Source organism: Brienomyrus brachyistius, chromosome 17 (assembly GCF_023856365.1).
Source record: "Brienomyrus brachyistius isolate T26 chromosome 17, BBRACH_0.4, whole genome shotgun sequence".
Lineage (NCBI taxonomy): Eukaryota > Metazoa > Chordata > Actinopteri > Osteoglossiformes > Mormyridae > Brienomyrus > Brienomyrus brachyistius.
Genome location: NC_064549.1, coordinates 19,028,632 through 19,172,810, shown reverse-complemented (window position 1 = coordinate 19,172,810; position 144,179 = coordinate 19,028,632). Strand labels below are relative to the sequence as shown.

The 144,179-nt window shown below is 42.8% G+C and overlaps 3 protein-coding genes across 4 annotated transcripts; all 3 read right to left on the bottom strand.

The window, feature by feature from the left end:
• Window positions 1–14,162: 14,162 nt before the first annotated feature.
• Window positions 14,163–19,875, bottom strand: gmnc (geminin coiled-coil domain containing). Its single transcript, XM_048980110.1, has 5 exons — window positions 19,751–19,875; window positions 18,770–18,944; window positions 18,503–18,585; window positions 18,098–18,214; window positions 14,163–16,704 (listed from the first exon to the last, which is right to left on the bottom strand). Exons 1-5 carry the CDS (start codon window positions 19,751–19,753, stop codon window positions 15,964–15,966), a joined length of 1,119 nt encoding a protein of 372 aa, XP_048836067.1. The 5' UTR covers window positions 19,754–19,875; the 3' UTR covers window positions 14,163–15,963.
• A 21,010-nt stretch (window positions 19,876–40,885) lies between these two features.
• On the bottom strand, window positions 40,886–44,210 carry ostn (osteocrin). The gene is made up of 4 exons (XM_048980127.1): window positions 44,037–44,210; window positions 43,213–43,460; window positions 42,485–42,586; window positions 40,886–42,115 (listed from the first exon to the last, which is right to left on the bottom strand). Exons 1-3 carry the CDS (start codon window positions 44,208–44,210, stop codon window positions 42,502–42,504), a joined length of 507 nt encoding a protein of 168 aa, XP_048836084.1. The 3' UTR covers window positions 40,886–42,115; window positions 42,485–42,501.
• A 15,878-nt stretch (window positions 44,211–60,088) lies between these two features.
• On the bottom strand, window positions 60,089–116,075 carry masp1 (MBL associated serine protease 1). 2 transcript variants are annotated; one of them, XM_048980096.1, is made up of 12 exons: window positions 115,954–116,075; window positions 115,248–115,470; window positions 112,913–113,090; window positions 112,689–112,820; window positions 110,968–111,164; window positions 98,200–98,347; window positions 98,004–98,122; window positions 97,302–97,380; window positions 74,353–74,490; window positions 74,206–74,280; window positions 61,945–73,626; window positions 60,089–61,372 (listed from the first exon to the last, which is right to left on the bottom strand). In XM_048980096.1, the coding sequence occupies exons 1-11, from the start codon at window positions 115,959–115,961 to the stop codon at window positions 72,758–72,760; spliced, it is 2,166 nt and encodes a 721-aa protein (XP_048836053.1). In that variant the 5' UTR covers window positions 115,962–116,075; the 3' UTR covers window positions 60,089–61,372; window positions 61,945–72,757. The 2 variants fall into 2 exon arrangements, with proteins under 2 accessions (XP_048836053.1, XP_048836055.1); XM_048980098.1 differs by lacking the exons at window positions 60,089–61,372; window positions 61,945–73,626; window positions 74,206–74,280 and adding an exon at window positions 92,736–92,986 and having other exon boundaries at window positions 74,354–74,490.
• Between the last annotated feature and the right edge of the window lie 28,104 nt (window positions 116,076–144,179).

Here is a 144,179-nt window from a genome sequence, read left to right as displayed (position 1 = left end):
TTTTGCTTTATTGACTGTACTAAAGGATATGTAACCAAAATGAATCAGAAATGCAGCAATTTACATCAATATCCTTTCCAGTTTTCACAATCTCTTTGGAGAATTTCGTAAATGACAATTAACATTTGCAAAACAACAAGTGTAATCCCCACACCACAATATCACTTCTGCACAGCAGAGCATCATTGCTCATTGTTTCACGCAAATTTCAAAATATATGGAAATAGTTTTGTACAATGTCATAATTTTGCACAGTTTTCAGTTGCTTTAGTTTTGTTGGTCAAAATATATTATGTAGTTTCCCAGTGTAAGAATTTTACACCCAAAAATATTTACAGACACACAAAAACTTAGCAGGGGACTCTATATTTTTAAACAAATACTGTATTTTCAATCCTGGTTTAATCATGGTTCTGCTGACAAAAGGCTACGCTGAGCAGCAAGATTCTTCCAGGTTCACAATTTCTAAAACAGCCGTACACAAGAATAAGGTAAAGCAGGGGACACTGGGAACAACCAGAAACCAGCCAGGCAAAGGATGGAAGCGATATTCTAATGCCAGAGATGAACTTTAACTTATCTGACAGTTTCCCATGAATTGTACGATGACATCAACTGAGCACCAAAGGAAATGGGAAACATTAAGTGCAGGTGTGAAGTGCACTGCTAGGTCAGTTCATATCAGGCTCCTAGAAGCATGACTGATATCCCATAAGGCATGGAAGAAGCCCTTCATTAAGGAGAAACAAGAAAGAACCAGGCTGCAGTTAGAAAAAAAAATACATTATTGACACACACCCATAAATTGGGAAATGAGTGAAACAAAAAATTGTGCTGCAGGCCATTAATTATTTCCACAGCTGTGTGCGTGTGTGTGTGTGTGTGTGTGTGTGTGTGTGTGTGTGTGTGTGTGTGTGTGTGATTATTGTGTAAACCACCACATGCAAAACAGCTAACCAACTTTCAAAATGATTTAGCTTTTCTCAGATACTTCACTACATTTGTCAGAACAATAACTACATTCTCCAACGAGCCAATACATCATGCATAACACAAAAAAATCTGTCAGAACTCCCTAACTCAATCAAAACAATAAATACATGATACAAAACTCACTCAAAGAGCAACACACATCAGTCAGCACTAAACATATACAAGAAATCAGGGAACATTCTCAGGCAAAACATTCAATAACTGCAGTAAAATCTGTGCACACACAGAGGGACCAATAAAGTGACACAAGAATTAGAAAACACATCTTCACTGTAGATATCCATTCATCCATCCATCCATCCATCCATCCATCCATCATGTCCTGGGTCTTCCCCAGGGCCTCCTCCCAGTGGGACATGCCCAGAACACCTCACCAGGGAGACTTCCAGGAGACATCCTAAATAGATGCCCGAGCCATCTCATCTGACTCCTTTCAATGCGGAGGAGCAGCGGCTTTACTCTGAGTCTCTCCCGAATGACAGAGCTCCTTACTCTATCTCTAAGGGAGAGCCCAGCCACCTTGCAGAGGAAACTCATTTCATTGTACTCGCAATCTCGTTCTTTCGGTCACTACCCATAGCTCGTGACCATAGGTGAGGATAGGAACGTAGATCGACTGGTAAGTTGAGAGCTTTGCCATTTGGCTCAGCTCCTTCTTCACTATGACAGACTGATGCAGCGCCCATATTACTGCTGATGGCGTAACGATCCGCCTGTCGATCTCCCGCTCCATCCTTCCCTCACTCGTGAACAAGACCCCGAGATACTTAAACTCCTCCACTTGGGGAAGAACCTCCTCCCTGCCCAGAGAGAGCACTCCACCATTTTCTGGCTGAGGACCATAATCTCGGATTTGGAGGTGCTGATTTTCATCTCAGCCATTTCACACTCGGGTGCGAACTGCTCAAGTGAGAGCTGAAGGTCACAGTCTGATGAGGCCAACAGAACCACATCATCTGCAAAAAGCAGAGACCTAATCCTGAGGCCACCAAACCGGACACCCTCAACGCCCTGGCTGTGCCTATAAATTCTATCCATAAAAGTTATGAACAGAATCGGTGAGAAAGGCCAGCCCTTGCAGAGTCCAACCCTCACCGGAAATGAGTCCGACTTACTGCCGACAATGTGGACCAAGCTCTGACACCGGTTGTACAGGGACCTAACAGCCCTTATAAGTCCGGCACCCCATACTCCCGGAGCACTCCCGAAAGGACTCCCTGAGGGCTGCAGTCGAATGCCTTCTCCAAGTACACAAAGAACATGTAGACTGGTTGGGCAAACTCCTACGCACCTTCCAGGACCCTGCCGAGAGAATAGAGCTGGTCCACTGTTCCATGACCAGGGCGAAAACCACACTGCTCCTCCTGAATCTGAGGTTCCACTATCCGACGGACCCTCCTCTCCAGCACCCTCAAATAGACGTTACCAGGGAGGCTGAGGAGTGTGATCCCTCTATAGTTGGAACACTGCCAATCCAGAGGCATCGCCCCCGATGTCTATGCAATACTGCAGATGCGTATCAACCAACACAGCCCCGCAACATCCAGAGACTTGAGGAACTCCGGGCGGATCTCAGTGCCCGGCCACCGAGGAGCTTTTTAACCACCTCAGTGACCTCCACCCCAGAGATAGGGGAGTCCACTCCCAAGTCCCCAGACACTACTTCTTCATTGGAAGGCGTGTCGGTGGGATTGAGGAGGTCTTCGAAGTATTCCTTCCACTGATGCCCAACGTCCCAAGCTGCGGTCAGCAGCGCCCCATCCCCACCATGAACAGTGTTTTTGCTGCAGCGCTTTCCTGCCCTGAGCTGCCGGCTGGTGGACCAGAATCTCTTCGATGCTGTCTGGAAGTCATTCTCCATGGTCTCTCCAAATTCCTCCCATACCCGAGTTTTTGCCTCAGCAACCGCTGAAGCCACATTCCGCTTAGCTTCACGGTACTCATCAGCTGCCTCTGGAGTCCCACAGGCAAAAAAGGCCTCATAGGACTCCTTCTTCAGGTTGACAGCATCCCTCACCGCCGGTATCCACCAGCGGGTTGGGGAATGCCGCCGCACAGGCACAGACCACCCTACGGCCACAGCTCTGGTCAGCCGCTTCCACAATGGAGGCATGGAACATGGCCCATTCGGACTCAATGTCCCCCACCTCCCCCGGGACATGGGCGAGGTTCTACTGTAGGTAGGAGTTGAAGCTCCTTGTGACAGGGTATTCCAGCAGGCGTTCCCAGCAGACCCGCACTATACGCTTGGGTCTGCCAGGTCTGACCGGCTTCTTCCCCCACCAGCGGAGCCAACCCACCACCACGTGGTGATCAGTTGACAGCTCCACCCTTCTCCTCACCAATACATGCGGCCACAAGTCCGATAACATGACCACAAAGTCAATCATTGAACTGCGGTCTAGGGTGTCCTGGTGCCAAGTGCACATATGGACACCCTTATGACGGGCACAGAATTCCAATAACAAAACACCACTCGGGTTCACATCGGGGAGGCCGTTCCTCCCAATCATGCCCCTCCAGGTCTCACTGTCATTGCTCACATGAGCATTGACGTCCCCCAGCAGAATAAGAGAGTCCCCAGGAGGAGCGCTCTCCAACACCCCTTCCAAGGACTCCAAAAAGGGTGGGCATTCTGAACTGCCATTTAGCGCATAAGCGTAAACAACAGTCAGGATCTGTCCCCCCACCTGAAGGCGAAGGGAGGCTACCCTGTCAACCACTGTGGTAAACCCTAATGTACAGGCGCCCAGCCAAAGGGCAATAAGTATGCCCACCCCTGCTCGGCGCCTCTCCCCGTGTGCAACTCCAAAGTGGAAGAGGGTGCAGGAGAAGCAAGGAGCCCAAGCCCTGCGTAGAGGTGAGCCCGACTATATCTAGTCGGAACCTCACAGCCTCGCTCACCAGCTCAGGCTACTTCCCCACCAGAGAGGTCACATTCCATGTCCCTAGAGCTAACTCCTGCAGCCAAGGATCAGACTGCCAAGGTCCCACCTTCAGCCACTGACCAACTCGCATTGCACCTTACCCCTTTGGCCCCTCCTACAGGTGGTGAGCCCATTGAAGGGGATTCCTTCTTTGGGCTTTGGCCGACCAGGCCCCATGGGTGCAGGCCTGGCCATCAAGCACTCGCCATGCCCCAGGCCTGGCTCCAGCGGGGAGCCCCAGTGACCCACGTCTGGGCAAGGGAAAACGTGAGTCCATGTTTTTATTCATAATAAGGAGTCTTTTGAGCCGCACTTCATCTGGTTCCTCAACCAGGACCTGTTTGCCTTGGGTGATGTACAGTATGATCTACAAATATTGAAAAACCAAAAATACTGTATTGTAAAAAATAAAAATTTTATCAGGTGCTTAACTATTTTTTTCAAAACAATAACCATATTCTCAAATCAGCCAATACAGCCTGAATAACACTAACAGATCTGGCAAAATTCCCCATCTTCCCTGCAAAACCCTGTATGTCAGTCAAAACAATAAATACATGCTGCAAAATTGTATAACTCACTCAAATAGTAACACGCATCAGTCTAACAGTAAACACATACAAGCAATCAGTGAACACTCTCAGACAAAACACTAACTGCAGCAAAATCATCTGTACACACCTGAGGAAGCAACAAAGTAACTCAAGAATGAGGAAGCATGTCTTCACTGCGGGTACAGTAGTTTTATTGGGTGTGAATGTAAACACAAATATCAAGAAAACAAATTCTGCAACGTGATAAAAAGAATGGCATGTGATTTACTCTGCCTGATCTCTTCGATCTCTGATATCAGGCCACATATTTTCATCAGCGTCACAAACAATGCAATGTGGGAAAAACCTCAGAGCATGTCTGATCCAGCCTTGGCATTCTGCTGCTGTAACTGCTGTACATGCCTGTCATGGCATCTAAAACTGGATTTTCGTCATATGGATGGTGATCATGAACTTTCCATCGCCATGCAGAAAAGAATTCCTCAACTGATTGAGGAATGGAGATAATGGAGGTAGGAATTCCAAGGTCATATGTGGATGAGCCACAAATCAGTCCCTCACTGCAGCTCTGTGATGGAACGGAACATTGTCCCATATGATAGCATAATGCTCAGTTGTGACAGTAGCTCTCTCTCCCTTCAGACTCCAGAAGTGTTCTGTGAAGCCCATCAAGGAATTCAATAAGCTTACCAGAGTTATTTGGTCCAACTGCAGGGAAGTGTGCTAAAGGGCCAGTCTCTGATATAGTTGCTCACATTGTTGTGTTTGCACCTCTTACCCTGGTATCTGCACTACTGCTCTGTGCCCAATGACATTCCTCCCATGCCTCCTGGTCTTGGCTAGATTGAAGCTAACTTCATCCACATAAATGAACGTAGGAGGCTCAGCAATGGACTCCAGCTCCATGATTTTCTGAAATCACAACATCCATTCCAAAGGGAAACACATGAAAGCATGTGAAATGAAAACAGGTCCTGCACAGAGTTACAGTAAACATATAGTGAACAACTCTGACTCATTACTCAATACATCTCAGCTCTTTCACCCAATCACTGTTCCTTTCAAATGGCACTCTGTAGATTTGTTTCATGCTTAAGTTGTGGCGTTTGAAGACCCTATCAATAATTGATAAAGTGACTGAATGAATGTTGTGTGGTCTGCAATTACAGCAGCCTGTATTTCCCGTAATCGAAGTCTATTGGGATTTTGTGGTTTGTTTTCTGTTTTGGTTTCTTGCTTTGTGCTTTGGTTGTGTTTTACCTGTCTTTCTTATTCCCCCATGTTAGTTTCTGTCAGTGTCTTAGTCTTCCCCTCCCAGTCCCTTCATTTAATTATTAGTTTCATCTGTATATTATATTGCTAAGTATATTGTAGTTGTTTTTATACTGTTGTGCTTGAGAGACACCATGGACCGGAATCAAATTCTTTGTATGTGTTCGCTCAAATACTTGGCCAATAAGGGGTTTATTAATGAAAAACACTGGGAACACTACAAAAATGGGAACACTACAAAAATAAAGGGCCACCTGTGGCCTGTACTACGAAGCGGGGTTACTGGCTTATCGGGGTAACTTGTCTCTCAAGCACAACAATATACTGAGCTATATAAAATACAATAATGTATAATCTACAATATGAATATGTAAGATGGATTTATATTTATAAATATAAAGGTAAATGTAAAAAAAATATATATGTGTTATTTGTACATATAATATGTTTATACTATTTATAAATATCAATATATTTATAAACACAGAGGTGTGATAGGGGTTATTGTCTCTGGGGTGGGGTGGGTCATGGGTGTGAATCTGTCCGTCTCAAACCTGCAGTAGAATTTGTTCAGCTCGTCTACTAGGTCTTTGTTTGCTTCAGCGGGGGGTGGGGTTATCTGTAGCTTGTGATGTATCGCAGGCCTCTCCACACTGATGCAGGGTCATTGGCTGAGAACCGTTCTTTCAGCTTCTCAGAGTAGCACCTTTTTGCCACTTTGATCTCTCTGGTCAGCATGTTCCTGGGTTGCTTGTACAGGGCCCTGTCACCACTTCTGTAGGCATCCTCCTTGGCCTGGTGAAGATGTTGCAGTTTGGGAGTGAACCATGGATTATTGTTGTTGTATGTACAGAAGGTCTTGGTTGGCACACATCTTCACAAAAACTGATGTATGATGTCACAATGTCTGTCAGCTCATCCAGATTATCAGATGCAGCTTCAAAGACAGTCCAATCAGTGCAGTCAAAACAGTCCCGCAGTTCCTGCTTTGCTGCATTGGTCCACTTCTTCACAGACTTGGCACGTTTAAGTTGTTGCCTGTAAACTGGAATAAGATGGACCAGACAGTGATCAGAATAAAGAATTAAGAATTAAGGTGTTTTCTGTTGGGCAAGAATGTTTGCTGTTCTGTTCATACGCACTTGGAATTGACAACATGTACTAATGGCTTGGTCAATGTAGTTTAGCGCCTGCGGATACTGTAAAAATACATTCTATAACTTGCAGTGAGGCAGCATTGTGTTTTAGTTCTCACAATACATGACTTTGTCTTTTTCTTGTTCTTCTATTGCCATTTTGCTGTTTTGTTATACAGTGTTGTGTGACTTTTTTGTTTGCTATCATACTGTCTTCCAATCTGAAGAAGTTACATGTGCATGCTAGTGCCTTCTCTTGCCAGTGAATAATAAATACTGTAATGTAGAGCAGGCCTATTCGACTAGTGGCCCGCGGGCTGGATACGGCCCTTTTGAATTTTTTTATGGCCCGCAAGACTGCCAGTGAATCACAGTGTGTAATTCGTGTAATATAATAAAGTTATGGTATACCTTTTCTCTGATCTACTTCAACAACGGTTCCGATTCATCACTTTATACTATGCACCTACATGCTGGACAGGCATGCACTGTGATTGATTGCTACGCTCGCTCTGCACATGCACTCAGCTCGCAGGTGAGAGATGAAGAGGTCAGAGTCAGCTAAGCTAACACTGTTTTACAACATTTCGCTCTCATAACCCAAAAAACGAAAGACTGATTTGGAAAACCACCAGTTCTGGTGCGAATGGATGGACAAATAATTATTTGTTTTGCCCGCCACGACTAGTAATAAACTCGTCTGTTTACTGTGCAATGAATGCATATCTGTCATGAAAGAATACAACGTGAAGAGGCGCTACAAGTCATTTAATTAGCGACTTGGCTGATACCTGGCACATGAAATTTAACATAGATAAATGTAAGGTAATCCATGCAGGGAGCAGAAATATAAAGTACAGATATTTTATGGGTTCCACATAAATAAAGGTAGCTGATTAAGAAAGACCTCGGAGTGTATGTTGATGCTTCCATGTCCCACTCTCACCAGTGTGGGGAAGCAATTAAAAAGGCCAGTAGGATGTTGGGTTACATCTCTAGGTCTGTGGAGTTTAAGTCAAGGGAGGTGATGCTACGATTGTATAATTCCTTGGTAAGACCCCACCTAGAATATTGTGTGCAGGTTTATTGCACATTGCTGCCTTGGAAAGGGTGTAACATAGGGCGATGAGAATGATTCCTGGGGCCTCATGTATAATGACATGCATTGAATTCACACTAAAACATGGCGTATGGACAAAACTAGGAATGCTTGTGTCCACAAGAAAAAATCCCAATGCACAAAACTATACACATTCCCCTTATTAATTCCCAAATTTTACGTACGTGAACGAGCCCACAGCCACGCTCCCCGGCCTGTCCATGATTATGTATATTTGCATATGTAAATCTGCATAAATACCTGCTTTGTTCTATGTTTTTCTTAAACAACCATGGATAAACCATGTGGGGAAAAAAAAGTATTTCAGCGAGTGCGAAGTGGAGGTCAGGTGATCACAATCGGGGCAGCACATGCGGTTAATGAGGGGACGTGACACACACGAGGATCGGACGAACTGGGCGTGACATTTGGTGGTTTAAGTGGTGGCATCAGCAATAAGTTGATGGAGTGACACATCGTACCGGAGTCAGTTGAAAATGTTGGTTTCGAAATTCGCACGGTGGCCGAAATTAAAAATAAGTGGTCGGACTTTAAAGTCGACTGGAAAAAACAAGTGGCAGCTCACTGTAAGAGTCTTAACAGCACAGGCGCAGGTAGCGGAATTCCTGGTCTCACAGCCTTTGAACAATGAGTTACTGTAATGATTGGGGACACACTTTTATCAGGTGAGGCGATGTCAGTGTGGGTGAGTTTTTCTCATAGCATAGTTGTTTGAATTACTTGCATATTTATGAATAACAAGTATGGCACAGATGCGGTGTTACTTTTGTTTATTCTGTTTGTTTATTCTTACAGACAATAGTACAAGAGGTGCCCCCAGTGCCGAGGACAACACAGGCGGTGATGGTGCTGCTGTGCCGAGCACATCTTTGGGCGCTGGCTGCACACATTCCCGTGCCTCAGAAACCGGGGGCCGACCATTCGTGCTGAAGTCACAAAATGCAATAGCACATGCTGTAAGATATGTTGCCAATGAATTAAAACATCTAAATGATACGCTGTGTGATATTGAAGTTGTAACGCTGTTCCATTTGGTGGCTCAGGTTCAGGTTCATCTTGCCTAAGCTCTTCAGATACCGGCAAGCCACGATTTTGTGCCAGATTATGCAACACGCTACATGCATGTACAATGTGTCACACTTTTTGCGGACTGTATAGCGGCACCCTACCGGTCTTGTCCAGGCAGCACCAGCAGCCCTAAGCTGCCTTAAGCGCTCTGCCACCACCTGTGGGTTTGCAAGCGGTGTGAGAAGACACGACTTCAGTGGGTACCCACTGTCCCCTAAGCAATTGTCAAATGGTTAAATCACACAAACTTACAATATTGGGCCAAATTATAAAATGGGGAAAATCTTCTTACCGAGCAGCCTGCCATCACGTACCACCCCATTTTCAAGTTTGTTTCCATCACTACTGTTTCTGATAATAAACGAATCATGGGTTGAACCAGGCCATCTAGCCACAACATTAATGCAGAGGCGTTAGAAGCATTTTGAATGTGGTGGGGACACACTGGCATAAAACTAATATTTTTTACTAAATGTAGGGGGATCCAAACGAATAATTATTATATGTGAGGGGGACACGTCCCCCTCAGATTTAATGGCGGTGATGCCCATGCATTAATGAGACACATAAGAACATAAGAACTATACAAACGAGAGGAGGCCATTTGGCCCATCAAGCTCGCTTGGGGAGTACTAAACTAATAGCTCAGAGTCGTTATAATCTTATCTAGCTCTGATTTAAAGGAACCCAAGGATTCAGCTTGCACTACATTATCAGGAAGGCTATTCCATACTCTGACTACACGCTGTGTAAAGAAGTGCTTCCTTAAATCCAGCTTGAAATGTTCTCCCGCTAATTTCCACCTATGGCCACGAGTTCGTGTATTTAAACTAATGCTGAAGTACCTATTTGGTTGAACAGCATCCAAACTTGTTAGAATCTTATATACCTGGATCATGTCCCCCCTCAGTCTCCTTTGCTTGAGACTGAACAGATTTAGCTGAAGTAACCTTTCATCGTATGACATTCCTCTAAGACAAGGAATCATTTTTGTGGCCCTACGCTGCACCTTTTCTAAGGCCACAATGTCCTTTTTAAGATATGGTGACCAAACCCGCACACAATATTCTAGGTGAGGTCTCACCAAGGAATTGTATAATCTTAGCATTACCTCCCTTGGTTAATTTGGTATCTGCTACACCACCCACCTTGGTGTCATCTGCAAATTTCACCAGTTTACTGTATATATTGGTATCCATATCATTTATGTAAATTAGGAACAATAGTGGTCCTAAAATCGAACCCTGCGGTACCCCACTATGAACGCAGGCCCACTGTGACATTGTGCCTCTTATAACTACTCGCTGTTTCCTATCTGTTAACCAGTTATCAATCCAGGTAGCTACGGTACCTAAAATACCTGTCGCTTTAAGTTTCAGTAGGAGCCTCTTGTGGGGGACAACATCGAAAGCCTTTTGGAAATCTTAGTAGATGACATCATAGGCCTTCTTGTCATCAACTTCCTGAGTAGCTTCCTCAAAAAACTCCAACAGATTTGTTAAACAGGATCTACCTCTCCTAAATCCATGCTGGCTATCCCGCAAAATGTTATTGGAGTCCAGGTAATCTACCATTTTCTCTTTGATTATAGCCTCCATTACTTTACCAGTTATACAAGTTAGACTGATTGGCCTATAGTTAGACAAATTACTTCTATCCCCTTTTTTGAAAATAGGCGTTATGAAGGCGTGCTTCCAATCAGAAGGTACCACACCTTCAGATAAGGATTTTTGAAACAGTAAAGTTAAGGGTCGGCAAATAATATCCCTCATCTCTTTTAACACTATAGGTAAGATGCCATCAGGGCCCTGTGATTTATTTATTTTGAGCTCAGCTAGGCTTTGCAAAACATCTGCTTCAGTTATATATATATTAGCTATAGACAATGCTGGATAGGTAATAACTGGTAAATTACTAAGGTCCTCAACAGTGAATACCCTTGCAAAACTATCATTGAACTCATTTACTATATCAATGTCGTTTACTATTATAAGACCCTTACTATCCTGCAGATTAGTAATTTCAGGTTTTAGAGCTCTTTTAGAGTTAAAATACTGGAAGAAACTTTTAACGTCATCCTTAGCTTCCAATGCAACCATCCTTTCGACATTTCTTTTAGCTCGTCTAATATCATTTTTTAACTCAGCCTGTAGACTTAGATATTCCTGCTTAATTCTGTGATCGTCAGTTATTTTCCATTGCTGGAACAAAGCCCTTTTCCTCCTTACTTTATGCTTTATTTCCCTAGTAAACCACCTAGGTTGCAATTTGCTAGATTTATTCTTGCTGGAAACAGGTATGAAGTCCTCTTGCACTTGCAATAATGTGCTTTTAAAAAATTCCCAGGCCTCTTCAAGAGTTTTGTTATTTAACTCCATCCAGTTCACAGTTTCTAGTTTTAGTCTCATACACTTAAAGTCAGCCTTCCTAACATTATATATTTTTGATTTGGATAAAGTTTTTGGCTTGTAATGTCAGAGTGTGTGCCATTATCCATTTAGTTTGACTTCAGAGTGTGTGCCGTTCAGTGTTTACATTAGACAAGTATGCTTTTGAAAGTGGGTTTTCATGTACATGGAGATTTTTAACAAACAGTGTTTGTTTGGAAGGGATTTATTTAATAATGGGCGAGGAAAAACATATTTTTTTTAAATACCCACATACATGTGGATGAGGCCTTAGTTTGCAATGTATCCAGGGGGTGTTACTAGACATAAACCCCCCCCCCCCATATGAATTGAACCTGTGATTTTTTATAGGGTCACAGAACATGAATATTGGGGCACATGCCCCTGTATAAGGGGTCTAGAGATGCCTATCAATGTAACCAATCAGATGTTATGTTTTGTTTGGAGCCTGCCTAACTAAGTTTGGGTGACTTAGATCATTTTAATGATTGCTGGTATCATTTAAATGGTCATTTAAACTATCATTTAAATAACCTTTTAAACAATTATTTAAATAGTCATTTGAATGTAAATGTAATTATACTTTAAATAATCATTTAAATGTCATATTTATAAATAATCATTTAAATTTGATTTATTTATTAAATATTGTCACCCTCCATAGGTTATACCATTACATTTCATAGTTCTAAAATGGAGATGCTATGAAGAAGCTTCTAATAGGGGTAGGTGGTGACATTAGCCTACTCTCTAAGAACCAGGATTGAATTTCTGCCGTTGCTTAATGAGCCCTTTTCCTGCCAAGTACAGAACAGGAACACAGAGGGACATGTTCTTACTAACCTGTTTCTCTCTCTCACCCTTTTCTGGAGGCGCCCCCTTTCACTTCTCTCACAGAATCAATCTGGTGGACATCTGGGAGGGGTTTAACTGTATCATTAAGGATGGGCCAGTCACTCTCTGCCTGCACTCTCCAAACCTCAATATTCCCTCAAGGGATTTTGAGAATCCTCCCAACCTATCAATAGAGTGGGTTGGCTGGATGTCTCTAGGGAAGTTGAGGGCCTTCTTTGTTCTATAGTGTTGAGAGGAACAAACCCACTTCTTGGTCTTAGACAGGTGGTATATAAGAGATTGACCGATTAAAAATGTTGAGGTTATGTAGGTCCTCTCACAGAATCAGTGAGACATGGTCACCTGTGTTTGGTGTATGGGACTGGCTGGTTGAAAGACTCGAGCCTATGTTGGTTCTCACACAGAGTGAAAGAAACATGGTCACCTGTGTTTAGTACTGTATAAGAGACCTGCAGGTTTAAATGCTGGAGCCTGTGCTGGTTCTCCTGCAGATTCAATGTAACATAGTCAGCTGTGTCACCTGTGTCTAGCTGGTTGAAATGCTTGAATCTGTGCTGGTCCACACACAAAGAAACATGGTTACCTGTGCTTAGTTTGCCACAGTGAAAAAAACATAGATTCAGACTTTCATATCTATATTTTTATATCTTTCAAATGTAATTTTCAGTTCCTCTTATAGCCCTGACCAGCTTCTTCAGGGGAGCTGCAGAGACCATCCACAGAACATGTATCACATCCTGGTATAGCAGCTGCTCAGCACAGAAATGAAAGTTGCAGAGGGTGGTTAAGGCAGCACAGATAATCATGCGCACAAAGCTTCCGGTGGTTCGAGACATCAGACTTCTTTATGGGCTGCCTCAGGAAAGTGAGCAGCATCTTGAGAGACTTTAGCCTCCAAGCATTGCCACTTTTCACCATCTGGAAAGTGCCTCAAGTACAGCCACACACTTCCAAAATTAGAGACAGTGTCTTCCAAGTAAGAGAAAGAAACAGCCAATGATATTAACATTTCCTCACACTGCCACTATTATCTTATGCTATACTGTTGTTGTATGTTTGTAGTATTGCCGTTACTTTTATTTTATTCATATTTTGTTATCACAACATCCCCACTGCTGCTATCCGTTTATATTGTTGAGATTGTTATTTATATCATCCTATTACTGTACCCTATTGCTGCTACAGTACATGTCATACTGTTGTCGTATTTATTTGTCCTTTTATGTTATATTTATGTACATTTTCATTACTACTGCATCGTTTATACTTATATTTGGTCAGACTGCAAGCAGACACGCAAATAAGAATTTCATTGTAATTTAGTACATCCTATTTTTAATACAATAAATCTTGAATCAAATTGCATTTTACCAAACTATAATCTTGGGTTATGTGCCTGAACACAATGGAGCAACAGGAAAATATTGTGTACATAAAAACAAAAATGAATTTTAAATATAATAAGGAATATTGATTGTACCAGGGCAATTTAAATCATACTTAGAAAAATTTATAATTTATTTGATGGCCTTTTTATTTCCCTGCTCCTAATGTGCAACTATATAAAATACTTTGAATTTGGTACATAAATTATGTTCAGATTATGTTTGAAGAATTGAATTATATTGCTAAATTAAAGTAAAAAAGAATAAAACTACATAGATAAACCAAAAAAGAATCAGATCGCTAGTGATAAAGTGTTTAAAAGAAATCAAGTACTGCATATGGAAAATGCATTTCATAAACAAATTTATATGCATTCAAAATATAAAATATTTTTTGCATTAATCAACATTTTAACCTATTTTAAATACTTTAAATATTTAATCATGTTTAAAGCTAATAGCTTTGATTAGAAAACCAATGATTTACAATTATTTGCAATTGCAATATTTTTGTGGTACGCAGTTTGTTACAAACATTCCTGCTAAGTTAATCTCATATCACACAAGTCTAAATTAGACCACTTATAGTTTAACATAATTCAGATAATCAAAGAAGATATTCAGTAATATAATGTGAAGTAAGTTTAGAAATTTCTGTTCCTATGTTGTTGTGAACAAAATCTATCTCGTATCTGTGAGCAAGTTTCTAGAGACATCGTTTAATCACTTCTTACGGTGCGTGGTTTTCTAAGAGTTGAAAGTTAGAGATGTTGTAAAGACTGTACTGATTAAAATGTTTCTGTACAATGACTGTGAAGAACCAAGATAAAATACAGATTGGGTACGTAACAGACATCACAAAAAACTGCACAAAAGAGTACAAAACAGAAGAGCTAGAATGTATATCACATACACAGATAATAGAGTGTATGCTGTTTGAAATAACAGCAAAGTATACACTAAAGATATAGCAGAACATTCTGAGGAGACATGTATAAAACTTGGAACACTATACAGAGCATATTGTGTTCATATCTATATAGTTTGTCATCACTGAAGTGCATGACTTTTGAATTGTGAGGTAATTTAACCAATCATTATATTAGCACACATTTTATCTGTTTTTAAGGTGTTTCAGTGTGTTTTACTTAGGCTGATGTTTTGTTATGTGCTGCAGGCATATAATGAATTTGTTTAATTATAAACTTTAGTTATGGGATTTGATTGTCCATAATCTACATCACATATAAAACAAGCTTTAGTAGCAGTTTAAAATCCAGCCCATAGAAAGTGCTTATTCAGCAGTATACTCCAGTCATAAGAACATAAGAAATTTACAAACGAGAGGAGGCCGTTCGGCCCATCAAGCTTGTTTCAGGAGAACTTAACTAATAGCTCAGAATTGTTAAAATCTTATCTAGCTCGGATTTAAAGGAACCCAGGGTTTTAGCTTGCGTTACACTAACAGGTAGACTATTCTATTCTCTAACTACATGCTGTGTAAAGAAGTGCTTCCTCAAATCCATTTTAAAATGTTCTCCCGCTAATTTCCACATATGGCTATGAGTTCTAATATTTAAATTAATACTGAAACAGCAATTTGGCTGAACAGCATCCAGACTAGTTAGTATAAGCAGTGGCAGTGTTTTGTTTCAACTGATCATTGTTAATTAATTAACTTTAAATTAAGCTAATGAATGAATGAATTACATGGTTCAAGCAAAGTCAAAATGCTTCACTTGAGAATTGTTTTGCATTTTTGTTATTGATCAAATAATTAATAGTCACTGATTGCTCTGATACACTGAATAGTATTATAAATACACTGATACTCACTCAATAATCACGCAATATCAAAAATGGTATGAGGGAAAATTTAAGGAATGCCCTTTAACATAAATTTATTTATGAATGAATTAATAATTAATAGTTCTGATACAATAAAACTGCAAAAGGAATTTTAATTGAGTGAAATATTTTCGTTTATAGTCCAGTAAAGTAAATGTATTTAATTCACAGAAATGCCTTTAAACGTCCTCAGAATTTTAATTAATAATGCTGACATAACATGTTCTATTTGTTCATTTTGATGGACAATTACTTTATACTTTATGAATAATAATTCTTTTCAGATATTCCTCAAACAGAATTTGTAAGACCAGCGTTGAAAAAAATGTTCTTTTTTTATAGTTGTATCCTTTGCTTGTATGTCTTTTGTTGTTTTGTGAGTAGCTAGTGCACACAGCTAGTGCACATATTTGGGTATCCATGTAAAGTTCCAACCCCCATGTGTGTCCCTTCTGACAAAAGCTTGTCCCTGGGGATAACTGTGCGTCCTCACACCGCTGGAAGGGTTCAAGGACATGGTGAAGGCTAAATCTGTCCTGCCTTGGGGAGTGTATGGCGAGAAGCACTGAGCAATGTTGCTCCCTAGGGGACCATGTTGTGTCTGTGGTGTATTATTAGATTTGAGGCAGGATGGAGTGCGGACTTCCAGCATGGCTGTTGATACCAGGTTGTAGTTTTCCAGATCATCAGACTTAAGCAGGAAATCTGGCTGTGTGGCTTGCTGGATTTCAGTATTGATGACATTGCCATGCGGCAATGAATTTATGTCGACACTGTAGGCAGAATATTGGTTAGCTGGGGAGTTGAAGTAGCTGCAAGGGTCACTGTTAACCCTGGAATCGCAATGAGGTGAAGGACTGACTGTGGGGCTCCTGTAGATGCAAGGGTCACTACTGGTGTTGAATTTGGATGAGTCAATTGAGTCCTGATTCCTCAAAGGTAGAGTCTGCAGAAGGCAGGGGCTGGTAGCTGGGGCAGCAGCCCTCTCCTCTGTGCGGCAGAAATCCAAAGAGAAGTTTTGAAGCGTTCGTTTACCCTGAGTAGCAGAAAAAAATTGGCTGGGATATAATCTTCCTTCATCCTCGCGTGTCCTTTTTTTGCTCTTTTTGGCATATCCTGTCTGAGCAGATAGTACTATCTGTGAGGGAAGAATAGTATCATAAGAACTTCAGTGTGTGTATGACAGAATATTTCCAATGCCAGAGTTTATGCTCTGCAAGAAAGAAAATGTCCAACATAATAGAAATCATTGTAGAACCTTTGTTCTGAACATCCTGGGGTGCATATCCCGATAATGATAACTCTTAGTGTCCAAAGATATATCTTACGAAAGGAATTTCTTTTCCTACATCAGTTTTACAAACAATCTCTTAAGACATTGCTTAAGGGAGAGCTTATTAAGTGTGACATTAATAGGCACTGGATGATCTTATTGGTTGATATCAATGGCTGGAGAATTGATTATTGCAGCAACTGCTTTATTGCCACATGAAAGAAATTAGTGTTCTTTATAAATAAAAAATACTGCAATAATCAGAACTGGGGAGAACGTAAAAAAATACAAAATTCACAAATTGAATCATCTAATCATGAACATGATTTTTGTCGATTGGGTGTACAAACCCACCTCCCCAGACTGTAGATTCAGCATTTTATTTATATTTGTTTTATAAAACACCTGCGTGCACCAATATGTGTGCATGTCTTTGATACTGATACGTGCAATGGCACAATAGCCGAAAGAAAAGTTTCATTACTGACTTAACATAATACAATGTCCTATGTGTTTCAGTGTAGACTTCTCTATTCCAGGGTGATATTTTTGGGGAAATTATATTAGACTTGCATGTAAATGAACATGCAGTGTTGAATCTTATCAACCTCATGAACCAAAGTTTTGACATACTGTGACTTTGGCACATTTAGAGAGGTGTTTGCATTCCAGAGGCATTGGAAATAGGTGGAATACGTCCACCACAGTATCAGCAGACCACCCCCCCCTTCTTAATTAATAAATCAACACCACGTTCTTCATCTTTCATTATAAATCTGTGCATTACTGAGGCCAGTTCGTTGCACAGAGTGCAAGAATGAAACCTATCAAATATTGTAATCATGTATCACACAAAATCATTTTGTCATATGGATCAGTTATTTTTTAGGTAAGTGATGTTTGGTTATGGTTAACAAAATGCTAGCGGACAACAGTGAAAATAAACAGCTAAGGGGCTCAGACCGACGTTATGAAAGATTCTAAAAGATTTATTTTAAGAACGTTTTGGGAAACACGGAGCAATAAGAGACAACTAATGACTAATTGCTACGAATTATGTAGCCTTAAATAAGTTTCAGGAACAGCACCTCAGTTCTGTTAGAGAGTTAACAAATTACAGCGGTCTGAGTCTGTCAAAGAAAAACGATTGTGAAAAAGAAACTGTACAAAAAAAAGAAAACACAAAACAATCATCACCATTCACCATGTATTAAACATTCATTAGATTTGCTTTGATTAAAAATGTAGTTCTTCCCACCTTTGTTTTCTCTTCCAAGCATTTCACAAATGAAGAATTCAGAAATTCTTTAAGCTTGTTATTTTCTTCATGCAACCGTGCCAGCTCTTCTTCTCTTTGCAAAAGTATATCCTGAAGCTAATAAAATAAATAAAAATTAGTCAAAGAATAAAAAAAATACTTATAACTGGAAAACTTTCACCATCCATAATCCCTAAATTATTAAGTACTATGAAATAACATTCTTCTTCTTCATGTTATTATTATTATTATTATTATTATTATTATTATTATTAATAGCAGTAGTAGTAGCAGTACTAATAGTAGCAGTAGAAGCAGTAGCCTAACATCAGCATCATCATAATCATGAATAAGAAACTTAGGATGACAACATCAACAACAACAACAATAGGAAAATCTTAATACCTGCTTGTTTCTCAAAAGTTGTGGTGAAAGATCAGTCCAGTGGGGGCCCGATTCTGTCACATAATTCAATATATTGATGGTATCTATGGACAAATACATGTTTAATAGAAAATAATATTGAACAACACTGCAATAAATGTGGCATCACAACATCAACAACATTACCATTTTAGAAAACTGATAACTTATAGTTGCTAGCTGCACTGCCATAGACAACGGAAAATCGTGTATATTACGGCAAAGAAAATTTAATATCAACAGATTTACCCTGCTGGGGAGGCTCGTGCTGGCAAGCTGTGTTGTCCAGGGGACCAGCGGACCAATAAGAGTCCAGTGTTTCCCTGGAAACGTCAACACTATCCAGTGACGTCATGATGGAACAGGGGCCGTCGTAACGCTGGCCCCCTACAAAGCTCACATCTTGGCAAGATAAAGCGGTGCTCTGTAAAGGGAAATAGTATGCACATCATCTAGAAAATGCAAGACTTTAACCTACTAATAAATTGCTTGATCAGATTTTATTTTGACTGATTAAATATATTTTGAATCCCTTATAGGATAGTGATGACTGAAAGCAGATAATTTCGCTTTCCTCAATGTTTTTAAGATGATATAATATTAAGACTCATAAAAAGACTATTGTACCTTAATAATAAATTTCATAATTCAAGTAATGAAATTATTGCTGTCACGAAATATAAAATTTCTTGTATTAAATATATTTATAAATTTAAAAACTTGAAAAAAATATGGAGTTTTTAATCATATAAACTAAAACCCAACTCATTTTCGCCGAAGTATGGAGAGTTTTATGCATGTTTTGGACACTTTAGTTTAGATATTTCATTATTCGTACATACTAAGATTTAAGAAAAATACAACTATTATGTATTAAACAATACAGTTACTTAGGAAATTTTACTGTAACATGATAATCGTTAGCGATATTACAGTCCTATTCTACCTGATGACTAGAAATCTGACTTCGAATTTAGTTTACGCGCATCATTACACATGCCTTGCTTTATAATACTATTCAAATAAAAGAGCTACAAAATTTCATAATACGACAGTAGATTCTTCGTTCATAAAACCGACATTATAGAGCTGTATATTTGCCAGCAATAGTAGCAATGCGTCAGGAACAGGTGCACATAAAGTCGCAATGTATAAGATATTTATAACATCAAATTGTACGTACAAGTACACTGAAGCAGTGAGTAGTACAGGCTAAAGTGATACACTTACCATGTTGCAGAGAGTACTCGCTGCATGAGCAAACGCCAAGAGATCGAAGACCTTACTTACTCTCGAAACCTTTATGGAGAACTGAACAGATCGGGGGAGGTGAGCCCTAATTTTGATCCAGAAGCAATGACGCTCTAAGTACTTTCGCCCAGCAATCTGATTTGGCGTAAAGATGTCGACCTTGTGACGTGATAATTTAACACTCTAAATCTGAAACTGAGATTTACCAACATGATTATTCTACAATTTAATGCAAAATTCATTTATGAATTTCTACTCATGGGACACCTGTACATTACTGCGCTAATGAAAGGAAATCCCAAGTACGTCGAATATCAAATGTCAGGTGTATATATGATTTTTGTATAGATATATAAAAGTCATACAAATTTTCCTTACTAAAACTGTGGTATACATCGTCGAGTGGTACATTAACATTTGAAATGAATCAAGGCATAGAGAAGATTAGAACAAGTGGATTCAATGGTTTCTTTAACTCTCGTAAATTTATTTGATAACTTACGGCGTAATATGTGACAAATTTCATCAAGATGAAGTCGATTTCATGAGCAAAAAGACCAAAGTAAACAAATACAGTAAATATAATGAATATAATTTAGCCTTCAAAAAGTCTTTATAAATTTTAACGTATAGTTTTACGGGCTGTAATGCGAATTTGCGACAAGCGCGTAGAGATGCTACTTTATTAGGTTTAACCTTATGCCTTTACGACATAAGGGAGGGCACATATTCTCGGAAACAATAATAATAATAATAATAATAATTATTATTATTATTATTATTATTGTTGTTGTTATCGTTTCGTTATCAATTTCTATAATGTAGCCTACGAAACAGTTCAATTCATAAAGTAATACAACAAAACTAATGCTGTTATCTATACATTTTCAATTAAATAAATGTAAAGTAACTGAAAATATTTTACGCATGATATATTTTGAATGCCATGATATATTGCATTTACATTAACTTGACTGGCGTGCCTGTACGTTGTGCCATATCTCCTGGGATAGCGTATTAAATAACCAGTTGAATGATTAGTAAATGTCTGCTCCCAGACTTCCTTTTCAAGAAAGAAAGTTTAGCCTTCGAAGTTTAGTCTTAAATCTGGTTTAGTTAGACAACACCAGATCACCTAAAAATAGCTAAAAACTGTTTATGACTATTACTATCGTATGCCTTCCACTAGTTCAGCAATTGCAAAAAAGAATTTAAATGGAAATACAAGTGCAAACCATTTCATCTTACATTCTTGACTCATACACAGATGAATCAAAACATTAAGACTATCCTCATGCAAAGTGAATAATGTTGGCTATCTTTTAAAAACAAACAGTCTTGGTCTTGGATATATTATGTCAGGGTTTCTCAAAGCAGTCCTCAAGAAGCCCAGATGGTCCATGTGAGTTGCTTTGATAAACACTGTATTAGGGGGAAGTGATTAGTTATTATTGTTAACACACCATCGCACATGGTGCACAACAACGAAATGTGTCCTTTGCATTTAACACATATGTCACATCATGACATAGCAAGGGGCAGCTTATTCAGTGCCCAAGGAGCAGTACCTTGCTCAGGGTACTTCAAGGGTGCTTTGCTGGTCTAAGATTTGAATCAGCAACCTTTTGATTACACGTGCACCTCTGCAACCATTAGACTAACATTCAATACTCACGGTTAACCTGTTGAATGCAGAAGATAAGGGGTAAAGATCTGAGTGATTTTGACAAGGGCCAAATCATTATGTTCAGTCGACTGGGTGTTTCATTGTGGTTAAAGACTATTCTTGGTGAAATTCAGTATGTTCCAATTGTGGCTCATATTTTCTAACTATTGTTTTTATCTTGTTTGTGCTCACTGTGGTTAACAACCCTTCTTGGTTTGGTGTTTCAAGGTATTAACATTGTGGTTTGAAGACAGTCCTTGGCACAATTTGATTAGTCCTCAGTGGCTCTGTAACTCATTGCTTTTGTATTTATAAGGGGTTGAAGCAGTGTTAGCTGCAGGATCCCTATTGTTTCATTCTTATTGTTATTTAGTTAAGTCTCATTGTGCTTTCAAACTGATTTTGCTGCAGTTCAATGTGAACTGGCCTCTTGCCAGTGGTTGGACAGGTTTCTGTGGACAAAAAAAACATATTCCTTTTCCTATGAAGCTTTTTGTTGGCAGAAAAATAGGACACTTTCACAATTTCACAATGGCATTGTGAGCTGTTCTGAGCAAGCAGAAATTTAGGCGGGGGCGTTGATGTCAGGGTTTACACCCTACTTCACTAACTGACAATAAACTGTTAAGTCTTTTCTTTCCTGTTCCACCAAGTATTATAAACTTTGCATATGTGAGTGTCTTTTGCGTTAATATATGTATGTATTGTACAGGGCTTTTCCATTGTAGGCTTTGTTGTAATTTTGTAAATTTTGTTTGCTAGACCATGAGAGATTATTATGAATGTTGTACAGTATATGATTGTGTGTGGTTATATGAAATGAAGCAGTGTGTGCATACCTTTTTAATATATGAAATACGATTTACAATTTAGACTACCTGAATACTTGAAAAGATACAGAAAAAATGCATTTGCTTAAGTTGTACTCTAAATTATTAGTATGTTATTTTTATAATTGTACCATCACAGTATTTTAAAGTGCCTTGAGGTGACTCTGTTGTGAAAAGTGCTACGTATAAAAATAAATCAAAATTGAATTATAGGAACCATACTCATTTTGAATAAACTACAAGAAAATGAACAAGTAGATATGTGTATGGGACCAGATTAACTGGGTCCATTCCCAATGCAGTCTATAATATTGGGGAGGATAACCATACTGACAGGCAATAGTGAATGCAAGGGGGAAGATCAAGAGGCAGCAGCAATAGCTATTCTTAATACTAATTTTACAGTTTGGGCATGTGCTGTTCTCTAAACAACCTGGTAGTCTTGCAGCTTTACTGGCAGAGACGGCCTGTCATTCCATCCTGCCTAGGCAGCCTTTCCCCTTCTAGCCTTACCAGGCAGTTGGAGTGCTAATTGCCCCCACCAAGGGCAGTAATGAGGTTGCCATACAGGTGGAGTACCTGGGAGTGTAACCCCGTGGCCCCAGCACAGATGTCCACGTGCTAGGCCTTTTCTATGCTAGCTGCCTGCTGAGAGAACTAATGACAGGGGCTGTCGGTACAGGGATTGTTGGGCAACAATCATGGCATGCTGACAGCCCACAGCATGTTGTTAAGTGGAAACCCATTTACAGTGACTCCTTGTGGGAGGATCATTTCACACACCGGACACCAAACAAACAATCAGGCATTTTATAGCTTTTATAAAGTTTTGTAAAGATTGTAAAGCTCTTCCTTCTACTTTCCTTGATCTTGTTAGTACATAACTAATTGCCTTAGTTAAGTTCTGGTATTCTGATAAATTGCTACATATTGTATCATCCATCAATATTCCACCTATTTTATAGCATTTTATTTCTAGTGAATGAGCCAGGCACCTGCAGTAATCAGTGACCTACACTCACAGATGAATTGCTGTCACCAATCCCTTTTCTTAGTCAGTGACTGCTTCCAGTCCTCTCTCACAGATTCTTGGATAAATTATTGCCGCCTGTTGTTCCATGTAACTGATTGAGTCACAACCTCTCTCCCTGTCATATAGAGAAGACCAGGGGAGAAGTCACTCACTTTGCTGCTTCCTGTTGGCCTTCAAGCTGCCACACACAGCTTTCCCTCTCTAACCCTCTCGGTGGTTATTAATGACTTGTGCTCTGGACCAGGCTTCTAAGCCTCTTTCGGCAGAACAATGAGCCCCTACCAGGAGCTGGCTGCCAATTAAGCTTTCAATTTCAGTCTAGGTCGACCTACGACTCAGGGACTGTTTATATATATGAGCAGACCCAGATGCAGAGACCCCCCCCACCACCACCCCCTTGACTGTAGCTCCCTGCTGGGAGGCAAGAGGCTGCTCTAAACAGGCCCTTTGTCTAGAGCAGGAGGACCATATTGGCTCCTGCAGGACACGTGTTGCCTCGTGTTCCCTTGGCTTTGAAGGCACAAACCTGCACTGCAAGATCAAAGCAGAAACAGATCTCTGTCAAGGAGCACGTGTGCATGGACTTAACGTAGGGAATTAGACCTGTTAGGGGACTACTACCTGGCATACGTTCCAAAATGACTGACTCATAGTACAATACATCTTAAAGACAAATTCAATCAAATGATATCCAAATATTAACCAAATATTTACACTCCGCTAAGTAATAAAAGTTTGAGGTGTGAGGAAGAGAAAATTTTAAAAATGCATTTATTGCAAAATGAGTGCAGACTGCATACACAATAAGTTTTGGTGATAAACAAAATGAGATTTTAGAATCATTTATTTAAATCCCTTCTCCTAAAATCAAAATGGTTCTGTAACCTACCGTCCACTTCATTCTTCACTAGTGAGATCATCCGTCTGAGGATCCAGATTGCCATGTTTCTCCTACTTTGCAAATTACAGAAATGTGAGACTGGGACCTGTACTGATGATTATATGTTCAGCATAAGGAAGTGATAAACTCCTTTGTGCAAGGGAACATTTTTGGCTTGTGCCTCTAGAGTTGCAGCCTAGTCTCACTTTCACACTACTTAGATAAACTATGTGGGCAGAGACAATACAGTAAATTAGGTTGGAGGCCGGTCTGTTGTTTGTGCACAATGGTTAGGCATATGGGTGCTTCAATATTTATGATGACCTTCTGGTCACACAATGCTCAGAAGAATGCAGTTTAGGAACCTGTTGATGCTAAGAAATTTACAATTGGACAGATTGTTCCCCTTAATTGACTAAGCCTAACGGATGTACAAGATATCCTAGTGGTGTCAATTTGTGCAAGGGTGTCTTGTTACTTTTACTTTTTTGTGCTAGGATGTCTTTTTACAGCAGTATTTGGGGTGGTGAAGGAAGTCATGTAGCCCAATCTTACAGCATACCTGGAAGGTAGAGGTTTCTCCCAATTCCTGTGTTATTGATGTCAACAGGTACAGAGTCATTAAAAACACCAAAAATCTTGCAAAACATACAGAAATGCAGCCGGAAGATAGCGAAGACAAAACTTTGATTTTGAATTTATTTATAAAAGAGTAAGTTTTGGAGAAGTAAAAAGTTAATGTAGGGTTTGACTGAATCTCTGCAATCACTCATGGGTGTCCAGCATTTATACTTTCTAATATATTTCTTGTCTATAAGGTCTCTTCCCTGAAGTTTGTCAGTGTTCCGGGTGTCAGGTCACAATGCCATGAGAGAAGCCTAGTAGATATAATCTCTTCTAATCCTGCCTGGAATCCATTTAACGACCTAAAATCTCTACCAGGCATTTCATTGCCTTTATTTTAACTCACTTGTTTTATCCTGTAATATTTACAAAACAGAACTGCATTCTGGATAAGGCAAGATACTCAACTTCCAAACTGCAGATCATCTAATCAATGCAGGTTAGTTTTTGCTTATATATGTGTTTAGCGTAAGTAAAACTTGGAGGTATGCTTGATATAAGCTGAGTAGGCTCACAGTTGTCTGATCTGGCAAAGTGATCAAGTTGTCTGACCCAGAGAGTACAAGAATAGTCTGCTCCACTATTTTTTCAGTAAAACAACAACCTACCCATGGAGTGAACATTTCAGTGAAAATACTGGAAACTTCATGCAGAATGAGAAACTGGTTACTATATTAGTAATCCAATTGAACACAATTGTAATGAATCCAATTGTAACCAGTATCTGCACCATATTTCAGTTCAGTGGTGACAGGTTAGTCAGGTCATGATACAGACTGTAATACCTTTACAGTAGTGAGCAGTGGTGCCATAATGGTTAGGGAAGCGCATTTGTAATTGAAAGATTGCTGGTTCGAATCCCTGACCAGCAAGGCACCACTGAGGTACCCTGAGCAACCTCTCCCGCTGCTGAATTAGCTGCCCCTTGCTATATCACATATGGGTTAAATGCAGAAGATACGTGATGAAGTGTGTCAACAATGACCACTGATCTCTAAATTTCATTTATTTATCAAATGCTTTATTCCAAAGAGACACACACTGAGAGAAAAGGCAGGGTAATAATCCCTGGAACTGTTGGGAGCCCTTGCTCACGGGCCCAAGAGTCTAGTCAGTGTGCCAAACCTGGGATTTGAACTTGCAACCTTCAAAATCACGGGCGCAGCTCGCCCCCAAAACAGAAAGTAAGGAAGATCCAAAGGTTTTTTGTGTATGCATGAAAGGTAATTCACCTCAGGTGTCAGTGCATGGAATATGAAATATGTGTATAAATTGTGGGTTATGATGCATGGCAGTTTTTAAATCTGTGGGCAGTTTTTTTATTATTATTAAAATGACTAAGTACTTAATGTTCAGTTCTACTTAGTTGCCACAGCACTTGTCACTTACATTCTGTAGGCTAAGCAGGTTTCTACCCTTTGCTTGGCTGGTGTACCTAATGCAGTGGTCTCTCAGTGTATACACACTAAATGCAAAGTCTTTTTTAAAAGTATTTTGAATCAAAATATTGCAAGTTGTGTGTGTGTGTGTAATAACAACCTGTTATTTTGATGTTGTGGGTACCATTTTTTTAGGTCCTCACAAATATGTGAATGCAATCAAAAAACTAAAAATGCATTTTGTTTGGTTACTTTTGCTTAAGGTTTGGGCTGGGGGTAAGGTTGTCATGTTTGGATTAGAGTTTTCTCCATAGAAATAAATGGAGATTCTCCACAAAGATACAATTACAAACCTGTGTGTGTGGTCATGTAAATACTATGCTGATGGTACCAAATGTCTCCACAATGTGATAAAAGCCTGTTATTTTTTCGGGACAATTTTTTAGTTCCCACAAGGAGAAAGTCAATTTTAAAAATCTCTGTATGCAATCGAGAAATTAATAATGCCAAAAGCCTTGTATTTTGTTTGGTTACTTATGGTTATAAGTTTGCGTGGGGGTTTAGGTTGTCCTTGCTGGGATTAGCGTTTTGCCCATAGAAATAAATGGATGGTCCCCACAAAGTAAAATTGAATACAAATATGTTTGTGTGCGTGTGCACAGTATGATGGCTTGGGTGTTCCTATGCCCCGTGCCTTGTACTGCCTGAGATAATCACCAGGCTCCACTACAACCCGGAGCAGGATAAGTCAATTAGCATTTTAAATATGTCAAAAAAGGTCAAAGTGTTTTATTATGCAGCTCTGTGAGTGCGGTGGATATATGGTTTGCATTCCGATACATAAATATCTTTAAGATTTTTGGTGAAATCAAAACATTGACAATCTAAGACGAAATTTTATTTAAACCTCACGAACATCATAATCCAGTCATATAGTATTTTCTGATCTATTCAATTAAGACAGCATCATGATGAGAATGTACTCTGCCAGCAGTCTTAGTCATCTTGAACTGCTGATCACAGCATATCTGAGAGTGACCCTAAACCTTACAAACTAAAAGGGAGCTATGGCTCAGTTAATTCTATATGAATTGTTGGTCACAAACAGAATTTTATTTTAGAATGGATAACAGATTTCTTTCTTGTTTGGAAAATGAATGTGTTTTGGTTTGTTTTCTGAAGAACCACTTGTTAATAGCTTGAGTTAAAACAGTATCCGCGGCATGTATGAAAGTTCCTTTCTCATTTTGCAAACTAACCTTAAATAGGCCTCTGCTGGGGAGGGATTGTAGGGCTAGAGGTTTAAGGGGGTACCTTGCTCATATGCAGACTGAGGGTAGACCACTGTTTATGGATGGATTAAATACATTATAAATTACAGAATACATTTTATATTAGACAAATATCACAAATGAACACAATAAATGAGGTATTAAGAGTATTTATGTTTTTGTTGGGCCATATTATCTAGAAGGGTATGTGAATAAAAGCCCTGCCGGCTCATGTCCATTGGTGACAGCCAGAGGATGGAGTTGTGCCAGCCGTTGGACTCGGATGAGGAGCTGTTCTACCAATAAGAGGGCGTAATCCCTGCTCAAAAGTGGCCTGCAGGGGGCCCTGGCGTTGAACCCAATATTCCTCAAACCAGTCTCAACTCACACTATCCAACATAAAGGCAACTCAAGCCCAGCCAATAAAACACAAGAAACTCAAACTCAACCAGCCGAAATCCAAGCATGAGGATGAAAAAAGCTGGACCATATAAAGCGGGGTGATGTGGACATTAACACAATTAAAGGGGGGAGCTCTGGAGAAATGCCAAGCCTGGAGGGGTGATATTGTAGAGACATAGAAAGGAGATAGAGAGAGAAACAGCCAGAGCAGCACGCATAAAATCTACATTGCCCTTTTGTTAGAATTCAAAATAAGTTACTGGAATTACAAACATTTATGATTTAATGATCTTACTGACTGAAAATCAAATAAATATACATAAATACATCTCCATTCCTGTAAATATGCAGGTGTCTCTGTGTGGGTCCATACAACCATCTGCTTATGTGTGTGTAAAGTGTATAGAGTTTACTATCTCTGAGGTATAATTTGCAAAGTGGATCCTTTAAAACAGAAATATTTAGGTGGATCTTTGCCCTAAAATACTTTTTCTGAGCTTTGCTTATTAGGGACAACTACAGTACATGGCAATGACATTTAAAAAAAAATCTTTGTGTTTTATTTTTCATATGATTCATCACTGATAAGTTTGGACAAATGTCATGACAAGTGAATTTGTGCTTTGACAGGGCCAGTCAATCCTGTAGGGTGACAGTTTCTGAAGGACGATGACTTACCACTCAGTTTCACACAGCTATGACTGGTACCATGCTCTCTTGAAAAAGTTAATTATAGAATGTGTTAATTATAATATTACTTTGTGTCAATGTTTATCTTTACCACATCACTCATAATTTATTGTTGTGATAATTATGATTAATATAAACTGTTAGCACCAAGAATAAAAGACTATTTCAAATATAACATCTAAAATAACTTAAATACAACTTTGTATGTTGGCAAATTTTGAGCTTGAAAAGTTACAAAAAACATATATCTAAATTATTTGAAGCATCTTAAAATGTAATTTAAGATTTATTGAAATGATTTAGAGTAAAAGCAAATAAGAATTGAGCCCATTATGTAGTTTTAAGTACTGTTTCACAGAAGCATAAAAAATATTTTCTTCTGCTTCCATCATGTGGAGAAAGGATGTATTGCGGCTAATTCTCTTGAGCTCTTGGGTCACATTCCTGAAACACAAATCCATTCATCAATCATCCAACTATTTATATAGTAGCGGGTTATGTTAATATCACAGTAAATCATTTATTTTTTACATGTGCGAAGAATGTGAATGCGTACTGTCAAACCTATTAAGGTTTGGTTGTGTTTAATACTGTACAGATCCTAAACCTTCTGGTGAGGTCATTAAGGTTATGATGTGCTAAATACTGTAATAATCCTTACCCTCTTCAATTCAGTACAATTAAAATGTATTTATATAGCACATTTTCATAATATTACATTGTCTCAAAGGGCTTTACATAATCCCTGCCCAGAGCCTACAGAGAGCAAGCCAGAGATGACAGCGGCAAGAAAGTAGGCAGAAACATTGTGAGGAACCAGATTCAAAGGGGAAGCCCAATCTCCTAGAGCTGGCAAAGGAAGCCCAAATTAGCAAAGTCCTGGTTTATAAAGTTAAATTTTGTATAGTGCAGGTATTAATGCAAATGGTCTGGCTGATGTCTGGATAGGCATATGATGAAGCTACTTCCTTCAACAGGATGGAGTGGTGTTATCATCGAGCAGCAAGTTGGTGAGGACAGCAGATTTGCAGTCAGGCTGGGAGGGCGGGCAGGCAGGCAAGGAACTGCTCCAAGACAGAGAATTGAGCAGTGTGGTAATATAACTGTATGATCAATTACTTGAAATTATATAGAGTATTTTGCATTGTGATAAGGAGTCTCTGGCAGACCTAATAAACTATGGCAGCTTAATTAGGCAGGAGATGTGACAGGGAACACGGGCATGAGGAATCCCTGAGCACCAGCACTCCAACAACACATGAGACATGTGAAGCCAGAGTCACAGCACTGGACACTCAGTTAGTTCAAAATCAATAATATTGATCCCCAACCAACTTTGTGCCTCAGACTATAATCCTAACTGGGGGTGTGAACTAGCTATTAGCTTTCTCACCATATGCTAGAATAAACAAGTGAACTTTTAGACTTGACTTAAATATTGGGAGTGAGTTCGAATTGGACGTTTGCTGATTGACTGTTCCATAACTTTGGAGCCCTGTAACAGAATGCTATGTATCCAAACAGCTATTGTTCCATTCTAGGCACTGTCAGGTAGCATGCCCATTGAAAGAGAAGCAAAGGAGGGGGGGTTATACGGAACCAGTAAACTGTCTGGTGCTAGACGATTCAGTGCCTCACAGGGCAATAGCATTTTGTTGTTGATATGAGACTTAACCGGAAGCCAGTGGAGTGAGGCCAGTACATGCGGGAATGTGCTGGACTGTGTTTGCACAAACATCACTGCATATTGTGTTGAACCCCTCCCCATCTCGACTACTCACATCTCTTTTATGCTGATCCCAGCATACAGACATGGTAAAACATGCCAAGTCCATTCTGAAGCAGACAAAAACCTACCCCCCAGGAGTAAACCTCTGCACTTCAGCACTGTTTTGAGCACACAGACTGGGACATGTTTAGGTATGTTGCCCCTACGGCGGCTCTGAACATGGCGTCAGTGACTGTCTACATCAGCAAGCACATCGATGACATGACTGTCTCCAAGACCAGCATCACACCCCCCAACTGGAAACCACAGATGCATGCAGAGGTGCATTTGCTACTGAGAACCCAAGACACTCCCTTCAGGTCAAGCCTCCATGTCCAACTGATAAGCCTACCCTGAAAACAGCAAGGACTAACCTGTCTCAGGCCATCAGCATGGCAAAGCATGCACATGCTCAGAAAATCCATGGCCACTGCCAAGACGCTGGGGATGTATGTCGCATGTTGTAGGGCATCCGAGCCATCACCAACTGCACCTGCCTATGATGGTGAGGCCTCCCTTCCAGATGTGCTGAACCACTTCTACACATGGTTTGAAGCACAGAATGTCATGGCAAAGAGGAAGACCACCCCACCCCCTAATGACCAGGTGCTCCCCCAGGTGAGGTCAACCCATGGACGTGGGCTGGACCAGATGTTATGGATTGAGAACATTCATTGTGAACTCACCAAAATGATTAGTTTTGTTTTCTTTGTAATTATTTTATTTTGCTGTAAATAGGACTAAATTTATAAGAAGCACCTGCACTTATACCGATGTAACTGCCACTTAGTTCCCGGAGTTGTCCTCCTCTTAAGTGTTGGTGCGGTTTGCCCTCCAGCAGAAGTGAAGATCACTTGCTGGAGGTAAGTCACATACAGCTGCATTAATGGGAAAAAGGAAAAATGGATTAAGTTATGAATTCCGACATGCCCCAATTATAAGTAAATTTATTCATTGTATAGGGAGTTTAATTGGATGATTTGTAGAAGTGGTATTTTAATGGGGGGCGGCATGGTGGTGCAGTGCTTAGCACTGTTGCCTCACACCTCTGGGACCCGAGTTCGAGTCTCCGCCTGGGTCACATGTGTGTGGAGTTTGCATGTTCTCCCCATGTCGTTGTAGGGTTTCCTCCGGGTACTCCGGTTTCCCCCCACAGTCCAAAGACATGCTGAGGCTAATTGTACTTGCTAAATTGCCCGTACCTGTAAGAGTGCATGTGTGCATGAATGGTGTGTGAGTGTGCCCTGCGATGGGCTGCCCCCCCATCCTGGGTTGTTCCCTGCCTCGTGCCCATTGCTTCCGGGATAGGCTCCAGACCCCCATGACCAAGTAGGATGAGCAGGTTGGAAAATGGATGGATGGATGGATGGATGGATGTAAAAGACCTACCCTTTGCGGTCTGTATTTAAATGCTAGGAGTATTAGAAACAAAATTCATGAGTTAGAAGCTTTAATTTCAGCAGACATTATAGGAATAACTGAAACATGGGTGAGTGACAATGATGGAGAGGAATATAATATGGATGGTTATACATTGTTCTGTGGAAACCGGATAGGCAAGAAGGGAAGGTGGTGTTGCAGTATATGTAAAAGAAAACTTGCAGGCAAAGAAGTAGTACTTTCTACAATGATATTTATCTTCAGATAATCATAGCTAAAGCGGAAGATCACTCAGTAGCTTAGCATCAGCATACTAGCTTTTCTGGGTTTGTCTCTTCTACGAGTAAGTATATAGTCAAAAACACTCATTACTATTGGTAGTTGAGTAAAAGATAATTCTGTTGGTGGTATGGATGTCGATTATATCATTTAATTGCTGCTGTAATCTGTTGCATAATAGGGTTATAAAAGTGCCTCGTCTGACTAGCAATAGTGTTCAGTTGTCTCCCATTATTAGTGATTTCACTTTTTAACAAGAAGTCCTCTCTAATGCAAACCCCCAAAAATTTGGTGCTGTTAACCCTCTCCACAGGAGTACAACTGATGGTCAGTGGGGGGTGTTGGGTATGTGATCTCTTGAAATCGATGTGTCTAGTTTGCTTTGTCCACATTTATTAGGAAATTATTGTTGCAGCACCACATGGTTCACCAGTTGGTTCACCTCATTCCTCTAGTTAGTCTCGTCATTGTTATTGACGAGACCCACCACAGCTGTGTTGTCTGCAGCACAGTGAGAGGTATTCAGACCCAGCTGGTCCAGTTTCTGTATCAGCTGTTGAGGAATGATGGTGCTGAATGCTGAAATTCCATCTATCCATCCATTTTCCAAACCGCTTATCCTACTGGGTTGCGGGGGATCCGGAGCCTATCCCGGAAGCAATGGGCACGAGACAGGGAACAACCCAGGATGGGGGGCCAGCCCATCGCAGGTGACCTAAAGTCTATGAACAGAATTCTCACATCGGAGTGTTTAGTGTCCAGGTGGGTGAGGGTAGAATGGAGAGAAAAGGAAATTGCATAATCTGTTGATCTGTTGGCCCGATATGCAAATTGAAAGGGATCCAGGGTGGGAAGAAGAATGGATTTAATGTGCTGCATGACTAGCCTTTCCAAGTACTTCATGATAACTGGGGGTCAGTGTGACAGGACAGTAGACTTTGAAGCAGGATGGAGATTCAACCTTCAGTATGGGTATGATGGTGGTTGTTTTAAAGCATGTGGGGATGATAGCCTAACTCAGGGAGGTGTTAAAAATGTCTGTGAGGACATCTTTGAGCTCCTCTGTGCAGTCTTTCAGCACACAACCAGGTATGTTGTCTGGACCAGCAGCCTTACCGGTGTTAATCCTGAAGAGGGCACTCTTCACACTGGCTGAAGACAGGCACATAACCTGGTCATTAAGTGGCGGTGGGCGGGGGCGAGGTATTTGGAGGTGTGGTGTTTTATGCTTCAAAGCATGCAAAGAAGTTGTTACGATTGTTCAACAATTAGATGTTAGTCAGTACATTTACAAGCACATTTACTGTAAGTTGAGCTAGGGTTATAATTCGACTATGCCATTTAATCGGACTACTGTCTTTGTCCAGTATATATGCACAGGAAGGGAATCGATTTATTGACTGAAGTATGTTTTGACTCCAGTGCCAATGGGGTGGCAATATAGTTAAGTGACACAAGCTACATACATTTGGACATAAGTGGACAAATGAAGTGACACAAGCTTTAATTCTGATCTGGTCCAAAGAACAGATACAACAATATTAGGATAGCATAATAAAGAATAAAGTATTTTGTATTATATACTATCACAGCATGAAACTGGAAATTGTTCAGATATTGCAGGAAGATTTTGTTGTAATAAATATTGGGGTATTTGTGAAACAAAAAATAAAATTTCTCACAAACTTATCCAGGAGTGATTTAAATAGCAAGGATGAAAATTATTATGATTTTTTCGAAAAATGCATGCAGTACTCATGCAAAAGCTTTAAAATTTAAACAGATTTTTAAACGTGTCCTAGATAATCATGAAAAGGAATAATCATTAAAATTGTAAAACTTGCTAAGTTTTTTGTTCCTATGACAGAGTAAAAATGTGTTAGCAAGACTTAAACTCCCTGCAGTATGATATCCATATCAAATTCATCCATCCATACATTTTCCAAACTGCTCATCCTGCTGGGTCACAGGGGTCCGGAGTCTATCCCGGAAGCAATGGGCACGAGGCAGGGAATAACCCCGGATGGGAGGCCAGCCCATCGCAGGGCACACTCACACACCAGTCACTCACACATGCACACCTACGGGCAATTTAGCAACTCCAATCAGCCTCAGCATGTTTTTGGATTGTGGGGGGAAACCGGAGTACCCGGAGGAAACATGCACCCACATTTGACCCAGGCGGAGACTCGAACCCAGGGCCCAGAGGTGTGAGGCAACAGTGCTAACCACTGCACCATATCAAATTGAAGGCAATAAAAAGTCTGATCTTAATTTAACTGACTATTGATGTAACAATTGGATTTGTATAATATTAATATTAGTATTATTGTCAGACATCGTCCAGTCATACTATAACCATTTTTAAAATTCAGTACAAAATACCCTGCCTCACATTGTAATGTCATTCAGTGCCGGTACCAGTATTTTATGCCAGTGGAAAAGCAACACCTTGAAGTACCATACTTTTGGTATCTTATTGAAGTACCAAAAGTATGGTACCTGGTGTAGTGGGAAAACACCCTTTAATTGAGCAGTGAATTGGACAGCTTTACACTGCTGTACATTTCAATTGCAATTGAAATTTTGTAAGATTTCAGTCAGATTAATATGTTTACATGTACTTTAAAAGTCAGGTGTGAGTCGGACTAATACAATAATTTGATTTTCTTAACGTGCATGTAAATATTCTGACTGTCACAGGTCTGTGGTTGGGATTTGTTACTTGTAACGGCTTCAATCCCCTGTCGTAGGCTCCTTGAGTCTTTGCTGTCTCTGATATGGTGTATTATCTTTTTCGCATACTGGTTTTTGGCTTTTTTGATGCCGTAGGAGAACAGGTTGGCCCTGACTGTACTCAGGCCAGTACCGTCACCGGTTCTGAAAGCAGTTCCCAGCCCTCAGCAGACTGTGAACCTTCCCTGTCAGCCGTGGCTTCTGATTAGGCCATGTGGTGATGGTCCTGCTGTAGATCACAATATCAATGCATTTGATGATGTAGGCTGCAGCAGTCTCTGTATATTCCAGGAGGTTGGTGTGATGGTTGTGAATGGCTACCTGTTTGAATATGTTCCAGCCTGTAGTGTCAAAGCAGTCCTGAAGTGTTGAATAGGTGCCTTCTGGCCACATCTGTACCTGCTTCTGAACTGCTTTGATTGCTTACACCCTTGAACAGAACACCTAATATAGCTGCTGAGGAAAGCAGATTGTTATACAGTGATATTAGGACTATGAGCAATAAAAATGATGTGGTAGTTATGGGTGATTTTAATCTACCAGGAATGCAGTGGGACATTGTCACTGGCTCTTCAGAAAATGAACTGGAGATGGTGGAATTAGTACAGGATTGTTTTTTTACTCAGTTTGTTAACACCCCTACCAGGGGAGATGCCATTCTTGATCTTGTTCTCTCTAATAACCAGGACAGGATTGGTAAATTAGACGTTTTAGAACCACTTGACAGTAGCGATCATAACATGGTCAAATTTGAGGTTAAGTTTAGTGTTCGAAGAGCTAAGTCCAAATCAAAAATATATAATGTTAGGAAGGCTGACTTTAAGTGTATGAGACTAAAACTAGAAACTGTGAACTGGATGGAGTTAAATAACAAAACTGTTGAAGAGGCCTGGGAATTTTTTAAAAGCACATTATTGCAAGTGCAAGAGGACTTCATACCTGTTTCCAGCAAGAATAAATCTAGGAAATTGCAACCTAGGTGGTTTACTAGGGAAATAAAGCATAAAGTAAGGAGGAAAAGGGCTTTGTTCCAGCAATGGAAAATAACTGACGATGACAGAATTAAGCAGGAATATCTAAGTCTACAGACTGAGTTAAAAAATGATATTAGACGAGCTAAAAGAAATGTCGAAAGGATGGTTGCATTGGAAGCTAAGGATGACGTTAAAAGTTTCTTCCAGTATTTTAACTCTAAAAGAGCTCTAAAACCTGAAATTACTAATCTGCAGGATAGTAAGGGTCTTATAATAGTAAACGACATTGATATAGTAAATGAGTTCAATGATAGTTTTGCACGGGTATTCACTGTTGAGGACCTTAGTAATTTACCAGTTATTACCTATCCAGCATTGTCTATAGCTAATATATATATAACTGAAGCAGATGTTTTGCAAAGCCTAGCTGAGCTCAAAATAAATAAATCACAGGGCCCTGATGGCATCTTACCTATAGTGTTAAAAGAGATGAGGGATATTATTTGCCGACCCTTAACTTTACTGTTTCAAAAATCCTTATCTGAAGGTGTGGTACCTTCTGATTGGAAGCACGCCTTCATAACGCCTATTTTTAAAAAAGGGGATAGAAGTAATTTGTCTAACTATAGGCCAATCAGTCTAATTTGTATAACTGGTAAAGTTATGGAGGCTATAATCAAAGAGAAAATGGTAGATTACCTGGACTCTAATAACATTTTGCGGGATAGCCAGCATGGATTTAGGAGAGGTAGATCCTGTTTAACAAATCTGTTGGAGTTTTTTGAGGAAGCTACTCAGGAAGTTGATGATAAGAAGGCCTATGATGTCATCTACTTAGATTTCCAAAAGGCTTTTGATGTTGTCCCCCACAAGAGGCTCCTACTTAAACTCAAAGCGACTGGTATTTTAGGTACCGTAGCGACCTGGATTGATAACTGGTTAACAGATAGGAAACAGCGAGTAGTTATAAGAGGCACAATGTCAAAGTGGGCTTGCGTTCATAGTGGGGTACCGCAGGGTTAGATTTTAGGACCACTATTGTTCCTAATTTACATAAATGATATGGATACCAATATATACAGTAAACTGGTGAAATTTGCAGATGACACCAAGGTGGGTGGTGTAGCAGATACTGAATTAGTGGCTCAGCAGCTACAGCGGGATCTTGATTTAATTAGTGACTGGGCCGATACCTGGCAGATGAAATTTAACATCGATAAATGTAAGGTACTCCATCTAGGGAGCAGAAATATAAAGTACAGGTATTTCATGGGTGTCACTGAAATAAAGGTAGCTGATCATGAGAAAGACCTTGGTGTGTATGTTGATGCTTCCATGTCCCATTCTCGCCAGTGTGGGGAAGCAATAAAAAAGGCCAATAGGATGTTGGGGTATATCTCCAGGTGTGTGGAGTTTAAGTCAAGGGAGGTAATGCTAAGATTATACAATTCCTTGGTGAGACCTCACCTAGAATATTGTGTGCAGGTTTGGTCACCATATCTTAAAAAGGACATTGTGGCCTTAGAAAAGGTGCAGCGTAGGGCCACAGAAATGATTCCTGGTCTTAGAGGAATGTCATACGAGGAACGGTTACTTGAGCTAAATCTGTTCAGTCTCAAGCAAAGGAGACTGAGGGGAGACATGATCCAGGTATATAAGATTCTAACAGGTTTGGATGCTGTTCAACCAAATAGTTACTTCAGCATTAGTTTAAATACACGAACTCGTGGCCATAGGTGGAAATTAGCGGGAGAACACTTCAAGCTGGATTTAAGGAAGCACTTCTTTACACAGCGTGTAGTCAGAGTATGGAATACCCTTCCTGATAATGTAGTGCAAGCTGAATCCTTGGGTTCCTTTAAATCAGAGCTAGATTTAAGAAGATTTTAACGACTCTGAGCTATTAGTTTAGTTCTCCCCAAGCGAGCTTGATGGGCCGAATGGCCTCCTCTCGTTTGTATAGTTCTTATGTTCTTATGTTCTTGGTCTGTATGCAGGTATTAGCATAACAGTGGTGTAGACAGAAAAGCAGATGTGGGGGAGGGGTAAAGCTCTGTATCCTCCTTTGTGTGTTGTGTAAAACTGGTCATGAGTGGTATTCCCTCTTGTTGGAAAATAAACATGCTGGTGTGTTTTCAGAAGCGCTGACTTCAAATCTGCACAACTGAAGTCCCTGGCTATAATGAGAAATCCATCAGGATGGGTTGTCTGTTGCTCACAGATGGTATGATACAGTTCACTGAGTGCCTTATTTTTGTCACTGGAGCTGGGGGGAATGCAAACCACAACCAACAAAATGGTTGTAAAATCCCTCGGTAGAGAGAACAGTCAGCACTTAATGTTCATAAACTCCGCCAGAGGTAAACAATGTTTTCAGACCACCGCAGCATCACGACACCAAGCATTGCTGATGTAAATACAGACACTGCCACCTCGCGGCGAGTCTTACCTCCCACACCTAGGACTCTGTCTGCCCGGTTGGACAATAGCCGATATAGCTCAATGGTGGCATCCTGGAAGTTGTTATTATGTCAGCATTCTCTCACTTTACAACAGGCAGAACTTATAAGATATATATGGTCCATTTTATTGTCCAGGGAAAGGGAAAGCACATTGGCAAGTAGGACGGATGGGATGGCCTGCCTCTTCAGGCTAGTCGCTAACCTAGTCTGTATATCTCCATGTTTTCCCCTCTTCTGCTAATTCTTGCACTGTTTGCCATGCCCCCTCTCTGGATGGGGAGCAGCAGTTGAGGTCAGTGGTCTGGTAGGCATGTGAAGTAACCCTAAGCCCCAAAGCTCTCTGGCTTGAATGGGTTCTAAGTTGAAATTTGCCATACTGCTAATGTCAAAGTGCAACTGATGACTGTATTTGCACCTCACCGTAAACACACGCAACAAACTTTTACATAAACACCACAATTTACACAAAGACAAACGTGTAAACACAGTACTGTCAGGACACAGAGGAGCTGCTGTGTCTGTGTGTGCCACCATCTTGAAAGCAACAAAAAAAGTATTATTATATATTTATTTGGTTTACTGTTTTATGTTTACTCTGGTATATTTGTCCTAAGTAGAAACTGCTTCAAGAAGTGGCACAGTCAACAAAAGAACTAAAAAAGACATTGGAAAAAGCTCATAGCTATATAAATATTTTGTAAATAGTTTTAAAGAGTGTTATTTGACAACAGTATTCCTTTTTTATTTGTTCTGTTTGTTTTGTGAATGTTTTGGTGCATTATAAATTTTTTGTGCAAATCTGGCATAAAAGTGCCGAAAAAGGGATGCCAATGTGGGGTCTTGCTCCCCTCAAAGGTAGGATATATTAATGTAAAAGAAGAGTGCCACTAATAAGTGATAAAAATGGTTCATAAAGGGCACAGAGACCAGCTGCAACCATCATACAAGGAGCCGGAGCCCCCTGACACACAAATTAGAGGCACTATTAGTTCAATTTATTACTTCAACATGTAACAGTGCAATTCTTTCTATCAACACCTGTAAAACCGTAAGAAACACTTACCCGACTGGATGAATTTAATGGTCCAGAAGTTACAGTTTTAATGTTATAATACTTGTTTTATTCCTGCTAATAGTGTATATACACATATACATATTTATTTATCAATCAACATAACCTACATTGCATTTATACTTTATTTTCAGTATATTGTACAGTTCTTGATTGTATTGTATATATTGTATTTTATTTTACTTTTTATTTCTTATTTTCTGTTGTTTGATACTACTGTTATTGCTTAAGGACTTTCTGCATTCTGCTTATTTCTGTTGTACTGTCCACTTTGCGGGGCGGCATGGTGGTGCAGTGTTTGCACTGTTGCCTCACACCTCTGGGACCCAGGTTTGAGTCTCCGCCTGGATTACGTGTGTGGAGTTTGCATGTTCTCCCCATGTCGTCGTGGGGTTTCCTCTGGGTTCTCCAGTCCCCCCCCCCCCCCCCCCCCACAGTCCAAAAATATGCTCAGGCTAATTGAAGTTCCTAAATTGCCCGTACGTGTGCATGTGTGAGTGGATGGTGTGTGACTGTGCCCTGCGATGGGCTGGCCCCCCATCCTGGGTTGTCCCCTGCCTCGTGCTCATTGCTTCTGGGATAGGCTCCGGAACCCCCGCGACCCAATAGGATAAGTGGTTTGGAAAATGGATGGATGGATGTCCACTTTGCTGCTGTAAACTGCAAATTTCCCACCTGTGGGACTAATAAAGGCTATCTTATCTTATCTTAACCCCATATATCTTAGTGGCCAAAAAGTGGATTTTTCTGTGCTTGCATGGTGCGTTCCTTTGCCTTTCAAATCAAAGTAAAACATGCTACTTTAAGCAAAACTTATTGATTTAGATGGCTGTATGTCAAGAAATCATTCACAACCAATGTTATAAATATGTATTTCTAGTACAATTTGTATTCATTCCAAAGTTTAAATCAAATTAACCTTAAATTTAATTATATTGGGTGTAATGTTTGAAGTGCCAGAGCACAGATTGCTCTGAGCCAAAGGTCCCACAGCTGAGCAAGCTCTGTCACAAATTTAGCACTGGTTACAAACATTTTTAATGCAGTTATGGTCAATGATCTTGTGAAAATAAGTGATCTAAAGAGAGTAAACACAGTGTCATTTTTCTTTAAGAAAGTTTGCTTAATACATTTTAAGGAATCAATTTTTCATTGATCCAGTCTATGAGAGAATAACTTTCACAGGGTCCATTTTCTCCTGTAAGATGTGCACATAAAAATTTATGTTAAGCAGGCTGTTTACCATATACATATTCTGGTCCTTATGATTGGCAAGCAAAGAGACAGGGTTGTTCCCCCCTTAATTCTGCTTGTGCCCCAGTATGACGCTCATTCTATAAATCCCCCTGAATTTTATGTAGCATAAATGTTTTATTAATTAACGGCGCTATAGCCATGTCCTCAGACCTTTGTCTTGTATAAAGCATACATTGTGGTATCCTAAACCCATTGTTTATTTCCACAAAAGTGTAATGTCAAGAACAGTAAAATATCGTCATAATATAATTTACGGTTAGCTATGTTGTAGAATTTTGTAGTAGAGAACTAAACATTCTCTGTGCTGATCTCAATATTTTAGTGCATATTGTTTGAATAATGTCATGTTATTGTTTTTGCGATAATTAATTCAGAAATACAGACTTGTACTTACCAGTCAGAAGCACAATGTATGACATATGTTTTCTTTTTATTATGTTTAATTTTTTAATACATAAGTAGACTCTCACGTAATATAGTTTGGAACATTAGATATTTTTAATCATATTTCCAAATTTGACATTCATTATATTATTGTCTGCTAACCCATGTGCAATGAGTGTGTTTTTGATCTTTTATTGAATATCTTTATTAGCTTGACTAACTTGGTACTTTTTATCAAACTTGTACAACATATATTCTTGGGAAGTTGAATGGAATGGGACAAAGTTTTTATTAATCTTATCCTGCTGTATAATTTTAGCTTGGTATGTCAGTTCAGTTATTGCTCGCACAGTTGGTGTGAACGGTGTGTGAGTGTGCCCTGCGATGGACTGGACCCCCGTCCTGGGTTGTTCCCTGCCTTGTGCCTGTAACTTCCGGGATAGGCTCCAGACTCCCCGCGACCCAGAAGGATCAACGGTTTGGAAAATGGATGGATGGATATATTTAAAGTAAATGAATTTAAGCCCATTTAAAACTAAATGAGGGGGCGGCATGGTGGTGCAGTGGTTAGCATTGTTGCCTTACACCTCTGGGACCTGGGTTCAAGTCTCCGCCTGGGTCACATGTGTGTGGAGTTTGCATGTTCTCCCCATGTCGCCATGGGGTTTTCTCTGGGTACTCCGGTTTCCCCCCACAGTCCAAAAACATGCTGAGGCTAATTGGAGTTGCTAAATTGCCCGTAGGTGTGAATGGTGTGTGAGTGTGCTCTGTGATGGACTGGCCCCCCATCCTGGGTTGTTCCCCGCCTCGTGCCCATTGCTTCTGGGATAGGCTCTGGACCCCCCACAACCCAGTAGGATAAGCGGTTTGGAAAATGGATGGAAAACCAAATGAATGCATATTTTGTGTACATATTTGTAAACTAAGTATTCTAATGACATTATGAACAATTAACACTACAAATATTTCCTTATGATCAGTTTTAATGTCAAGGTTGACCCTAAGTCAGTGTGAAGACATTGTGTATATAAAGGGATGCTAAGCGGACTGAACACACAGCATTGGGGCAGAGTCCTGGGTGTTCAGTCTGCCGTTTGGGCTTTTCTCCCACCCTGCCCTACAATTCTTTGGATACTATAAAGTCTCCAGTAGACCAGGGTGAGTAGGGTCTATATGTTTTTTGAGCTACATTTAAAAGTAAACTGGTATCATGGAGCATGCTGACACTTTCCCAGTCTTCTACTTGTGAGGGACCACCTGTGGAACAGAACAGTAACATGGCTACTTATAATCCATGTCAGGACACCTTGAGCTACTTCAGGTTTTACAAACAACTGACAGGCTCCTGTGCTTGATCGAATAGTTCAGTTATTTTTGTGCTTTATGCTTTTACTGGTTTGTTTCCTTCATTGAAAAACAGTTATTTCACATTAACATTAGTGACACATGCATGATTATAGGACACCAAACGGCACACAGCACAAACTGAGTGCTTAAGTGTAATCCAGGTCCTTTCCATTGAAATGGTAGTTTTCAAATGCTGTCCTAGCTGATATGGATTACCTGGTCACCCTACTAATTAGATTATGGAAACCATGATGGTCACAGATGAGAAGCAAGGCCTACCAGAGCATGAACAGAGTTTAGCCTCGTTTGCTGGGTAGTCGGCCAATTCCAATCCGGTCAATAGGAACACTAATTTGCCTTCTAGGAATGCCAACTGCCTTCCTGTAAAAAGAGATAAAAGATTATATAATTGCTAGTAATACAATATTCTACAACTGTGTTTAAAATTACACTACACATGTACCCTGTATATTTTTTTCAAGACAACATTTCCTTTGAATCTTCTGAATGATCTGTGAAATAATCTTTCACATGATGTACTCAAATGTCTACAAAATAATTTCATCACTTGGTATATAAATTTGAAAATCTCATGGGTAAGTCTGTCAACACCTCTGTCTTAAAAAAGCAATCAATAAAAGAACTCAAACATTTGTATGACTTAAAAAACAGACAGCCTAGTTAGCACAATGCCACGGAAAGGTAGAAATCATAACGAAAATTCATTGGTTGTTGACAGACTGGAAAGTATTAGCCATGCCTAATCACTGATGTAATTTACAATTTGAAAATGCCTTGTGTGACTGAGACATATTAATACATTGACTACTAAATTAAATGGAGAGAAAAGAATATTGACCATCTTTGACTAAAATGTGTTGCATGAATTGTGAAACATTGTTTGATAGTATGGATATAATTCTATTAGAAGAATCAAGTGCCCAGTTTCAAAGCCTACTTCATGCTTTTCATTATTAAGTATATTAAATGTTTCTCTTGCTCTTTACCCCTTCCCTCCCTCTCCAGTGTGGTATTTCCGTTTGCTTTTTGTATCCATTGTGCTGATAGACAGGCGATCCAGTGGCATTTTCTCTCCAGGGAAGCTTCTCTTCCTCTTGATTTCAATGGCATTTTTTTCTACATGCACCAGTTGATCGAGGAGCAGCAGTTTGTCTTTCTGTGTGCTGGAAGATTTCTCGTCATTGGACCAGACCAAGGATCCAGACTTCTTCAAAGCCACAGGGCCCAGATACTTCTGGATGAGAGACTGTGTTTCAGCATGAATCCACTCATTCAGTCCCTAATCTCATACATAATGTAATAAATCATGACTAAAATCCACCAAGTTTACAAAGGTCAATTCTCTTATTGCAGTGACTTTTTGAAATATAAATATACCAGGGAAATATAAACATACAACGGCACTGTACAGGCTGTGGAAACCAAAAAACCACCTCAAGCATGATCTGATTGTCTGGGGATCTGCCGAATAAGATGATGATAAAGTATTCAAATGAAGAAACTTCCCAACTATGAACCTTTATTTTTATTTAGACAGCACAAAAGAGGATGATTTATATTCTATTTCAGTGATTGGCCCTCATTTAACATGTGTTGTATGAGATGAGGAAAGGAAATTTCTTTATTTTGCACCTCTGTCACTGCTGACAGTTTTGAAAGGAATGGCTTCTGCTTGACTACTTGGCATAGGAAAGCCCTGCTCCTCAACCTTCATCTGTTTTATCATAACTTGGTCCTTACATATACATATTTTTTAGAGATGCATTTTTTAAATTAAAAACTGCCTGCCATTTCCTTTGGCAGGTCTTACCTCTGCTTTTTTCCTTTTGAATGAGGTCCCAATTCCCCCCAAGTGCGGATTTCTCTCCACATTTCTTGGTCTTACCTCTGATTTTTCTGGTAACACTTGGAAGCCAGTGGCACTGCAACTGAACAGAGTGACAGTGAAGAGGCAGGGGACCAGTATATATCCACAGTGCCACATCTGAAACAAAAATACCAGGGAAATACACTTATACATACACAGATGGACATAACGCATGTATACAATGATAATACATACTCACCATAATATATATGCTTATCACTAGATGTGAATATATAAGGATGTGTGCACAGGTATGCAAGCGAGTGCTAGCTGTTAAGCTGTACTTGTCACTGATTTCCACTTTTTGAATTTACTTTTTTTGTTTCACTATGTATAAGCATCAGAGTCTTCCTATTTGTTGAACCAAAGCCACAGCAGAGGAGGTTAATTGTGCAGTGATTATTTTTCCAAATTTGAAAATTTAAGTTATGTTTGGTTCGTAATACATTATCAATTCACAAAAAGGGGAAATGCCACTCATTTGTTTGTCAGAAAATCTCTGTCGCATGGTTATGTTCAGCACTAAGGCAGTCGCTTACTCTGTGTGCATGTGTGTTTTTTTAGAAAAATGAAAAAGTGGGTTTTCACATTGTGTCCTCCCCCCAGAGCTATTAGACACAGGCTGTGGTTTTGAGTTTCTGTGATACAAAGCTCTGTTTACATTTACCCCACCTCCATCTGTGAAAATATCATCAATGTTGCACCCACCCATTGCTGAGAACCAGAGTAGACCTACAACCTCCAACCACAAACCTCACCCCCTCCCTTTAAAAAAACACATGACATAAGAGTAAACATTCAGTTGATACCTACTCTTACCAAAACTGCAACACCAACCTTTACATTTCATCTCATCCTTACCTGAAAATGAATTCAAACCCTATCCTAAATCTGACCTATCTTTAAGTTTTCAAAGTAAAAATGTGTGGTCTTTTAATGCTGTTCATATTATATACATGTTTCATTTCCGCCCATAGACAAATATATTCTTAGGATGTTACTTAATATTATTAATCTACTTTGTGAAATATCACAGGCCATTTGTTCAGTGTCAATGAACACCATAAACAAAGGGCTAGGACAGAGATACCTTAATTTGTCTGTGAATATTCCACAGAAAACAGTAACATGCAGTTTTATATATATATATATATATATATATATATATATATATATATATATATATATATATATATATATATATACACCTTTAAATAAAGTTTATTATGGACAATTTGTTAATTCTGCAATAATCTGCTCTATGACCTCTGTGACCCCGTTCAAGTAATTGCATGATGGACAAGCTGATTGACACGTTCATGTAATACTTTCACAGGAATAACTGACCACACCTAAACAGATCAAATTCATAAGCTTTTGCAAATATCTGCATTTATAGACAGGAAAATTATTAGTACATGAATGCATATGATACCATCATTAAAATAAGCATCCAATATATGGAAAGCAAACAAAACTTTGATAACTGGTATGTTACTGATTTAAACTCAAAACGAACTGCTGATACTGGTCCATACAATACGCTGCAGAACTTTACTAAATAAATATTGTCAATATTGTTTATGTACTGAATAAAATCTTTGTATGTGTGCAAGTACAGAAACATTTTAATCATATATGAAAAAGCAAATGTAGAACTTATGAGATTTGTATTACTTATTATTATAAGCATCTTCTATTCTTCTAACACATTTTAATAAAAAGATTAATACTGCATTAAACATCCATCCATCCATCATCCATCTATCCATACATCTATCCATCCTTCCATCCACCAATTCCAACTATCCATCTAACTGCTTATCAGTATTGTAGGATGTTTGCTGTTATATTTCTTTAAATATATTGCTAAATATTTTTATGTCAGACTGGTTAATTAATATTTATCAGCAAATTGAATAAAAAAAAAGATAACTGTTTGGTCGATATTTCTGATGAATACATAGTGTTATTTTCAGTAGTTATGTGGCAAAATGTATTGTCTAGCAACCAGATCCTATTTTAGATTGCACTGTTAAAAATAAACACTCTCACTGCCCAACTCTTGCACACACGCTAATACCTATGCTCTCTAACACACATTCTCCCCAAGACACACGCTATCCACAAAACATTCCGGTATTTATATAGTCCAGAAGTATTATACATCTAAGGTACCTATGGACCAGCAGAACCATCTCAAATTAACGCACACTTACACAGACTCACCCACTAGCACATACACAGTCTTAAAATCATAAACAAATGCATACACAAGCACAAGTGTCTCGAAATGCTCTCTCATACTTGGATATGGAAAACGCCAGAAATTTGTGAGCAGTACCTTCACTTAGGAGTCTGTATCACACCAAACACTGAAGATCCCAGAATTTCTCACACTCCAGATTTCCCTCCCTTTGCTTTTTCCTGGTGTGGACTTTGCTACTTTTATAGGCTTGCCAGGGGAACCTCAACTCCAATCAGTGGTGGAGTTTTCTATGACGTCATTCCTCTATGCTTTCAATCACTCTATGCCCCAAGTCTATTCCCCTTGACATTGTCCTCATCTGCCTGCCTGAAACTGTTACCTACTAGTGGGCATCCCGAGATTGTAAGAACAACTGGTTTAGGCCAACAGGGGCAAAGTGCTGACCCTCTGAAACCCCTCCATGAAATAGTGAAGATAAGTGTTTGAAGAACATTTAAATGTCAGCTCCTGTATATAGAAACACAATTGTAGATAGTTTTAAAGCTGCATAGTCCTGGAAAGGACAACCAAGGTTATCTAGGTGATGCAGTCAGCTTATGTTCTCTTCCTCGGTGTAATATGTTAAAGCCTCACTAAATTCTGATCCTTAGCAGTCCAAACTGCAATGTCTGACAGTTCAAATAAATTTTGATCCCTCTCTATGTAGGCAAATTCTGTTTGGAGAGTTGAAACTGTTAAAAAATGTGTACTAATCCATACAATCAATAGTAAGATAAGATCTCTTTTAATGTAACCTTAAAAATAAAGCCTGGGCATAAAGCAAAAAAATGTTATGGAGAATTTTAAAGTTCTGAGTAGTAGCAGCTAATTGCCCTTTCAAAGCCTTTAGATGTGCAGTTGATTTTTCACACACTATATTTAAATGCAAGCAGACCACCCACTCCTTCTTTATTGGTGCAGAGTTGGATTAAGATCCCAGCAACTCTATGGAAAATAACATTATGTCCCTATATTTAGACCCTCGATCCAACAGGATCATCGCATGTCAGACTAGAAGGAAAGTGGTTATATTTCTTGTGACTGTTCTGATTAATAAGACCAGAGGAAACCTTGGTCTTTACTCAGACAGATGTGTATCTGCTTTGTTCAGCTGTGTTTGTAAGTAGGCTTGGACTCTTCAGCAAGATTTATCAAGCTTTTGCAATTGTTTTTTCTTAAAGGAATAAGAAGCAAAAGTCTAACACACTTTCTAGATAATTACATTAATAAATTTAAATTAACAAAAAACTGATGAAGGATTTACTCCTTTGAGGGGAAATGTTTAAGTTTTGAGTATTACTCAAAATATTACTGAATTGGTATTGGCAGTTGAGAATGTGTTTATATGTACAATATGTGGCATATATGTAACCGGATACAGCATATAACTATGTGTTCATGCGTGCACACATGTTGAGAGATGTTTGAATTTTCTGTATGTGCAGTGCATCTGTTTGTGTCTGTGTATGATTGTTACCCAATAGGAGAAGATGACATCAGACTGGGGCCGGGAGGGGCTGGGGACTTTGGTCAGCAAGACGCATGAACAGATCTGTCTATAATGGTCCTTCATTAGGTACATGGCGTCATTAAGTACGAGTCATGATCAAAGTTTTGACTTGCATCTCCTTGACAATGGCCTTTTAAGTAGAAAACATTTGTTTTCTCTATACTGAAACACCTATGACAGCAAACAGCTATGCTGCGCCTTTGGTTAGGTGTGATGGCTTTCCTAGCGAGTTGCTCTCAGTGCATTACTCTGTTCTTCTGCTTATCGTTTCAAAAACTATGAACTAACGACACTTACACTCATAACTCCTGTGGATTGACATGTAGCCGATTAATAAGTAACAAGTTTATGTATCTATATTTTCATATATTTCCATCAAGTGTCTATTTCAATTCAGTTTGACCACATGGCAATTTGTAAAATTATATGCCATATTCTTGTGTGTCAGCCAAATAAAATATGGTACTTCAGATTCTGTACCACAGTATGGCTATCTTGGCTCAGGAATAAATACTAAAAAAACGTAGGTAACATTATTTTTCATATATCACTTTGGTTGGATGGGGGCTGCTCTCATTACGTCTGATGAGTGAATAAAATATTTGATTTCCTTATTCTCAATTTCTCTTTTTTTTAACAAAAATATAGTATAAGTGAGATGAAAAGGGATGGGATATGAACAGTGTTTCATGCTCAGTAAAAATAATCTAGTCATTATGAAAACACACCTGCATTAACAATGACACCATTAATATTTCAAATTCTCTCTTTACTCTTTATCACAGCTTGTTCCTCTTATTAAATGATACCTTCCTTAGTCAATGATGTCATCAGTCCCATCTGTTGCGATGACCTTTGTTATTACATTTGTTAAATTCATGACCCTGCTACTGAAGAAACACCAACCATTAAAGTATACATTATATTTTCAAAGCAGGAGAAGCTGACAACTAATAACAGAATGATTGACATTACTTAATTTTTTACTGGTTATGACTGTTTTTTTTAATGTTTTCACATTATTAAAACATTCTCTGTATTTTGTTTACTGGTTGCAGTCAATTACGTTTGGGAAATGGTTTGGGAGTGTTGCCAGCAACAGTGTAAACGATCATATTTGCTTGGAGCTTTTAAAGCTTGGAGTAAAGTCAGTTTGATAGCCCACAGCTGCATGAATTAGCCATCCAACTGGAAACAGAAATTTGATAGGTAAAGAATGATTTTGTTTAAATCTTCCCTGCAGTAGATCCAATTAAATTAGTTTTTTTAAGTTTCATTTTAAAGTTAGTTTTAATAATCATTTGTGTTTTTTCACATTTCTGCAGAAACTCTGGTTGTTAATGTTTGTATTTGATCCATGTCTGATTCTGCATTGGTGCAGGTAAACGTGATACTATACTCACCTGTTCAGTGACAAAATGGAGCTGTTAAAATATCTAAGCTACACTAAAAGTAATATTGGTTCGCTGATTGGACAGGATTCTAGGCTGTGTTTCTGTATTGTAACATACCTGGTTGAACATACCTGAAGCATTTCCTAGGGAAGCATCCAGGAGACATCCTAGATAAATGTCCAAACCACATCAGTGCTCTCTACTTTGAGCTCCTCCCGAATGTCTTTCACCATATCTTTAAGGCTGAGCCCAGACAACCTGTGAAGGAAGCTCATCTTTAATGCTTTTATCGGCGATCTCATTCTTTCGGTCACTACCAAGAGCATAGTGACCATAGAGCTAGTGACCATAGGCGATTGTTGGAATTTACATGGACCAAAAAATTTTAAACTTTTCCTTTCGGCTCAGGTCTCTCTTCACCATGACAGACCAGTGCAATATCTGCATCACTTATGATGCTGCACCAATCCAACTGTCAGTTTCTCATTATATTCTTCCTTCACTCTTGAACAAAATACTGAGATACTTGGACTCCTTCACTTGAGCAGTAACTCTTCCCCTACCTGTAGAGGGCAATCCACTCTGTTCCAGTTGAGAACCTTGGCCTCAGACCTAGAGATGTTGATCCTCATCCCAGCCGCTTTACACACTTTACACGCTTTACTGCACACTGGAGGGTACAGCCTGAGGAAGTCAACAGGATCACAGACACGATCCTGAATTTGTATTTTAGCAAAAATGTATTTTGTGATTTGTATTTGCTTCATAAAAATTAATTTGCAGTTTGTATCAAAATATTTTGATGTTTAATATTTTTGCATATTGAAAACACAAGAAATACATTCCCCATAATGTACATGTCATGACATGTACAAAAAGGACGTTTAGTTCATGGCATTGTATGGCTAACAGCTGTTCCAGTGTGTTGAACCAAAACACTTTCAAGCTCCATTCAGGCTTATTAGTGTTTAAAGTTTTTTAAGATGTTGCTGAGTGAAGCACTTAAATTGCTCGTCATTTTTATTTTAAATGTTGTTGTTGTTTTGAGCTATTTGCATCTCTGTCAATTAAATTACAAAAAATGTATTACTTTTTAATTTGATTCACTTACCATTATCTGATCATTGAGCAGTTGGGACATATTTAAGACCCTTTTGAATATTTGATGTTTGGTTTCATATTTGTATTGTGTTTTCTTAAGCAGTGAAAAAAATATTGTTCTTATGCTTGGCCATTGAGTCAGTGTGCTTGTGAAGGAACAGGCTGATAGGGAATGGAAGTATGTGAAATGCATTTCTGTATTTTTTTAAATACAAAAAAAAAAATCAAAATACGAATAAAACTATTTTGATACTTTGCTTGGTGGCTATTTTCTAGTTTATTGTGATACACTTAAAAATAGGGTATTTTGTATCAAAATAAATTTAGATGTATTATTGCCCATCTCTGACTGCCAGCAGTGTGAAATTGCTCTTGCTCTGGTTCTACAGGGACCTAATGGTCTGTAACAGCAGGCCCTATACTCCTGAAACACTACTTGTAGGGCCCCCGGCAGGACATATCGCATCGTATGCCTATTCAAATCCCATAAAACACATTGACTGGTTGGGCAAACTCCCATGAACCCTCCAGTATCCTTGAGAGGGTGTAGAGCTGGTCCAGTGTTCCGCAGTATTCCTTCTGTATCCAAGGTTCGACCAATGGGCCCTGGCATACATCTTTACAGGGAGCCTGACGAGTGTGATCCCCCTGAAGTTGGAACATATCTTCCACAATCCCAGTTGGCAAATCCATATGCACTGTTCCTGACCTGCACACAAGACAGCCCAACAACATCAAGAACAGCAACAACATTCAAGAACTAAGGGAATCTCTCATCCACCCCCAGGGCATTATTACTGAAGAGTTCTTTAGCTACTTCAGTGACCTCAGCCCTAGTGATGGGCAAATCATACTCTCCAACCTTCCTCAGAATGCAAAAGAGGCAAAACCTCCCTCAGTTCTCTCAGAGGTGTACATTAGAGCCCTGAGCTGTTTTTTTAATCCCGCTCCCGCTGAATTTCTGACCATTACCGCCCGCTCCCACTTTCTGTCTCTGTCACTCCCGTCCGCTCCAGCAATATTTCTGTCCAATCTCGCTCACACCCACAGACCCATTAACAGATATATTGTATGATGAAATAAGTTTATATGCATTAAATGTTTTATTCCAGTAGAACAAGAACTGAATAATAAAACAAATTCACCAAAAATTTCTCAACTTTGAATCGCAAATAAATGTAAACTGAGCCCAAAACTAATCAGATGTGCAAATATCTGCACAGTTATTAAAAAAAACAATAACCAAACCTATACAACAAACGTTTAAATATCATATTATTATAAGCAAACAAGAGAATCTTAAAAACAGAAGAGAATCCTGAACCCTATTTGGAAGAAATACATTCAAACTAGCTGAACATCACAACTTAATACAATGGCACAGAACAAACACAAATATATAACACAAAATAAATTACATCAGTTACATTCTCCATCCTGCCAAAAATCTTTAGACCCGCTGTCTATTTTTAGCCGCCCGCTCCTGCCCAGGGCAATCTTAAAACCACCCGCTCCCGCAAGATTTCCGTTGGGTCCCGCGGGACCTGTGGGATCCCAATGCAGGGCTCTAGTGTGCATTTATCAGATGCTCCCAGGACATCCTCACATTTGGACCTACCAGGTCTGAGTGGCATTTTCCCCGCCATATGATCCAACTCACCACCAAGTGGTCAGCAGTTGACAGCTCAGTTCCTCCCTTCCCCTGCATCTCTAAGACATACGGTTGCTGTCAGGATCATTTTCAGCCTTGTCTATCATTTCCTTGTTTGAACACTGTGGAAGTTATACATTTCAAATTCACATAAATGAAATGCAGACACCTTACGGTAGGATAAGTTTCCCATTTATTAGGTCTGTTTGAATAGGGGTTCCCCATATGCAAAGGAGAAGAGTGCCCCTTTACAAATCAACATCCATTTTTAATACTTTTTCTGTGGGTGACATCTCTGCATGAAGTCGCAAGATGTTTCTCATTAGCTCATCTCTTTGTTCCTTGTAGCTTGGCTCTTATCTTGCTACCTGTTCAGGATAGCTGGTACAGGGTCCTTCAGTTCCACCTTAAAACCTCCTGCAAAGGCCTCACCCACTAACATTTCTTTGTTCATATTGTATTCCATGTTCAATTAATGTGAAAAAGGGACTAAGTATTTCAAAGGGATAAATTGTTCAGTATGGTTAATTGGAAAAATCATTTTACATGAGGTATTATACCATAATTGCTGTTGCTATTGCTATACCTACAGTACACATGCACATTGCTTTATATAAAGGTATAGTGAAATAAGATATTTGACTATGGTACATACATAAAGATAGTGACACAAAAATCTAAATGAATACTGAAGTGCCAGGTGGAGCAGAGAAGGAGAAGCGAGACTTGCTTGCCCGGGGAAAATGCACTCTTTAATAGCAGTCCTTAAGATGACTGCAACAGGCACCCAACGAGCATTGAACACCAAATACACAGAGCAGAAACACAAGGTTGTCAGACTCCAAACACACAATGGGAGATTTACACAAGCTAAGAACACACAAAGATCGTACAGGGTACACACAAGACATGTGCAAACGCGTGCGACAATAGGGAAATGCAACCATTAACTGTCAGGGTCAGCACCTGTTTATCCCTGTCATGGAATGAGTCAGCGCATAGGCAGCCCTTTGCCAGCGAACTTAAATATCTTAGTTGGCCTATCGCTTGTGAGCCGCTATTCCCATTATCTTCGCCGTTAATGCCGTTTTATATAATCGGTTTCATAAGTCATGCTTGTCATTTACCACTGTTTGTCATAACTTAACCATTGTACAAATTTGTTAGTTGAGATGCAGGGAAAGACCTACCAGCATTTTAAATGAGCAATGTGTGTGCATTCGGCTTCGGCTAAAATACTCATGTCATATTCATTGTCATTTTTCTTCTTATCTGTGTTATCTTTATCTTTTATCAATAATTGCAAACAAACACACTAGCTGCCAAATCATTCTCATTTATTGATAAAACTTTGTAATACAGTTTACTTACCACCATTCAAACTTCCTACTTTACGTGGGGAAACCGATGGGCTGTACCACTTGGATAAAATAAAGGGATTTCGTGGGAGGTTGGTGGATGAAGCCATTTGGACAGGGGTGTTTTAATTGGTATGAGTGTACCTAAAATGTATTTTTAGGTGTAATAGGACAGCTGGGTGTTCAAGTTAATTAGTTAATTGATTTCTGATGGTTAATTGTTTTGGGCAATGGTTCCTCTGGTGGGTGGGGTTCTTAGGCCAGTGGTTTTCAAACTTGGTACTCGGGACCCACTGCCCTGCCTGTTTTACAGCTATCCCTGCCCTACACACTGCTGATTACCTGGATGAGGTGTGTTCAGTCAATCAGAAGCTGAAAGACAGCTGGGACTTGTGTGTGGGGCAGGGATATCAGGAAAACAAGCAGGGCAGTGGGTCCCGAGGACCGAGTTTGAGAACCACTGCCTTAGGCTGTATTAGGCTCCAAGGCCTAAGTTTGAGAGGGGTCATGGGGGAGGTAACGTGTTGTGGCTGGTATCTAATAGATTTTCTGTACAGGGTCTAGTAAGATAGCTTGGCAAACTAATGCTTGTTTATTTCCATTTGGGATTTTCTTGATATTATTACACTAACGTTGCCTGCATGGATGTTAAGGAAAAGGGGGAAAAAATAGAAAAATAAAACCCTTCACTTTTATGGGAAACCTTTTGGCACTCTTTTGCCTACTCTGCCATGGACCATCCTGCCATAGTCCCAGTCCTTCATCTTTGTTTTTTCTGTCCAGTTCCTTGGTTTTCATTAGTGCTTTCCCTGTCCGGTTCTGTTTTAATCCTGTCCACCCATTCTCTGTAGGCCTTGCGCATGCCTGGTGGGTGGTAATGTCAGGGTCAGCACCTGTTTCTTCCAATCTTTTGTCTTCTCCCCGTTTGGCCAGCAGGTGATGCTGGTCATCCTGTCCTCCCCATTGTTAGTCTTTAGTATTTCCCCTGCTTCCTTGATGGCTGCATAGCTCAATGAGCTGAGCATGTGGCTACTTATCAACCCCTTGGTCTTACGTTCTAATCCCAGCACCTGTTTTTGTATTTTTGTAGATTTTGTTCCCTTGTGTTTCATTTGTATCAGTTTTCTCGTTCCTGCGTCTTCTGATTTGTATTCAGTTTTGGTTTCATGCTTTTGTGCCTGTGGGTGTGTTTTACCTGTCTTATTCCCCAGTGTTAGATTTGGTTTCTGTGGTTCTGTCAGATTCTTAGATTCCCCATTTGATCCCTCAGTTCATTGATTTAATTATTAGTTTCACCTGTTGCTTGTTGTCTTGTGCCAGTCCTTGTGTCCTGCTCCCTTCCTGATTGATTGGTTAATTGTTTCATGTCTCACTCCTCCTGTGTCATTATCTGGTTCAGTTGTGTATTTAGGTTCCTTCCTTAGTTCAGTTCCTCGGTGTGTTACTGTTTATTGGGAATGTATTTCATGTGCATCTAATAATGTTAGGAATTACTCTGTGATTAATTTTTGTCCTGCCTGCCTGCCCATTCCTTGATGCCATGACCCTTTGTAGTTGGTCTAGCCCCTGTGCTAGAACCTCCCGAGTTCAAGACATTAACAACAATATAACAAGGGAAATTTACAATTGCAGGCTGGAACATGCACCCCACTGGAGCTACAATGTGATGTATATGAGCATAATGAAACAAGAGTTAAATCCATGTTCAGTCTCCCTCTCTCAAAAGAACTAGATAACCATTCAAGATCTGGTCATCTGCCAAAACACCAGGTACAGTTTCTCTTCCACACCAGCTGGTGTTGCTGGTCATCCCATTCTGTGTTCTGCTAGTGCTCCATGATTTTGCACTTGTGTGTCTCTGCTCTCTAGGCTGACACATGGCTGAATGAGCTCAGTGTGTGGCTATGAAGTCTTCAAATGATTACTTTTGTGTTCCCCATGTTTTCTTGCATTTTATTATTGGTTCTTGTTAGCTTCAGCATGTTTCCCGATTGTATGACGTGTGTCCTGCCTGCATTTCCTGTATTTCTTCAGTGTTAGTTTTTCCTCGTGTTTAGTTTCTTCTTGTTTTAGCCTCCTGCCTATGTGTGACCCCTCATGATGTGTTTTTATCGTCTTTTGAGTAATATACTTCAGCTGCAAGAATTTTATCATCCGCAAGCACTATCATAATAGAATTATCAACTCATGCTGATGATCCAGTACACACCTGATTAACCCTCTGGGGTGTAGGGGTAGGAACACACTTTCACTGACTGAGGCATGATCACACATTTCTTCAAATATCAAAAACTTAATTCACGGCAAATTATTTCTTGTATATTTGTTTTGCTATTTCACTCACCTTTTTTAATGTATATTTCAAATATGTCAGTTTAATGTGAAGTTTGTAATTTGACATTACAAAATGCAGTTTGGAACACTTGCAGAAACTTTATAAAAGTACATAGTAAGCAATGGTGGCAGTTTGGGATCGAAACAGATATCTGATCACAAAAGTTTTGGCTACATGAAGATGACTAAATGCTGTAGTTGCAACATTTCGTTTGGATAAATAAGAAAAAGCTAAATCGTGTCACTATTTCTGGTCTCCTTTCATTGAATATTTAGGAGCCCTTGTGTGTATGCATGAGCCATTCACACCTGGGCACATTCCTTCCCCCCCCCCCCCCCCCTTATGGCGTTGATGGGGATTTTTCTGGATCACTTTTCACTGCTGTGTTGTTCATAAAATGACCATGCGAATGCAGTTTGAATACGTGGAAATGCGGCTATTTAGAATGCAAATAGCGATCTTCAGGTGAGGGCGGCACTACACACCCCCGATGCAAGTAAAACAAAGAAAGGTGACATGGGTTATGTTGCGTCACCGATTACACACTCGACCCCAGAGCGTTAAAGAAGTAGATACCATAGAGACTCCCAGCCAGCAAATACCCCTCACCCGCTGAGAATGCCACATCCAGTGCCCAAGCCAGCACGCTTATCCAAAGAGGTTAAGCCAGGGGTGTCAAACTCTAGTACTGGAGGGACAGAGCCTTGACAGTTTTTGGTTTGTCCTCATTTAACACACCTGATTCAACTCCTTGTGCTAATTACAACACAGCTTGTGAGCTGAATCATTTGTGGTAGAATAGGAAAGAACTAAGCTACACAGGCCTCCGGCCCCCCAGGACTGGATTTTGACACCCCTGGGTTAAGCTGTCTCATCGTCCTTAGAGATGAAGTCCAGCAACACTGTGTCATCAGCAAATTTCAGTTGGAGGTGTGTGTGGCCACACAAAAATGTGCGTAGGGAGCATAGAGCAGAGGGCTAAGTACACAGTTTTAACCCTCTGGACACAAGGGTATCGTCGGCGATGCTGCGTATCTTTGTTGTGTATTTCAGTTTATATCTCGCTAAAATCTGTATTTGGAATCATGAAGAAAATTCTGACTGAATCCGTAATCTGTCTTCTTTTCAAAACGTTCATTTTCAGAAGTCTCATGCATGCACATGAGAACTCCTACATATTCAGTGGAAGGTGACCAAAAGTAGTGACATGAGGTAGGTTTTTCTTATTTATTTATTCAACTGAATGTTGTAGCTACACCATTTAGCCATCTTCATGTAGCCAAGACTTTGGTGATCAGATAGCTGGGATAAAAACAAACTGCAAGCATTGCTTACTATGTACTTTTATAATGTTTCCCCAAGTGTTCCAAGCTGCATTTTGCAATATCTATATTTTGTCAAATTACAAACTTCACATAAATCTGACATATTTACAATGTACATTAAAATTGAGTGTAATGCCAAAAGAAATAAATTATTTCTTATATATTTGCAATGAATTAAGTTTATGATATTGAAAGAAATGTGTGATCATGTGAAAGTGTGTTCCCCACCCCTAGTCCCCACAGGGTTAAGGTGCTTCTGTATTTAATGTAAAGGTGTTGTAGACACAACCACCAACTCTCACCACCTGTGGTCTGCCTGTGAGGAAGCTGAAAATCCAGGCACACAATTGGCTATTCAGTCCCAGGTCCCTCCACTTGGTGAGCCTTCCATGGAGGCTATTGTATGGAAAGCTGAACTATAGTGAATGAACAGCAATCTCACATAGTTCCCATGTTTCTTGCATAGCTAGCGTTACCACAATTAGCCTCAAATATTTACCTTTAAAGTCCGTGATTGTGCACAGCCCATTGCACATGCTGTGTGTATCGCCCCAGTAGAAGAGCGACTCCACATGCTCTTAGTACCGGTGTTTTGCTTCCTTAACAGCATGCTGAACTCTATAAGAAGCAGATTTGTAATCGCTCATATCGCTGGTGATGACCCCTGCGTTGTGTGTGGCAGTACGGAGCACTGCCCCTGGTAAAAGGTGGTACTGCAGTTGTGCAGGAAGTGGTGTCATGTATTAGTTGCAGGGAGGCCCAATACAGCACTTTTCAATCTGTTGCAATCATTGATTTGGCCCATCATGAGCATTGCCTGTAAGTTCCTTTTTATTGTTTACAACTTTCAGTACTGATGGGCATTTACTGTTAATGGGATGTTTGTGTTTGCATTTAGTTAATCTTAATTGCTAAGTGATATTTACTGGCCGAAATATTCTGTACCTTAACCTTTAGTGACAAATTTTTGCTTTCTGTATATTTTGAGTGTAATTGTGTCTTAAACCTTACCTGAGAGATATTAACTGGTACATTGGGCGAAGCTTAATTTTACTCCGCTTCTGATGTCATAAGCGCGAGGAGGCGTATCCTTTATTCTGATTGGTCGGGGGCTTATCTCTATATACCATACATGCTTATGCCACGTGTTGCCGATAGGGGGACATATGGTTTGGGAGATTGCCGTTAAACTTTAATAGTTCTATGTATTTTTATTCTATCTCCTCTATATATAGTTCTATGTTGATGTCCTGCTCAATGGCTTTGAATATGTCTGTCCAGAACTCAGATAATCGAGGGGGCAGAACCAAAACATAGTTCTGCCTCCTAACCCTCTAACAAACCTGTTCGACATTCCACCATCCGATACCATGCACCCCTTACTGGCTAGGCACTTCATTCTTCTGAAATATACATCCTGAAATGCATCAGTCTCCTATAGTATAAGAACCTGGTCTTTGATAAACTTCAGGACAGGGCCTCCAAGTCTTATGAAAGGTCTTTAAGGACCATCCAATTCTGGTGGCCATTTGGGAAATGAGGAAACAACTTTTGCACAAAATGTCTGCTTTGAAATAAATGAAAGAGATGTTTCTTTGGCATGTTATGCTTGCCTGCTAGGATTGTGACTGTTGCAAACACCCCATCCTCATATAAACTAATAGTGTTGAGCCAATTTTCTGGCCATTTAAGAAAAGAAGCAAAAGTTTTTTTTTTTTTTACATTTAAACATTAACAAAAGCTGTTAATGTCTTTTCTTTAAAATTTACGACCCTGGCTATTGTCTGTTTTTTCACAATAAGACTCATGAACAACTAAGTGTGTTTTGGGGTCTGAATACACATCACGGTCCTATACTTTCACAGACCTAAAGCTAAATCTGTTCAGTCTCAAGCAAAGGAGACTGAGGGGGACATGATCCAGGTATATAAGATTCTAACAGGTTTGGATGCTGTTCAACCAAATAGTTACTTCAGCATTAGTTTAAATAGACGAACTCGTGGCCATAGGTGGAAATTAGCGGGAGAACATTTCAAGCTGGATTTAAGGAAGCACTTCTTTACGCAGCGTGTAGTCAGAGTATGGAATAGCCTTCCTGATAATGTAGTGCAAGCTGAATCCTTGGGTTCCTTTAAATCAGAGCTAGATAAGATTTTAACGACTCTGAGCTATTAGTTTAGTTCTCCCCAAGCGAGCTTGATGGGCCGAATGGCCTCCTCTCGTTTGTATAGTTCTTATGTTCTTTATACGGATGATGTGTTACTTTTTCTCCAGCATTCACAAACCACTCTTTCTGAGGTAATTGCATTAATAAACTCTTTCTCAAGAGTCTCAGATTATTCGATAAATTGGTTAAAATCTACAGTTCTCCCAATTAACTGCTCCTTCCAGAATAATTCTCCCACTCCACTGCAGTCTGGAGATATTAAATATTTAGGTATTAACGTTTCACCTAGGCTGGCAGATTTAACTAAACTAAACCATACCCCACTTTTAAAAAAAGTAGAGGATGATCTGGTTAGGTGGAAATCCCTACCCATATCACTTATGGGAAGGGTCGCCTCAATAAAAATGATGGCTTTGCCAAGAATTAATTACTTATTTGCAATGATCCCGAGCAAACCACCACCTGACTGGTTTAGATCTCTGGACTCCGCCATCTCTAAATTCCTCTGGAAAGATAAACCCCCACGTATTAGCTTAAAAACACTGCAAAGGACTAAGGACAAAGGAGGACTAGATCTGCCTAACTTTCACCACTATTTCTTAGCCAACAGGCTCCAAAACATCTCAGGGTGGTTAAAACATACCCTCTTAGATGAGCCTTGGCTAGACGTAGAACAAGCACTATGCAATAATATAAAGGTGCATAAATATTAAACGACACGAATGCTTCAAAATCATCAGTATCAGCTCTTCTCTGACAGCGTGGTGGGAGTTTCTAAAAGCGACTGAGTCTTCATTAATCCCATGCAAACGTACTCCCATCTGGAACAACCCTGATGTACTACTAAATAATATGATAAACTTCCCAGATTGGAGTTGTAAAGGTATTAAATACTTGGAACATATATTCGAAGGAATAGACTTTATTCCCTTTGACATATTAGTTAAACGATATGGGATTAACAAGAACAAATTTTTAGAATATCAACAAGTTAAATCTATAGTAAAAAAGAAATTAGGGTTTAATCAAATCAAATTACAAATACCAAGTGTGGCAGAATTCCTTAATCTTAAAACCCCCAAATTACTGTCTAAAATATATAGGACACTTTCTAAAATGGATGAATCAATATCCCTTCCCATTGCAAAATGGGAGGCAGATCTATCAGTCAGCTGGGACCACAATTTCTGGTCTAAGATATGTTTAAAAACCTTTCAACTGATTAGAAATCCCAGTTTACAGTTAATACAATACAAAATCCTGCATAGAGTGCACTTTACAGGGCATCAGATGTTCAGGATGGGTTTTATGTCTTCTAACAACTGCTCACACTGTCAAGGCGACACACCTGACAGTTACATCCACGCTTTTTGGTTCTGTCCACCTACTCGGATGTTTTGGCTCAGGATCTGTGAAGACTTATCAAAGTGTCTGAAATATACCATTCCAGCCTCTCCTTCAGTCTGCTTGTTGGGCGACCTAGATGGTGTCACTACAGATTTTGACACAACCCACATGGCTTTCACCGCCTTATGCATTGCTAAGAAGACTGTCCTTATGAACTGGAAGAATAAAAATAACCTTAATATCAACCAATATAGAGACAGTTTGTTGAACCATATTAGTCTTGATACAGCTTCTGCCGCCACACTAGATCAATCTCTCTGGGCTCCTTTGATCAGCTCCATCACCTAGTGGGGGTGGGGGGGTCAGGGTTTTGTCCTGCTTTGGTCGGTGTCGTTGGCATGGGGGGGCATATTGGCTTGGGGCGTCTGGGGGTTCCCTGGGGGTGGGTTGCTGGGGGGGTTCGGCGCTGGGACTGCGGTCCTGGCCTGGATGGGGCTTTGGTGGCTCTTGGGTGGGGTCCTTCTGGCGGCTGCAGGCGGCGCTGCTGGGGGAGCCTGTGCCGGCGGACGTAGGTTCCCGGCCTGGTGGCCGTGCTGTTCCTGGGTAGATCCGGGGCGGGCTTGGGGTTCTGGGGGCGCTCTGCCTCCAGGCCGGGATTCCGGCTGGGCTGGGGGGGCTTGGGTCCTGGTGGGTATGCCGCCGGGGTGTGGGTTGGTGCATGCACGGGGGCTCGGCCCCGGTGCGGGGGCCTTCGGCGCGTCGGTGGAGCCGGGGGCCTCTTCGGCTGGCGGGGAGGTTCTTACCATCTGTCCGCAGGGGATCCCTGCTTTTGGGGTATCCATTCTGCGGGGGTGGGGGGGGGGGAATCCAATAGAGGAGGAGGAGGGACTCAACCTGGATGTCTTTTGTCTTATGCAGTATGGGAGTTGACTGAATTCTGGGGTGGGGGTAGTTTTTCCTCTGGGGTGGGGGCCAGTGAGGCGCCTTGGGCTCTATGGGGCCGGGTGGCGCCGCTGCCTTGGGCCCCGGTCTGGATGGGCCTGGGCCCCCTGCCCTGGGTGGATTTCGGGGAGCGGGGGGTGCCTATGGGGCTCAGCGGGGGAGCTGGCTCCAGAGGGGGGGGGGGGACTTGCCCCCCCCCCATTCCTGTCCTCCCCATCCCAAAGTGCCTCCCTCCTCCCGCTCCATCACGCCACCACACACGTAGGGCTTTGAGGTGCAGGTGCGTTGCTGGGATACAGGGGAGGTATCCCTCCTCTGTCCCCTCGCGACCACCTGCATCTCAATCATACATCTCAATCATACATCACAACTTAGACACTCATCACTGACTCTCTCATGACACACACATTTAGGGCCTTGGGGGTGGGCACACAGTATGGCATCCAGAGGGCGGTCTGTTCATTCAGACTTACCTCTGGTGCCAGGGCCCACATCTCAATTTTAATTGCACATAGACATTGAGGGTTCTGGTGAGGGGCCGAGCTAACACCAACTGTTGGTCTGCAGGGGGTCTTTTCACACCCCCGTTCTCCGTTCGCCATTTGGGGCTGGGGGGCTGAGAGAGGAAGAGCTGGCCGTCTGGTCGGGGTCTGGACTGGTGGGCTTCTCGGCTGCTGCGGGGTCCGGGGTGGTCTTCTGGTCTCCTCGCCAGAGGAAAAAAATGGGGTATATATGGGGATTGAGAGTATGTGTACAGCGTTCATTTCTGTGTGTCTCCATGTTGGATGAATGTGTAAATATTTGTTTATGTGTGCATGAGGGTGGGAACGTATGCTTGTATATGTGTATGCCTGTTTGTCTATACGCATGTGTCAGGTTGGGTCCTAGACTCCACCCGAAATAACATCTCGGGCTCTATTCCCCCCCGCCACACTCCCTGCCGGTGGATGGGGCCCCCGGCCGCTGGTGCGTTAGTGGTTCTCGTTGTCCGGGGCTGGGTGCTGGGGTGGGTGCTGGCTCACCCTCGGCGGTTGCCTGGCGGGATCTGGCCCTCCTGGCTCTGTCGGGCCCTTGCTGGGGGGTGGGGGGGCCCTTGGATCTCTGGGCCCAGGGCCTGGTCTGCCCTGGTGGGGCCAGCCACTGGCGGAGCCTGCGGGCTCGCCGCCACGGCCCCCTGGGGCTCCTGCACTGTAGCTGCTGGATGGCCTCCCTCCGGAGCTCTCTTCTGCCCTTTTCTGGGTGAGGGGCTGCTATTCTTCTTGCGGCGGTCCTCCAGGGGCTCCCATGCCCTGGGGGGCCTCTGGATATCTGGGGTCCGGGCCTCCTCCGTGTCGGCTTCATGTCCTTGGGGATGGGGCTGTGGCTCTCCACACACACTACTAGACATTTACATGGAGTAACCTTTTGAACACCAGCGCGCTCACATACACAGGTGTGCACACAGGGGTACAAACAGGTACTCACAGACACATACAGGTGTACACACAGGTTCTCACAGACACATACAGGTGTACACACAGGTTCTCAGACACACACTGTCTTGATCGGCTGTTGCTCCTTAACATTCTCATTGTGATTCGTACAGATGTTGGTTGTTGTTTTCTCTCATCAGCAGGTATTGTAGCAGATTATCTGTGGTTTTCTTTCTTCTTTTCCTTTTTTTTTTTCTCTTTTCCCTCACTCCCTCTCTATTTCCCTTCTTCTCTGTTTTCGTCCTTCTGTCCCCCTCTCTCTCCCTCTCTTGAGGAAATAAATAAAAAAAGAATAAATAAACAGAAATAAAGTAGTCCTCCGCAGAGGGGGGGTGGTGGAGGGAATATAAAAAAAAAAAAAAATGTACAAGTCTATTTCTGTCTGTTTTTTCGCGATAAGTTGGTAAACGACTAAGTTAGGGTGCTTTGATCACACATTGCTATCAGCAACCTAAAGTTAAACTCTAAAGCCCCCCGACCTCCGGGGTGTGTGTGTTTGTGTGCATGCGCGTGAATAAACATTTACTGAAAAAACGTATTTATTAAAATAACTAAGACTTTACTCTGTCAAAGTTTTTTAAAAATGTGTTTTGATGCGTGTCACTAAATGCTGCCTAAATGCACTAAACTGTCTGGCAACGCTCATTCATGATACCTGGGTTGATACAGAACAAGTTCCAACTAGTTTCATTTGGTTCGGATATCAGCTGACCTAGCTCAATAATTTTGAATTCATTTCCACACCCCTCACAGCCACACCCACCACCACGGACCCGGCAGACATCCATTCTGATGAACTGTCATATGCCCCCAGTAAGATTACACTAAGGGAAATTGGTTCGTTTTCAGCTAGGCTGACCCCTCTGGGCTCTCGGTCTAAATACATCATGGTTAGATTTTTTTTCCGACTTCAGACGGCACTGCAAAACGTCACCATGTCACATGGTACAAAAACCTCACGAGAGCAAGACGACTTAAGACTTACAGGGTGCGTTTGACTTGGGCTTTATCACCGCCCCTTCCCCTCCTGCTCACAGCAGACACGCATCGTGTGGTTGAGAAATCCGTGCGGCTTGGAAAAAAAATAGAGAAAATAAAAAAGCGGCTCTGACTCCGGCTCACAGGCAGGAGCCGGCTCCGATCGTTCACTTCAAAGAGCCGTTTCGTTCGCGACCGACACATGACTAGTGGTGTGTGGGTATCGTGGCTGCACGCACAAGCGCGACATGGAGAGAGAGAGCGAGAGTTATTTTAACAAGGATCGCCCGCGTTATTCCTTGATTCTTGTTGTCGAAATGCTTAAGATGTTTTATTTTAAATAGTTTTTGCTTTTGAAAAAGAGTTTCATTGCTTAAACGATGTGGTTAAAGGGGCTTATTTGAAATAAAAGAGCAGCATGTGTCCCCGTTGTTGTCATACGTACCAGAACTGCGCTGTTTGTCGAGCCATTACTGAGCCTGATACACTGTTGTTTAGGTTCTTCCTCAATTCTCATTGTCTAAATGATTTATATCCCACTCATACTAATTAAAAATAGCGCAAAAAGAGCAAAATGTGTCCTAAATTCTTGGCCGTTCCTACACCACCCACCCTGTCGCTAAATGTATCCGGGGGTGTTGTGTTAGAGATTGACTTTTATTTTAATTACAAATAGATTATCCATCCATCCATCCATCATCTCCCGCTTAATCCGGGGTCGGGTCGCGGGGGCAGCAGCCTCAGCAGGGAGACCCAGACTTCCCTCTCCCCGGCCACTTTGTCCAGCTCCTCTGGGGGGATCCCGAGGCGTTCCCAGGCCAGCCGAGAGACATAGTCTCTCCAGCGTGTCCTAGGTCTTCCCCAGGGTCTCCTCCCAGTGGGACATGCCCGGAATACCTCCCCAGGGAGGCGTCCCGGAGGCATCCTGATCAGATGCCCGAGCCACCTCATCTGGCTCCTCTCGATGCGGAGGAGCAGCGGCTCTACTCTGAGTCCCTCCCGAATGACTGAACTCCTCACCCTATCTCTAAGGGAGAGCCCAGCCACCTTGCGGAGGAAACTTATTTCGGCCACTTGTACCCGCGATCTCGTTCTTTCGGTCACTACCCATAGCTCATGACCATAGGTGAGGGTAGGAACGTAGATCGACTGGTAAATCGAGAGCTTCGCCTTTTGGCTCAGCTCTCTCTTCACCATGACAGAACGATGCGGCGCCTGCATGACTGCTGACGCCGCACCGATCCGCCTGTCAATCTCCCGCTCCATCGTTCCCCCACTCGTGAACAAGATCCCGAGATACTTAAACTCCTCCAATTAGGGGAGGACCCCATCCCCAACCCGGAGAGAGCATTCTACCCTTTTCCGAATGAGAACAATGGTCTCGGATTTGGAGGTGCTGATTCTCATCCCAGCCGCTTCGCACTCGGCTGCGAACTGCTCCAGTGAGAGCTGAAGGTCACGGTTCGATGAGGCTAACAGAACCACATCATCCGCAAAAAGCAGAGACATTAATCCTGAGGTCACCGAACCGGACGCCCTCAACGCCCCAGCTGCGCCTAGAAATTCTGTCCATAAAAACTATGAACAGAATCGGTGACAAAGGGCAGCCCTGATGGAGTCCAACCCTCACCGGAAACGAGTCCGACTTATTGCCGCCCATGCGGACCAAACTCTGGCACCGGTCATACAGGGACCGAACCGCCCTGAAAAGGGAGCCCGGTACCCCATACTCCCGGGGCACTCCCCACAGGACCCCCCGAGGGACACGGTCGAATGCCTTCTCCAAGTCCAAAAAACACATGTAGACTGGTCGGGCAAACTCCCATGAACCCTCCAGAACCCTGCTGAGAGTATAGAGCTGGTCCACTGTTCCACGGCCAGGGCGAAAACCACACTGCTCCTCCTGAATCCGAGGTTCGACAATCCGGCGGACCCTCCTTTCCGGGACCCCCGAATAGACCTTGCCAGGGAGGCTGAGGAGTGTGATCCCCCTGTAGTTGGAGCACACCCTCTGGTCCCCCTTCTTTAAGAGGGGGACCACCACCCCGGTCTGCCAATCCAGAGGCACTGCCCCCGATGTCCACACGATGCTGTAGATGCGTGTCAACCAGGACAGCCCCGCAGCATCCAGAGCCTTGAGGAACTCTGGGCGAATCTCATCCACCCCTGGGGCCCGGCCACCGAGGAGCTTTTTGACCACCTCAGTGACCTCCACCCCCGAGATAGGCGAGTCCACCCCCAAGTCCCCACACTCTGCTTCCATATCGGAAGGCGTGTCGGTGGGATTGAGGAGGTCTTCGAAGTACTCCCCCCACTGACCCAAAACGTCCCGAGCTGAGGTCAGCAGCGCATCATCCCCACGATAAATAGTGTTGATGCTGCACCGCTTTCCCGCCCGGAGCCGCCGGATGGTGGACCAGAATCTCCTCGAAGCTGTCCGGAAGTCGTTCTCCATGGCCTCACCGAACTCCTCCCACACCCGAGTTTTTGCCTCAGCGACCGCCAAAGCCGCATCCCGCTTGGCCTGCCGGTAGCCGTCAGCTGCGTCTGGAGTCCCACAGGCCAGAAAGGCCTGATAAGACTCCTTCAGCTTGACGGCATCCCTTACCACCGCTGTCCACCGCCGCCGCGACAGGCACCGACCACCGGCCGCAGCTCCGGTCAGCCGCCTCCACAATGGAGGCACGGAACATGGCCCATTCGGACTCAATGTCCCCCGCCTCCCCCAGGATATGGGAGAAGTTCTGCTGGAGGTAGGAGTTGAAACTCTCCCTGACAGGGGATTCCGCCAGACGTTCCCAGCAGACCCTCACTATACGCTTGGGCCTGCCAGGCCTGGCCGGCTTCCTCCCCCACCAGCGGAGCCAACCCACCACCAGGTAGTGATCGGTTGACAGCTCCGCCCCTCTCTTCACCCGAGTGTCCAAAACATGCGGCCGCAAGTCCGACGACACGACTACAAAGTCGATCATCGAACTGCGGCCTAGGGTGTCCTGGTGCTACGTGCACATATGGACACCCTTATGCTTGAACATGGTGTTCATTATGGACAGTCCGTGACGAGCACATAAGTCCAATAACAAAACACCGCTCGGGTTCAGATCGGGGGGGCCGTTCCTCCCAGTCACGCCCGTCCAGGTCTCACTGTCGCTGCCCACGTGATCATTGAAGTCCCCCAGCAGAACAAGGGAGTCCCCAGGAGGAGCGCTCTCCAACACCCCTTCCAAGGACTCCAAAAAGGGTGGGTATTCTGAACTGCTGTTTGGCGCATAAGCGCAAACAACAGTCAGGACCCATCCCCCCACCCGAAGGCGGAGGGAGGCTACCCTCTCGTCCACTGCGGTAAACCCCAATGTACAGGCACCCAGCCTGGGGGCAATAAGTATGCCCACGCCCGCTTGGCGCCTCTCCCCGCGGGCAACTCCAGAGTGGAAAAGGGTCCAACCCCCCTCAAGGAGACTGGTTCCAGAGCCCAAGCCGTGCGTCGAGGTGAGTCCGACTATATCTAGCCGGAACTTCACAACTTCGCGCACCAGCTCAGGCTCTTTCCCTATCAGAGAGGTGACATTCCATGTCCCTAGAGCTAGCTCCCCGCCTTTGGCCGCCGCCCAGATCACCTCGCACCCGACTCCTATGGCCCCTCCCATGGGTGGTGAGCCCATTGGAGGGGGGACCCACGTGCCTTGTTCGGGCAGCGCCCGACCAGGCCCCATGGGTGTAGGCCTGTCCACCAGGCGCTCGCCATCGAGCCCCACCCCCAGAAAATGCTCAGAGCGCTTTACTTTATTATTCACATTGGCAGGAAAATGCTTCATTACTTAAAAAACGTTATGGTTATAGGGGTTTATTTGAAATAACTGGCACTCCGCATTCATCCTGCTATGTTTTATTATTCCTAAACGTAATAAAAAAAACATTAATAAAATACATGTAATGTATTTTTATTCTATTAAAGTTTAACGGCAATCTCCCAAACCATATGTCCCCCTATCGGCAACACGTGGCATAAGCATTTAGCCCCCAACCAATCAGAATAAAGGATACGCCTCCTCGCGCTTATGACGTCAGAAGCGGAGCAAAATTAAGCTCCGCCCAATGTACCATTTAATATCTCTTACCTGTGATGCCTTACAGAATATATGTTTATGTATGTTTTATGTTCCATGTATGACCCGCTGCCTTACCTCTGGTTGCCTGGCAATTGGAAGAAGACTCGGCTTCGGCATTGGCTTATCTTCCTTGCTCTCCTCTCTCTATTTGACTATCCCTGCCGGCCCCTGGAGGATGGGCTTCCCCTTTGAGTCTGGTCCCTCTCAAGGTTTCTTCCTTCCAGGGAGTTTTTCCTTGCCACTGTCGCCTATGGCTTACTCACTGGGGGCTTTGGGTGAGGATACTGTAAAGCGCTTTGAGACAATGCAATGTTGTGATAATGCGCTATATAAAAATAAATTTGTTGTTGTTGTTATGTTCTAATATAATTATTTCTGTTATTTCAGTTTTACTCATTTACCATACCAACATGCTCTATAAGAGTCAATATTAAACAGCAAGAAAGCTATGTGCTGACTCTTGTGTTGTTTACTGAGGGAGTTTGGCTGGCTGTCTACTTATGGTTATTTAACACCATTAGGAGAGCAGCACAGTGGGGATCATATCATCTGCCAACATAGTAACAAAGTGAACCGCTACATTCACAGTCATTGATGCCATCTACTCATGTCCCAGTCTATGGCATCGAGTGAATCCTGTAGTGTGGCTTCTGATCGGGCAGAAATTCACCTCTCATGACTCGAGCTTCCTATGGAATCATTTGTTTATGTTTCGGCATGAGTAAAATAGTTTTGTGATCCAATCTTTGTTGGACATTTGACGTGTTGGTGAAAGTTCGGCATAACTTCACTGAAGTCCCCCACCATGCTGAGCACTGCACCCTGGTGTTTGTTTTCGGTTGCACTAAGCACATTGTCTAATTCAGACAAAGCCATGTCTGTGTCTGCATGGGGTGGGATGTAAACCACCCGGGGGATAATTGAACTGAACTCATGAGACAGGTTGAATAAACAGCACTTAATTGTCATGTTCCAGATGAAGTGAGCAGGAGCGAGAGGGAACAGAAACACTGTTTGCCTCGCACCACTTAGTGTTCCCCACGAAACAGATTCCCCCATCTTCAGATTTCTTAGCCTCTCGCATTCTGTCCATGTGGAAAATGGAGAATCAAACTGTGTCTGACAGAGACACTGCTTGATCCGGCACTAGACGAGACAGCTATGTCTCAGTAAAACACAGAATGTTAGTCTCTCACATCCTGTTAGAAAGTCAGTCTTGCTTTGAGATTCTTCAGCTTGTTCTCCATTGACTGTATGTTTGCAAGCCGAATGCTAGGCTGTGGAGGGTGATGGGCATGTTTGTTCCAGACTCCCGCATGGGTTCCACAGCCTTTCTTTGTCTTCACAGGGTTTCTTGATCGTATCCTTTGTCCTCATTTGCATTTTAGAGCATCTTGACCGGCCATGACGGATTGGGTTCTGCAGTCCCCTCCTCGCCATCCAGCTCCAGGCCCTCATTGCCCTCTAGTATCCATCCATCAGTCTTCTTGTCTTCCTCCAGCACCCATTCTTCACTCCTCAGTTGCCCACTGGGTCTACCTCCATCTCCAGTTGTGCCACTGCTCAGCCAAGCTATCCAACTCTTTAGCCCCTCATTAGTCCATGCACTCTTCCCCTACTCTGCGTGGGTCTCTACTTCCTGCCCTTGGTTTTGTCCCTCAGATTCAGTGTCCTGTCTCTAACATGTTCATCCCTGGGTCTGTCCCTCAGTTCCCGTGTCCTGGCCCCAATTTGTCCATCCCTAGCCCTGTCCTTCATCTGTCAGCCTTTAGTTCTCAAGTTCTGTCCCCTGCAGTATTTCCTTTTCTGGCAGTCCTGCCCCAGCTCACCATGTTTATCTGCCATTGTTCCCCTCTTGTTCCACCTCCTGGCTCTGCCTGTCCTATTCCTTGTTTTCTGACTGTGTGTTTTCCCCCTTGTTCTGTGTCTTGGTTTGGTTTTTGTTTCCCTGTGCTTGCAGGCCTTGGTGGTGCCCTCAGCAGCAGCAACTATCTTCTCCAGGACTTTTTACAAAAATGGTACGTTCGAGATATATCTGTAATTGCTGAGCTCATGTGTATCCAAACTTGGCTTCTTCACTAGAGGCCTGATTACTGCCACTATACTGTATATGTGTTCTTTGTAAATATAACATGCATGCACCAATAACTGAATGTCATACCATGACCTAGCGTGCTGCAGGGTTGCAGTGAAACCCCTCTCGGGAATTTATTAGGCAGGCAAGACGAGTACAGGAGCACGAACAAGCAACAATGACAGAACTAGACAGTACAATACTGAGAGGCACTTAAATACAGAGGAAATGAGATTAACAAGAGATGGCTCGAGGGAGAAGGGTCTGGCTGCATGATATTCTGTGAGGCACATCCACTGACAGACAGGAAGTCCACATTGGGCCAGGTAATGATGTCAATCTAGTTCCACCGAGAAGCACACCGAAAGTCGACCGGTGAACCCCACAATAAAATACTCACAAATGTTAGTGGCACATGTCCATTGTTTAATCACGATTTCTGTGCTATCAGGCAAAATATTGGAAAAAGACAGTAAAATGGTAAGTACATGTTGGTGTTATTTGTTTAAATGTATTTAATAGTCTTAAGGATGTGAACTAGGTATGGATCGGTACCGACACTGACCCAAATATCGAATTGGTGCGCCTCTATTTATACTGTTGTATTTGAAGTTGTATTGCATTATTTAAATACTGCCTTCGGTTTTTTGAGGAGGAATATTATTTGGTGTATGCTGCATTTACTCATTCAATTCACCTGTGCAGCTATGGAATGAAACTTTAACAGTAAGACGCAACTTTTTTGTTTTTTTTATGTGGTGCAAGGTTTTAAAATCCTTAAAAATGGTACTGTGGCTTGAGAGAATGGTACAGGTTGACTACACCACTCCAGGGGCACCCACCCTGGGAATACCCACAGTTACAGTTACCCACAGTTAACCTAAGCTGTCATACCCCCTTTGGAAGCAGTTGACCTTTCATGCCCCCTATTGTGTAATGTCTGTGTTTTGCTTCATGTTTCTTTCGGTGTCTGAAGAAAAAAAACCCAAAAAAGGCTAAAATAGGTTTCCTATTGCTCTCATTTGAAAAACATAAATTGAAGGTGAAAAAGCAGGGTGAAAATTTACCGGAGTGGGGAGCAATCTGGAGGCTCTGGGGAGTTTTACTTACACGAAAATGTTCTGAGGGCAAAAGGAAAAATGATTGGTTCACAGACATAACCAATCAGATTGTTGAGGAAGTGGGTCCAGACAGCTAGAAGAGGCGAGACCAAGACATCTGATTGGTTGGTCCTGCCTCTTATTTGCTTAGACCCACCACCTCAACAATCCGATTTGTTATGTCTATGAACCAAACATTTCTCCTAATTTTTCCTGCCCTCTGAACATTTTTGTGTAAGAAACTCCCATGAGTAATCTTTAGTGGCTGGCAGTGGGGGGATCATACAACTGCATGTGCGATTAGTGGAAATTCTCATCACTCTGCTCCACTCACATGCTCTGGTTCCACAACACATTTATGCACACCCTCAACCTGGGAGTTGTTTCGCTTTGCGCCCCCCTCCCATCCACAGTTCTATGGCATAGGGTATTAGTTAACATACTACTGGCTACAGAGATACAATTTGATATGTTATGTATATATGTCACATGTGGATGAATAAAAAATTATTTTAAAAAAACATTGGGTAACGCTAATTAGGGGCAGGTTGATTGTTCGGGGACAAGATGTTTAAAAGGTTGTAAGGAATCCACCCTGTTACACTACCAAATATCGACAAAATGTATGCAAATTTTTGACCCACTCAAACTGTAATCAAATTAACAAAATCTGAGGAGTGGATGAAAGAGTTTTAATGACTTCAACCTAAGTGTACGTAAACTTCCAACTGCAACAGTACAGCATGCTTTTAATGAAATATGTTCAATATTTTTACTTCTCTACAACCCAGAGCAGCATAAGCAGTTAGATGGTAGATGGACTGACAGATGTTTTTACTTATGAAATTGTCTTGTTTGAACCTTATAAACAAACTACCCTATTTTCAATCATTTTCAACTCATTCATGTACACAGCTGATGTCTGGGTATGGTAATCACCATAAGCTCCAAAAAACAAAAGCATTGCTTTAAAACACATTTATTTATGTCAATAAGTATTGTCAGAAAAATGACAAATAAAGATAATTTCACTTAAGATGCAATTATGCTATACACAATTCAGTCTGGATTAAATAGAGAAAATATAGGGCTAACTTTGATAGCTTGGAATATTATGCAAAACTGCTCAGAATTCATGTTTAGGTGCAATTTCCTGTGAAATATTAGGAGTATGGTGCTAAAGGTACTGTGGCTGTACGCATACCTATAAATTAGTGTCTGTGTAGAGTTTGCATGGTTTCCCCATGCTTGTATGACTTTTCTGTAGGTTTCTTTTGCAAAACATACGTATGCCTCTAAATGGCTCTGTGTCTGAATGTGTGTACGTGAAGTATGTGTCAGCTGGTTCCAGGATTCCTGTGGCCCTCTACTGGTTGATTAGTTATGGAAGACGGATGGATGCTACTAAAACATTACAAATATGTACTCTAAAGTAAAAATTACTTAAGTAACATATAGAATATACTGTATATGGAAAGAATTGGAGTGTAATTTTCAAAGTGAGTATACTGTTGTTTTGTTCCCCACAGAAATATGTTTTTCCTATGAATACTTTACCACCAACTTCCCAGATTCAGGTGACTCTGCAGCCATTCGACATAGTTGGACAGTTTGGTGTAAACTCCATAGACACGCTGGCTTCCACAATCTTCTGGGCCCCCCCAAGACACCAGTCCCTGAGCAACCCACCTCCCAGTATCAGGATCCACCATTACAAATGCTCCTCCGCTGTCACCTAAGCATGTGTCACGCCCACCCTCAAAAAATCCCGCACAGAACATATTGTCTGTAATGTTGTACTTTCCAGACCTAGAAGCATAGCTAGATTGGCATTCCTCCTTTGCCACCACTGGCAGTTTCACATATTGCAACATATCAGTTACGACACCTGTATCAGAGGTCACCATACTGTCAATGGATGTGTTAAGGTTTGATATTCCCCATCCAGCAACCAAACCAAGCATGTTGGGCAGCAGCTCACTACGACTCTGGCCATGGGGAGGCAGGCATACTGGCAGGACGAGTGCATTCATCAGCACTCTCTGGCTCATCTTGACCAAGGCGATGTCATTGTTGTAGTTGCGGGGGTCAAAGTGTGGGTGCAATACTAGTTTCTCAATGGAACGGTTGAGGGCCAGGTGTTTGCTGTGGATACGGTGAAGGCCCATGTAGACCTGCACATACTCTGGTGCCACGGGGACCACAGAGGCATCGCGGCGCTGTGAGCGCAGAACGTGGGCAGCTGTCAGTACCCACAAGTCAGAGATCAGCGCCCCACTTCCAAACCAGCGGTCTTCAGGAACACGGGTGGCATCCTCCACCAGGAGTAGCACCTGCCAGGGGAACTGACCTGGGGATGCTATGTGCCCTCCCACAATCCTCTTCAACAAGGATGGCAAAGCTTGCTCCGGCTTCCCGCATGCTGGAGACACATACATTTGGCATCCACGCAAAAAAGTTTGGGATTAATATGTGTGTGTGGACTTTTCATCTACACTAAAAAAATTTACATACAGTAAACGTTAACATTAGACTGACCACTGTGATCCTGGTGAAATATATAATCCCATAAGTTTTACCTACTAAATTGATTTTGCAAGTATAAATAAAAAGGAGACAGGACTGAATTTTGTATGTTTAAGGAGAATAAGCAAGAATAACTTACACAGGTGAATCCCTGTGAGTAAATTATGGAATCTGAAAGCGAACTGAGTTGAATTTAAGTCCCCGAATGATCCTGAACTTTGAATTATTGATCTTCAATGACCAATTCAATGACCAATAAATCTCACAGTGATCACTACTGCATCTCGCTCAGGTTACTTGGAATGGATACACAAATTTTTACAAAACACTAGTACATGTATCATGAGAAAAGCACATAGACTTCAAACGCACTGTCCTGGACGTTTGTCACAATAACCTAACTCACTGACAACTACAGCATGCATTTCTGCCATAAAAGCATTGGCCATTATACAATGAAATGGAGGAAGTTTACCTGGCAGACATGATGGAAGTTTGCTTCCAATTTCTTTGTTGGTCCACTCTCCTGTCTCTCCACAGACATAGGTACCTGTATTTCAAATAAACTCTAAGAAAAATGTCAGGATAAATGGGAAGAAAACATTATCAAGGATAATCTTACTGTTAATCCTAGGATGAATCTGGTACAGAGGGTCTTTGCAGGTGTAGTAGATCCTAGAGCCAAACAAAGTGCTGTTTCTGGATGTCTCGAAGATCACAACACCCATGGGAATCTCCCTTGGTGATTCACAGTCCACCACTGTTAAGATATGAGTAAAATATCAAGTGAGCAAGCGGGGGTACAGTTCAACTTATTGGAATTAATTGCTTGTCTAATTTGATTTTCTGTCTAATTGTCTAATTTGATTGCACCCTTTTGCTCAGAACAACTTGGGAAGTACAGTTGTGCTCCGTCTCCATCTAACCTGTTTTGTCCCTGTCTAGCCAGCAGAGGTCTCAGCTAGCAAGCCTGTTTCCTCTTCCATATGTCCTCTAATTAGTCACACCAGCTCCGTGCTCTCATTACCTGTCTATTTAGTATCTATTTGTTTTATGTTCCCCTGACCGGTCATTGTTAACATCTAAATGTATCCTATGGTGATCTGTGTTTTACAGAGCTTTGTTCTCCTAGTGTTCTACTGTGGTCCACTGCATTCCCTTTTGTTTCTATTACTCTGTTTTCTAATTTATAAACCAGTTTAACCCAGGTTCGAGTCTCCGCCTGGGTCACTTGTGTGTGGAGTTTGCATGTTCTCCCCATGTCGTCGTGGGGTTTCCTCCGGGTACTCCGGTTTCCCCCCACAGTCCAAAAAAATGCTGAGGCTAATTGGAATTGCTAAATTGCCCGTAGGTGTGCGTGTGAGAGTGAATGGTCTGTGAGTGTGCCCTGCGATGGGCTGGTCCCCCATTCTGGGTTGTTCCCTGCCTCATGCCCATTGCTTCCGGGATAGGCTTCGCACCCCCCGCGACCCAGTAGGATAAGCGATTAGGAAAATGGATGGATAGATAAACCAGTTTAATTTCCCCCAAAGCTGCATCTGGGTTGTCACATCTACATTTGACAGGTACCTGAACTCTGTGATTAGTAAGCCACAATAGTGAATAGAATGTTGTTGCTGTAATCATTAATGATGTGTGAGAAAAAAAATCACCTAGCCTTGCTGACTTTAAAAAGCTTAAGTTTCTCATAATAGATGTATTTTCTCCACTTACGTTCTGATTTCAAGCATTTGCTCTTTTTTTTATAAAGCTGCTGCGTTATTTCTGTTACTTTTTGCTTAATGAACACTGGTGTAACCTTTAAATTAGCTAATGTGTAGATTGCATGTATTACTTCAGCATTAAGTTGCTCCAGAAACCATCTACAGAACCAGCAGTTATGTGAAGTGACTTCATTAATGCATCCACAAATAGTTAACTATTATTCTCCCTTTTGAAAGTGGTCTGACACAGCCAATTCCATGACATCAGTGGAATTGACCTTTCATGATGATTGTGATGACATGTCCAGTGTATGCCAGTAAGAATGATTCGACTCATTTACATGCTACAGTATAGCACATAAAATGAGTCAAATGGCACAAATTGAGGGAAATCATTTGGGGGAACTGATTTGATGGTGCTTCAGTTCTGATCTAACCATGTTTCAGTTAAAAATATAAAATCAAGCTGAAAAGGGCTGAAATGCTTTATTGCAAAGAGACTGCATATTAAGTAGTGTTAGATTTATTGGTCCCACTTTACAATAAGGTTCCCTTTTGCCACTTATACATGGTAGTAACCAGTGGCCACTGCTCTAATACTTCAAGAGAAGCTCTGCCTCCTCTAAAATGTTATGAAAAATTTTGCCAAATATGTACTGTTGTATTTACATTGCTATTAAAAGGAGCGTACCAGAATGTGTTCAGAATCAGCAGAGGTCGTCATGACATGTTTTTTTTTTCTTATACATTACATTCCCATGGCTGCACGATCCAATAAAACCCACTGAAGTGGTGACTTCAATGGTATTTAGTTTTCAGTGCAGCAAAGCTAGATGGTTATTGGACAAATGCTTCAAGACAATGTTTCCAGGAAAGTTCAGCATCTCTGGGAGTAAATGGGCTGTCACTACCTAATCTGTGCCGGAAACCTGATTTTGACCATGCACAGAAATCTTCAGTCCAGATCAGGTCAGAATATGCTTTGATTTCAGTGCAGCAAAGCCAGATGTTTATTGGGCAAATGCTACAATGTGTCATTTCCAGGAAAGCTCAGCATCTCTGGGAGTAAAAAGGTTTTAAAATTATATTTCGGTATCAGTGCCTTTCAAATTCAGTCCCATGAGGATTTTTGACAAATAAAGTCTTTTCATTTTGTTCGATTTTCATTTATACATATCCTGCTGTAAATAAAAACACAAATATAGCATTCTTGAGTATGTTTCTTTTTTTTCTTAGTAAGGTTCGTTGATGAGTAGATTAGTAAAGTTGGATAATTTATTTAAAACTAGGTCGTAGGGTGGGGGACTAGCCAGCTTCTCCTGTTTGAAAGATCACCAGCCACCACTGGTAGTAACTCAACAATAAAAAACACCTTTGTTTATTAATGTCTATTAATTATTTACAAAGTATTACAACTTTATTAGTAGCCTGATTATAAACCATTCATAAACCTTTTATAACGGTAGTCTTATTGTAAAGCAGTACTGAAATGGTTCAGATGAGATGTCTCTGGATCTGTTATGTGTGGGCTGAGCATGCGCTGTTCTTTCTGTTACGCAATAGGACAGGAATGGCAGAGCTATGAATTCCAGCCTGATCTGAGAGGAGTCCTGAGTAGCACAAAGGGAGGTAGAACCCACATCATATCAGTAGCTGTCTGTAATGATTTGTCCATCACGCATACCAGCACTGGTAACTGAACCTGTCCCGTGTGGGAGAGGACACAGGATTCTGGCACATGCTGGGAGAGAAGGATAATTGGGTTTTAGAGGGGCCACTCTTGGAGCCGACACCTTATCGTGGTGGAGGGGTTTGCGTGTTACAATGATCCCAGGAGCTATGTTGTCTGGGGCTTTATGCCCCTGGTAGGGTCACCCAAGGCAAACAGGTCCTGGGTGAGGAACCAGACGAAGTGCGGCTCAAAAGACCCCTTATGATGAAGAAAATTTTGGAACCACGTTTTCCCTTGCCCGGACGCGGGTCACCGGGGCCCCCCCCTGGAGCCAGGCCTGGGGGTGGGGCTCGATGGCGAGCGCCTGGTGGCCAGGCCGACACCCATGAGGCCTGGTCGGGCGTAGCCCGAACAAAGCACGTGGATCCCCCCTCCAATGGGCTCACCACCCATGGGAGGGGCCATAGGGGTCGGGTGCGAGGTGATCTGGGCGGCGGCCAAAGGCGGGGACCTTGGCGGTCCGATCCTCGGCTGCAGAAGCTAGCTCTAGGGACATGGAATGTCACCTCTCTGATGGGGAAAGAGTCTGAGCTGGTGCGCGAAGTTGTGAAGTTCCGGCTAGATATAGTCGGACTCACCTCGACGCACGGTTTGGGCTCTGGAACCAGTCTCCTTGAGGCGGGTTGGACCCTTTTCCACTCTGGAGTTGCCCGCGGGGAGAGGCGCCGAGCGGGCGTGGGCATACTTATTGCCCCCAGGCTGGGTGCCTGTACATTGGGGTTTACCGCAGTGGACGAGAGGGTAGCTTCCCTCCACCTTCGGGTGGGGGGACGGGTCCTGACTGTTGTTTGCGCTTATGCGCCAAACAGCAGTTCAGAATACCCACCCTTTTTGGAGTCCTTGGAAGGGGTGTTGGAGAGCGCTCCTCCTGGGGACTCCCTTGTTCTGCTGGGGGACTTCAATGCTCACGTGGGCAGCGACAGTGAGACCTGGAGGGGCGTGATTGGGAGGAACGGCCCCCCCGATCTGAACCCGAGCGGTGTTTTGTTATTGGACTTATGTGCTCGTCACGGACTGTCCATAATGAACACCATGTTCAGGCATAAGGGTGTCCATATGTGCACTTGGCACCAGGACACCCTAGGCCGCAGTTCGATGATCGACTTTGTAGTCGTGTCATCGGACTTGCGGCCGCATGTTTTGGACACTCGGGTGAAGAGAGGGGCAGAGCTGTCAACCGATCACTACCTGGTGGTGGGTTGGCTCCGCTGGTGGGGGAGGAAGCCGGCCAGGCCTGGCAGGCCCAAGCGTTTAGTGAGGGTCTGCTGGGAACGTCTGGCGGAATCCCCTGTCAGGGAGAGTTTCAACTCCTACCTCCAGCAGAACTTCTCCCATATCCCGGGGGAGGCGGGGGACATTGAGTGCGAATGGGCCATGTTCCGTGCCTCCATTGTGGAGGCGGCTGACCGGAGCTGCGGCCGTAAGGTGGTCGGTGCCTGTCGCGGCGGCAATCCCCGAACCCGCTGGTGGACACCGGTGATAAGGGATGCCGTCAAGCTGAAGAAGGAGACTTATCGGGCCTTTCTGGCCTGTGGGACTCCAGACGCAGCTGACGGCTACCGGCAGGCCAAGCGGGATGCGGCTTTGGCGGTCACTGAGGCAAAAACTCGGGTGTGGGAGGAGTTTGGTGAGGCCATGGAGAACGACTTCCGGACGGCTTCGAGGAGATTCTGGTCCACCATCCGGCGGCTCCGGGCGGGAAAGCGGTGCAGCATCAACACTATTTATGGTGGGGATGGTGCGCTGCTGACCTCAGCTCGGGACGTTTTGGGTCGGTGGAGGGAGTACTTCGAAGACCTCCTCAATCCCACCGACACGCCTTCCGATATGGAAGCAGAGTGTGGGGACTTGGGGGTGGACTCGCCTATCTTGGGGGTGGAGGTTGCTGAGGTGGTCAAAAAGCTCCTCGGTGGCCGGGCCCCAGGGGTGGACGAGATTCGCCCAGAGTTCCTCAAGGCTCTGGATGCTGCGGGGCTGTCCTGGTTGCCACGCATCTGCAGCATCGCGTGGACATCGGGGGCAATGCCTCTGGATTGGCAGACCGGGCTGGTGGTCCCCCTCTTTAAGAAGGGGGACTGGAGGGTGTGCTCCAACTACAGGGGGATCACACTCCTCAGCCTCCCTGGCAAGGTCTATTCGGGGGTCCTGGAAAGGAGGGTCCGCCGGATTGTCGAACCTCGGATTCAGGAGGAACAGTGTGGTTTTCGCCCTGGCCGTGGAACAGTGGACCAGCTCTATACTCTCAGCAGGGTTCTGGAGGGTTCATGGGAGTTTGCCCGACCAGTCTACATGTGTTTTGTGGACTTGGAGAAGGCATTCGACTGTGTCCCTCGGGGGGTCCTGTGGGGAGTGCTCCGCGAGTATGGGGTACCGGGCTCCCTTTTAAGGGCGGTTCGGTCCCTGTATGACCGGTGCCAGAGTTTGGTCCGCATGGGCGGCAATAAGTCGGACTCGTTTCCGGTGAGGGTTGGACTCCGTCAGGGCTGCCCTTTGTCACCGATTCTGTTCATAGTTTTTATGGACAGAATTTCTAGGCGCAGCCAGGGCGTTGAGGGCGTCCGGTTCGGTGACCTCAGGATTAATGTCTCTGCTTTTCGCGGATGATGTGGTTCTGTTGGCCTCATCGAGCCGTGACCTTCAGCTCTCACTGGAGCAGTTCGCAGCCGAGTGCGAAGCGGCTGGGATGAGAATCAGCACCTCCAAATCCGAGACCATGGTTCTCAGCCGGAAAAGGGTAGAATGCTCTCTCCGGGTTGGGGATGGGGTCCTCCCCCAATTGGAGGAGTTTAAGTATCTCGGGATCTTGTTCACGAGTGGGGGAACGATGGAGCGGGAGATCGACAGGCGGATCGGTGGGGCGTCAGCAGTCATGCGGGCGCTGCATCGGTCTGTCACGGTGAAGAGAGAGCTGAGCCAAAAGGCGAAGCTCTCGATTTACCAGTCAATCTACGTTCCTACCCTCACCTATGGTCATGAGCTTTGGGTAGTGACCAAAAGAACGAGATCGCGGGTACAAACGGCCGAAATGAGTTTCCTCCGCAGGGTGGCTGGGCTCTCCCTTAGAGCTCAGTCATTCGGGAGGGACTCAGAGTAGAGCCGCTGCTCCTCCGCATCGAGAGGAGCCAGATGAGGTGGCTCGGGCATCTGATCAGGATGCCTCCGGGACGCCTCCCTGGGGAGGTATTTCTGGCATGTCCCACTGGGAGGAGACCCCGGGGAAGACCCAGGACACGCTGGAGAGACTATGTTTCTCAGCTGGCCTGGGAACGCCTCGGGATCCCCCCAGAGGAGCTGGACGAAGTGGCCGGGGAGAGGGAAGTCTGGGTCTCCCTGCTGAGGCTGCTGCCCCCGCGACCCGACCCCGGATTAAGCGGGAGATGATGGATGGATGGATGGTTTTAGAGGGGATGGGGCATGGCACTTTTTGGGGGAAATCTGAGGTAGAAAATATTGAGGCAGAAAAAGAAAGTGTGGTTCCAGCAGACACCAGTTTCCTCATCTTCTCTGGGAAACCCAGGTGTGGGGATGTGTGGGAGGACAGGACTGAATCATGGAGAACCTCATTGCACAAGTACTGTACATCCACATTGCTGTCAACACAGGCTTGGAGCTGAAGTGAGTCCTCCTGTACTTCATGTGGTTTGGGCTGCAGCATGGCCTTGATTTTTTCATTCTAGGCCTTTGTGTTCAAACTCTCCTCACAAGGCTGATACTGGGTTGTGGTTTCCATGCAGTCATTCTCTGTGACTTACAGTGCGGTCTTGTGGCTCAGCTCTCAGGACAGAATTGTGCATACAAAACTGGAAGTTTCTGACAAGCATTCTCCCACCAGTTATGTTTGGGTTCTGTCCATTTAAGCTGAAAAATTCCCAGGTTTCCCAAATCAGATTGTTAATAATATTCAGTCCCTTCATGGTACATGTTTTTCTGAGCCATGTGTTCAGAGTGAGCACCAAAAGAATTGAACATTCAACTTACTCAGCATGACGAACAGTTTAGTTCAATTAGAATTTATGATTCTTCTTTCTGCCAAGTTGAACAATAATCCAACTGTCTGTTGATCTGATACTATTTTTGGGATTCTGTAATCACATCCAGCACTGTCACTTTCGGGAATTATCATGTCAGTCCATTGCAGCTGTGTGAGTGTCTGATGGAGTCTCTGATGACCAGCGTGTGTGCACTAGCTGCTCTCCATCCTGCACCCACAGTTCACTTCTGCCACCGTATATGCTGTTTGACGGTCTGCATGCTGTCGCCACTTGCCCATCAGCCATGCTTCACTTCTGCCACCATATGTGCTGTTTCACAGTCTGCATGCTGTCACTACTCGCCCATCAGCCGCAGTTTCTTTGCCATGCAGCATTTGCTCCCGCAGCAGCATTAGTGCTTCAAATCTGTCCTCCAGACAGTATAGAAACCACTTTTTCACATTAACACTAGTATTAGCTTGTCTGGTTGTTGTGGCACAATTCAGTGTAGAAGCCCCCTGATAATACCCAATGAGTGGTTATTGTTATGCTCTGCATCAGCCTTGATCAATTGGTCCATGTTTTGTTTACCTCAGTTTTAAGAGTTTGAGTTGGCCAGTGGGGGTTCTGAAAGTTCTCCAGGTGTTGGTCAGTCCTTTCGGCTCAGTTGCTCTCTGCTGGATGAGGGTGCATGTGTAAGCAAGTCTCTCCTGATAGCACTGTCCATATCCTGGTTTCGAGCAGAGCAATCCTCTGCAGTAATCTGTAACAGTTCTGGCATCATGAGGAATGCGAGGAGTAGGGAGCCATTCTCCCTTCCAATGTGATTACTAAAACTAATAAAACCTCTATTTTGAAAAAAAAAATGCAATTCTACCCTTCAAGAATTTTTAGTCCATGACTGAGGGTTTTACATTTTAAACAGAAGCAGGTAAAAGTGTGGAATAAACTGAAACTAGAAAGAAAAGTGTGAGACACATTAAATGTGATTAATCAGAAGCACAGATAAAGACAAATAAGCCAAAAGAGCTACTGAAATTATTGCTGTCCCAATGACAATCCCTTCCTTGATGGGGCATCCTATGATAGCCAGGAGGATCTTGAAGAGCCATAGGAATTGTTTGTTTGGCGAGGAGTTCAGGTTGTTTCTGAAGAGGACTGACTCTGGTATCAGATGACAGGCTCTGAGGATGACGTGCCCAACCCTTTGTTTGCCGACTATGGGCTCTGGAGGATGCCTCTGCCTGCAACTTTAGCACCCAGCAAAATCGCTTTGCTTGCCGCATTCTCGCCATGTCAGGTCACTCCTGCCCCATGTGTCTGGGCATGAGAGAACTTTACCCTCCAGGGATTGTACTGAAGGATGTGTGATGATCCGCTGGTGCAGGCTTCTCCCATAGCAGTCAATGTGTTGGATCAGATTGCCTGAGGGCTGGTGGCCATTTCTCCAATCTCATCTCCACAGGAGTTGCAGCGGATTGCCGATGGCCTAAGATGCTTCTATTGAAGAAAGATGTAAGGCTGCAACCCTGTCCTTCACCCGCTGTCCTCCTGCCACTTTCCACCCCAGCTCCCTCTGGAAAGTCACCACAGGAGGACGTGCAAGTCAGTGCCATTCCTTCCTCAACTTTGAAGTGTGGAAGAAAGCAACAAAACCATTCAGCATGGAGCTGACATTGCATGGTCCAGCCCAAGGGAGGCCACTGCCTCACCCGCTCCAGGGGTGGCCACTGCTGCACCCAGCCTAGACGAGCTCCTGGTTGTCCCATTAGTGCCAGACCCAGGAGAGACTGCTTCACCAGCGCTCCAGGCTTCCACTCCCAGACAGCTCGTCTGACCTTTGTATCCTGAAGTCCCTCCGGCTTCTGCAGCACCTCCAGCCAGCATTCAATGCCCCAGTCTTCCTCAGGTTGACCAGGCCAGACTCACTGGACCTTTTTCTGAACCTCACCCAGCATGTTCCCATGTCCTCCCCACAGTCTGTCCCAATTGTAATAATTATAATTGATACTTTATTGATCCCCTGTAGGGAAATTATCTTTACGCCTCCCTCAACTTGCTCTTTGTGTAGTAAGTTGACCGCGAAGGGCTGCCATCCGTAGCGGCGCCCAGGGAGCTGGGGGTTAAGGGTCTTGCTCAAGGACCCGCAGACGTGTTGAGGCTGGGTTCGAACCTGCGACCTTCTGATTACAAGGACACAGGCTTAGCACACACTGAGCCACACGCTGCCCCATCCATGCTCCAGTGTTCTGACCTCTCTAGCAATGACGAAACAGGCCCAGGCAACAAAAAGGGAGAGTCAGATGAAGGCAAGCTCATCCAGCCCGCTGCGTAGACCTCGAGCGGTCGAAGGGTGTGCATCCAAACCCTGCTTTGCTTACAGTCCGGAAGTGGTCATATATATTATGACATCTTTTACTATGTCCGCACCTGTCTTTGTCCTTATGATGATACGTGTTCTGGTGTACATCCTTGCCACCAAGCAGCACCCTCTGGCCCTGCCTGCCTCTCAGTATGCGCCAACGCTGCCCCTCCATCGGTTCCTGTAAGCCTGTCAAGGGCCTCACATCCCGCAAGCAGGGGGAATTAGTCCCCTCAACAGCTGGGACCCAAGAGCCCCCAACCACTACAACCCTTTAGTGGCACTATAGAGCCTGTCAGATTCCCTGGACTGTCATCCTTGCCTTTCATGATGTCTAGCTGTTTGTCCCCATATACCACACCGTCTTTGTTCCCTGCCCAGTTCTCCCCTTTCTGTTTCCTTTTTTACTGCTGTGGTTCTTGTTCCTGTTTTTCTGGTTGTGTCAGGCCCTGTGTTTTTTTTTGTTTCCTCTGTTTTCCTGGGTCCCATCTTGGGTCCTTGCTCATGCCCCTGTTGTGCTGTCTGTGCTATCCTGCAGTATTTCTTCTTCATCATCCCTGCTATCCTTAGTCTTGTCTGTTTGTGGCCCTGGTTCTCAGCTTTGTCTTGTGTCCATTCAATTGTTCTTGCTTTCAGCCAGTGTTTGCTTATGGTCCTAGTTTGTACTGCTTGTCCTGTCTCTTTCCTTGGCTTTGTATTGCTCCCCCTGGCTTCTGTCTTCTGTGGTACATTATGGGTGGTTCTATCCTTATGTTTGCTCTGCCTATCTGTCCTGTTCTAGGGCTATGTCTGATTCATGGTTCCCCTGGTGTTTCTAGCCTGATCCTGGTGGGGTTCTGTGTTCTTTTGTTTTGTCCTGTCTTTACCTGAATGATAGTGTTGTATCCCTGTCTCTGGGTCCCCTCCCCAGTGCATCTTAAGTATCCAGAGGACAAGCGTTTGGGGCGGGGGGGGGGGGTACCATCACGCCCTGCCCTACTACTTGTCATCTATCCCATGCCCCTCCTGTATTTTCCTCCCTGACGTGGCTGCAACAGTCACACCCATTTCTTCGGCTTCTTACTTCTTGTTCTCGCCATTTTGTTAATCACACCCAGCTGCCTCCTGTAGGCTCCTCATTAGTCATGTATTTAATAGCTGCCCAGTCTCACATTCTCCAGATCTGTCATTGTTGGCGGTTCAACACTCCTGTCCCTGTGATTTCCTTTAGAAATGTCCCCTGTGACGGGGTTCGAACTGCAGCCTGCATTTTGGGTCATGCTTTCCTCCCATTTGTTGTGACACACACCTTTATTTAAGGCAGCATTTCTAAGGCGATTGCTCCAATTTATTGTCCATATTTTCTTCTACATGTTGTCTTTAACCAGGATTCAGTCTATTATGGGAAACGTAGCTATTGGACTTGTAATTCTGAATAAAGTTTGGGTTAAATTTTCTGTGGTATTTATGATTATCAGTTTTTATAAGTTAGGATGTTGTATCTGAAAGGTCACTATTCCAAATCCCGTGGTCAGCAGAGTAATTTGACCATTGGGCCCCACTCACCCACAACAGCTCCTGGGATTGACTGCACTGTGCATTGTGCTTTGGATGCAAGCATCCGCAAAATACCTTAACATGCAAATACACTATATTGCCAAAAGTATTTGGCAATATAGACAACTTGGACAACTGACTTAAATACACATGAACTGTAATGACGTCCCATTCTTAATACATAGGTTTTAATATGGAGCTGGCCCACCCTTTGCAGCTATAACAACTTCAGCTCTTCTGGGAAGGCTGTCCACAAGGTTTAGAAGTGTGTTTAAGGGAATTTTTAACCATTCTTCCAGGAGAGCATTTGTGAGGTCAGGCACTGATGTTGGACAAGAAAGCTTGGCTTACAGTCTCTGCTCTAATTTATCCCAATGGTGTTCGGTTGGGCTGAGTTCAGGGCTCTGTCCAGACCATTCAAGTTCCTCCACACCAGACTTGCTCATCCATGTCCTTATAGGCTTTGCTTTGTGCACTGGTGCGCTGTCAAGTTGGATCAGGAAGAGTCCATCCCCAATCTGTTCCCACAATGTTGTGTGGAAGTAAAATTAGACATTGGTAGGCCCAGGAGGGAGGCATATTGGGTCTGTTATGTCTTAGGCATTAGGCAAGAAGAGATTGTTTTGAATACTGTATGACCTCGCTTCGCGATAGCTGCCTGCAGTTAGATCCGCAGACCCTGAAGAAAGCTCGGACCTTGGAGAGGTAGACAGTGGAGCAAAAGGGGGGAAGAAACCACCTGCAGGGAGAGATTTGAAGCTGCCCCAAATGGTGCACAACGAGCTTAATAAAATATTTGCAGCAGACAATATATAATATGTTATATAATATATATATATATATATATATATATAATATGTGTCACGATCGGGCGCGGAGGTAAGCGGCGATCGTGCGGGAAAACGGGTAAGCAGGATGCAGGCAGGCGGAATACGGGGATTAACGAGGGTTTAATCAATAAACAAGGAGCTGGAGACATGAAACGCCGACTTACATCAATGACAGACAATGCTAACAGGTAAGACCAGGACTTAAAACCAGACAAGACTAATCAAAGTAATCAGATACAGCGGGGTACAATCAGGGAAATACACGTGGGAAGGCAGGGGGCGTGGCACACACGAGGAGTGGACGAGCCGGGCATGACAATATGTGAGCTAATCTGAAGGCCACATGAAGTTTGGAGGTCTGTAGCTATTGACTCTGCAGACAGTTGCCGACTTCTGCACACTGTGCACCTTAGCATGCGTTGTCCCTGCTCTGTGATTTTACGTGGCCTACCACTTCATGGCTGAGTTGTTGTTGTTCCCAATTGCTTCTATTTTGTTATAATATCACTAACAGTTGACCGTGGAATATTTATTAGCGAGGCAATTTCATAAATGGATTTATTGTACAGGTGGCATCCTATCATGGTACCACGCTTGAATTCACTGAGCTTCTGAGAGCGACCCATTCTTTCATAAATATTTGTAGAAGCAGCATGCATGCCTAGGTACTTGATTTTATACACCTGTGGCTATGGAATTGATTGGAATACCTGAATTCACTGAATTCACCTGACTTGGATTCTGCAAAATACTCGTTCATTTTGCAATCCAAAGCAATGCAGTTATATGAAGTTATGTTTTTATATGGAGTGATGTCTTAAAATTGCCCATAGTATTTAATGCTGCATGATTGAGAATGTGTGTGTCCTGTAATGGGCGATCATCTTATCCAAGGTGTAACCCTGCCCTGTGCTGCCTGGGACAGGCTCTAGCTGCCCCCTCCCCTGTGAACCCGGATTAGCAGCTGGATTCAGGAATGACTTCAGTTCATTGATGTAGGGTGGGACACAGGATTCTCTGGAATGCCCACTTGGGTGATGGATGTTTGTGTGTGTGCTTACTTCCTATTTACAACAATCAAAACAAATTTTGTCATTGGTTGGTATTTTCCCAATCATGGGGGTGGGTGAAGCTTTTGTTTGGGTCTAGCTGAAAGATAAATAGACAATGTAATTTTATCAAGCTTTGAAAATATTCTAGATTTTCCATTCAAAGTCTTTTCTCTGCAAAGAGTAAAAAGAAAGTTCTCTGAATGATTTAGAAAAGAAACATATTTGAGAACACTCATGTTCCATATGAGTCATTTTCTGAAGTGTAGAATGTGACTGCAAGACATCTAAAGAATTGTTCAGAAGCTAATATTTAAAAACTACAAACACATAACGAGTCCATGCTTCCTACAGGGTATCAAGCGAAGACCACGTTTAGCAGGACACAGAATCATATAGGAACATAAAGAGATAACTATGGGTGCTTTTCCACTGCACCAAGTGCCATATTTTTGGTATGGTATTTTTGGTACTTTCCCATTTACATTGATTTCTGGTTGAGTACCAGTATCAAAAGTGCCAAACCAGACTCAGAAAACAACGTAAGTAATGATAAAGTATAAAAAACAATGCATCTGGTCGGAAGAACAGATATAACAAAAAGGATGGCATGATAACTTAAAAAATTATTTGTGTAATATACTAGGACAGCAAGCATAAAGCATGCTGTCCTAGCAATGTGATTTTGTTGTAAATATAACAATATAATTTTGTTGTAATAAATATTGCGGCATTTATAAAGCAAAAATGAGTTCATACATTTTTCACAAACCTGTCCAGGAGTGATTTAAACAGAAAGGATGAAAATGATTACGACTGTCTTGCAACACTGCAACACATGCAAAAACAGAAGGTAAACTTTAAACTGATTTTTATGATATATTAGATAATCTATAAAAGTAATAATAATTAAAATTGAAATTCTAGCAATTTTTTTTTTTCCTTTGACAAAGAAAAATGATTTAGTGAAAATTTTACCCCCCGCGCTATAATGTCCATACAATATGAAGGTATGAAAAAGCCTGATCTTAATCTAGCTGATTAGCGATGTAAGAATAGCAAGTACATATATTAATGGTATTACTATCCGGGGGGCGGCATGGTGCTGCAGTGGTTAGCACTGTTGCCTCACACCTCTAGTACTCCGGTTTCCCCACACAGTCCAAAACATGCTGAGGCTAATTGGAGTTGCTAAATTGCCCATAGGTGTGCATGTGTGAGTGAATGGTGTGTGTGTGCACCCTGCAATGGGCTGGCCCCCCATCCTGGGTTATTCCCTGCCTCGTGCCCATTGCTTCCGGGATAGGCTCCGGACCCCCCGCAACCCAGTAGGATAAGCGGTTAGGAAAATGGATGGGTAGGTATTAATATCCCACATCATCCAGTCCTATAATATACTACAGCCATTTTTCAAAATCAGTACTAAATACGTTTTGGTTATCTCCCACGGGACCGAGAGAGCTCCAGAAGGAGGTGGACGCGGCCGGAGTGTAGCGGCATTGCTGAAAAGGGATAGAGTTAAGTTTTTTTTTTTGTTTTGTTTCTTTTTTTGTTATTTTTGTGTTTAATCAGTGTGTGAAGGGCACTGAGGTAAAGGGGGCTGCTGAAGTCCCGTGGCTAGCTCTTAAGGCAGTGAATGGGTTGTCCCTCCCGTATGTGGGCTACGAGGTGTTGGACTTCACGGTGGCTGGGGTGGAGATTCCTCAGCGAGGGGTGGTGATCGTGGAGGACCAGCACCTCCCGGCCCCATATGGGATTTTGGGGATGAATGTAATCAGGTATTGTTGGGAGATATTGCAGACACAGGGGGGAGCCCAGGTGTCTTTGTTTCGTTCTGCCCTCCCGCAGAGTGACCGGCGAGCCTGGGATCAGGCTTTCACCATATGTCGGCGAATGGAAGCAGCAGTGAGGGGACCGGTGGTGGAACAGGTTGCCAGACTGCGGACAGAGAAGCCATGGGTGTTGAGCCCCACCACGGAGAAGTTGATCTGGGCAGATGTGCCCCGGGGGCATTTGCGAGATGGGGACCAGGTTCTGGTGGAAGAATATCGAGGGGGCCAGCAGGAGTGGTGTGTGGCTCGAGCTGTGGCATGAGTATGTGAGGGGAGAGTGCCACTTCGTGTTTGTAATCTCCATCAGTATCCTGTGGAACTCCCTCCTCGACGTCCACTGGCCCGAGTGGAAAAGATCACGGCCGGGTGTATGCAGCCTCAGAAGGAGTTGGTGTTGCACCAGCCACGGGGGGGGTGGTTGATGTGGAGGTGCGGCCGGTGGCTGGGGCCTTGCCTGAGCAACTGCACGCCCTGGTGGCTGACAGCACGGGGTTGACCCGTGAGGAGGGTCGGCAGCTGCAGGAACTGTTGGAGCGGTGGCAGAGGGTGTTTGCCCGGGACAAAGAGGACCATGGTTGTACAGATGTGGTATACCATTGCATCCCCTCTGGGGCGGCGGTTCCCTCGAGGGAATGTTATCGGCCTGTTCCCTCTAGTTTATATCCAGAGTTGCAGGAGTTGTTGAAATCCATGCTCGAACGGGGAGTTATTACAGAGAGTGCTAGTCCCTGGGCTGCCCCAATAGTGTTGGTCCGTAAGAAGGACGGCTCCTGGAGGTTTTGTGTAGATTACCGAAAACTGAATGCTGTGACCCATAAGGACGCTTACCCACTCCCGCGGATCGAGGAGTCATTGTCAGGGTTGAAAGGGGCAGCCTGGTACTCCACCCTGGACCTGGCAAGTGGATACCGCCTTTACCACACCTATGGGCCTTTACCAGTTCGAACAGATGCCCTTTGGTCTGTGCAACGCACCAGCAACCTTCCAGCGATTGATGCAGTGGTGTCTGGGTGAGCAGGTTTATGACTACATGCTGATTTATCTGGACAATGTGATTGTTTATTCTCCCGATTTTAGGGGGCACTTGGAACATTTGGAGAAGGTGTTTGCACGGCTAGAGGCTCACGGTCTTAAGCTTCAGCCAGAGAAGTGTCGGCTGTTCCAACAGGCCGTCCGCTACCTGGGTCATATAGTCAGCTGTGAGGGGGTGACCACGGACCCCGAGAAGACGGAGGCAGGGCTGAAGAGGTAGTAGAAAGGCGGCTACCGGCGGAGGATGGGGAGCCGGTTGTGGAGGTTGAGCCAGCTCCGGAGGTTGTGGAGCCCTTGCGTCGATCCCAGCGAGTCAACTTTGGGATAAGGCCAGCCCAGTATAGGGAGTAGGTGCTCGGGGCGAGCCCCCATTTGGTGGGGGGGAGTGTGGTGTCCCCTGTGAGGGGAAGGGGGAATTATGATTTATGGGTTTATGGGTTGATTATGGTTTGGCTTTCTTTTTTTTTCCTTCTCCTTTCAGCAGTGCCACAAAAGCTTTGGGGAGTTTTTGCCGTCCCCCATTGGTAATTGAGGGGCGGGATTTGCTAGATTGGTGGGTGGAGGCAGAGACTTGATCGGGTTTTAAATATGGCCACGTCAGTGGTGGGGAGCGCGGTCCAGGGACGGAAGGTAATCACAGCGGTAGTTTTAAAGACGCGTCAGTGGGGCGATGCGCGCTTTCCCAAGCGGAGCGCGGACGTGAGTGAGCTGAGGTACCAGGCTACAAGTCACGGGTCCGCGGTATCGGTGGAGGGACAGCGAGCGCGCAGCCATAGCGTCTGGGGAGGCAAGAGCAGTGGGAAGGCGACGCAGACGACGGCTGGGGCGGGCGAGGGAGTGGCCCGGGATATTGTGCTTAGAACCCGGAAGTAAGGGGAGGTTCCTAACTGGTGGGGCGTAGGACGTAGCCATTCGGGTTATGGCCAGGACGGTGTGGTTCCGGGGTTGTTTGGCTTTGTTTCCCGCACAGGTCTAAGCTCGCCGCCGTGGGTCGGCTGGCTTGGGAGGCACCGGGCTGGTGCATACTGCAGCAAATGGATTGAGGCGGTGAGCGGCGTGCAAGCTACCAGGCTAAGAGGAGGACAGCGGGAAGAGTTTTTGGTTATCTCCCACGGGACCGAGAGAGCTCCGGAAGGAGGTGGACGTGGCTGGAGTGTAGCGGCATTGCTGAAAAGGGATAGAGTTAAGTTTTTTTTTTTGTTTTGTTTCTTTTTTTGTTTTTTTTGTGGGCCGGACAAGGGGAGCGCGCCGGCCCAGGACTGAGTCTTTAGTTTCTTTTTCATTTTGTTTCTTTCTTCTTCTTCTTATTATTATTATTATTATTAATATTATCATTATTACATTTTTGTTTGGGGGTTAGGTTTATATAGGGGGGACCTTTGCAGGTCACCCTTTCGGTTTTGTCCTCTCCTATGTTAACTGACTTCCTCTCCCCGCTGCATAAGTGTGCTGTACATAAGGGTGCTGTGTGCTGTGCCACTGTGTGACTAGTTGTAGTGGATATTGGGGGGGTGTGAGTGCTGTGGGGTTTTTTTTTTGAGTAGTGTTGGGGAATGAGAAATAACACTTGTAGTGGTGGTGTGATTTACCTGTTGGCGGGAGGGAGGTGGTTGTTGCCTGGGAGTTTGGAGTATCTGTAACCGAGCCCCAAACAAATCTGTGCCAAGCTCACCCAGTCTGTGTTTGCCCCATTGTGTCGTTGCCCCAGGAGATCCTAAAGGGTGTGTGGGTAGCATTGTGCTGTGCGAAAGGGTTAAGGGGAAGACTCAGTACAAAAATAGTCATTAGGCGGTGGGGGTCCTAAACCCTGGGCCACCACATATATATATATATAATTTGCAAACTCCTGCCTGGTTCTTCCCTGTTTCTCATTGATGAAGGGTTCTTCCTTGGTTCTTCAGTCCTACTTGTAGGAGTCTGATATGAACTGTCCTAGCAGTGCACTCCACACCTGCACTTAATGATTGCCATTCCTCTTGAAGGTCACTTGATATCATCCTACGGTTCATCAGAAACTGTAAAATAATTTAATCTCTGGCATTAGAAAATCGCTTCTGCCCTCTACCTGGCTGGTTTATGGTTGTTTCCAGTGTCTCCTGCTTTGCCTTATTCTTTTAAACTGTTGTTTTAGAAAAGTTGTTGTGCTGTTTTGAACCTGGAAATAGCCTGTTGCGCAGTGTAGCCTTCTGCTAGCAGAACGAGGATTAAACCAGGATTTAAAATGCAGATTTCTTTAAAAATACAGAATAGTCTCTTAATTTTTTCCATGGCTCTATATGAATCAAGATATATTGCATGAATCAATATATGTCAAATAATACAGAAGCACAGAAAAACAGAAAGGTAGATAATAATCTGTATACGGAACAGAGTACAACCCCTGGCAAAAATTATGGAATCACTGCACTAGAGGATGCTTATCTAGCTTTTTTACTTTGTAGCAAATGAACAAATCACAGATAGGAACCGGAAACTATTTTTGTTTGATAATTGAACATTCTGGCCATATGAAATATAGCTCAAAGAAATTAAATAGAATAATTTTAAATAATGCCATAGTTTTATACGGATCAAATAGAGGAAAAATGCTGTTGAAAAAAAGAAATACCTGCAGAAGTCTAAAATGCTAATTAATCTGCAGTTAAAGGAGAGTGCTTAAAGATCGTGTGTAAGCTGTTGTACTTGGCTAACTGATAGGAAACATCGGCCCAAAAAGAGAGTTGTCATGGCAAGGATTATAAAACTCCTTCAAGAGGGTAATTCAACACAGGGTGTGGCAAACGAGGTTGGCAAGACTGTTCCCATTAAGCTTGGTCCAGCAGTACTAAGACGGTTCTCTTCACTGAGCTAACCATTCTGTGGGAAGCAGGCGTGGAGGCCGCATGGGAGCGGAAGAGACTGACATTTTCAGACCTTGCAGAAGAGTGCAGGGAGACGGGATGGAGAACTACTATTTACCCGGTAGAGGTGGGCTGCCGTGGTTTTGTGGGGACATCAGCTGTCCACCTCCTGAGAAATTTTGGCGTGTTTGGGGCAAGCCTTTAGGAAGCAACCAAAGGTCTGGCAGAGGAGGCAGAGAAGAGTAGCTTCTGGCTGTGGCTGAAGAGGAGGGATACATGCTGGGGCACCCCCTAGCTCAAGGGCAGGCTGCAGGGGGCGACTGGGAGACGTCCCTGTCGCTGCCCCTAGATCAGGAGACGTTCCGGGTTCTAAGGGGTGAAACATCAAGGAATGGTGGTACCCGGCTGATGACCTTGCAGTAAGCCAACCTGTAGGCACTGGAGGAGGTGCGTCAGGCAGCAATGCCTTAGCAGGCGAAGATCTACCTGTGTTTATATACTGTCTAAAATTTAGTGCAGGAATAAGCAAAAAGGAAAAGTTGCAAAAGGAAATCATACAGGCAGACCAAGGAATACGTAAAGGTGTCAGAAAATATGTGTTGAAAATAGAAAATACACAATAAAAGAAATGAAAAACAAATAACCAGAAACAGGAGTCAAAGTTTGCGACAAAACTGTAAGAAATTGGCTGAATGAAATGAGATTTACATACAGAATAGCCAATAATTAGTCCATGACAAGACTCCATCCTGCAAAGCTGATCTGTCAACTGCTATTCAAGAAAGCTGGAACCAACTTGATGCAGAATATTGATATTCATTAGTGAAGTCCATAGCTCCTGAGAACGAGCAACAAAGTACTGATTGTGAATTTTTTAGTTGATGATTCCATAATTTTTCCCTCGACTTGTTCTGGACAAAACTGCCATTAATTAAAACATTTAAATTGAATTTGTATAAATTATCTTTCATAAAGCTGGAAAGTTCAACTATTAAACAAAAATGTTTTGTGTCAAATCTGTGATTTGTTTATTTGCCGCAAAGTCAGAAATCTGGGTCAGCATCCTGTAAGTGTGGTGATTCCAAAATTTTTGGCAGGGGTATACTGTAGTGCAAGGGCACTGGAAATAGTGGAGCAGGGGAAAACTGTGACGCCCGCTCCGTCCGCTCCTCGTGTGTGCCACGCCCCCTAATTACCCACGTAATTCCCTGAGTGTGCCCAGTCGTGTCTCGTTCTTTTCTGATTAGTTCCCTGTATTTAGGTCTCTGTTGTGCACTAACCGGTTGTCTGTCATTGATGTTACCCGGTGTTCGTCGACCTGCCCTGAATAAACCCCAGTCTGCCCCGATTTCTGCCTGCCTGCCTGTTTGTGGATCGCTCGCACTTCCTGAGCGATCTTCCGTCCTACTCGCCCGTGACAGAATGACAGACCAAAACAAAGCGGCTTACATCTCCGAGGAGGAGTACTTCCGCCTCGGAGAGCGAGTGGTTTCTTGGAGATCCCAACCCGGGATCAAGGAGGATCTTCCCGCGTGGAACCTCGTCCGCCGGTGTATGGAGACCCTCGAAGAGCTAGCCCTCGACCTGGACGCCCGCTTGGCCGAGGAGCTGCGCGAGGGTCTCCATCAAATTGCTCAGCTCCGGACCGAGCGCTCTGTCGCTCCCAGCAAGCGGGGGCCCGTCCTTCCGACGTCCGCGTTTGCGGACGTAGCTCCACGTAGCTCCACGTCCACGCTGCCAAGAGCCGGAGGAGGAGAAGGAGGGGACCAACGATCGCCCCGACGATCGCCTTGAGGGCATGTGCCCTCATCCCATCGGCCCTCCCGGAGGAGGATCGGGAGGGCTCCCCGATCACCTGGATGGCCCCCAGCTCTGCTAAGCTGCCTCCCCAGGCAGCCTCTCCTGTCCGGAGAGCACCGGTCCCGACTATGCCGTCGGAGCCTCCGTTACTGCTGGCGGACCCCGCTCCCGTGCGGCCGCCGCCACCTGCGGATCCCTCTCCCGTGCGGCGGCCGCTGCCTGCGCAGCCACCTGCGCAGCCGTCGCAGCCACCTTTGCCTGCGCAGCCACCGCCTGCGCAGCTCCCCCTGCCTGCAGCTCCCCCTGCCTGCAGCTCCAGGGCAGGCGCCCCCACTGCAGCAGCCTGCAGCTCCAGGGCAGGCGCCTCCACTGCAGCAGCCTGCAGCTCCAGGGCAGGCGCCCCCACTGCAGCAGCCGCGGTCGCTGCCATCGCTGCCTGCGCAGCTACTTCTGCCGGCTGCAGCAGCTCCCAGGCCGGCGCCCCCACAGCCTGCAGCTCCCGGGCCGGCGCCCCCACAGCCTGCAGCTCCCGGGCCGGCGCCCCCACAGCCTGCAGCTCCTGTCCCTGACCGCGCTCCTGTCCCTGACCGCGCTCCTGTCCCTGACCGCGCTCCTGTCCCTGACCGCGCTCCTGTCCCTGACCGCGCTGCAGCAGCCCCAGAGGCGCCCCCTCCGCCTGCAGCAGCCCCAGAGGCGCCCCCTCCGCCTGCTGCCCTAGTTCCGTTCACCTTAGTCCCCGAGGTGGTCCCGACAGACTCCGTCTTGGCTCCTCCCTCTTCGGAGGTGGAGGAGCTTGAATGGGACCCCTCGGGGACCGTGCTTGTGACTTTTTCGCCCTCGCCCCGGCGAACTCGACCCCGACCTGGGGTCAGACTGTCTGTGTCCCGTAAGGGGAGGGGACACAGACGTAGGACCATGGTCCCTCCCGCCCGGCCCCCTGGCTCGTCCTCGCTCACCGGCGCTACGGCTGGGTCGGCGCCTGCGGGTCCTGGTCCGCCTGGTCCCCCTCCGACGCCTCGTCCCCCTGCCTCTGTCCCTCGTCCGGCGTCTCGTCGGGTCCCTGCGGGCCCCCCGACGGCGGCTCCTCAGTTGCCTGCGGGGCCTCTACCTCCGGCCCGTCCCTGGACTTCGCCGAGGGCCCCTCCTGCTTCCTCGTCCCCTTCCCTGGTGGCCCCTCCTGCTCCCTCCTCGGCCCCTGCCTCGGTCCCTCGCCCAGTCTCCTCTGCCCCTCCGAGGTCCCCTCCGGCTCCGACCTCCCGGCTGCCTGCGGCCCCTCCGGCTGCTTCCTGTCGTCCGCACGGGCTCCCTTGCCCGACCCTTCGTTCCCCCGCCTTTTTTCCCTTCGCTCCTGCCTCCTTCTCTTCTGTCCCTGCTTCCCCTTTCTTTGTCCCTAGTCCTGTCGCTCCTCGTGTTCCTCCTTCTCTCCCTGAGTTCCCTCTGTTCACTCCCGCTCCTTTTGTCCCGCCTATTCCCTCCATATCCCCATTTCTGGTCTGTCTGTCGGCCTTTCCTGTCCTCTGTGGTGTCCTGTCGTGGCTCCTGCCCCTTTGTCGGTTTTGCCTGTCTGTCTTGTTCCCTGTTCCGTGTTGATTTTTTTTTTGCTCTTGTCTTTCTGGTCTTGCTTCCCCGGTCTCGTCCCATCCGTCGCCGCCTTTGGGGGGGGGGTTCTGTGACGCCCGCTCCGTCCACTCCTCGTTTGTGCCACGCCCCCTAATTACCCACGTGTGATTCCCTGAGTGTGCCCAGTCGTGTCTTATTCTTTTCTGATTAGTTCCCTGTATTTAGGTCTCTGTTGTGCACTAACCGGTTGTCTGTCATTGATGTTACACGGTGTTCGTCGACCTGCCCTGAATAAACTCCAGTCTGCCCCGATTTCTGCCTGCCTGCCTGTTTGTGGATCGCTCGCACTTCCTGAGCGATCTTCCGTCCTGCTCGCCCGTGACAGAAACGTCCCCCCCCCACCCATTCTGTCACTCTTATTCCTTAATTCAAATCACATTTTGTTCTCAGTGAAGCTTCAGTCTGACCCACGCCCTGTACAACTTACACCACATCCTTAGTAACATTACTTGAACAGGTATCTATTTAGGGCTGAACAATATTGGGAAAAAATCATATTGCAATAATTTTGGGTTTTGTAGTTGCCATTCATTTTAAATGACAAAAATCTTATTTACTTTTAAATCTGTCTTACATTGCATCCTTTCACAATGTGACTGTTGCATGTGTGCCCAAGCTCTTTATATTCTGTCATTTATGCATCAATCAGAATCAGCTTTATTCACCAAGTGTGCTGCGGCACACAAGGGATTTGGTTCCGGCTGCAAGAGACTCCCTAGTACACAGACAATAAATGACACTGTACAAACAATAAATTACACTATAATGTAACCATTTATGCTCTTGTAACACTCATAATTTAACATGAACTTCTGGATCAAGAATCCTTTATCATTTTTTCAAATGCAAGTGCAGTACTGAATGTGCTTTGCGAGAATTCATAGCAGTGTTTGTAGATTGTGTTTAGAAGGCAGGAATATAAGCAACATATCTAAAGTTAAAAGAAGTGACATTTATATAAAGCCCTTTCTAATTAAGGTAGAGATTACCACAATGTCCAAACTTTCATAACAGGGACTTAACACTCTCAACCTAGTGTCAAGTTGTGGACTCTGTTTCTCATATCGAATATTCACCACACTCATCATTTACTTACAGCAGACTCATTACACTGACCCCTTTTTTATACCAAAGACTCACTGGACAGTCACGATGCTAAAAGGAAACAATCACCGCACAGCCCCCACTAAACATAAAAATGCTAACAACTAAAACAACATGTGCTGGACTTTCATTAAGTACTGAAAATAAGAATAGGTCTTACTTTTGCAAGTGGGCACACTGCTGCTCCAGGTACCATCTTTTTGGCATTCAATTTGATAATGATCAATCTGTTTACCATCCTGTATAAGAGACATTGTTAAAGTTAAATACATGTTGTGTATCTAGACAAACTTCTGCAGGGAATTTTCAAAAAGATGAGTAGATGCGGGTACATATATGACCACTTGCTGCAGAGTTCTCTATCAAAGCAGACCACTAAAAGCTATTAGAACTTCTTACTGGTCACACAATGAGGAAATAATGCATAACAACTGGAAAATGTTTAAAACGTGCCTGTTTAAAAGCTTTTTGTCACATGGAAGTTTTGCCACAAGGAAACCGAAAGAAGGCTTCTGTTTCCTAGAGATTCAGCTTTCAATTTCATCTTGAACTAAAAGTGAGGGACTAGAATTGATGCCCACAATTGTCTGTTCTGAGACATTTGAGGTCAAAGCCTGAAAGATTAAATATCTAGAGTGATATTTCAGTACATCAGTAGCTAACAGACAGGCTACTGAACAGTACCTTAAACTTATATAAAACTTTACTATTTTATTATCTTGAATAAATCATTGAGTAATATCTGCTTTGTGTTGTGACATTCCTGTTTTCTGGACAGTTCTTTCTTTTAATTTGTGGTCATGTTTACTTTCAGGCAGGCCACAGTTTTTGTTATAACACGTAAAAATGAGCAGAGTCTTACCTTTAACACTCTGTAGCCAGGATCACATGTAATTAGGACATGATTTTTAAATGAATAATGGGGAAGAAAAGGCTCCAAATGACCATGGACTGGGGGGTTTAGAACTGGACAGTTACTTCCTGTCAAAGAGAGCTGGGTCAAACATGAAATAAACTTGGATCATACTTTTTTGTAAAGCATATTCTGGGAAACTCACCATCAGCAGTATAGGACAGTCTCCAGCCAGTGTTCTCGCCTGAACTGTCACTGTGGAAGAAAACCTGAACATGGTTGCTTCCTGTCTGGATACGGTCTGGAGGCTTGTCACCACAGAATGGACCGAGCTCTTTCTGCCCAGTCTGAATCTGTAAATTAGATGATTTTTATCACCTTGAGCACAAGTACACATTGTTATTTGAATTATTCACATTTATGCTTCCTTTAATTCCCAGTAGTTTACTATTCTTTAGTTTAATTTTCATGCCATTTCATAGACATGTACTCTGTAAGCAGGTATAATGAGAGGCCAAAAAGACTTTATGATTTAATAAGTGGGAGGAATCTTATCTATTACTGCTATGTTTTAAAAGCTATTTATTCAATACACTGTAAGGACGCTGATATGTTGCCTTTCCAGATGTACAATCCACCACTAATGCATTCACACTAATCCATTAAAAGGTGTTAGAACTGAACAACTGTGTTACACATACATACTTCAGTTAAAAAAGTAAGACATTCTCCTGTCCTCTTAGTATTTCTGGTAAAGAGTGATCTACATTAAATGAAGGCTTTAAAAATATATATTACAATTTAATTTATATTTGTAGTTTTTTTTCTCCTTTATTTAATGCCAGATAAAATGTGAATGTAGTACCTTATGTAAAATATTAACATTGTACAGCTCTATTTGTGTAAATAGGTTAAGCTCAGTAAGAAGCACTAGATCAGGTTATCTACTAAACAAATAAAATATAGCTGCAAGCAGCAATAATGGGGCCAAGTACAGTACCATGGTATAAATACCAGGGAAAGAAATTCAGAAAGAGGGAATACAAGAGCATTGGATTATATGAACATAGATCATTTGTGATAAGCTAACACACTGAATGAAACAAGAAAAACTGCAACAGCAACAGATCAAGAACCAGTATGGAAATTGAATCACTGAGTAAAAAGATATGTTTTTAAATTCTTCCTAAAAAGGGAGATGGAAGATAGATCTCTGAGGTTTTGTGATAGCAAGCTCTAAAGTTTTGGAGCTAAAAAAATTGAAGGCCCAGCCACCCACAGAAGACAAAAAGGCAAGGCATCACTAGAATACTAGTATCTGCAGACCTGATTGAATGGGCAGTTATATAAGGAAATAAGAGCTCTGAAATATACTGGGGAGCAAGACCATGTATGGCCTTAATAGTCATTAAAAAGACTGGATAATACTGGATAAGGAAAGCTACAAGTTGCAAGTGTAGTTTATAGAGGGGGTGAATGTCAAGATATTTTATTGTTAGTGAGAACTCTAGCAGTTACCTTTAAGGCTGTAATGTAAAGAGTAATCCAATAAGAGGAATGGAAGAAGGGGACAGACCTGTGCTTAATGGGAATGTAGACATCAAGAACATTAGACATAGCCTGGTTATAGGCAGAGAGAATCTCAGAAGGACAGGATTGATTAGTAACATCTGACAGAGAAGCTAGAAGAGAACAAAAAATGGTATGAGTGTCAACAGAATTTAGATGATAGGATATGGTTTGGCCCCTCCTGGAGCCAACACCTTATCGTGGTGGAGGGGTTTGCGTGTTACAATGATCCCAGGAGCTATGTTGTCTGGGGCTTTATGCCCCTGGTAGGGTCACCCAAGGCAAACAGGTCCTGGGTGAGGAACCAGACGAAGTACGGCTCAAAAACCCCTTATGAAGAGAAAAATCTTGGATTCACGGTTTCCCTTGCCCGGACGCGGGTCACCGGGGCCCCCCCCTGGAGCCAGGCCTGGGGGTGGGGCTCGATGGCGAGTGCCTGGTGGCCAGGCCTACACCCATGGGGCCTGGTCGGGCGCAGCCCAAACAAGGCACGTGGGTCCCCCCTCCAATGGGCTCACCACCCATGGGAGGGGCCATAGGGGTCGGGTACGAAGTGATCTGGGCGGCGGCCAAAGGCGGGGACCTTGGCGGTCCGATCCTCGGCTGCAGAAGCTAGCTCTAGGGACATGGAATGTCACCTCTCTGATGGGGAAAGAGCCTGAGCTGGTGCGCGAGGTTGTGAAGTTCCGGCTAGATATAGTCGGACTCACCTCGACGCACGGCTTGGGCTCTGGAACCAGTCTCCTTGAGGGGGGTTGGACCCTTTTCCACTCTGGAGTTGCCCGCGGGGAGAGGCGCCGAGCGGGCGTGGGCATACTTATTGCCCCCAGGCTGGGCGCCTGTACATTGGGGTTTACCGCAGTGGACGAGAGGGTAGCCTCCCTCCGCCTTCGGGTGGGGGGACGGGTCCTGACTGTTGTTTGCGCTTATGCGCCAAACAGCAGTTCGGAATACCCACCCTTTTTGGAGTCCTTGGAAGGGGTGTTGGAGAGCGCTCCTCCTGGGGACTCCCTTGTTCTGCTGGGGGATTTCAATGATCACGTGGGCAGCGACAGTGAGACCTGGAGGGGCGTGATTGGGAGGAACGGCCCCCCCGATCTGAGCGGTGTTTTGTTATTGGACTTCTGTGCTCGTCACGGATTGTCCATAATGAACACCATGTTCAAGCATAAGCATAAGCACCAGGACACCCTAGGCCGCAGTTCGATGATCGACTTTGTAGTCGTGTCGTCGGACTTGCGGCCGCATGTTTTGGACACTCGGGTGAAGAGAGGGGCGGAGCTGTCAACCGATCACTACCTGGTGGTGGGTTGGCTCCGCTGGTGGGGGAGGAAGCCGGCCAGGCCTGGCAGGCCCAAGCGTTTAGTGAGGGTCTGCTGGGAACGTCTGGCAGAATCCCCTGTCAGGGAGAGTTTCAACTCCTACCTCCAGCAGAACTTCTCCCATATCCCGGGGGAGGCGGGGGACATTGAGTCCGAATGGGCCATGTTCCGTGCCTCCATTGTGGAGGCGGCTGACCGGAGCTGCGGCCGCAAGGTGGTCGGTGCCTGTCGCGGCGGTAATCCCCGAACCCACTGGTGGACACCGGTGGTAAGGGATGCCGTCAAGCTGAAGAAGGAGTCTTATCGGGCCTTTCTGGCCTGTGGGACTCCAGACGCAGCTGACGGCTACCGGCAGGCCAAGCGGAATGCGGCTTTGGCGGTCGCTGAGGCAAAAACTCGGGTGTGGGAGGAGTTTGGTGAGGCCATGGAGAACGACTTCCGGACGGCTTCGAGGAGATTCTGGTCCACCATCCGGCGGCTCCGGGCGGGAAAGCGGTGCAGCATCAACACTATTTATGGTGGGGATGGTGCACTGCTGACCTCAGCTCGGGACGTTTTGGGTCGGTGGAGGGAGTACTTCGAAGACCTCCTCAATCCCACCGACACGCCTTCCAATATGGAAGCAGAGTGTGGGGACTTGGGGGTGGACTCGCCTATCTCGGGGGTGGAGGTCGCTGAGGTGGTCAAAAAGCTCTTCGGTGGCCGGGCCCCGGGGGTGGACGAGATTCGCCCAGAGTTCCTCAAGGCTCTGGATGCTGCGGGGCTGTCCTGGTTGACACGCATCTGCAGCATCGCGTGGACATCGGGGGCAGTACCTCTGGACTGGCAGACCGGGGTGGTGGTCCCCCTCCTTAAGAAGGGGGACCGGAGGGTGTGCTCCAACTACAGGGGGATCACACTCCTCAGCCTCCCTGGTAAGGTCTATTCGGGGGTCCTGGAAAGGAGGGTCCGCCGGATTGTCGAACCTCGGATTCAGGAGGAGCAGTGTGGTTTTCGCCCTGGCCGTGGAACAGTGGACCAGCTCTATACTCTCAGCAGGGTTCTGGAGGGTTCATGGGAGTTTGCCCGACCAGTCTACATGTGTTTTGTGGACTTGGAAAAGGCATTCGACCGTGTCCCTCATGGGGTCCTGTGGGGAGTGCTCCGGGAGTATGGGGTACCGGGCTCCCTTTTAAGGGCGGTTCGGTCCCTGTATGACCGGTGCCAGAGTTTGGTCCGCATGGGCGGCAATAAGTCGGACTCGTTTCCGGTGAGGGTTGGACTCCGTCAGGGCTGCCCTTTGTCACCGATTCTGTTCATAGTTTTTATGGACAGAATTTCTAGGCGCAGCCAGGGCGTTGAGGGCGTCCGGTTCGGTGACCTCAGGATTAGGTCTCTGCTTTTTGCGGATGATGTGGTTCTGTTGGCCTCATCGAGCCGTGACCTTCAGCTCTCACTGGAGCAGTTCGCAGCCGAGTGCGAAGCGGCTGGGATGAGAATCAGCACCTCCAAATCCGAGACCATGGTTCTCAGCCGGAAAAGGGTAGAGTGCTCTCTCCGGGTTGGGGATGGGGTCCTCCCCCAAGTGGAGGAGTTTAAGTATCTCGGGATCTTGTTCACGAGTGGGGGAACGATGGAGCGGGAGATCGACAGGCGGATCGGTGCGGCGTCAGCAGTCATGCGGGCGCTGCATCGGTCTGTCATGGTGAAGAGAGAGCTGAGCCAAAAGGCGAAGCTCTCGATTTACCAGTCGATCTACGTTCCTACCCTCACCTATGGTCATGAGCTTTGGGTAGTGACCGAAAGAACGAGATCGCGGGTACAAGCGGCCGAAATGAGTTTCCTCCGCAGGGTGGCTGGGCTCTCCCTTAGGGTGAGGAGCTCAGTCATTCGGGAGGGACTCAGAGTAGAGCCGCTGCTCCTCCGCATCGAGAGGAGCCAGATGAGGTGGCTCGGGCATCTGATCAGGATGCCTCCGGGACGCCTCCCTGGGGAGGTATTCCGGGCATGTCCCACTGGGAGGAGGCCCCGGGGAAGACCCAGGACACGCTGGAGAGACTATGTCTCTCGGCTGGCCTGGGAACGCTTCGGGGTCCCCCCAGAGGAGCTAGACGAAGTGGCCGGGGAGAGGGAAGTCTGGGTCTCCCTGCTGAGGCTGCTGCCCCCGCGACCCGACTCCGGATTAAGCGGGAGATGATGGATGGATGGATGGATGGATATGGTTTGGATAGGATATCCTGTTTGATGGCTCTGAGATTAAATTCATTGGATGACAGTGGCCATATAATTTGACGTAGCACAATCATTTGAACAAATTTTGGTCCAAGGCCTCTGTAGATGATATATACTGAATTTGGTGTTGATACAATCAATGCCCTAGGACAAGTTTGCAAAACTTCAAAATAGTGGTAAATGCAATTTTGCACACATTAACATCAAAAGATGAATTTGTATTGGAACGAATTCACGAGAAAAAACAATTTGAAACCTACGACAAATAGTTCAAAAGTTAGAAACAAAAATATACCTTGAAATTTGGCCTGATGTTGGTGATATAGGTATGGATGGATTGACCCCAAATCTGGTGACTGAGTACATTGGACTGCCCTACTAATGTACCAAGTTCTAAAAAAAATCTACCAAGCGGTTCTTTGAGCTGCCATAGACTAGAGTAAAATAGAGCCAGCGGGGTGCATGTCCCAGCATGCCATGCTTGCCATTGTAAATAGCCCCTGTCTGTAATTGTAAATAGCTCTTGTTGTATGGTTGTTCTTAATGATCGTATTTCCCTATTGTCGCTCATGTGTTTGCCTGTATCTTGTGTGTATTCTGTCCAACCGTCATGTGTACTTAGCTTGTGTGGATCTCCCACAGTGTGTGCACCTTGTAGTTCGCCTTCTGACCACCTTGTATTTCAACTGCGTGTATTTGGTTCGGTGCTCGTTGGGTGCCTATGATAGCCCTGTTCAGGACTCTAATAAAGAGCATGTTTTGTTCCAGCAAGCAAGTCTCGCAATACCTTGGTCCTCCCAGTGTGACAATAATAATACTGAAAAAATTCTAACAATTACAATAGGTGCCTGGCAACACTAGCATGGCATTATGCCATGGAAAGAACTTCAGAAAGGGGACATACAAAATCATAGGAACATTTGAACATAGATTATATACTGTAAGCATATTGAATGACATTTATAGTATGCAGTAATTTATAGTATCTTTCTTGCACATTCCCTTGCTCTTACACTATCACTGCATCCACTGGCAAGTAATGAACCACAAAATAGTTACTCTGTAGTGATTAGTATTCTTAGTACCTTACCTTCATCATTATCATCATCATCATCATCATAATCCTTAAATATTGTAATGTTTTCCAGGTTTGTCAGTCTTATTATTGTGAACTCTTTTTCCTATAATTGTTTTGCATTGTGGTGTTTTATATATGTAAGGCACTGGGGATTGGTTAATTTATATATATATATATATATATATATATATATATATATATATATATATATATATATATATATATATATATATATATATATATATATATATATATATATATATATTCTTTTTTGAACTATTTGCCTGCCTTCCTGTCTGTCAGTCTGTCTATATATCTATCTATCTAAAGCTGGTGTCCTAAGAGCAGAAACATAGACTGACCAGTACATCGAAAGCTTCACCTCTTTCAGACTAACGCAATGTATGCATAACTGCTGGTTTTGTACTGATCTGCTTGCTGATGTTCCGCTCCATTCCTCCCACAATTGTAAACAAGATCCTGACATACTTAAATTCTTCCACGTGAGGCAGTTACTCATCCCCACCCTGGAGGGGGTGGTCCATCCTTTTTGTGATAACCAAGACCTTTAAATTAGTGGTATTAATCTTCATCCCAGCTGCTTCACACTCAGCTGAAACCACTTCAGTGCACACTGGAAATGACTGCTCAATGACACCAACAGGACCACATCATCTGCAAAAAAGAAAGATGCGATCCTGTGGTCACAAAACCAGATACCCTCCACCCGTTGACTGCACATGTAAATTCTGGAAACTGGGGCAGTGAAAAATTGCAGCTCTGACAGAGTCCAACACTTACTGGGGACAATTCTGACTTTTGATAGCAATGTAAACCAAACTTTCACTGATATACAGGGATGTAACCACCCAAGGGATACGTGCCTTTTCCAACTCCATAAAACACACCTAGACTGGTTAGGCAAACTCTCCAGAATTCTTGTGAAGGTAAAGAGGATCTGTGGTTCAACCAACGAATGGATCTTCCTCTCCAGTACCCTAGCATGGATCTTCAAATTGAGCCTGATAAGTGTGAACCCTCTGAAGTTGGAACACACCCTCCATTCCCCTTTCCTAAAAACGGGGAACAGCTTGCCCATTTGCTACTTCATTAGATACTGCCCCTGTTCTGCACACAATGTTGAAGAGGTGTGTCAGCTTTGACAGCCCATCAACATTTACAGCCTTTAGGAACTCAGGGCAAATCTCTTCCACCCCTGGAATCTGACCACCAAGGACATTTTTAACTACCTCAAGGACCTTGAGGTCAACAGCACTCTATCCCTGCTATAAACTGTATGGGCAAAGCCATGTTTCCCCTTCATGAGTCCCCTGACAGTTTGCCAGAATTTCAGTGAAGCCAAATCAAAGTAATTTTCCATGGTCTCACATGAACTACTCCCAAAGTCGAGTGTTTTGCTTTCAAAACTGCCAATGCTGCTAGGCCTGCACATACCTGTCAGCTGCTTCTGGAGTCTCACAATCTAAGCTTAGAAGGCCTCCTTCTTCAGGCAGATGGCTTCCTTCACTGCTGCTATCCACCACCCAGGTTTGGGGATTGCCTACAGCGAGAGGTCTGCACAGAAGCCTCAGCAATGGACACATGGAACATGCTGTACTTGGGCTAAATTTCGCCCAAGAGAAATTATTAAGGTGTCACTTAAAGGTTTTCCAGATAGGGACCTCTGCCAGATGTTACCTGCACACCTTCACTGTACTGTACATTTCAGTCTACCGGGTCTGTCCGGTATTTTCCCCCGTCTAATCTACAGTGTTGGGTGAACTGGTGCCACTTGCACTTATGAACACCCATTTGCTTGCATGTGGTGTTTGTTATGGACAAACTGTAGAAATAATAATAAATTACAAACTTCAAAATTTTCTGTGTTGGGGAAAGTGTCATCTAATGATGCTTAGCTTGCATCCATCCATTCACCTTCTATCTGTGCATCCCATTGAAGGCTGTGAGGCCAGGAGCATTCTAGTTCTAGTTGAAATTGGTTTATGCGTTTATTACTTCCAGGCTCGATTACTATAATGTCTTATTCTCCAGCTGTCCAAATAGGTCATTAAATAAACTCCAGCTAATCCAGAATGCAGCAGCCAGAGTCCTCACCAAAACTAAAAAATATGATGATATTACCCCAATTTTATCCTCACTCCACTGGCTGCCAGTTAGATTTCGTATTGACTACAAAATACTACTCTTAACCTATAAAGCTGTAAATGGTCTTGCTTACTGTAACTGAGTCACTTCATTTGCAAGTACATTCCGAATCGTATGCTTAGATCACAAGATGCAGGTCTTCTATTCATACCCAGAATGAAGAACGTTACTTTTGGGGGAAAAGTACTTGCTCATAAAGCAGCACAGTTATGGAATAAACTTCCTATTAATCTTCAGAACTCAGACACAATCTCTGCTTTTAATTCAAGGCTTAAGATGTACCTCTTTAGACCATCTTTTGGATAGTTAAATCCCCTTTTCTAAGGTGAATGGGAAATCAGGAGGTTCATGGTCATTTGAGATTAAAGGTGAAAGGGGGGATTGGTGCTGTCATCCTGCCACTCTCACCGATAACTTAAGCTGTGGATGGTAGGTTGGCTTGATGCCAAAATGCCTGGAAACCCACATGTCTGTGCTTCCTTCCAGGTATCTCTTTAAGCCATTCTGCCATAGTTACTTTAGTACTGCCGGAGGTTAGGTTAGGTGTAGGGCAATAACTCTTCTCCATCTTTTTTCTGAGCTGATACCAAGCTGACTCTACACCGTGTGAACCCTCACCTGGACTCCTGGAGATAACTACATTTGATTTGATTTTGATTTGATTCAAACCCTTTATTGCTGTTGCAATAAACATGAAACCAACTGGGACTTTAAAACTATATGAACTCAAATTAATGTCAATATAAATGCAATTTCATGCTCCCTGGTTGCCCAGAGGAGGATGGGGTCCCCTTCCGAGCCTAGATTCCTCTCAAGGTTTCTTCCTGCTAGAGGGAGTTTTTCCTTGTCACTGTTGCCTCAGGCTTCTTTGGTGGGGTTCTGGCCAGTTAAATTAAAAGTGCTATATAAATAAAATTGAACTGAATTGAATTGAGGAGCATTCTAGTCTAGGCAGTAAAGGGATCAAGGCTGGGGCACATATACTATGGCTAATTTACAGACTCAAATTAACGCAATTATATGTCTCTTTGGACTGCAGGAAGATACTGGATCACCCAGAGACACAGTGTGACACAGAGAGAACCTACAAATTGCTCGCACACAGAGCAGATTTGGGATTCAACCCTCAACTCTGAAGATGAGAGGTGAAGGTGCCTCCTACTTTATTGATCCACGTTTCTATGAAAAAAAAACCAATATTTTCACACAACAAGAAAACTGATGAAAGATCTGATTTATGTTTTGTATTTTTAATTTTACCTTTACAAGTTCTGTTATCAGAGAGCTGCTAGTAGGCATAGAGACAAGAGCAATAGTAGCCTCCAGTGTAATTGTGGTTTGCTTAAAAGTTCAATAGCAGAGCTCCATTCAAGTGCAGATCAGGCAGGCCATTTTTCTCAATCACACCCTTCCAGGTTTAACTGTTATTACTGACATGAGCATTAAAGTCCCCCAGCAGAACTATGGGTACCCCAGAGGAGTTGCACTCCAGCACCTCATCCAAGGTTTCCAAGAAGACCTGACACTCTGAACTAATGTCCGGTGCATTGGCACAGATTAATGTCAGAGCCCGTTCCTTGACGGGGTGACCTTCTTCACCGTGGTCAACTTCAGCCATACCAGGGAGCTATAAGTAGACAATTGCCCAGTGCCTCTTACTCAGGGCATCTGCAGAGTGGAATAGAGTCCTGCCCCTCTCCATCAATTTGGTTCCAGAGCCCATGCTGTACATTGAGATGAACCTGACTATGTCTAGACTGTATCTCTCTACCTCCCGCACTAGCCCCAGCTCCTTTCCCACCTAAGAGATTATGCTTTATGATCCTAAAGCCAGTTTTGATAACCGAGTCTGCCAAGTCCCATTCCTTTGACTGCCAACCGAACCATATAGCACCTGATCCCCATGGCCATCCTTCCAGGTGGTGGGCCCAATGAAAGGTGGACCCACAAACTGTTTTAGGCTATACCTTGCTGGTCCCCATGGGTAGAGGCTTGATCACCAAGCACTTGCCAGCAAACTACCCCCCCACCCCAGGCTTGGCTTCAAGACAAGGCACCGTTCTAGTTTTTGAGATCTGGTCTTGGTCTCGAGACTGGTCAACCTGATATCAGCCTCGTTTGATCTGCAGCCCATTTCTGGTCTTTAACTTGGCCAAAAGTCATGAAATATTATAAACCATATTATTTGAATCAATATGCATATATACTTCTTTCCCCTCACTAAGCAGTAATTTATTTTCCTGCGCAGCCCTCTTATAGCAGTACTACTTAAAAGTGTACTACATCTCCCAGATGCCCCAGCGGTATAATGCTATTGGAGAGCTTCAGAGTATGCAAGTGCTGCTGGGAAGAGCAAGCAGGGCCTTTAAAAATGAATGCAAATGAAACCAGGAAGATCGTGATTGTCCATCTGTTTGTTCTTACGCCTCTCACACTTAGTTGAATTACAACTCAACCCCTTTGGATTACAGTTCCCTTCTGGATGAATGTGCTGTCCTGTGCCTGCTTGTCCGTGTGAGTTCATCTTGAGTGTATATGTCTTTGAATGGGGAGCATTCCCACTCAGAGCCATAGCCAGATATGAGGTTACTGAGGTCCGAATGTTTGAAATTTCTTTAAGAGTAACAAATAAAATCCATTCATCCATTTTCCAAACCGCTTATCCTACCAGGTCGCGGGGGGTCCAGAGCCTATCCTGGAAGCAATGGGCACGAGGCAGGGAATAACCCTAGGATGGGGGGCCAGCCCATCGCAGGGCACACTCACACACCATTCACTCACACATGCACACCTACGGGCAATTTAGCAAGTCCAATTAGTCTAAGCATGTCTTTGGACTGCAGGGGGAAACCAGAATACCCGGAGGAAACTCCACAACAACATGGGGAGAACATGCAAACTCCACACACATGTGACCCAGGCAGAGACTTGAACCTGGGTCCCAGAGGTGTGAGGCAAAAGTGCTAACCACTAAATATTCATCCATCCATCCATTTTCCAAACCACTTATCCTATCGGGTCGCGGGGGGTCCGGAGCCTATCCCGGAAGCAATGGGCACGAGGCAGGGAACAACCCAGGATGGGGGGCCAGCCCATCGCAGGGCACACTCACACACCATTCACTCACACATGCACACCTATGGGCAATTTAGCGACTCCAATTAGCCTCAGCATGTTTTTGGACTGTGGGGGGAAACCGGAGTACCCGGAGGAAACCCCACGACGACATGGGGAGAACATGCAAACTCCACACACATGTGACCCAGGCGGAGACTCGAACCCGGGTCCCAGAGGTGTGAGGCAACAGTGCTAACCACTGCACCACCATGCCGCCCCACTAAATATTCAACTGAATTTTAAAAAATCAGCAGTTGAAAATGTCTCCGGGCAAGAGTGCATTCTGAATTCAGTTTGAATGTGTCATTAACAGTGTCTGCTGTGTGTGTCAGAGAGAGAACTACAGCATTCAGTATTAGCATGATAGAGAATGTGCGACTCAGGAATCGCACAAGCGCACCTCACTGAAAGCAATTCACATTGTATGCATGTGATTATGCAGCATTATGAAAGAGGCAGGCAGCATATCATTCGGTAACACAAAACAATGATCATTATCAGAAAAAAATGTTCCAAAACAGCAACCTAGTATAGCATCTGGAATAAAGAGAATTGTATGAAACATGTTAAATATAAGCATAGGATAGGCTACTCTGGCCATGTTAAAGGTTGGGTTTCTTTCATATTCCGCCTAATGGGCTAGATTATTCTAACGTTTCACATAATGTCATTAATAAAAAAATAAATTACCAGCTTATGAAGGGGACAGTATCAGTAATAGTGTCCATGGAAACATTTCAAGCCAAATTTGGATCAAAACAAGTGTATTTGATGTTGGGTTGTAATAGTGTGTTAATATCAAGCAATTCTCTTTCATTCTTATGTTTATATAAGGTTAAAAATCATCTTAAATTACATGCTTCATAACCAGAATATTTGATGTTCTAATGACATAGATCTAAATTCATTCAGAAAGGAATTCATGTTAATAGCTTGTTTAACCTAAACATATCAATTAACTGATATGAACTCTCATTTAACACTGCCTACCCCCCAGAAAACTTCTGTGTGATTGACGAGACACCCCCCAACCCCCTCACCCCTGGGTCCTGGACCTCAGTGTTTTTCAAACCTTGTCTACGGCCCTGCTCCTAATCATCTCACACCACATTAAGAACTGGTATGTTCCTTTCTGAGAGCTGTTCACAAGGTGTTTCTTTCACTCATCCATCATCAGTTTCCCCTTTATATGCTAACTGGATATATTTATTTTACCTGTGATATCTGGGGTTATGTACAATGTCACAACCGAAGTGCTTATGCTGTTTATAGCCAGGAAGCAATACCATAGGTCTCAAAATTCTCCCATTTGAGTTTCAAAGTACCATATATATTAACACAATCTAAGAAATAATAATGCATTATGACTTTAAAATTTACATAATATGTTGACACATTAACTTACTAAATATACTTCTAATATTTTACCAGTTCATATGTTTAGGCTTGTGGTTACTTTAGAAATTTGTAAATGGATATGATTATTGTTTTCTGTACCTGTCTAACTCACCTTTATATAGTCATAGGGACAGGTGATTTCTGGATGGTCCTCGATGTCAAAAGTGTCATCAAATTCCAAACTGATCAGAAATCCATCCTCAAGCTGAATGTGGTATGTGCAGTCAGTGCTCTTGGGGTAGGGGTTTGGGAAATTTACACTAGCGAGTACTCCTGTCCGCTCATTGAACAAGCTGTTAGTGCACTCAACTGTAATGACAGAAGGATTTTAAACACATTACAGAACACATTGCTGAAGAAATATAAATATACAACAAACAGAAGCAGACAAATAAAGATGCACAACATTTGAGACTCAGCTTTGTCTCGTGCAGGAACATAGCTAGCAACTCTCCGGTTTCTGCCCCCCTGAACTATCTACACACATTTTTATCATTTCAGACTTTAACTTCAGTTTACACAAATATTTACATTTGCATCTGAACGTTATCACTTAAACTAAAGAGAGCTCTACAAAGACAAAAAACAGACCTTTCAAAAATTTCCAATCTACATATAAAAAAACATAATATACAAATACAAGTGAAATGTAAGACACACACTTACGCTGCTACATTTTTTTAAGTTTTATAATTTCTATATAACAAATTTAAAAGTAGAATATAAACATGGATAAAAAAACGGATTGTCAGTATCTTCAAATGATTTGAAGCAGAAGCTACTAAATAAGTGATAGTGAAGCAGTTGTTTGCAAAAGCATGAAAGACTTCATGAATTTAAAGAATAGCCATTAATGTGAACAAACCAATAATGTAATTCCTTAAATAACCAAGAGAAAAGGCTGAGACAGATATGTAGCATGAGGAGGCTAGTAAGATGGGCACTATTCTGAAGAAGTTTATCTGTTGGACTGTTCACTGGAGTTTACATGAAGTTCACCAAAATACTTAAGTAAACCTTACAGGATATGCATGAATGCAACAGCATAAGTCAAGGTTTGCATGTGTCAGTGCATTAATCAAAGTAGTGACACCATATACAAATAGAAATTTCTGAATCCTCCATTATAAGAGCACATTCTCATATTTATTGACTCATCTGATACCAGGTAGTGAGTTTTAAATTGTAATTTGGAAATAGCTCAGTGTCAAAACCTAGAAAATCCTAATTTATTTTAAAAATTATACGTTTTATAATAAATGTAGAAAAACGTTTGCAAAATAATTAATATTTTTCATTACACACCAGGAGTTAACATGATTTTATGTTGACACACATGGTATTTCAGATAAAATGATAATAAATTACAAACTATATATTTTTGTTAGGGGAAGGTATTATCTTGTATTTAGACTTGCATCCATCCATTCAACTTCTAACTGCTTATCCCAGTCAAGGCTGCAGGGCCAGGAGCCTATTCTAGGCAGCATAGGACTCAAGGCCAGGGTACCCCGTGGATGGGATGTTAATCCTATGAAGGGCAAATACACACTTGCACACTATGGCTAATTTATAGACTTATAGAATTATTCAAGCTGCTTTGGACTGCAGGAGGAAACTGAAGCACCCAGAGAAACCTGTGTAGCACAGAGTGAATCTACAAACTGCTCATGTGAAAAGCTGATGTGGGATTCAACCCCCAAACCTGAAGATAGGAGGCAACAGTGCTACCTTTTGATCCATGGTCCTACCACTGCCTTGCAAAAAAGCACTTTCCAAACAATTACAAAACTGATGAAAAACTTGATTTTTGATTAGCATTTTTAGCCTTACCTTTACAAGTTCTGTTATCATGGTGTAGCAAGTAGCCATAGCGACAAGAGCAATAATAGCCACCAATGTAGTTGTGACAATAGTGGTCACATGTCAGCTCTTCATCATTCCTGTCCTGACATTCATCCACATCTGCCAGGGAGGAAGACCAGTCACACAGGGGTAATGTTTGTGTGTAGGTGTGTTTTTTGCCAGCACTGTCTTTTCCTGGGCCTGTTTCTTACCTACTGCATTGTAATGGGCCTTGAAACCAGAGAACCTCTCTTCATCAGAGAAATCAGACCTGAATGTCACAACGAGATTATTTCTAGGAGAATTAATGACTTGCTCTCCAGGCACTAGCTCTGTGTCTGTATTTTCCCGTCCACAGAATGTTGCAAGCACTTCCTGTTCAGCTTCCAGCTGTAAAATAAATGTGTAGCATTTAGAATGTTGAAGTAGTCAAAGAATGCTTGATGGTATGAGGGACAAGTCTTATCCACAAGTATCCTTTTTAAACATAATTTGCTGTGCTGTAGAGCAACTGCATGAGAGCTGTGCTTGAGAAAGAAATGAAAGTATTTAGCGCCATTCAACACTGATTTCTGACGTTGTCCTTTACATGCAGAGATTTCTGTAGATTCCCTGAATATTTTAATAATATTATGTACTCTATAGGGTGAAATCTTGAAATTTGACCTTGCAAAATCCTGAAATCATTTGGTGAGAAACGCAGTTTTGCTCAGAGGCAGGCATCAAGCCCCTCCTTGCTCATAAATGGCTGGATACTCATGGTATCACTGGGTGTGAAAGTCTCACCCATCCTAGATGCTAGCCTTAAGCTGGCCCTGTCCCAACTTTTTTGAAAGGTGTCGCAAGCACCTAATATGGAGTGTATGAAACTATAAGTTGATAAGTTAAAACATTAAACGTTTTATGTGTTTTAATTTAAGAGAGGGTGGACAAGTCACTGCTTTCTATTTTATATACATTCTACATACTTTCTTAGATTTTTCAGAATTAAGCTTTATAAGAAATGAATTAGGAGACAGATAGGAGACACTGGGCTTGATACAAGTTCAAGGGAAGATGCTAAAGAAAAATATAGTGAAATTGGTGCAAAAGACTGCTGTACTAAAAGGTGTTCATTGGGAATTTCATGGGGACAGAGAAGAATGGGTAATGGATTCTAGGGAATGAAAGAAAGCGAAACCACCAAATGGAAGCTATGCTTGGCAATTAACATGAAGAAACTGTATTGTTTTTATAACAGTGAAGAATTATCCATAACGTAAACCTGAGGGATGGAACACCTGAACTGTTAATATAAAAGACAGTAATAATTTGTAGTTATGAAATCTGATGTAAATGAGGTATGCATGCATATTTATTAATAGTCTACTAAATACACAATGCAATATATGCCGGGTTTCTTGTTATATTATTCATATAGTAATTTTACATTTAGGAAATATAAATGACTTCTTTTCCTTTTTGTCTGGTGTTTCGTAACAGGTGGCAGAACCAATATGCCGCAGTGCTTTGCGGGAAAGCAAATCCATGAGCTTGCCCCACCCTGTGGTGCATGTCCTTTTGTGTATAACAGCTGCTATGCAGCTCTAGGGGGGCAGAATCTGAATATGAATGTAGCACAAGAACTTGCAGCATTGAATCTGCTCATGTGGAATAAATGCTATTAACTCTGGATTCTGTGGGATGTTCTCCTTGTTAAACATCGTCTGTGTAGAAGCAATGAGACGTCTACTGTGGAGTCTGATCTCTGCAGTTCAGATAACTGCTTCTGACAGCTGGTGGGGAAAAGCTATTGAACAGCTATTCACAGTACTTTATAGCAGTTGTTCCATTAACAAACTAGCTAACTTCTCATTTCCTATTTCCTCTCCAACTGCTCACATTTCTTCCTTTGGAAAATATAATTTTGGCAATAATATAAAAATAACCAGCTGAATTAATAAAAACGTAAAGCTGAACTAAAAATAAGAATCACTTTCTTACAGAACCAAAACCAACTCTTCTGTTACCTAGGTATAGCTTGGGGACAGTGACCAAAGTTTATTTCTGAGAATAATTTGGTACTCAAGGATTGCTTTGAGTGGGAGCTACGGTATATGGGATGGGGATGAGAAGAAGGAATTTTATTTGGAGGAGGAGTTTTAACAAAAAACCATCAACAAAACAGGCAGCAATTTCTGTATCCAAATCGGGAGAGAAAACAGCAGAATGCTTAGAATGAGAGAAAGTGTAAGAACGAGAGAAAACAAAATCAAATAAGCAAGACACATCAACATTATGCAATAAAAGTTGTTCCTCTGTTCCCTGAATGAATTACATTCCACCTCAAACTCACTCCATTCCTGCAGTTCCACTCTGTGCCCTGTCCCTACACTCTGTACAACCTAAACATTTTTTTCCTTTCCTGTTTAGATACACTACCAGACTTATCATGAATATTGGTACAAAGTTCTGAGTATTCTGTGGGGGAATGACCTCTCGGGCAATTGCAACAACATGAAAAACAGCACGCTGTGTAATTTCTGAAGATCCAGTATATGATCTTACCTTAACATAGTCATACTCACAGAGGTATGATGGCTCAAGGTCAAAATGCATGAAATAAAGTCTAATTTTATACCCACTAGGTACACTTATATTCCATCTGACTTCTGAATCCTTTGGGTAAGATTCAGGAAAATTGGGTGAATGGAAGGTTCCATAAATGTCATTCAGGATCATGGCTGACAGATGATGCAGGACTGCAAGAATCACCAGGAAAGGCAGGACTCTGGGAAGGGAGAACAAAGCTCTCATTACTGACAACACACTTTCAGTCAGATGCTACCAAAACCAACCACTCATAAACAACAGGAATCATGATTGTAAATAAACTCTGATGAATGCTGTATGTATATGGATATTCAGTGTTTCCCAAGGTACTGAGACTATTTATAAATATACTGCTTCAGTTCTCAGGACACAAAATGGGTATTTTCCCTCACATTACTCTCTAAATATTTAATTTGCAATTCTAACAAGGTGATTCTTATCATTATACATTCCATCAATCACAATCGTATGAGTTAGTTAGAAACAAATAGAGTATACTTGGTCATTATATGTTGCAATAAAACCTACACACGTCTTTGTTAATATTAATATATGAAATACTTTTAAGTGTACTTATATTATTGTTCCTGTTTATTTTTTATTTATCATTGTATAATATATGCATTATAATACATGCAGTATTTTCGGGAAAAAAACTTACCCTGTCATCGCTAAAATTTTGTCGGATCTCTATAAGATTTCTTGTCCGAGGTCCCTGCAAACAGCAACATTCACATTGTTTACAAATGCATTGTTTCCTGTGTGTGACAGTGTGAGTGAGAGGGAGCGCGCGGGAGAGAGAGAGAGAGAGAGAGAGAGAGAGAGAGAGAGAGAGAGAGAGAGAGAGAGAGAGACTGTCGAAGTTTAATTCAACAATAATGTGTGCTGTTTTCATAATTCTCATTGGGAATCATAACTAGCATTGGGTTCACTCAGCTTTGCCATACACCCAAATGCAGTATACATTAAAATGTATTTAAATAGGACGCCTTTAGAATAGTGCTGTTTTCCCACGTTCCTGTACAGGATAAGCAGTTAGAAAATTGATAATGCTGTTCTAATATTATATCGCATCTTTAAATATAATAAAGTTGCAAGTCGAGGTAATTCGGGACAGAGTGAAATCGGATAAAGTAGACTATCAAGTCGAAGTGGACCATTTAAACTTTGTTCAAACATTAAACATTCTTTCACTGAAACTAGTCCTAAATTGAAGCTATTGTCTCTTTAAATAAGACACTAGTTCTGGGGTGCGTTTCCCGAAAGCTTCGTACCGATAAGGAGTTCGTTATCTCGCTCATAATATCAATCGTTAATGAGGTATTATTTCTCGAATCCTTTCATAAATAAAGTAGTTCGTAATCTAGCTCGTAAATTTACGAGTGCTCGACGCACTCATTTACTGCGTCGTTCATTAATTAAACTTCTGCCGTTCTATTCCAGAGAAGCAGAGGTCGCCCGAAATAGATCCCAGAACACTGACGCTCGTCTTTGAACATAATAATAATAATAATAATAATAATAATAATAATAATAGCCTACTCAATGTCACAATATGTAAGGAATAATTGACGACGGGCCGTTGAATTATTAGAAAATAATGCACACCCGAGGTGGTTCGCGTCGTGGCCGCATCACCACCTCGGGTGTGCATTATTTTTCTAATAATTCAACGGCCCGTCGTCAATTATTCCGCTTATACTACGGTTGCCACACCTCAAGACATCGATCAGATGATATATTTCAAGGGATTCGTCCGGTTTTTCTACTTAAATCGCTATTGTGAGTAGGATTATTTCTTCCGCATCTCATCCAACGACTCTTTTGCTAGTTCCAAAACGTCATTTTAAAGCTGGCAATGGAGGCTTGAGCCGTTGATAGCAGACTAATGCAGTTAATACTGAAGTTATTAGAAAGAGAGCGAGAGAGACAGAGAAAGAGAAACAGAGAGAGAGCTTGTATGAATTAGGCTACCTCTGTGTATCCCTCAACAGTGTTCTGAAGCACCGTCTCTAAACTGTAAGTCTGCTTTAAGATGCAGCGCTGTTATTACCTCGCTAGTGAGAAATGTCATGTGTAGCCTTTAAGTTGGTACACTAGGCTAACTAATACTGCTGCAGCCCAGTTGTTGAAAGTTTCATATTCACCGTAAATATTAAAATTTACTTTCGGAAAATCGTCTGTCATGTTGTTGTTTTTGTTAGTCCTGTGTGCTGTATAGGCACTGTACGCTAATTTCCGTTATTACACTTAACTATGCGAAGTGATATGGGACTGTAATGCGGTCAAGAGAGCTGCCTGGAACTACGTTCGCCGTGCGTTTCCCTGAAAATAATTGCACACCTCAGAACGTTCGTCAGCCAATCAGATTCAAGCATTCAACGGTCCCGTAGTATAAAAAAGTATAATGCAGGCAATTAGTTTTTGGACTTTTGGACTTTGAGGTAGTTACATATCGGAGTTGTGCATTAAGATTCAAGAGGTTTATTCGTCACGTATACAGTTATACATATACAACATGTAGTGAAATGTTACCCTGGTCACTCCGAGCTGTACATGATTAGCAAAATATAAAAATAAGGAAAAATAGTAATATAAGATAAAAAAAATTATATGAAATGTTCAGCTGTAAATAATAAGTGCAATGTGCAAGAGGCCTGAGGTATGTGCCAACAATTTGGACAGTGTGAAAGCAATACTCATAGGATTATGTCATGGCTACAGTGACTAAAGAGTCACAACAGAGTCGACGGAAGGCCTAGAGGCATTGAGTATTTTCCTTGTTTAGGAGCCTTATGACCTGGGGAAAAAAGCTTCCCCTTGACCTTTTCATTCTGGTCATAAGGCTGTGGACGTGTTTGCCTGAATTCAGCAGGCAAGACAGAGAGGTTGGGGTGGGATAGATCCTTGGAGATTTTTGTTGCTCATGTCCTACAGCGGCTGTTGTAGATGTCTTGTCGGGAGGACAAGGCAGATCTGGTGCAGTGCTCAGCAGCTCTAACCAGCCTCTGCAGGGCTTTCTGGTCCTGGGCAGAGCAGTTCTTGAACCACGATGTGATGCTCATGCTCTCTACAGCAGCTGAGTAGAAGGCCTTAAGGACAGCAGGAGAGACCCTAAACTTCCTCAGCTGCCTCAAATGGTAGAGCCGCTGCCTCGACTTGCTGACCAGAGTACATGTGTGTGTGGACCAGCTGAGGTCCTTCTGTAGACAGACGCAGATATTTGTAAGTGCTCACCCTCTCCACTGTAGCACCATTGATGTGGACAGGTGTGTAAGAGCCCTGCTGCCTCCTGTAGTCCACAATCAGTTCCTTTGTTTTGCTGACGTTCAGTTGGAGGCTGTTATCCTGGCACCACCTTTCCAGATTCTCCACTTCCTTCAAGTAGGCTGACTCATCATTGTTGGAAATGAGGCCGAGCATTACTGTGTCGTCAGGAAATTTCGCATAGGAATTTGAGCTGAGTGTGGCTACACAGTCATAAGTGTATTCATTCAGTACTGAATTGAAAATATCCTTAAAATTCAAACTCAGTTCATAATACTGGTTGAAAACAGAAGGCAGAGTGGCAATTCAAATTTTAATATAGGGAGTAGAATTAAAATGGAATTGAATTCATATACTGTAGTAATGTTACTGGGAATTATGCCGCTAGGGGGAGCTAAAGTTCCTGGTATAGATGTTAAGAATACAGGAGTCAGCTGGTCAGCGCAATGTTTCAAGTAGTGCTAGGAATGGCACAGGTGGAGGTGCAGAACCAGGGTACAGTAAAAACATTGCCTTTTGTGGTAGTGGAAGGGTCTGGACCTAACCTACTGGGGCGCCGCTGGTTTAAGGATCTCACCATGGCCGATCAGCTGGTCTGCAAGGTGGAATCACTACACATACTGAAGGTGGAGAAGGTGCTGGAAAAATATTCTGCAGTGTTTAAAGAAGGTTTAGAAAACTTAAGGGTACAACAGGCAAGATCTACGTAGACAGGGAGGCACAGCCTTGATTCTTTAAGCCAAGACCAGTTCCATATGCGGTAAAGCCTTTGGTGGAGAGAGAGATACAGAGGCTTTTGGATGACCAGATTATAGAAACAGTGCAATTTGCAGAGTGGACCAGATGGATCCATCCGTATTTGTGGGGATTTTAAGCTCACAATAAACCATATATCTAAAGTAGAACAGTATCCTGTTGAAGGCCTGTTTGCACAGTTATCAGTTCTTCACAAAATTATACATGAGTCATGCCTACTAGCAGGTGGTACTGGATGAAGAGTCCAGGAAATACGTCACCATTAATACACACAAAGGTCTGTATACATATACCTGCCATTTACTGCCATTTGGAGTTGCATCGAGTCCAGACATTTTTCAAAGGACAATGGAGAGCATCCTAAGAGGTATTCCTCATGTTGCAGTCTACCTGGATGACATATTAGTCTCAGGATCTAGTGAACAGGATCATCTAAGAAACCTGGAGGAGGTCCTCAGAATGGTGGACTAAGGCTGAAGAAGGTGGTGTTTTTAGGACACAAAATAAATGACACGGGGCTACATCCTCTGGAAGAAAAAGTAGAAGCCATCGCAGCTGCACCTGCAGCACAAAATATTAGTGAGTTAAAGGACTACCTACTGGGTCAATATATAATTGTGGGAGATTTTGAGTTTGAATAATTCTGGGAAAAATATATATTTATTTACAAAATATTATTATCTTCCCTGATAAATCATCCCTGAAATATTTTGTTTTTAGTCATTGCCAAGCTCAGGCATAATTGATTTCAGATATTTAGTTTTAAAAACAAGAAGTTTACTCATTATTTGGTCAACTATGTTACGGACAAAACCTATAAGTTTTAACTTTAAGTAAATGTCAGACATTTAAAAAAATCATTACTCTTGGAAGAATATGTGTCTATTTACCTACCTTTTCAATTAAAATACCCAATTAATTAAGAAAATACACATTTTGTTCAATTGAAACCCCAAATTTCAAGTACTGAAGTAACCGGTCTGTATATTTTGTTTCCAAACTGCTTGATTCATGATAATTTTCTTGATGAAATTATGCTGAGGTATATATTTGACAGCTACTCAGTTTCTAAATATTTACTTGGAGATTAGGGAACCATTGAAATACATATATTTTTTAAAAAACATAATGGTAACTTAATTGACAGCCCAGTATCATAGTTGACAGAAGTAACATAGTTGACTGGACATGACAAAGTAGGGTGATGTATTTAACAAAAACAATCCTAAACTATATCAATTATTATATGTTAGCTAATCTTTTACTGCATTTAATCAAGACCTGTTGAATATTTCATGACATAAAGGAGAAATACAGACACACATCAGTTTACAAGGATCAATCACAACTTTATTAACAAGCACATATATCATAAGCAAGAGATCCTAACATAGAAAACAACAACAACAAAAGTATCAAAAACAGCACTTACACAAAAATTCCACCATGTAAACATTTTGAAAATCTTGTTTGTGGAATTAAATACAGTAGTGCATTGTATTGAACAAAAAATTATAGTGCACTGCAATAAGTAACAATAACCAAATAGTGTTTTATTCTGTTGGTTAACAGAATAAGTGTGCTGCATTGGATCAAAATTTTAATTGTGCAAACTGTTGTATCTCAAAAACATTCATATGTCAGAACCCAAGTAAAACATTGGCATACCCTCCAACTTCCAGGCACCCATGAAACCGGTGGAGACAGAACACACTCCCCATTTTCTAACCCAAGAACATGGCCAATTATGGTTTGTTTTTCAATGACTTTGTCAAGCTCAATCAAGTAATCTTTGAGTGTGTGTGTGTGTGTGCGTGTGTGTGTCTTTATCTGTGCGTGTGTGTATATCAGAGGTGTATAGTCCAGGTGCCAGAAAGTAGAAATCCTGTCCAGCAGCTGTTCCAACCACACTAAACCAGCTCCTCTACCAGGTATGAGCTCGTTAGTGAAAACACCTGTTCTAGATGTAGAGGCAGATCCAAAAACATGGCAGGATTTTTACTTTCTGGCACCTGGACTATACACGTCTGGTGTCTATATGTGTGCGTGCTTGACCGTGTGCTTGTGCTTGTGTTAGCATGTGTGTGTGTGTGTGTGCGCATGTCCTTAGCCATGAAGATATGATTTGGCAATATCTTCCCACACATCTCTTTATATTTCAACATGACGTGCTGTTACATGCTGTGGGGCAGGAATCAACCTGAGCACATCCTCAAATGGATACCAGAGCGCATCCTCTCGCATTGGCCAGTAGTAACGATTGTGTCCCACTCTGTGCATGCACTTAACATGAACATGTGTCTCACTCACTTCAACAATGGTTCCAGGGTAAACCTCATCGTCATATCTGATGACACACCACTGACCAACAATGTCATCTCTATCCCACTGTACTTCAAGGTCTGGTTGTTCTTGGTGCAATGCAGGAACAGCAGAGTTGACTTTGAAGTCGAAGGCCTGAGCTTGGTAACACTGACATTGCAGAATCTGCCTTGTTGAACACAGGCAGCTCACATCACGGTATGTCAGTTTCCCTGGTGCTTGCGTGATGACCTGGTGAATCCGCATAGTGCATGGTACAGTGGGGAGTCGTTGTGGCATCTGCTGTATGGCCTTTTCCACTGTAGCCTCTTCAATGTAGAAGATCTTGACAGCTGTATTGGTGTTTACCAATGCATTGAAAAGATGTTTAGCAGTGGAAATGTCTTCACCTTGGCTCACCAATCTGTCAGCTGTTCTCTTCAGAAGGCCTCCTACCCCATCGGGGGCACCCTTTCCGTGACTGGCCTGTTTCTTTCTGCGTCTGCTCTGTTCCTGGGCTCTTCTCCAGGCCTTTCTCTTTGCACGTTTTTCCCTCTCACTCTGTTCAGATATGGGCTTATAGTATGCACCTTGCTCCCTCTTTTCTTTCCATTTCTGCCGGCCTTTTGCCAAGTATGGCTCCCTTTTTGCAGGATCAGCATCTCGCCGTGCACGGTAACGGCGCTGCTTTTCTGCAGCAGATAATCGTGGCATTTGCCTGAAAACAAGTTTACTTTTAAAATATTTATTGCAAAGTATTTTATAGTTACTGTACAATTAGAATATTAAATGAACTCCTGAAAACCATAAGAACATGTCATGAATGTCAACTATGTTACTCTTGGTCAACTAAGTTACCTTTGCAGAGTAACATAGGTGACTGGTAACCTAGTTGACATTTTTGCTGTTTTTAGGGATAAAATCAAAATGGTTGCCTAACACCAGACACCACATGGCATTTTACAGAGAGGTTCTTCTAAATATTATATGTACAACTGAGTAAAATTGAAATTCAAAGTTATTTATGAATTCATTGTAGTAACATTGTTGACATATGATAAGTACACATTTGCCCCAAGCACTACTTTAGGTGAAATAACTGAAAATGTGGAGGGAGAACATACCTTGGAGTCTTGCTAGTTTTCTCTTCAGGAGGAAATGACATCATGTGGAGCAGGTCATGTGATTTGGAAAACACACTCTTCCTTGAGGGGTGGTTTTGCTATGGGTAACTTAGATGACAGCGACTTCTCGGACACATATTCAATTTGTCAATTTCCATTGAAAATGTGACATATTGCCCAAAAAGACACATTGTTCAAAATTACCTCAACTTAATGTAAATAATATAATTAAAACTGTTTTTGAATAAGTTTTTAAAATGTTTTTTTAGGTAATGAGATTGTGGTTGCAATTCATTTCGGACAGTTATTTAGTTGACATTTTAGGGATATCTAGTAAATTTTTATAAATAAATGATTATTTCCATAATAATTAACTATGGAATTTGTAAAGACAAGATCATGAAGAACACTGAAGACTTTTAAAATTTTATTTTAATAAGCATGTTTGCGAGATAAATCTCATGGACATGAAAACTCCCTCAATTATATATTGACCCTACTGTAGGTTTGTTAAATTATTATTACAAATTTCTCCCAAACCTCTCTACTCTGCTGGCTCCTTTCCATGTTTTGCTAAAAAGGGTGAAAAATAGTCCTGGGGTCCTAAACAGCAATAAGAATTTGATGAATCCAAAGTTTTCATACAATCCTGTAAGGTGTTACAGTAGTTCAATTTGATAGTGGAAAACCTCTCATCTTGGCCTGTAATACCTCACCTTATGCAGTGAGTGCCGTATTTTTACATCAGATACCTGGAGGTTCGGACAGACCCATAGGGTTTGTGTCAAGCACTTTAAGTGCAGCAGAAAAAAATATTCACAGCTGGAAATAGAGGGCTTATCAGTAGTTTTTGGTGTAAAAAAATCACAAATATTTGTATGGTAGACAATTCACAATCATGACAGATCACAAGCCACTAATTTCACTATTGAGCAAACTGAGGGCTGTGCCACAGATGGCGTCTCCACAAATCCAGAGATGGGCAATCACTGTAGGGGCTTATGACTACACTACTATGTACAAGCCGGGCTCGGACCACATGAATGCAGACGGGCTGAGTAGGTTACCACTGAAGGGGAATGGAGAGAAAACACGAGGCGGAAAAAAGAGTACTGTCATTCGAAGATATTGAGATGCCGATGGTTGATGCACAGCAGATAAAGAAATTAATAAACAAAGACCCAGTGTTGGCTAGAGTACAAGAGTGTATCCTGCAAGGGTGGCCGACGAAAGTGGAAAACCCGGCATTTACCCCCTATGCCAAGCCCCAGGATGAGCTCAGCACACAGGAAGGATGCATACTGTGGGGAGGTCGAGCAGTAATCCCTCCACCCAGTCACCAAGCGCTGCTGAACCAGCTTCACCAAGCACACCCTGGCATTACTAAGATGGAGGGGTTGGCACACAATTACATGTGGTGGCCAAACCTGTACACAGAGGAGGAAGCACTGGAAAAAGCCTGCATGGTGTGTCAAGAGAATAGGCACAGTTCTCCAGTGGCACCGTTACACCCATGGAAAGTCCTTGACAAGTCCATGTCGATTATGCTGGTCCATGGAAGGGAAGAATGTTCATGATTCTGGTGGACGCGTATTCCAAGTGGATCGATGCACATGCGGTGAGTAGGTCTACTTCAGCTGTGACTATGGAGTGTCTAAGACAGAGCTTTAGTCAACATGGCATACCTGAAGTAACTGTGACAGACAAAAGTAGTTGTTTTACCAGTGGAGAATTTTTGGAACGCACAGGAAAAAATGGTATCGGTCACATTACTACGGCACCATACTGTACCATGCTGTTTCAAACGGCTTGGCTAAAAGAGCCTTGCATACCTTTAAGACCCTCATGTAGGAAAGCACAGGTGCCAAGGTGAACAGGGTGCACAGGAAACAGGTGACACTAAAGTACTACCATGACATGCATGCCGGAGAAAGGATGTTGGACGAAGGTGATTTGGTTTTCATTCGCAACTTTGGTTCTGGTCCAACCTGGATTCTAGGGGTAGTGGCAGAAAAAACTGGTCTAGTATCGTGTAAGGTCACACTTGGAAATCGTCAAATTGTGCGTCGACACATTGACCAAGTGTTTGGTAGATGTTGTGTATTTCCAGTGACACCGAAAGAGTCACCTCACACCCCAGGTGTGGGGGACAGGGAACCTACAGAAGCCAAAGAGATACCCATTCTCTCTGATTCCGCTGATTGCACTACAGCAGCCTCAGCAGTTGAACCACCTGGGTCGTCTACTGTGGAAAAACAAGGAGAGCTAAGAAGATCACAATGGAGTAGAAGGGTTCATGCTTACGTAGAAGATTATGCATAGCTTGGTAGTGAGCTCCCTGGCTACAGGACAAGAATGCATCCTGGAACCTCACTGCGGGGAGGAAATCAACCTGAATCCCTAGTTTAGGAATGTTGTTTTTTTTTTTTTTAAAAAAAAAGGAGGGGGCTTATTGTTCTTCTAATACGGCGTGGTGGCACAGTGGTTAGCATTGCTGCCTCACAGGAAGAAGGTCCTGCGTTCAGTCTCCGGGACGGAGTGGAATAATAACCGTTGGAGGATATCACAAATACATAGACAGCTGTAACAATACAGGTTAATATTTCAATATGAGCAGCACATAAACATGTTAACAAACACAGCATGTTAACCTGCACAGAATATACAGTACTAAATCTCCTTCATCACAAAACCCTATCTCGATCAACCTTATCCATCTGACCACCTACAGAGACTCGCAAGAAAAGCTACTAGACACACAAATACCATTGCACATAAAGTTAAATATACAAAAACAATAAATATATATGTCTAGGCTTACAATCATGCAAATATGAAGTGCACGAAACTCACTAGTACACTGAAAATGATTTCATAAAATGAAATAGGATTTCAGCATAGACCAGGAGCCCAGAGGGGTCAGCCTAGCTGAAAAGTGAACCAATTTCCCTTAGTGTAATCTTGCGGGGGGCATATGACAGTTCATCAGAATGGATGTCTGCCGGGCCCGTGGTGGTGGGTGTGGCTGTGAGGGGTGTGGTAATGAATTCAAATTATTGAGCTAGGTCAGCTGATATCCGAACTGAATGAAACTAGTTGGAACTTGTTCTGTATCAACCCAGGTATCATAAATGAACATTGCCAGACAGTTTCTGTGGTGGGTTACCCCTGCCAGACACGCCCAAAAAGACCACACCCAAAATTGAGCTAGATCAGCTTACATCCGAACTGAATGAAACTAGCTGGAATTTGTTCAGTATCAACCCAGGTATCATGAATAAACATTGCCAGACAGTTTCTGTGGTGGGTTACCCCTACCAGACACGCCCAAAAAGACCACACCCAAAATTGAGCTAAATCAGCTTACATCCGAACTGAATGAAACTAGCTGGAATTTGTTCAGTATCAGCCTAGGTATCATGAATGAGCGTTGCCAGACAGTTTCTGTGGTGGGTTACCCCTGCCAGACACGCCCAAAAAGACCACACACAAAACTGAGCTAGATCTACTTACATCCGAACTGAATGAAACTAGCTGGAATTTGTTCAGTATCAGCCTAGGTATCATGAATGAACATTGCCAGACAGTTTCTGTGGTGGGCTACCTGTGGCAGATATACCGCAAGAGCCCCTTCCAAAATTTCTGGCAGTTCAGAGAACATCTATGGCAAACGCCTTGTCTGTACAAGTGCAGGCGATCATGAAAAAATAGAAAACTCTAAAAGAAAAACTAATATCAAATCAACAAGGCTGTCACTAATCAGGACACTTAGGTGATGTGTACACATTATAGGTGATGTGTACAAATGTACTAGGCTGCTTTGGATTAACTTGACCTGGCGATAGGCTTTAGTTACATTTATTATCATGTTGCTATGAGAAATCACTGCAGTACAAAATCTGAACTCATGAACTAATGAAGAGCCTAGGCTAGGAAACAAAACTATTGTGTTTTATGTAAAATTCTATTTTACTTTCTGGAATTTTGATTTTTCTGTGATCTCCATTTCCCATTTGATATAAACTTTCTGGAATTTGGATTTTTGGGTGGTCTTCATTCCCGTTTGATATAATGAAATGGATATAGGATATTCTGGTTATCATCTGTTCTAAGAGGTAAGTGTTATGATTTTTTACTATTTCAAAAAATTTCAAAATCAGTAGCTTTTTTTTAAGTTTATGTCCAGGTTTTTTTTAAATCAAGGCTCATGTTTGAGCACCCTCTCCTCACTTGTTTGAAGTTTTAGTCATAAAAAAACTTCCTGCAGAGACATAGGAATAGGGGTCATTCTATGGCCTTATTTTGGAAATAGCTAAGTGATTTCTTGTAAAAAAAAGGGATTGAAATTTAACAAATCCTGATACTTAACAGGAAGCAGAGTACACTTGTCTAACCTAGCTGTTAACCCATATGATTATGTTTACCCGTTAAGATCCTGATGAGGGGGCGGGCTAGTTTCATTCAGTTCGGATATCTATATCAGCTGATCTAGCTCAAATTTTGGTGTGTCTGGCAGGGGTAACCCACCACAGAAACTGTCTAGCAATGTTCATTTATGATACCTGGGTTGATACAGAACAAGTTCCAGCTAGTTTCATTTGGTTCTGATATCAGCTGACCTAGCTCAATAATTTGAATTCATTACCACACCCCTCACAGCCACACCCACCACCACGGGCCCGGCAGACATCCATTCTGATGAACTGTCATATGCCCCCGCAAGATTACACTAAGGGAAATTGGTTCGCTTTTCAGCTAGGCTGACCCCTCTGGGCTCCTGGTCTATAACTTGTTACTTTTAAAAACAGCACTTTACTATAATTAGGCAAAGTAGGGGAGACAAATCATTACTAATACAAATGAAAATCTGTCAAAATACACCCCATTGACTGGTTTTAACAGAGCTATAATGTATTCCTAAAATGCAGCAAGTTTACTGTTAATCGACCATCCAAACCATCCATAGACCAAAGTGTCTTAAGGTCTAACAGTATCATACTATATTTTTTAGGGAGAAGCGCCTCATGAGCAGGAACAGGCACCTTAGGGAAGAACACAGAAACTGGAGCCATGGAGACTGAGAACACTGAAAGTCCAGGAACAGAAAACTCTGGTACGGTAGGTGGAAAAGGGGAAAGCATCTCTGGAATAATGGGAGGAACCTCAGGAACAGACATGGGACCCACAGAAACAGGAACCGGTATGGGTAAGGTTTAAGGAGAAGCTTCAGGAACCTTGGGTGTCAATCAGGATAGAACAGCTGGGACTTTAGGTGCCGACCTGGACGGAGCAGCGGAAACTACCTGCGCTAATCTGGGCGAGATGGCAGCAGGGAGGTCAGACGCTGACTTGGAAGGAGTGAGTGGTGGCTGGCGACCCCAGTGTGACAAACACCATCGGGTTGAGTACTGTGAGGTAAGTTTCACGTCCTGCCATGGGAAAGTAAGCAGGGTTCAAGGTGGATTCCAACTGGGGTCCCAGAGATTCCGTCTCGCCATGATTCTTCCACTTCTTTTTATGTGTTGAGTTCATAGGGGCCAGGGACAGTTCAGGCAGTTACGATGGGGAACAATAAGGCAACCCACAGTCCAGGTATACCTGCCTGATCATGGTTTCTGCCACTCCGCTCATCAGCTGCAGCAGGTTTTCTCACACCTCCTGCACGAATTGTGAGTCTTTGGATAGGGAGTTCTCCTCCAGGTTATCCCTTGACTATATATCAAGGTGCTCCCGGACCTCGGGCTGTCACAGCCAATAAAACACCTCATCCACCAGACCGAGGTAGTCCTCCTCAGTCAGGCGAGGCATCTTCTCACAAAGTGCGGTCATTGTGTCACATCTCTTGTTGTGAAAAAGGTGAGGGCTGGGCAGGCCCCACCTCGTTAAGGGGATGTAAACACCCCGGCGTACAGATGGGGAGAAACAAGTCTTCTAAAAAAAGGTAACTTTATTTTTCAATGCCTTTCCAGCCTCACATCAAGTGGTTGCCCCCACTATTGGCATTCCCACAATCATTACAGGCCACATAGCGAAAAGAAAAGAAAAAGAACCTCCCTTACTCTAACCCCCCTTTCCTTATATACTGATTCCCAATAGGATAAAAGGGACAGCCTAACTACAGGGGGAAACAGATTTGAGTATCATATGCGGACAACTTACAACACATTCTTTTAGCACCAAACATAACAGAATAGCTGGCCATTAGTGACTACATTCCCCGGATCTTCCAAACAGTACATCAAACATTGCACAACAAAACAATAACAGACCTAACGTCACTCACCCCCCCCTCCTGTGCCAAACCATCCCCTTCCCCCGTTCCACCATTGGCAATAAGGAAACCTTCCCAGTGCGGCGCGCGCTCCCGCAGGGAACCAGTATGCCGAGGGACCACAGAAAGCAGCAACCGGTGTGGAACCTGGTGAGAGTTGTCTGTGTGTTTACATATAGTTCTAAATTTGCTATGGCCGGTGGATGAAGCTGAAACAGTGGGTACCTCACTGTTCAAAGATTTTGCCATAAATAAATGAATGAGCTGAGCAGTAAACTGAGGTGTGGAATTTTACTGTTCAGTGAGCAAGGGATGATGGGAAATGTAGTCTGTGCCAATTTAATGCGCTACCATACGTAGGCCACCATTACTCCCCCCCAAACAGAGTATCGGACACATTTACACCCAAACACTAATACCAACCCAAAATTCAAAAAGTGACCCCTTCACGTTTTACACTCGTGGCATGGAGCGGGGAAGCAGGCACAGGAGTACAGGGAGTCAGGTGAACATAGGGTTTATTCAAGGTAAGACACTCAGGAACACAGAATGACAGGAAGAAATGACAGGACTCTAGAAACATTTGATAGAAACAGCTGATAACACAGGGATTCCACACGAGGTAAATGAGGGGGCGTGGCACACAGGAGGATCGGAACAGTTGGGGCATAACAGATTCAGCAGCTAGCTAGAATTTCATAGATTATTGCCTTAAATTTCGGACAACATAAGGAAGTCATTTTAATTTCTACATATCTAAGTTTAATTCATAAATCATTCTAAAGTCTATCAGTTATGTTTTAAGTTTATTTGCATTACTGAATATGTGCACATCATGATAGAAGGATTCAGCACCTAGAATTTCACAAGTGACTGCAGCTAGGTAGAATTTCATAGATTATTGCCTATTAATCAGAGAGCACATGCAGCTTATTTTAATTTCTACATCTTTAAGTTAAAGTGTGAACGTGTGTTTATGAAACATAATCATTAAACCTTTTACAATCTATGTATGTCATTTCATCAGCTGAAGGAACAAAAGACCAGTGCATGCTAGTTATTAAGTGGCAATTTAGCAGTGCAGATTCAAAGTTTAATAAGTTTTTTTCAATATGGTAGATTAGAAATTAAATGCTGAAGAAGATTTGCTTTGCTATAATGTCTTGCTTCTGAACCTACAGATGTGACTGTTCTGCCAAGGCTGGTTAGAACCAGCGACTTTCCAATGTCAGGCATAGCGGCTTAGCCCACACAGTTCGCAACACGTGCTAAACAAAGGTGAGGCCTTGACAGAAGGGATGTTCAGTTGTGTAAGCTGCACACTCAGCCAATTGGTTGTACCCCCCGCCCAATAATGGGGAAATACCAATGTGTTTCCCCCAATATACAGTAGAAAATATAGAAAATATATCTTCTTTTTATGAATCTGCTCCATGGATCTGCTCTTTTGATTTCCTATTTATTTTCTATTTATTTCTGTTTAATAAGGAAAACAGAAGTATGTGATTCCACCCCCCCACTCCCCCTCAGTTGTACGCTTGGTTGCACCCAGCACGTCCTTCTATGCATTGATGGTAATCTGGCAGGTTTTTTAATTTGATCAATCAGTAGAAATGAGAAATCTAGGAACAATAGTTAAGAATCGGAGAAAGAAAGATATATGAGTGTTTTTTCAGACAGTAAGTGATTAGATACCTAAATAGGTAATATTAGCTTAGTACATAATGCAATAGCTAATGCTTCAGATAATTGTTACAACTGTACATTATACACAGTTCCTTATACACTTACTATAGAGCTAATAGTATAATAAGTATTAAGTTAATCAGTATAATATGTTAATCAGTATACAGTTTTTTACGATTGCTTAGGCACGATTTAAAAAACAAGGCTCATTTTGTCAAAACCCTACACACAATTCACACATCTACACACACAAGTAGCAGAACATCTCAGATCTTTTGCAAAATGAAACACTTAATTCAAAACTGTACAATAATTTACGAAAAGCCCATTTTGGTACCCTATGGCGCACACATGGTTCATACAGTCGGACTTTGTTTGAACCAATTACACACTGCTGTGCTCAATCTTAAACACTTGTAACATTTCTACCTTTCTAATGATACAGTCTTGGTTTGATTTTTTTTCTCTTTTTTGAGATATTGATAAAGAATATGAATATATTGACCAAACACAACACACGAGACAAGTACTGCACCTTGATGAACATATTTATTTATTTTCATGTACTCAAGTCAGTCAATACTGAACATTTGAACGAAACATTCCTACGTAACAAAACTTTATTCCAGTTTCCATATGGTATTACTAAACATACCATTGTACTGTAAGCTTACAATAATACTGTAACAAATTACATATCCAGTTCAGTACAGAATAAAAATAAAAACCTAAACATCTCTCCGCCTAGCTGGATCTGGCCACAGGGCCTCGTCAACATCACAGGCTATATTTTCATTTGCAAGGCAACGTGGAAAGAATCTTTTGGAGTGACGAATCCACCCTTGTATGGATGCTGCTTCAAATTGATCACATGCTTCCTCCATAGCTTGAATGAGGGCCATCTGGACAAAGGGCTGGAGATCATAAACCTTCCACCGCCATGCTGAAAAGAACTCTTCGATGGGGTTTAGGAAGGGGGAGTATGGTGGAAGGTAGTGAACTGTAAAGAGTGGGTGTTGATGAAACCAGTTTTGGACCTGGGCGGAACGATGGAAAGCCACATTGTCCCTGACGACAATGTATTGCATCTGGTCCCTTTGGTTTGTTGCTGTGATGATATTGTGTAATCGTTCTAAAAATGTAAGAATGAGGTCAGCGTTGTAAGGACCCAATTTGGCATGGCGGTGGAGGACCCCATTCTGTGTAATGGCAGCACAAAGGGTAATGTTACCCCCACGTTGCCCTGGTACATTGACAATAGCCCTGTGGCCAAGGATGTTTCTTCCCCTTCTTCTCACTGTTGTCAGGTTAAATCCAGCTTCATCAATGTATATAAACTCATGCGGGACTTCTTCCGCATCCATTCGCAAAACTCTCTGAAATACAGCAAAATATCACATTGCGTTATCAATATACTGTAGGTATGCTATACAGTAAAATTACATGTACTGTAAAAAGGTTATGTGTGCAGTAAACAATACTACAGTCAGTAAACAAAACATACCGCCACATATTCATGCCGCAGGACTTTCACCCTGTCTGAATTTCTTTCAAATGGCACTTTATACAATTGTTTCATCAGAACTTGATGTTTTTTAAGGATACGGCCTATTGTTGACAGAGAGACCTGTAGGACATTATTGAAAATTTGGTGATCATTGACAATATGGGCTTGAATTTCTCGAAGTCTAATTGCATTATTGGCCAAAACGAGGTTTATGATCTCTCTTTCTTGCTCCTGTGTGAATATAGGGCGCCTCCCTCCTTGGTGTTCTCGACGTTCAATCCTATGTTGGGCAAACAAAATACATGTAGCTTACTGTAAAATGAAACATGAATACATACCAAAACAGTTGATATAGTACAGGGGTCGGGAACCTTTTTGGCTGAGAGAGCCATAAACGCCACATATTTTAAAATGTAATTCCATAAGAGCCATACAATATGATTAAAACTAAATACAAGTAAATGTGTGCATTTTATGCAAGACCAACACTTTTAAAGTACAATAAGTCTCTATATTCTTTTTAATAGCGTTGTTATGCTGTTGCTAACCAATGATGAATAAAGTACTTCCTACCATTAATGTGACTTCTGGTGCTGCATGGTTTTACTGATGGCTTTGTAGTCTGGTTGATACGTGGTGAGGTTAAGCTTCATGCAGGCGTTGAGACTTCCATCCATTAAACGTGATCGTAGGTTAGTCTTAATGTTCTTTAGATGTGAGAAAGACTGCTCACATACATACGTAGAGCCAAACATTGTCAGTACAGCAATACTCACACGCTGCAGTGTGTGGTATGTAACAGGAAGCGCGTTCCAAGTTTTGACAATCAGCTGGTCCGCGGGTTGAAGTTTTTTCATTTCTGCCCACTTGTGTTTGCTCGCCAACTCTGCTTGCTGTCGTGCAAGTCTTTCCAAATCTTCATTCAGTGACTTGAACTTATTCACCCACATGTCTGAGGCCTTCAGGTCAGCAGCTTGTAGCTCAAAATCTCTGACGGAGACACCGGGGATGTAACTCAGGTCGCCGCTGTCCACTGCACACTCGTGTGGATGGGTGATGAACTTAAAAAGACAAGTGCGCTCACGAAATTCTCCAAAGCGTGCTTTGAATGCCTGCAGGAGATTAGATGTGAAGTCCGCTAGCTGCTGAAGATCAAGATGTTGAGCAGGGTCACTTGCTGTGCATGCATCTTTAAACTCTCCCAGTTTTTCAAAGTGTAGCAAACGACCTGTTTCAATGTCAGCGATGAAGAGTTCTAGTTTGTTTTCAAATGCAAACACTGCTTGTTGAAGGGATAAGACCGTATTTCCAGTGCCTTGCATTTTCACATTGAGCTGGTTCAGATGCTCAGTCATGTCCACGAGATAGTAGAACTTCAGAAGCCACTCAGTGTTAGCTAACTCAGGATGCTCGACGTTTTTCATTTCAAGAAAAGTCCGGATTTCGCTCAGACAAGCCGCGAAACGGCTGAGCACCTTCCCTCTTGATAACCATCGTACATTGCTGTGCAGAAGCAGACCAGGATAATTATTCCCAACTTCATCCAGCAGTGTTTTAAACTGCCGATCATTTAAAGCTCGGGCAACAATAAAGTTGACCACCCGAATGACCAGCGACATCACCTCACCAAGCTGCTCGCCACACATCTGAGCACAAAGCGCCTCCTGATGTAGGATGCAGTGAAAACTTAGGATGGGTCTCTTTTCATGTTCACGAAGAAGTGCTACGAATCCTCTGTTTTTCCCCACCATGCACGGAGCACCATCAGTACACACCGAAATAAGTTTATCCATCGGTAGATTTTTTTCTTTAGCGAACTCAGTGAAAGACTTGAATAAATCCTCCCCTCTTGTTGTCCCTTTCATAGGCAAAACAGCAAGACTTTCCTCACGCAGTGTGTCACCGACAGCATACCTTGCAATCACGCTAAACTGGGATAAATGGCTTACGTCTGTTGACTCATCCAAAGCGAGAGAAAAGAATGGTGCTGCATTTATGTCCTTCACTTGTGTTGCCTCAATTTGATTTGCCATCATGATGGTACGATCGTGAACAGTTCTTGCCGACAGAGGCATGTCTTTTATTCGTTTGATTATCTTGTCTTTATCCGAAAAATCGTCAAAAAGTTCATTGGCAACATCAAGCATGAATGTTTTGGCAAACTCCCCATCTGTGAACGGCTTTCCGTTCCTCACAATTGCTAAAGCACCAGCAAAGCTAGCCGAATTCCAGTCACCTTGTTGGGTCCAAACACGGAGTTGCTGCTGACTAGCTTGCACTCTGCACAGTAGCTCTTGACATGCTTTCTTCCTGCTGTCCCCCGCAGGATATTTCGATGCAAATGTAGTATGGCGTGTGTCGAAGTGCCGCTTTATATTTGACCGTTTCATCGATGCAATTTTATCATTGCATATTAGACACACTGCAGAACCTGCTCTCTCCACAAAGGCGAATTCCTCTGTCCATTCCTGCTGAAAAGTACGATACTCCTCATCTTTTTTTCTTTTAGTCATCTTCTTTTTTGATAAAAGGGTTTCTGAAATTAGCTACCTGACTACTTGATTAAAAGGAGGGAAGTTTATTTCCTGACCTCACAACGACCCGTGTACGTTACGCATTATCCAATAAAAATTTGGTGCTGTCCTGAAGGACAGCTGTGATTAGCTCCAGCCACCCGCAACCATGAACATGAGCGGTAGGAAATGAATGGATTGAAATACATGAGAATGTTTTATATTTTTAACATTATTTATTTACTTATTTATTTTTATTAAAGATTTGTCTGCGAGCTGTCACGATCACGCCGGAGATAAGCGGCGATCGTGCGGGTAAGGAGCAGGCAGGCAAGCGGGATACGGGAAAACGGGGTTTTAATAAGGATATCCGGGGCAGGGAACACTGGACGGCAACAGACATCAGGAAACATCAATGACGGACAAAGGACTCGGGTAAGACACGGACTGAAATACACAGGACTGAGCAAATGAACTAGATACAGCTGGGTACAATCGGGAGAAAACACGTGGGTAATCAGGGGGCGTGGCACACAGGAGGAGCGGACGAGCCGGGCATGACACGAGCCAGACGCAGCCATCAAAAGAGCCACATCTGGCTCGCGAGCCATAGGTTCCCGACCCCTGATATAGTACATGCAGTAAGCTATGGATTTTCTGTTGACAGAAGATAAGTTTCTCACCTGTGCTCTTGACGAAATGTCCGAACTATTGATGCCACTGTGTTCCTGCTTAGGTTAGGCTGTACTCTCAGTCCAGCCTCCCTCAGTGTTAGTCCGTGGTTTATTACATGGTCCACAATTGTAGCACGAATTTCGTTACACAGATTTGGTTGTCTTCTTCTTTGTGCATGTCCTAACCCTCCTCTAGGTCTTCCTCTCCTTCTTCCTCTTCCCCTACCTTGGCCTCTTCCTCCACCTTGTTCTCTCCGGATTTCCCCTCTCATCCGTACTCTTCCTCTTCTTCCGACACTGTCCATTTTTGTTGAAGACAGGTGAACTTGCCTGTTGCCTTTTTATAGTGCTTAAACACCTGATTGGTGTGTCTACAATTAAGCAAACAAGTGTTTGCACACCTGATGACTGTGTTGAACCAATTGGTTGGACGGTGCGGTTATTTGACAGTCAGTGCTTTGGTATTGCAAGGAAGTGACTTCATGATAGATTTTTGTGTGTAATGTATGTTAAGTGTGTTTAGTGTTTTGCAAATCACTGCGTGTTATGTTTTGCAAAAAGTGTGAAGCTGAAAATGTGCTTACAGTTGTTCAAATCTAGGCCGGTGTTTTGCTCCTTGAGTATAAGGATTTGTTAATTGTGAGAAAGTTTTAATTTTAGTGTCTAAGCAATTGAAAAAAACTGTAATAACATTAAAGTAGCATTATGGAGTTTTGCTCTAAAACTAGTGAGCTACCTAAAAAGCATATCAAAACCTTGCAGATGCTACCAGCAGCTCACTTGACACTGATAAAGCTTGATAGTCTTCCTACTCAGCCTAACAGTCAGAGATCTTGGTGCCCTAGCTGACTCAGATCTATGTTTTGATGCTCAATTAGGATGCACTACTAAAATTGCATTCTATCATCTATGAAACATAGCCAAGCTTTGGAAGATGCTCTCCTTCTGTGATGCAGAAAGACTAATACATGCCTTTATAACTTCCAGGCTAGACTACTGTAATGACCTCCTTTCTGGTTGTCCATCTGGAAACTTACGTAAACTTCAGCCTGCACAAAATTCAGGAGCAAGAGGTCTTACAAAAACCAAAAAATTTGATCTTATTAGCCCCTGTTCTATGCTCCCTTCACTGGTTTCCAGTTAAGTCTCAGATTGATTACAATACTGATAGTAACTTATTAACTATTTTCCTTGCCTGGTTTGATCTCAAGGAGCAGCATATGTTTTAGTACCTAAAGTAGAAAGAACTATGGCAGGCTGCAAAATGTTCTGTTACAGAGCTCCACAGCTGTGGAATAGTATCCCTGTGGATGTGTGAGATTCAGGCTCAGTCTCAGTATTCATACCTAGACTACAAATACACTTGTTGAGTCTAGTTTATAGGACTCTAGTTCTAGCTGTAGCTAACTGCTCACTCCCACGTAGGCCTACAGTGTGAGGTGTAGAGATGGGTGGGAATTGGTGCCATTGGCTTTGGATGAACTGTACTGTCAGTACTGTCACTTTTGCTTCACAATCCCTTATGGAATTGGAGTGCTGATTTTCAGGGACTCCCCATGCCTGCGTTCCCACCTGCCTCTCCCTCCTACTTAAGCTGCCATAGCCTTATCTGCCAGAGCTTACATATTGCAGTCACCTAACTGTTTGTACTGCCTCAAGTCTCCCCTGCTTTTGCTAAATGCACATTTTATTTCAAATACTCCTCCTGAGGTGTGCTACCTGGAGACCCCAAATTTTCAAGATATCCTGCCTACCCTACTGCCTGCAACATCTCCACTACCTGCAACGCCTTTCCGGCCTGTTCGCCTTCCTCTCTGTGATGTCTTACCTGTATGCCCTGCTGTCGTACTACTGTTCACCCTGCCATCTGAAGCAGCTCCAGCACTTGCCTGTCATCCCTCAGATTTTGCTCTTTGAGTGTTAGTTTTTGCAGTTGAGCTTTACATTAGATTTTAATGTGTTAGCAGTAACTGTAAACTGTAAACACGATTACTCAAAACTGTCCAAACATGATTCTAAACATAAGAAGTCAGTGTGTACTAGAACGTAGAATATGTTCCGTATGAGAGTGCAAATGCCATAGGTGAGTTGAATTTCAATGTCAAGGTACAAATGGGTCACATAGAGGATTCTTCCCAGATCTCCCATCAAGAGAAAGCAATTTATGTGATGTAGCCAAAGTTCTCTGTCCTGACCTGATGATGAGGCAGAATGAATATTCTTCCTTGACTCTGGCTTGGCAGTCACACAACATTTTACTATAATTTACCGAATACTACAAACATTACATATATTGGTTTAGTATGATTGCATACAAATATTTTGGGTAGAAAATGATTTTTTTTTACTACTGTATAGTCTTTTGGTTTTCAATTTTGCAGCTCAGCATGCAAACCACCAAAACCGCAGATTTTGGGTCTGCAGTTCGCAAAATACAGTTTTTTGCGATTGCTTACACACTAAAATTAAAACTTTTCCACAATTAGCAAAACCTAACAGTTAAGGAGCCAGCCAAGATTTGCACAACTATAAACACATTAACCCTCTGAGGTCTAAGGGAAGTCACTTTCACAGACTGGGACATGGTCACACGTTTACAGTTTTTTCTGATGTACACACATCTGTACACAGAGAACAAAAGCCAGATGTGTTTTGTATTCATACCATCAGTGTGCAGTTGGCGCATTGTGTGCTTAGTAGGTGATGGCTTGTGTGTACTGTTTGATACGAAAACACCATTTTTACGAAGGTGTGAAGAGTTAATCTAGCTGTGTTCGCTTTTGCAAGAGAACTACAATGTTTTGATAACTGGGTGAAAGGTTTTCTTATTTGTGTGTAGAGTTTCGCAAAAATAGCCAATAGTTACAAAAAATGTGCTTAAGCAATCAGAAAAAACTGTAATTCAATATCATAAACTTAATTAATGGAAAATACATTATTTCTTATATATTTGTTTTGCCATTACACTCATCTTTATTTTAATGTACTTTGTAAATATGTCAGATTTATGTGAAGTTTGTAATTTGACATCAAAGTATAGACATTGCAAAATGCAGTTTGGAACACTTGCAGAAACATTATAAAAGTACATAATAAGCAATGGTGGAAGTTTGTTTTGATCCCAAATATCTGATCACCAAAATCTTGGCTATATGAAATACCACTACCATCCATCCATCCATCCATTTTCCAAACCGCTTATCCTATTGGGTCGCGGGGGGTCCGGAGCCTATCCCGGAAGCAATGGGCACGAGGCAGGGAACAACCCAGGATGGGGGGCCAGCCCATCGCAGGGCACACTCACACACCATTCACTCACACATGCACACCTATGGGCAATTTAGCGACTCCAATTAGCCTCAGCATGTTTTTGGACTGTGGGGGGAAACCGGAGTACCCGGAGGAAACCCCACGACGACATGGGGAGAACATGCAAACTCCGCACACATGTGACCCAGGTGGAGACTCGAACCCGGGTCCCAGAGGTGTGAGGCAACAGTGCTAACCACTGCACCACCATGCCGCCCCTACCACTACCATCTATCCGTAAATATACACCGGAGGGCAGTCCACCAGTCAGCGTGACTAACTGCACCCGTCCCACTTTTCACGTTTCAGGCTGGCTTTAGAAGGCGAAAATTCTGCCTACCACCTGCCGTGCAAATAAACTCCTCTTATGCAATTCCTCATTCCTGCTTTTATCACGGTCTCTGTCCCCGCCCATCCATTCCACAGGTACACCACCGGAAGTAATCAGGCTCACCTCAGCCAAACCCGCTCCCTCTATTGGAATGGAGAATGATAGGGACCAACCTACATCCTAACTTCTGCCACTGGAAGATGGCTATACTACACACTCTGCCACATATGTAGCCTTCAAATTCTGATTGTTGAATTAACTGATTAGCAATTAGATGTTTGGCCAAGTGGCATGTTTGAGTGGCCAATTTGCTGGTGTAGTTGTTTGAATGGCTGCGTTTAACAATGGAAAAAAGTGACTTTGTGCCAGACCCCTGTGTCTTACTTAGAGACGTGTGTAGGGGGATAGTGTTCAATTCCAAACCTTTGTGTGCAAAGGTAGATTATGTGTTTAGAATTTTGCTAACATGAGGGTTCAATTTGATCCTTGACTGTCAGTTTTAAAAATTTTACATGCATTAAACATTAGATTCTAGTGTGTTAGCAACTGAAAAAAAACTAAATCAAGATTCAACTGTAGCCTCTATCCTGCTAGTTCAACCTTGGTGTCGTCTGCAAATTTAACAAGCTTAAAAGACTCCTGCAGAGGATGGATCCATCATTCAAGAAGGTATTTTCCACTCTGTATCACTAGAGAGAATATCTACTGTAATGTGGATGAAAATCTGTGGCCTAGCAGACAAGAACGTCAGGATGTGTAAAAAACATACTGGCTATGCCCACACTACATTCTACATACTATATACTACATTCGATGGAGTGTTTTCTCTGTTCATTTGCACTTTTTCTTTTATGCAATTTGTTGCTGTAAAAGGCATTCTTTATAACTTTGTTACTGTAACAAAATTTTGTATAATACAATAAAGAACAGTATAAAAATACTGTATCATATCTAGTCTCTGGCAATCAATCCTCTCAGTATTGTTTGTACTTTGTACCTTACCAAAACTACTTTTACTTTGTTTTACTGTAGTATTGAAACTGAAGACATTGAAAAAGTCATGTTTTCAAACAATATTTCAAACATCCTACTTATAGTTTGTGCAGTCTCTTGCAATCAATCCCTGAACAGTAAACACAGTAATTCGAAACTTTGTAATATATAATTGTTGTACCACACAGAAAATATGTTGCCTTATGGATTTTCGAACAGTATTACCAAAATCCTTGTCAAAATTTTTAATACACATCAAACAATTATATTTGAAACATGTTCACACATTTTGACCATCTTATTCATAGTCAATGGTGCAATAATTTGTTATGCTGAGGGCACTGACAGTTTCACTGAGGCCAATATTTGCTTTTGGGGCATAAACTAAGTATTTTGAGCAAGTTACTTGCTTTTGCGGGTAATATGCTGTGTTTTGCAGTTTGCACATACTGTATCGTTCTGAGAAATGCAGATACTGTTGTGCAACCATTATGTTTCAAAAAATGCACAAAAGCAATTGAGAAAATCTTTTGGAGATATATACAAATGAGGAACTGTTTAGAATTTAGTGATCAATGTTCACACACTACAGCACACAACAGCATAATGTGTCCTCTGCATTTATCCTATATGTGACGCCATGACAAAGCAGAGGACAGCTAATTTAAGCGCCCAGGGAGCAGTGCTTGGGGCCAGTACCTTGCTCAGGGTACCTCACTGGTCTGGGATTTAAACCTGCAATCTTTCAATTACAAGTGTGGTTCCCTAATCATTAAGCTACCACTGCCCACTGTTGAATGCTGTTTAAATACTGTTTGTAAAGAGGTTGATGATAGATTGTTTAGAAATTTGGGTGTGCAGCAGGAATGCTATGCTGCATTCATTTTTTATAAATCTATTATTAATCTATTATTAAATCTATAAATCTATTATTAATTTTATAAATATAGCCTCTCCCAATATACTGGTGCCCTGACAGAGAGATTTAGGCATAGATATCAAACAAGGGAAATGGCAGAACATCCTGCCAGATTGTGCGCAAACTCATGGTAGAAGCAAGAGGAAAGTTCATGCAGTATAAAATACTTCAGACTACTATCATTCACCATTACGACTGCACAGATTGAAGCTGTTGAATGATAATACGTGCTAGAAGTGTCGAATGGAGACCGTAACTTTTTTTGCATTGTATATGAGAATTGCCCTTAATCGGGCTTCTTCTTCTGGGAAGAAGTTTTAAAGATATTGAGTAGCTAGTATGGATCATATGTTTCACTGTCCCCAGGGCTACAGTATATTTGCTAGGGGACAGATCTCAGATGCCAAATGTACTGAAGAGCTTTTCAGTTATTGTTACTGGTTTAGTCACTGCATCCCAAATAATTTTGAGGCACTGGAAAACAATTAAAGCCCCAGATTTGAAAGAATGGATGGGCGCCATGGTGAAAACATCATCTTATGAGTGTATGCCCACTGTACTGAAAGGAGATAAAAATGAAATTGATACAGCTTCGCTATGGATCAGATTTTGGATTGTAGATCCCCTCCCCCCAATAATATTGCACTTAATATTTTAATTTGAGAACGGTGTCTATTATCTATGTATGGGTGTAAGGGTGTGTAAATACATATATGTGTATTCTTGTGGATCTATGTCATACACCAGGCTTTCCAAACTAAATCAATGAAGACTTGAATACTGTCTTGAATAAATAAATTACAAAATAAATACGTTACAGTGATATGTTTAATTTCGCCACAAGATGGCAGTGTTTGACTTTAAAAATACACATTTTTTTCATACACTGTTAGTTTTTCTCGACCGCTAAGATGTATTTAAAGCAACAAGGATTTACTCGATCTTTCTCACCACCCTTTCAGCACACCAGACGTCAATTATTGCAAATATTGTCTTTTTCACTGGTTTCACACATTTTTAAAAAAGTCAATACAAATCTCCAAAAAATCTTAGACAAAAAGAAAACACCTATTTACAGCTGATAGAAATTACCTGCATGATTATGAATATCCAATGCACTTATGTGAAATTCCTTTGCACAGCACTTCAATCAGCAATCAGTCCTTTATCCATCTATAAAAAATCTATATAAAAAAGTATAGATCAAAGAGGCCAAAGGTATGTAGGGAAAGTAAGAGGCCATACTGTAGTATAGGGGTCTGGAAAAGAGGGGTTGCATGTGTGGTTAAGCTGTCACAGCCAAAGCATTCGAGAAAAAGTGGTACATGGAGATTTTGGCAGATAATAATGTGGAGATAAACCCAGAGGGCTGCATGCTGCTTCTCCTATTCAAACAATTTGGCAAGTCCAGTTCACCTTGAAATGTTTTTGGACCATGGTGGGAATCCGAAGGAAATCCCACAACATGCTAATTGGGATAAAGATTCAAAGCCCAGTCCCATAAGTTGAAAGCAAATGTGCTTCTCAGAATGCCACCATGCCGGCCTACATGTACTATTTAAATTTGCTGATTCTCTGCCCATCTCTCCAAACACCCATGCTAGAGTACTCTGCATACCTGGGCCATTCCCCTGGCTTTTTTTGCTCTTATCAAGTTCTCTCATCCATCATTTAACCTCATGACACGGGAGGGTTTGATGTCTTTTAATATCTGCAAAGTATCAAGGAAGGCACATTTATGGAATGGCAAGGGATGTGTAATAAGCTCTAATCAATCTCAGACTAACATCTTCAAATAAATCCCTACATGAATGTGTTCCATTCTTAATCACCCCTTCATCATTTCTTCAGTAGTTATGATTGCAGAGCTTCATGGCTCACCATGGTCATTGCTGATAACAATAAGGCAGCAAGGATTACTCCTTGCTCCATCATCAGACCCTCGAAGATTAATGGCTTTAGTGTCTCCCAATCTCAAGTGTGATAAATGATTTAATTTTGTTTTCCAGGCAATGCAGAAATAAAATTAAAAGCATTATTTCACAGTGCAACAGTGCTTTGTTGTTTATGCAGAGTGCTAGTAAGGATTGTAATTTTATTTCCCATGTTTTTCTTATGGTTTTGTGAGTATTTCTGGGTTTCATTAACTGATTCATAGTTATTCAAAGAAGATAATCAGAGCAAATTTTTTCAAGGTTCTCAAAAACAATTAGTGACCAAAATGTATTTGAAGTTCTATAAGGCATTATAGAATAGCACAAGGATTAAACAAAACATAACAATAAAGAAAATATTGAGATGGACTCTGTTCAAAAGTTTGCATACCCTTAGTTCTTAATACTGTTTATTGCCACCATTAGCATCAATGATGGCTTTGCTATCTTTTGTGATGGTTGTTATAAGACCTTTGATTTTCTCAGGTGGTAAAGCCCCCAGGTCCCTTAGATTCTCGGTTTGACTTGCATGAACTGCACGTTTGAGATCTCCCCAAGGTGGCTGAATGATATTGAGGTCAGGAGACTGTGATGGCCATTCCAGCACCTTCATGTTATTCTGCTGTAACCACTGAAGGGTCGGCTTGACCTTGTGTTTTGGATCATTGTCATGGTGGAAGATCCAAGTGCATCTCATGTGCAGCTTCCAGGCTGACAAATGCAAATTGTTCTCCAGTATTTTCTGATAACATGCTGCATTCATCTGGCCATCAATTTTGACTAAATTCCTTGAGCCTTTGTAGCTCATACACCCCTAAACATCAGAGATCCGCCTCCATGCATAACAGTAGGGAAGGTGTACTTTTCGTCATAGACCTTGTTATGTCTTCTCCAAAGATAATGTTTATAGTTTTGACCATAAAGTTCAATTTTGGCTTCATCACTCTGAATGACTTTGTTTCAAGTTTTGAGGCTTGTCTAGGTGCTGTTTGGCATATCATAACTCAACCATGCAGCCCATTTTTGTTCAAGTACCTCCTTATTGTGCATCTAGAAACAACACCAGCACTTTTGCAGAGAAGCTTGTTTCTGTGCAAGACAGTCAGTTAGAAGGAGCACACTGTGAAATGCAAATATTACATTTTACACTTTTAGCAGATGCCTTTGTCCCAAGCGATGTAAAAATCAGGTAAAATTGTAAATTATGGGGTGTCTTTTTGTAAAATGTTACAGTTTATAAGATATTTTTTACTCAGATGAATAAATATGGAGTATTAAATGTAGTGTTGTTAAATGTTGGAT

Bases quoted from the DNA above. Each gene is read 5' to 3' on its own strand.
- gmnc (XM_048980110.1), bottom strand. The intron at 18,215-18,502 runs GTATTAAGATTT...TTATTTTATTAG, and splicing joins AACTTTTGAGAAACAAGCAG to CTTCAGGATATACTTTTGCA. The intron at 16,705-18,097 runs GTGGGAAGAACT...CTTCCCTCACAG, and splicing joins GCTTGGAAGAGAAAACAAAG to ATAGTACTATCTGCTCAGAC.
- ostn (XM_048980127.1), bottom strand. From the start codon at position 44,210: ATGTGGCACTGTGGATATATACTGGTCCCCTGCCTCTTCACTGTCACT. The intron at 43,461-44,036 runs GTAAGACCTGCC...TCTCTCATCCAG, and splicing joins TCAAAAGGAAAAAAGCAGAG to AAGTATCTGGGCCCTGTGGC. The intron at 42,587-43,212 runs GTAAAGAGCAAG...CTCTTTTTACAG, and splicing joins ACTGGAGAGGGAGGGAAGGG to GAAGGCAGTTGGCATTCCTA.
- masp1 (XM_048980096.1), bottom strand. The intron at 112,821-112,912 runs GTAAGAAACAGG...CCTCCCTGGCAG, and splicing joins GGCCCATTACAATGCAGTAG to ATGTGGATGAATGTCAGGAC. The intron at 74,491-97,301 runs GTAAGACCTATT...ATATCTTAACAG, and splicing joins CAGTGTGCCCACTTGCAAAA to TGGTGGACTGTGAATCACCA.